Source organism: Mesocricetus auratus, unplaced genomic scaffold (genome assembly GCF_017639785.1).
Source record: "Mesocricetus auratus isolate SY011 unplaced genomic scaffold, BCM_Maur_2.0 Super-Scaffold_100006, whole genome shotgun sequence".
NCBI classification, from domain to species: domain Eukaryota; kingdom Metazoa; phylum Chordata; class Mammalia; order Rodentia; family Cricetidae; genus Mesocricetus; species Mesocricetus auratus.
In genome coordinates this window covers 280,390-424,568 of record NW_024429190.1, presented here as the reverse complement: position 1 = coordinate 424,568, position 144,179 = coordinate 280,390, and the positions used below count along the sequence as shown (strand labels likewise).

Genomic DNA, 144,179 nt, shown 5'->3' with positions numbered 1-144,179 from the left:
TAGAGTTCTTTGGGTCATTGACGTAAACTATCATATCATCTGCAAACAGTGAAAGTTTGACCTCTTCCTTCCCAATTTGTATCCCCTTGATCCCCCTTTGTTGTCATATGGCAATAGCTAGAACTTCAAGTACCATGTTGAAAAGGTATGGAGAGAGTGGACAGCCTTGTTTTGTTCCTGATTTTAGAGGAATTGCGTTGAGTTTCTGTCCATTTAGTTTGATGTTGGCTGTTGGTTTACTGTATATAGCTTTTATTATGTTTAAGTATGTCCCTGTTATCCCAGATCTCTCCAAGACCTTTATCATGAAGGGGTGTTGGATTTTGTCAAAGGCTTTTTCAGCATCTAGTGAGATGATCATGTGATTTTTGTTTTTCAGCTTGTTTATATGGTGGATTACGTTGATGGATTTTCATATGTTGAACCATCCCTGCATTCCTGGGATGAAACCTACTTGATCGTGGTGAATGATTGTTTTGATGTGTTCTTGGATCCGATTTGCCAGTATTTTATTGAGTATTTTTGCATCAATGTTCATGAGGGATATTGGTCTGAAGTTCTCTTTCTTAGTTGTATCTTTGTGTGGCTTGGGGATCAAGGTTATTGAAGCCTCATAGAAAGAGTTTGGCAAAGACCCTTCTGCTTCTATTGTGTGGAACACTTTGAGAAGAATTGGTATAAGCTGTTCTTTGAATTTCTGGTAGAATTCTGCACTGAGGCCATCTGGACCTGGGCTTTTTTTGGTTGGGAGACTTTTGATGACAGCTTCTATTTCCATAGGGGTTATAGGTCTATTTAAATTGCTTATCTGTTCTTGATTTAGTTTTGGCAATTGATAGCTGTCCAGGAAGTCATCCATTTCCTTTAAATTTTCGAATTTTGTGGAGTACAGGTTTTCAAAGTATGACCTAATGATTCTCTGGATTTCCTCAGAGTCTGTTGTTATGTCCCCCTTTTCATTTCTAATTTTGTTAATTTGCGTGTTCACTCTCTGCTGTTTGGTAAGTTTAGACAAAGGTTTGTCTATCTTGTTGATTTTCTCAAAGAACCAACTCTTCGTTGCATTGATTCTTTGTATTGTTTTCCTGGTTTCTACTTTATTAATTTCAGCCCTCAATTTGATTATTTCCTGGCGTCTACTCCTCCTGGGGGAGTGTGCTTCTTTGTGTTCTAGAGCTTTCAGCTGTGATGTTAATTCTCTGGTACAACTGTTCTCCTGTTTCTTCATGTGAGCATTTAGTGCTATGAACTTCCCCCGTAGCACTGTTTTCAAAGTGTCCCATAGGTTTGGGTATGTTGTGTCTTCATTCTCATTGAATTCGAGGAAGTCTTTAATTTCTTTTTTTTTTCCTCTTTGACCCAGGGATGGTGCAGTTGAGCATTATTCAATTTCCATGAGTTTGTAGGTTTTCTGCAATTTGTGTTGTTGTTGAATTCTAATTTTAAAGCATGGTGGTCTGATAAGATGCATGGAGTTATTCCTATTTTTTTGTAGCTGCTGAGGTTTGATATGTTGCCAAGTATGTGGTCGATTTTTGAGAAGGTTCCATGTGGTGGTGAGAAGAAGGTATATTCTTTTTTATGTGGATGAAATGTTCTATAGATATCTGTTAATCCCAGTTGGGTCATTACTTCTATTAGCCCTTTTGCTTCTTTGTTGAGTTTCTGTTTGGTATTCCTGTCTAGTGGTGAGAGTGGTGTGTTGAAATCTCCCACTATAACTGTGTGGGGCTTTAGATGAGATTTAAGTTCTAATAATGTTTCTTTAACAAATGTGGAAGCCTTTGTATTTGGGGCATAGATGTTCAGGATAGACACTTCCTCTTGGTGGGTTTCACCTGTGATGAGTATGTAATGACCTCCTTCATCTCTTTTGATTGATTTTATTTTAAAGTCTAGTTTGTTAGATATTAGGATTGCTACCCCGGCTTGTTTCTTGGGTCCATTCGATTGAAAAATTTTTTCCCAACCTTTAGTTCTCAGGTAATGTCTGTCTTTAAGGGTGAGGTGTGTTTCCTGTATGCAGCAGAAGGAACGGTTCTGTCTTTGAATCCAATCTGCTAGTCTGTGTCTTTTTATGGGTGAGTTAAGGCCATTAATATTGAGGGATATTAATAACCAATGATTGCTCATCCTTCTTCGATTTGCGATGGTTGTTGTTGGTGGAATTATGTGTGGAATTTCACCCCTTTGTTCTTTTGGCTGTTGGTAGAGAGAGATTCTCTAATGCTTTTGTTTTTCTGGTTGTAGTTAGCTTCCTTGGGTTGGAGTTTTCCTTCCAAAATTTTCTGTTGGGCTGGGTTAGTGGACACATATTGCTTGAATCTAGTTTTGTCATGGAATATCTTGTTTTCTCCGTCTATAGTGATTGAGAGCTTTGCCGGGTACAGTAGTCTGGGCTGGCATCCGTGGTCTCTTAGTGTAGGTAGAATATCTATCCAGGACCTTCTGGCTTTCAGCGTTTCCATGGAGAAATCAGGTGTAATTCTGATAGGTCTGCCTTTATAGGTTACTTGACCTTTTTCCTTAGCTGCTCTTAATATTCTTTCTTTATTCTGTATGTTTGGGGTCTTGATTGTTATGTGGCGAGGGGATTTTTTTTTTGTGGTCCACTCTATTTGGTGTTCTGTAGGCTTCTTGTACCTTCATTGGCATGTCTTTCTTAAGGTTGGGAAAGTTTTCTTCTATGATTTTGTTGAATATGCCTTCTGCCCCTTTGAGCTGGATTTCTTCTCCTTCTTCTACACCTATTATTCTTAGGTTTGGTCTTTTCATGGTGTCCCATATTTCCTGGATGTTTTGTGTTAAGGATTTGTTGGATTTAAGGTTTTCTTTGGTTGATAAATCCATTTCTCCTAGCGTATCTTCAACACTTGAGATTCTCTCTTCCATCTCTTCTATTCTGTTGGTAATGCTTGTATTGGTAGTGCCTGTCTGTTTGTCCAGCTTTTCTATTTTCTGCCTTTCTTCAGATTGTGTTTTTTTTAATGACTCTATTTCAGTTTTCAACCCTTGCAGTGTTTGCATTGCTTCTTGCAATTTTCTGTTTATCTGTCCATCCGTTTGTTGCCTTTTATGAATTTTTTGGTTTGTTCTTTCTTCCATTTCTTGCATTTTTTGGTTTGTTTTTTGTTCCATTTCTCGCATTTTGTGCTTTGTTTCTTCTTCCATTTCCTGCCTTTTTTGGTTTGTTTCTTCTTCCATTTTTTTCATTTTTTGCTTTGTTTTTTCTACCATTTCTTGCATTTTTTGCTTTGTTTCTTCTTCCATTTCCTGCCTTTTTTGGTATGATTCTTCTTCCAATTCTTGCATTTTTTGCTTTGTTTTTTCTTCCATTTCTTGCATTTTTTGCTTCATTTCTTCTTCCATTTTCTGCCTTTTTTGGTTTGTTTTTTCTTCCAATTCTTGCATTTTTTGGTTTGTTTTTTCTTCCATTTCTTTGAGGGATTTTCCAATATCCTCTTTTAGGGCCTCTATCATTTTCATGAAAGTGATTTTAAGGTCGTTCTCTTCTGCTTTGTCCGCATTGGAATGTTGGGGTCTTGCTGGTGTGGAGTCTCTAGAATCTGGCGGGTGTCATATTTGTTTTTCTGTTGCTGACTGTGTTTTTGTATTGTCTCTTTCCCATCTCTTCTTCTAGTGGGTGCAGAAAGAGCCCCTTACTGGTCTGGGGACCAGAGTTCCCTTTTGGTGGGTGCTAGCAAGTCCAATAATCTGGTGATTCTTCTATTCCTTGTCCGAATGCTGGTCCCGTGGGTGGAGAAGAAGAACAGGAATCTGGGGCGCTTATCCCCTTACCTGGTCCCCTGGACCCTATGCTGGGTCCTGTTGTACTTGATCCAGAACAGCGACTCCCCTGGTCTCCCTGGGTCCTCTGGTTTCCTGGTCTCGTTGGTGGGAGAGAAGACCTGGGGTCTGGGTGCTTGGCTCCTGCCGGGATTGGGAGCTCTGTGCAGGTCCCAGGCGATCTGCAGGCACTGGAGCACAGGCCGGGAAGCCGGCCTGTTTACCTGATGCTGCTGCAAGAACCGCCGCTTCCCTGGACTCCCAGCCTCCTCTCCTTTCCTGGTCTCGTTGGTGTGAGCAAAGATCCGGAATCTGGGGTGCTTGGCTCCTGCTGGGATTGGGAGCTCTGTGCAGGTCCCAGGCGATCTGCAGGCACTGGGGCACAGGCCGGGAAGCCGGCCTGTTTACCTGATGCTGCTGGAAGACATCTTGCATGTTTTTAAAAGAAATGGTATTGACATCCTCACAACCAATGTTGTACTTCCTAGAATTCAGACTTAATAAAATTAAAGAATGTAATATCTGTAGTTTTATTAAAAACTCTGCTGATACCTTATATACCTTGAGATATTACTTTGGATATTACTTTGGATTGAATCATGTTTCCCTAATAGGCACATGTGTTAAGGATCAGTACCCACGATAGTACTATCATGAAGTGATGGATGGCTTAATGATAGATTCACTGCAGGTCTGTATGTCATTAGGGGTATATATTTAAAGGGAACTTCAGAGGTATACCTCCCTCTTTTATCTTGTTTCTTGATCATGATGTAAACAATTTTGTTCCCTCTATGATATACTGCCTCATCACAGGTCCAGAGCAACAGGACCAAATATTCATCAGTTGGTACATCCAAAATTACATGCCAAAGTAAATCTTTTCTCTTTATAATTTGATTATCATGTGTCAGGATGACAGAAACTTGGCTAACACAAGTAAGATCTGCAATACAAGTGTATGAACATGTAAACATATAGCCAACATTCTAATCAAGATACAACACATTGTCATCCTCCCAAAGGATGCCTCATTCCCTTTCCAATCTGCTCTCCTATATTCCAGAGACCATCATTCCAACACCAGTGAAATTCACAGAAGCCAAATAATTCATTGCTAAGTTATTACATCTAAGCATTTCCCTTAATACTAGAACACTCTAGTTTTTTTAATTTTGTTTTGTGCATACACAGTTTATATTTCCATTTTCCAAACAAAGCTTTGCTATGTTACCCAGGCAGACCTTGAAATCAAATCCTCCAGCTGCAACCTCCCAAAATAACTTTATGCCTTTTGTTGTATGATTGTCTATACTTTTGATTCTATAGCAGAAAGATGTAACATTTCTTGTTGGGGGTTAAGAAACAATAGGACTCTGAGCATCATAATAAAATGTTTGAAGGGGATTTTGTTCTTATAAGGTATATTCTAAGTGGGCAGGTAGGTCACAGCAAGTGTATAACAAGCTTTCATCATTCTGAGCACAGTAAACTGCTCACACTATTTTATACTCTTTGAAAACAATGTGTGAGGACTCCCATAGCTCAGTGTCTTAGCCAGTACTTAATTCCCATACCAGTTAATGACATGGTGAATTTGAGGCAATAGCTCATTATGCTTTTAATTTATAGTTCCCTGATGCCATAATCAAAACTAAGATACCAAATGTGGAATAGCATCTGGAATATCAAATTTAAGAAAAAAAGACAAAAAAATCATTAATAATAAAGATGAATGTTACTTGCAATGAAATATTTTTCATGTAATGAAATATGTACAGAAAAAAATGGAATTTTTTAGTAAATATGTGCTATGTTTTAAATGTAGGGATAACCTATTATTACTTACCACTTAATATAATACTACCTGGAGATCTGAGTGGCAAATGTTTATTTCTACTATATTTATACATCTACTAAAGTGACTTATGGTTAGTCTCATTTTAAAATATAATTTATATCAAAACTTGAACTCATTCTATAACAAAACATTGTCATGTACTGAAATTCATATGGAACCCTTATTCTATTGCATGTATTTTCTTGTGATTCATATGTAAGTTTCATCCCTCCATTGCTGAAAGTAACTACCTGTGATTTTCTTTCCTTGGCAGGTTGACATGAAGATTATTCCAGCCTCATAAAATATGATGGAAATGTACCCACTTCTATTTCTTGAAAAGGGGTTTTACAAAGTTCATATTTCTTTCTCCTGAGACATTAGAAAATAGTTTACCACTGAAGATATTTGGGCATCAAAGTATCTCCAAAATCAACCTGTCTATAAATATAGCACTGTTCTATCTTTCTGTTTATTGCTGTGTTAGTTACAATAAAATGGGTTTTCAGAGAAATGTTTTTCCATTTCATCTATTGTGTACAATTTATTTGCAAATTGGTGTCATAATGCCCTCATCCCATGGGTTTACTATCTGTAGACTCCATGGTGATTGCCTCATTTCATTCCTACAATTGAGATTTTGCATTTACTTTTCTTTCCTGGCAATAGCCTTGCTATGGACTTACTGGTGCTTTTAATAGTTTTTTTAAATGATATATTTTATGTTCAGGGTGGAAATTTTCCTTATGTATCTCCATTCTCTTTCATTTGAATTTATTTTTTGAAGATTCAATGTTTTCTTAACTGTTTAAGATGAAAATAAATCACTGATCTGAATCACTTTTCTTTGCATCTTTATTCACTAAGGTGAGCCTTAAATTTCTTAGACATCTTTATATTTCATAAATCTGGTTTCTAAAAACCTTTCCATATAAGTAATTTTAAGTGTTTTTATGATTAGTTTGTAGGCTATAGGTAACTTAAGTTTGTTTCCAAACTTTCAATCAACAAGATATATTTCTAATGATCTTTTTGGCTGTTGATTTCTATCTTAGTTCCACTAAAAGCAGTCATGATTTTCTCTGTCTAATTCTTTGTAATTCCTTGAAATTTCTCTTTTTTCCCTTTTTTAAAAGTTAGAAACAAGTTTGTTTCACATGTCAAACCCAGCTCACTCTCCCTCCCCTCCTCCCCATCCCTCCCCACCAAGCCTCCCAGTACTCCATCCAACAACCTCCACTCGGATCCCCAGGGAGGGTGAGGCCCTCCATGGTGGATCTCCAGAGTCTGTCAATCGTGTCATCCAGGGTAGGGTCTAGGCCCACCTTCAAGAGTTCAGGCTGAGAGAACATCCCTCATTGTCGGCTGGGCACTCAAAGTCTTTTTTTATGCCAGGGATAAATACTACCCCAGGTCCCAAAGATTACCTAGGCCTCCTCACTGACACCCACATTCAGGGTGCCTGGGTCAGTCCCATGCTTTGCACACAGCCATCAATCTGGGATCCAAGAGCTTGTTCTTGTTCAGGTCAACTGTTTCTGTGGGTTAAACCAGCCCAGTCTTAACTCCTTTTCCCATCAGTTCTCCCTTTCTGACACCAGATTCCAGGAGTTCAGTTCAGTATTTATCATTCAGTCACTGGATGAAAGTTCTGTTTCCCAGACTCTCTGCCTTTAATCCCAGCACTCAGGAGGCAGAGGCAAGTGGATCTCTGCAAGTTCAAAGCCAGCCTGTTTTACAAAGTGAGTTCCAGGACAGGCTCCAAAACAATACAGAGACACTCTGTCTTGAAAAAAATAAAAAGAACCTGACTTCAAATCCCAGAACAGTGTTTTGGGGCATTGGTGGCACACGCCTTTAATCCCAGCACTCGGGGACAGAGAAACCCTGTCTCAAAAGAAGAAGAAGAAGAAGAAGAAGAAGAAGAAGAAGAAGAAGAAGAAGAAGAAGAAGAAGAAGAAGAAGAAGAAGAAGATCAAGCTCAAGCCTTCCATCAACAGCAGGGTCATATGACAGACTATTTGACACTTCATATTCATAGGCTGGCAATTTCAGAAACTGCAACAAAATTTCCTTGAAATTTCTTTATGCCCCCTCATGCAATTAATTTTGTCAAGTGGCAAATAGTCATATCTGTTGGAAAGGTGTACTAGATCAAATTGCTTATTGAAGTTGTTCAGATATTCTGTAGTTTATTAAATGTCTCATTCTGTTCCTAAGAAAGGTATGTTGAAATCTCTAAATCTGATTATAGATCTCTTTTTTCCTCATTTTTATTTTGTTTTCTTTATTTGAATACTATTAAATATACATGACTTTAGTATTTTATTTTTTCTAATGTAACACTTTTCTCATGCTGGAGTCTTCTTGCTTATCCCCTAGAATACTACTTACTTTCAAGTCTAGTGGGGTTTTGTTGGTTTTTGTTTGCTTACTTGGTTGGGGTGGGTTTGAATTTTTGGTTGGTTTGTTGTGGTTGTGGTTTGGTTTGGTTTTGGTAGTGGCATTGCTACCCCATGATTTTATTGTGTAGTATTTTTTGTGTACCATTGATTCTTGCCATTTACAGAATTTTATTCGAAAAATTGCTCTTTAACTTATGGAATAAAAGTACAAATGCAAAATCACTGTTCTTATGGGAAACACAGAAGTAGACTCCCACAAATCTCCAATCAAATTTCCACAAATTGTGGACCAGTTGACCTTGCCTTACTTGTGCATCTATTTGAAGACGTGTTCTGAATGCACTCTGTTGAAACATTAGCAATGAATTCTCATGCATTACGCTAAACTTTGCCTAAATGAAGCTAACACATCTTCCTTAGGCACATCATTCTTTCTGAGTCTGCTCAGTACTACACTTAAATAGCAATACCTAAGAGGCCACTTTAAGAAATATTTTTATTCTTTGAGAATTTCATACACTGTATTTTGATCATATTCACACTGTCCCCCAACTTCTCACAGGTATCCCTCCTGATTCCCTATGAAATCAACTGTGCACTTTTCTCTTTCTCAACCTACAAGTACAATTTGAGCTACTCACATAATCTTCATTGTGTGGCCATCTAGGGGAATGTGATTGACCTACCAGGAGCCACGCCCTTAAAGAAAAATGGCTCTCCTTCTTCCAGTCTCTCAACTGTCAGTGGTTTCTCATCTGAGGATGAGACTTTATGCCAACTTCCCTGCCTTACTGAGGGTATTTTATCTTTCTTGAGTTTTTATAGGTCTTGTGCACTGTCACAACTACTGTGGGTTCATATGCACAACTATTCTCCTGTGTTCAAAAGACACTGTTATATTGTAGTCAGACACCACCTCTACCTCACAACCTTCAACCCTTCTACAGGTTCCTAAGACTCAGTCTTAGGACCTTAGGAAGGGGTGTGATATATTGCCATGCCCGCTGTGCAGCCTGTGTCTGAGAATATGTGGAGGGTTCCAGGATTGATGACACAGAGACCAGTCAGTGATGCAAAGAAAGCTTCAAGAAGGCTTTCAGAAGGCTTCTCAAGAAGGTTTCACTTTATTGTTGTTATCCTGGCTGGTTATTATATGCCCTGACACCAGAGACAGAGGTGGGTGGGTCAGGAAGAGGTGGTTAGTGATTGGAAAAGGTCAAGGTCAGGGTGTTCCTGAGGATGAGCCCTTATCAGGAACTTATTGCCCAGGCACCTTCCTGTTTTTAGTAAACATTGTCTTACAGCTGCCTGTTCCCAGGCTGATGGGGAAGTGGGCCTCCAGCCAAGGTCTGTTGTTCCCACAATATATATGATCCATTTAATGTGAAGTAATACAAGACTCAGTCTCTGTACCATAACTGGCTGAGGATCTCTGTGTTAATCAACAGCCCAGCAAATAGAAGCTTCTCTGATGAGTGTTGAGAGGTTCACTAATCTATGCACAAGGAGGCAGTTTAACAACTTGTACACTTAGCAGAATAATAGCAGTAGGTCCTCCTACATGTAGGGTGCAACACTTGTATAGCCACAGGTTCTTGGCCTAGACAATAATTTCAGGCATTAGTTTCATCTTGTGAACCAGGCTAAAATCTAACAAGATAGCAGTGGATTACACTCGTATAAGTTTGCCACTACTGGACCAGTAGGTATGTCTTGCCATGTCAGTTGTTATTACAGCTTTCAGAGGCCATATTTAAGTAAAGTTACTAATTAAATTCTCTCCTCTAAAAGAATGTATTAGCACCTTCCAGCAGTATAAAAATCTTTCCAGTACAGGTGAAACTTCAAGGTCAGTATCAGCTTTGTTTCCCCATGTTGTGGCACTCAAGACTACAGTGTCTTCAGCAATAGTGACTTATGGTTATGTTTTATAAGACAATCTAGAAAATTACAGAAGCTTGTAATGTTTGCACATATATGAGACCTGACACTAAAAATCTGTTGTAAAAGTCAGATGAAAACTTACTATTTTAGAAACTTCCTAAAAAAATACACACACACACACACACACACACACACACATTTAAAATTTTAACTGGAGTTACCCTGCAATAGCATATGATGTACCTCCTTGCCACCACAGAGAAATAAAAGGGTCCTTTCTACCTCTTCAGAACAGAAACTCTAAAGCAGAGTGTAGTTTGTTATACCACAGCTTGGAATTGGTTAATTGCAATGCACAAAATTCCACCATGGGTTCAAAAAAAGCTATAAAAAGGCTGGGGTAATTTATTTGGCAATCAAAAATTCATTTGACCACTAGAGAAATAGGAATCTGTGCATAGTAAGGACCAATTAATTTTTTCCTTTCATTGAACATAGAATTTTAATACTATATTACAGTTTTCCCTCACTCCTCCCAGTTCCTCCCCACCTTCCATCCCATTTTGATCCACTTCCTTCATATATCTCATTAAAAAGCAAAGAGGTTCTATTGAATAAAAAATAAAATATAAAATAAAACAAAAGTTAACACATAAGAATTGAACAAAACAAACAGAAGAAAAAAATCAAGAGAAGACACAAAAGAACAGAGATTCACTGTTTTGTACAATCAGGAAACCTATGAAAACATTAAGCTGGAACCCATAAAGCACACACAAAGAACCTGTGGGATAAGAAGAGAGAAGAACAATGTATTAAATAAAATCAAATAAAAACTAAGATAAAAGGAAAAGTCCTGACAAAATTATGTGATAAGAAACATCCAAAGATGACATTGAGTTAATTTTCTGTTGGCCATCTACTGCTGGCCATGAAACCTACCCTTAAGTGCAGTTTATTTTTCCCGATAAAACTCCCCTGAAAGAATTAAATAATCCTTTGCATTTAGATATGTTATGTATTCATCTTCATTCATTTCTAGAAACTCTTTGATATTAGTTTGTAACCTTTCTGTTGTTTCTGTTGTTGTTTATATCCAGTTTTAACCCATGGTAGTTAGATAGAATGCAGCATGTTATTTCAATGTCATTGTATTGTTTTGTTTCTACAAGTATGATCAGCTTTAAAGTAAGTTCCATGAGGTGCTGAGAAGAAGATTTATTCTTTTGTGCTTAGGTGAAATGTTCTGGAAATATCCATCTAGTTTATAGCACTATTTAGCAGTAACATTTCAGTGTTTAGGTTTTGTCTGTATGACCTGTATATTGGTGAGAGCTGAGCAATGAACACTCCTGACTGACAGTAGTGCTTCCTTTATGAACTGGGGATCAGTTTTATATATTTCTCCAGCTTTATAACTTGAAACACACATCTATTTCCTTATATCCAAAGTCTGGACCTTTTAAACAAAAATGGTTAATTCATTTTTCTTTTCATTTCTGTTCAAAAAGTATCATCTTACAGTAGGCATATTTAGTCCATTTGAAATTCGTGTAATTACCCATGTAACTCTTTTATTAAACTCTTTTTAAATTCATTTTCCAATATTCTGTTCTGATTATCTACTTTTTTTGCCTGCCTTCTTTTGTATAATTACTATCTGTTTGATGTTATATTTTAAACTAAATGTTTTGTTGGCACTCTGAGAGACTTCTGTTATTTCTTCTTTATTACAAAAACTCGTAAGTGATTGCATTCATATATCACAGGGATGTACCAAATGTCAGTGGGACACTTTATGATTCTGTGGACACTATACAGTACAAACTAACACAATGGAGATTTCCCTAAGTGATATAATCTTTTAAGACCATTGTCAAAAATATCATACAACTCACAGTTGTGACTTTTGTTTGGCACCCAAAAACCTGGCTTCTATCCCCAACAACAAGGAATAAGGAAGAAAAAAGAAAGGGAGACAGAGAGAAAGAGAGAGAAAGAGAGAGAGAGAGAGAGAGAGAGAGAAAGGGAAATAAAACGAAGAACTTTTCAAGCAGTGTGAAAGTAAGTGCAAACCACTTTGTGAAAGAAGATTCTGCAACACATATAGTGTGAATAGCATAAACTTCTCTAAAAGTTGAATTTCTTTGCCATCCTTTCCTCCCTCATTTTCCCTCCATCAGCCCATATATGGTCATTTAAATGCAGGACATGTCTTAGAAAGATCAACTATACTCATTTATATCCCTCCTTCTGTAAGAGGTAATGCTCACACTTGCCTTTCCTATCTCCCAACATCAAATAGTCAAATATCAAGTATAACTTAATATGACACAGAATCTACAAGACCGGCTTCCAATGTTTAAGTATGTCCCTTATACTTTAACTACAGAAGTAAGTTACAAAGTGGATTTCATAAAATCATAGAAGTATAAAAGAGAACAATTTCTATAATTATTAAACTTTCATAATTTTTATTAATGGAAACATACATATAATTACACTAATACAGGATTTACTACAGCTTTAAAAATGACTTGAATGCTTTTTTGACCCTTCAAAAGTTGTTGAATATTGACTAATTCCATTTACTTTATTCAATTTTTTTGTATATTTTTTACTCTCAAGAATCCTCAACATTATGTTTATAAAAACCCCAAATCTCTGTACAAAAAAAGTAAAATGTTCACTAAAAATGTCTTACCCAAATAAACTGTCCTCAGTTTTCCACATTTCCCAGTTGCACTGTCAAACAATTTCAGTATTTCCAGAGTGTCAATGAGAAGAAATTGTTGCAAGAAAAACAAAGGTTACACAAATCATTCTGTGCTCCCCAGTTTGTCATTCTCTGTGAAAAGTATGGAGGTTATTCTTTCAAAGTATCTCAGTAGCTTTCACATTTAAATGATCCTATAACTGTTCAAGCAGACTCAACATTCAATTTTTATAGTGTTATTCATCCCTACATAAAAACAAAAAGAAAAACCTCACTGAATTTGTTTCATACAAAAATGAATTTTAAGTAACTAACCACCCAAACTAAAGAAAATAATACTGAAGGTTAGAGAGGATATTCAAAGAGAACTATTAAGGTAGTGAATTTCAAATAAAATACATTTGTCATTTGTATAGGCTATTCTGCAATATCGTGATTCAGTTTTACATGCATGTAAAACAGCAGCTATTGAAAAGGCTCTATCCCTATTGCTATTGTAGATAAATTTACAGTAAATACAAGGGTTTATTTCTGAGTTTTCTCTACTGTAACTAATTTCTGTATTTGGAATGAGTGTTGCTGTCACTTTTAATTTGTAAATTTTGACATAATTTCATCCATATAAAATTTATTTACAATATGCTTTGGTCATTCCCCTCTCATATCCCTTTCTCCTGCACATACAAATACAGCCTACTCTATTTAATGTCACTTGCATGTACTTGATTTCAGAGATGACCATTTATAATTAGATAACCAGTTCATAGGGCCTCATGCTTAGAGAAGACTACCTTGTTTCCTGCATTCCTTAGTTTCCTATGGTTCTTTGTCTATGATAGTGGTTCAATGAGATTCCTAACCCCCAAGAGCCATAGACTAACAAATGGGCAGCCAGCATGGGACCGATCCAGACCCCCTGAATGTGAGAGTCAATGAGGAGGCCTGGGCTACCTATGGGGTCCTGAGCAGTGGATCAGTGTTTATCCCTCAAATACTAACAGACATCGTGTGTCCATAACACAAAGAGGGTTGCTCTCTCTGCCTGGACTCTTAGGGAAGTGCCTGAACCCTACCCTGAGTGAAATGATAGACTCTAGATATCCCCTATGCGGAAGGAATTGGCAATAAGGTAGGAGGATGGGGGGATGGTGAGAGAGTGCTGGAGGAAGGGAGGAAGTGGGAACTGGGATTGACATGTAAAACAAGCTATTTAAAATTTAAATAAATAAATAACAAATATCCCAAACATAAGAAGCTTCCTTTTGAGTTGCCAGGCAGGGGAGCCCATGTGATCCCTACAACTATAAAGTGTTGTTGCCATTTATTGCCCCACAGAAATTGATGATAAACCTCTATGACTGAGGACACCATGCACTGGTACAAGACCCAAAGGATGCTGTGCTGGATCTGACCTCAATGCTTCCTCCATGGGTACTAGCTCTCACAACACCAGAGGTGGTGTTGTGCAAGTTTACAAAGGGAAGAAGCAACCAAAAGTAGTATCTATGAACCACACTGATCATCATGACATAACCCTAAGGAGGCAATAGTGGCACTTCTATCTTAGCAGTAATCAATACCTCTCTAATTATACTTCAGTTCTAGATTATTTGTAGCTTCTAGTTATACTTATGTGTCATTTTCTTGTTGTCATTTCTTGACTGACTGCTATGTTTTAACCCATAGAAATTCCTCTAGTTTTCTTTTAATTCTTTGTCAGGCAGTTTGTAGATTTCCATATTGTTCATTGAATAGAATGATGTTTTCCAAATTATTTGCTGTTCTTGAAGCCTTGTGCTACTGTCCCTGTACTTATATACTTTTTAAATGCACTTACTGCACTTATACATTGACATGTGAAGAGAAAGCATATCAACAGCACATCCACAGACCCTCACTAAGCTGGCTAGAAGGAAATATGGATACACTTATGGTTGGAAGTTCTTAGCTTTCTCTCCTAGCATTTGGACCTATGGGTAAACAATGTGAAACTTGGGTTCATGTGGGCTTTACTAGTAATGTGTACCATTAGTATTTGTGGTACCTGTTCCTGAATGAGAAGTTCTATATCATGTATTTGTGAAGAAAGCCTGAAGGAGACATCTTGGTGCTGGGTAAATCCTTTAACATGACTATGAAGCCCAGTGAATAGAAAGCCTACATCCTAGTTCATCAAGAGATGGACTATGGCAAGGAAACACCTTGAGTCTGAGTCTGTAGAAATGAAACTACCTGGGAGCTTGGAAGCTCTGTCTATAGAGTATTTTGCTGATGTGTGTGTGCATGTGTGTGTGTGTGTGTGTGTGTGTGTGTGTGTAAATTATTGCCCAGTATACTTTATCCATTTTTCCTAGTTTTCCTTAATATCTTTTTCTATTACATATATCTTAGTACATTCAGCTTCATACATTTTTCCCAGGTTCTTCTTAGATACAGCAGTTTCAGATTTTTAATATTTTGAATGGCCTTGGGAATTCTGAAGTGTACTTACCTGACAAGTGTGAAATATTTCACTCCTATTTTATAAATAGCTTTCTCATGACTACACTTAAGTTGTGGGTTTAAGGAAACAAAGCTGCAGGAGTCTTAACAAATGGAAAGAGGAAAAGGCAGCAAGAGGGAGGTTGTTCCAGGTGAGTATGTAATTAGTTTAAAAATATTCATTTTACTCTTTGGTTTCTAAAACAATTACATTTATTTTTTGCTGTATTTATTCAACTTTGGTCATTGAGAATTCTTTCAATTACTTCCTGTGACTGTAACATGTCTATTATTGTTTGTTGCTGCGTCCGTGTTTTTTTTTTTTTGATACTGCAAGATACTCCAAGCTCAAATTGTTCACTTTAGGCTCTGCTGTAGCATTTCTCCAGGGACCCTGCTTCCTCTTATTGGAGTGGGAAAATCTGAATTTTGTGACGTAGAGGGTCTCGTTGCTACTATGTTTTTTCCCCATCTGTGACTTCTTTGCTGTAAAGTAAAGGTACATATAATTATTCTAATTCATGTGGTCATACAAACCAATTTATACATTAAACATAAAGTAATTACAATCCGTTACTGCAAGAATCATTCCTGCTTTCTCTCCTTAATTGTTGTAATTCTTCCACTCCAACAGTGAGAAGCCTGGTTCCCCATTATCTTCCAATTAAACAATTAAAATTGTTTAATTTCAGCATGCATGTAATACTCTCAGGATTCCAATCTCCTAGTCCATGGAAACAATCATATTAAATAGGGACCAGTTTATGTCTATTTCCTTCCTTTTGATCTTGTACACTCAAGTAATCTCCAGGGTTACCATAAGTCAACTTCTCTTCTTCCACCTACTCAATAAGACTTTTTCATACATGTATATTATCTTATTGTATTCATTACTGAATACTGACTGTTAAGTTTTGAATCCTAGATGTGCCAATTGACTTATATTTTAGCTTCTCTGTGTGGTAGTGCTCTTCAGAGAGGCAGTGGAAATCTCATTCTTCTTTCAATTCATGTCATCCACTGGTATAATTGGAATCTTGATATCAATATTTACAGTTTGATTTCAGTCAGTAACATTGATTTTAGATTCATCCATGGTGTTATGTATATCAATAGTTGCTTTTTTGTCCTGCTGAAGAGCAACCAATTTATGATTGCTCTTTGGTTTATTACTTATGCAACTATTGAAAGACATCTCAGGTGGTTCTGGCTCATACCAATGACATTACTTCTAGCATTTGTACTATTCACTGTGTAGAAGTGTATATTCTCGAAGATGCTAGTTAAGACAATGATTGACTATGGGTCTTTGCATCTGCTCCTATCAGTTGCTGGATGACACCTCTGTTTTCACAATTGGGCTAGACACTGATCTATGAATATAACAGAATACCATTAAGAATCATTTGATGCCAGTCATGTTTAGTTATATCCTGGCTCTCTGGGCTGTCCATCCTCTGTTCCTGGTCATCCAGGCAGTGTCAGGTGTGGGCTCCCTCTTGTGGCATGGGCCTCAAGCTGGACCAACCTTTGGTTTTAGTCACTCTCACAAGTTCTATGCCACCATTATCCCAGTACATTTTGCAGACAAAACAGATTGTAGATGAAGGTTTTGCAGAGACTTGCAGTCAAACACTAGGTGGAGCCAGGGAAAAACTGAAGAAGAGGGGGAGGGAGGGTTGTAGGAGGCAGAGGGGTTGAGGAGCCAACAAGAACACAGACTACAGAATCAACTAAGCAGGGATTATAGAGGCTCACAGAGACTGAAGCAACTATCACAGACCCAGTATGGGTCTGAGCTAGGTCCTCTGTATATACATTATAGTTATATAGCTTGGTGTTCTTATGGGACTCCCAACAGAAGAAGTGTCTCTGACTCTTCTGCCTACTCTTGGAACCCTTCTCCTCATCACTCAACCTTGATATGAGGGGTTGTACCTAGTCTTATTTTAACTTGTTATGCCATGTTTATTTGATATCCCTAGGATGCCTAATCTTTTATTTGAAAGGAAACAGAGAAGGAGTAGATTGTCGGGGTGAGACTGCGAGGGGCAGAGGGAGGGGAAACTGTGGTCAAGATATAATATGTAAGAGAAGAATTAAAAAACAAGAACAGGATGCATCCATTGTCTTAGTTTGAGTTTCTATTGCTGTGAGGAGGCATCATGACCACTGCAACTCTTATAGAGCATGACATTTAATCGGAACTGGCTTTTAATTTCAGTCCTTTATCATCATGGCAGGACATGGCAGCATGAAGACAAACATGGTGATGGAGAAGGAGCTGAGAGTTTTACGTCTTGATCCACAGGTAATAAAAGGAGAAACTGACACACTGGGCATGGCTTGAGCATTTATGAAACCTCATGGCCAACCTCCACAGTGACACACTTCTTCCAACGAGGCCACATCTATTCCAACAAGGCTACATGTCTTAATGGTGCTACTCACTATGAACCAAGCATTCATATACATGAGTATGTGGGGGCATATCTACTCAAAATGCCATATGTATGTGTAAAAAATAATAGTGAAACCCATAAATTTACATTATTAATTGATAATTACCACAAGCAAAAAAGAAGGATAAGGCATGTAAAAATAAAGGATAATGATTGAGTCTGTAATAACCTGCCAAATGATCTTCTAATGTGTTGGAAGTGCCTCAGGTACCTTGATCTTTTAGAGACAAACCTGTACTTTCTATAGTCTAAAGATTTACATAATTGGCCTATAGCCCTAACAAAGGAGCCTTCTGGGGGTACTCAGAAGAGAAACCACAAAAGTAGAACATGGGAACACCATGACCCAGAAAGCTTATCCAAACTCAGCCAACCCTAACCATCACCTAGGCAACAATCGTTAACCCACCCATTTCTCTCCCTTCTGAACTTTTTATCTTGCCAATATCCTGCTCTATGTGCTTAAACAATACCCTGCTACATGCACACCTGGTACGGAAAGCAGCCCTCTCGTCCCCTCACCCCCTTACATCCTCCCATTTTCCTGCTCTACTGAGTATATTAGCTGGCCTGAGAAAAATAAAACTTGCCACTTGATCAGATGCCTGTCTTGTGGTCTTTCTTTTGTGTCTCTTGTCCCCATCCCTTGTCCTTGGGTCTCTTGCTCCAAGCTGACGTCCTGCAGGTCGGGACACTAATGTTATATTTTATCTCCACAATGATTGAGAATACCTATTGCCCTGAACACTCATTTAATTACTTTTTTTTAGCATTTTAGGGGCTGGTGAGATGTCACAACAGTTAAGAACACTGACTTCTCTTCCCATGGTCCTGAGCTTAATTCCCAGCAACCACATAGTTGACCATCTTTTGTCCACTTCTAGCATGCAGACTAGTAAACAGAGCACTAATACATAAATAATACATGAATAGAATAAGTGAAAAATTTTAAATGTGGTTTAAATTTTATCATATTTTTATTTTTTATTTTGGTTAATATTCAATGATGAGGTACCACCCTTTATTCCTCCCAGTTTCTCCCCACTTCTCCCCTCTGGATCCATTGATTTTTCTGTCTCTCATTAGAAAAGAACAGTCTTTGAAAAGATAAAATATTACACAATAGAATGTAATTAGATAAAGCAAAAATGATCATCTCCAAGTTGTACAAAGCAATCTAACAAAAGGAAAAGAGTCCAAAGAACAGGCAGAAAAGTCTTAAATACATTCATTCACACACTCAGTCCCATAAAATATAAAGCTAAAAGCAATATATGCAGAGAAAACTTGGTAGAGATCTGTGTAGGCCCTGTGCTTGATATTTTAGTCTCAGTAAGCTCAAATGACCTTGCTTAGTTGATATTGAGGGCCTTGTTTTCCTGGTGTCCCTCATCCCTCTGGTTCTTACACTCTTTCTGTCTCTTCTAAAGGCTTCCTTGAGCTCTGAGGAGAGGAATTTGGTGGAAACATCCCATTGAGGATCACTCTGAGTAATATCTGGTTGTGAGTTTCTGTACCTGTTCCCATTTGCTGCCAGAAGAAGCTTCTCTGATGATAACTCAATATTACATTGATATTTGAGTATAACAGACTACCATTAGGAATCATTTTATTGATAATTTATTGTAGACCAGTTGTGTTTGGTTTTTCCCTAGGTCTTGGGATATCTAGTTTCTGGTTCTTGGCTACCAAAGCAGTGTCAGGTATGGATTACATCTAGTCAAGTGGGTCTTGAGTCAAATCAGACCTTGGTTGACTCCTTCACCAAGTTTTGTGTGACCATTTCTCTAGCATATAAGCAGACAGAACAGATTGTAGGTCAAATGTTTTGTGATTGGATTGTGTTTACACTTCATTTTTGACAGCCTGCAAATTATCTTCCAACACCAAAGATACTAGAGCATAGGAGTGAAGGCTCCATGCATGCACCAGCTATACTTGTCCATGTTTACTAGTTGTATGTGTGTTGTCCTGAGCAATGGAACCCCCACTGTCAGTTTGTACAGATCAGCCCACTGTTTTATAATAGCCTGGGTGTTTTAAGTATTTTGATGAGATCTTCTTGGTCAACAATTCTGTTGAATGCAGTTCAGTCCCACTACTGGGACTCTGGTTTGATAACAAGAGATGGTGAGTGAAGACCCCACATTTCCAGTAAAAATCACCTTTACATATTCACGAAGTTTCCACTGCACTTTGATTTCATATCATCCTTCAAATGTTTCTCAATTCCACAAGCATCTCCCAAGATTCTCTCTTCTTCATCCATCACCACTTAGTCCTCCTGTTCGCCTCTCCACAACCTCCAGTACAACTGGAAAATCTACTCCATTTCTCCCAGGGAGAGCCATGTGTCCATCCTAGACATTTCCTCCTCTATAATTAACCTCTCTGGATCTACAGATTTTATGTTGGTTATCATTTAATTTAGAACCAATCTCCACATATAAGAGAATACATACTATATTTGTCTTTCTGTGTCTGCATTACCTCACTCAGGATGATTCTTTTCTAGTTCCATCCATTTCCCTGAAAATTTTATGACTTTTTTAAACAACTGGGTAATACTCCATTGTATAAATATACCACACTTTCTTTATATATTCTTCTGTTGAGGGACATCTCAATTGTTTCCAATTTCTGGCTATCATGAACAAAGCAGCAATGAGCATGGTTGAACAGGTGTCCTTGTGGTAGAATGGAGACCATCCTGTCAGAAAATGCCAAAGAGTGGTATAGTGGTAAAATTGGATCTTGAGGAAATGTCACACTGATTCCCATAGTGACTGCACAAGTTTGCACTCCCATCAGCAATGGATAAGTGTTCCTCTTATTCCACATCCTGAACAGAATGAACTGTCACTTGTGTTTTCCATCTTAGCTATTCTGACAGGTATAAGACTGAATCTCAAAATTGTTTTGATTTTCATGTCTCTAATGGCTAAATGTTGTGGAATATTATTTTAAGATGTGTTACATTCATTTATGCTGTGGAATATTTGTCTAATGAAGAAAAGATGTATTCCATTCGTTTATGTTGCTTTGGTTTAACTCTGTAAAGCTGTCATGCCTAAAGTACATAATTGGTATAATGAAGAGCTGAACAGCCAGTAGATAGGTGGGAGAGAGAAATAGGTGAGGCTGGTGGGTAGAGAGGATAAATATGAGAAGAAATCTATGAAAGATGGTGAGGGGTAAGAAAGGAGAAAGGGAAGTGATGTCAGGACCCAGCCATGGTGTAAGAAGGAAAAAAGATATATATAATAAAGAAAGGTAAAAATCCCAGAGGCAAAGAATAATTAAAGAGAAACAAGATAATTTAAGTTGGAAAAGCTGGCTATAAAGAAGCCAAGCTAAGCCAGGTATTCATAATTAAGAATAAGTCTCTGCATATTTTTTGGGACTGTCCCCTAAAAAGAAAAAAATGACAGCTAAGGATGTTGAATATTTCTTACGTATTTTTCAGCTGTTTGAATTTCATCTGTTGAGAATTCTGTCTTTATAATTGTACACCATATTAATTGGACTATTTGAGGTTTTGATATCTAGTTTCTTGAGGTCTTTGTATATTTTTAGTGTTAGACCATTATCATATGTGGAGTTGGTAAAAAAAAAATGCCCATTCTGTACACTGCTACCTTTTAACAAATGATGGTGTCCTTTACTTTAAGAAAGATTTTCGGTATCATGAGGTCCCATTTATTAATTGTTGATCTTAATAGCTGCACTATTGGTGTTCTGTTCGGGAAGTTGTCTCATGTCCCAATCCATTTAAGGTTTTTCCCCACTTTCTCCTATATCAGGTTCATTGTAAATAGTTTCATGTTGAGGTCATGGATTCACTTGCAATTAAGTTTTGTTCAGGCTGATAAGTATGCATCTATTTCCATTTTTCTACATGTAGACATCCAGATTGACCCTCACCATTTGCTGAAAATTTTTTTATCATTTTTTATTTTAATTTTAAATAGCTTGTTTTACATGTCAATCCCAGTTCCCTCTCCCTCCCCTCCTCCCGCACTCCCCTTCTCCCCCACCCTGCCACCTTATTGCCAAATCCTTCCACATAGGGGATATCTAGAGTCTTTCATTTCACTCTGGGTAGGGTCCAGGCACTCCCTTAAGAGTCCAGGCTGAGAGAGCATCCCTCTTTGTGCTATAGGCACACGATGACTGTATGTATTCCAGGGCCCCATAGGTTGCCCAAGCCTTCTCACTGACACTCACATTTGGGGGATCCACATCAGTCCCATGCTGGCCTCCCCACTGTCGCTCCGGGGTCCAAGAGCTCTCCCCTGTTCAGATCAGTTGTCTCTGCTGGTTTTGCCAGCCCATTCTTTGCCAATTTGCTCATCACTCCTCTCTCTCTCTGTCACTGGGTTCCTTGGGTTCAGTTCAGTGATTAATTGTGTGTTTGCCGCTGCTTCCATCAGTCACAGGATGAAGGCTCCCAGATGGTTATAGACATCAAGTTCATTATCAGGAATGGGCATTCGACGTGGTCTCTCCACTATTGCTTAGCTTGCCAAATGGTGTTATCCCTTTAGATCACTCGAGGTCACTCTGGTGCCTGATCTGTCTTCTATCCTATGATTCCCTCTTCCCCCTATTCTGCCCCCACCCACTCAACTTCCTGTTCCCCCATGACCAACTCTCTTCCTCTTCACCCCCTCTCTTCTTCCCAGCTCCCACTCCCCCCCACCCCTCACCATGTTCCCCATCCATTCAGAGGATCTTGTCTCCATCCTCTTCTCTTGGGTACTATGCATATATGCATATCTTTTAGGTTCTTTCCTGTTTCCCAGACTCTCTATCAGTGGAAGTGCAGACTAGCACTATCCTGATCCATGTCTAACATCCATATATGAGTGAGTACATACCATGTTTGTCTTTTTGCAACTGGGTTATCTCACTCAGGATGGTTTCTTCCCGTGCTATCCATTTCCCTGCGAATTTCAAGATTCCATTGTTTTTTTTCTGCTGAGTAATACTCCATTGTGTAAATGTATCACATTTTCTCTATCCACTCTTCAGTTGAGGGGCATCTAGGTTGCTTCCAGGTTCTGGCTATTACAAATAATGCTGCTATAAACATAGTGGAGCAGATGCCCTTGTTGTATGAACTTGCCTCATTTGGCTATGTGCCTAAGAGTGGAATTGCTGGGTCTAGTGGTAGATTAATTCCCATTTTCCTCAGGAATCTCCATACTGATTTCCAAAGAGGCTGTATGAGTCGGCACTCCCACCAGCAGTGGAGGAGTATTCCCCTCTCTCCACATCCTCTCCAGCATAAATTGTCTTCAGTGTTTTTTATTTTAGCCATTCTGATAGGAGTAAGATGGTATCTCAGAGTTGTTTTGATTTGCATTTCCCTGATGGCTAAGGATGTTGAGCACTTTCTTAAGTGTCTCTTGGCCATTTTAGCCTCCTCTATTGAGAATTCTCTATTTAGTTCTGTACCTCACCTTTTAATTAGATCACTTGGTGTTTTGGAGACTTGTTTCTTGAGTTCTTTGTGAATTTTGGAGATTAGCCCTCTGGTTAGTGAATATCTTTTCCCATTCTGTGGCCTGCCTTTTTGTCTTTTTGACTGTGTCCTTTGACTTACAGAAGCTTTTTAGTTTCAGAAGGTCCCATTTGTTAATTGTCGATCTCAGTGCCTGTGCCACTGGTGTTATGTTTAGGAAGTGGTCTCCTGTACCAACTCATTGAAGAGTATCTCCCACTTTCTCTTCTAAAAGTTTCAGTGTGGCTGGAGTTATGTTGAGATCTTTGATCCATTTGGACTTAAGTTTTGTACAAGGTGATAAACATGGATCTATCTGCAGTCTTCTGCACACCAGTACCCAGTTATGCCAGCACCATTTGTTGAAGATGCTTTCTTTTTTCCATTGTACAGTTTTAGCTTCTTTGTCAAAAATCAAGTGATCATAGGTGTGTGGTTTAAAATTAGGGCTTTCGATTCGGTTCCATTGGTTTACCTGCCTATTTTTGTGCCAATACCAAGCTGTTTTCAGGACTATACCTCTATAATAGAGCTTGAAGTCAGGTATGGTGATGCCTCCTGAAGTTCCTTTATTGTATAGGGTTGTTTTGGCTATCCTGGGCCTTTTGTTTTTCCATATAAAGTTGATTAATGTTCTTTCCAGGTCTGTGAAGAATTGTGCCGGAATTTTGATAGGGATTGCATTGAATCTGTAGACTGCTTTTGGCAAGATTGCCATTTTTATTATGTTGATCCTACCAATCCAAGAGCATGGGAGATCTTTCCATTTTCTGGTATCTTCTTTGATTTCTTTCTTTAAAGATACAAAGTTCTTGTTATACAGGTCTTTCACTTCCTTGGTTAATATTATCCCCAGATATTTAATGCTGTTTTTGGCTATTGTAAAGGGTGATGTTTCTCTGATTTCTTTCTTTTTTAAGTGTGTATTTCTGAATTCTTTATTTAAAAAAATCAGGTGTCCATAAGTATGTGGATTTATATTTGGGTCTTCAGTTTGATTACATTGATCAACATATCTGTTTATATGCAATACCATGCTATTTCTGTTGCTATAATTCTAGTATAACTTGAAATAAAAAATGTTGAGACCTCCAGGAGTTCTTTTATTGCACAGGATGTTTTAGTTATTTGGCTTTTTGTTTTTCCATATGAAGTTAATTTTCCTTTCAAGGTCTGTGAAAAATTGTGTTGGAATTTTAATTGGGATTGTCCTGAATCTCTACATTGCTTTAGGCAGGATGGACACGTTTACAATGCTAATTCTACTGATCCATCAGCATGTGGGAAATCCTCCCAACTTCTGATATCTTCTTCATTTCAAAAACGTAAAGTTCTTGCCATCCAAGTCTTTCACTTGCTTGTTTGGGGTTACCCCAAGATACTTTATATTATTTGAGGCTATTGTAAAAGGTATTCTTTCCATGAATTCTTTCTTGGTTTATTTGTCATTTGTATATAGGAGGACCACTGATTTTTGTGAGTTAATTTTGTATCCTAATAATTTGCTGAAAGTATTTATCTGCTGTAGTTTTCTGCTGGAATTTTAGGGTCATTTATGTGCACTATCATATCATCAGAAGCAAATGATATTTTGACTTCCTTCATTCTGATTTGTAATCCCTTGATCTCCTTTAGTTGTCTTATTGCTAAAACTTCAAGTAGGACATTCAATAGATAATGAGAGAGTGGACAGCCTTGTCTTGTTCCTAATTTTAGTGGAATTTCTTTGAGTGTCTCTCCATTTAATTTAATGTTGACTATGGCTTGCTGTAAATTGTCTTTATTTTGCTTAGGTATGTCTCTTGACTCCCTAATTTCTCCAAGATATTTTATCCTAAAAGGGAGGTGGATTTTGTCAAAGATCATTTCTGCATCTAATGAGATGAGCATGTATTTTTTTCTTTCAGTATACATTATACATGGATTTCCATATATTGAACCATCCCTGTATTTATGGAATGAAGCATTCTTGATCATGGTAGATGATCTTTTTGATAAGTTCTTGGATTTAGTTTGGGTTGAAAGTATGTTATTGAGTATTTTTGTATTTGTGTTAATAACAGAAATTGGTCTGTAATTCTCTTTCCTGGTTGGGTCATTACATCATTCAGGTATCAGGGTAACCATGATCTCACAAAATGAGTTGGACAATGTTCCCTTTGTTCCTATTTGGTGGACTAAATAGAAAAGTATTGGAATTAATTCTTCTTTGGAAGCCTAGTAGAATTTTGAAATAAACTTGTGTGGGCCTGTTTCTTTTTTTGTTTGTTTTTTGCTTTGTTTTTGTTTTTGGTATGGGGGCAATTTTAATGATTGCTTCTATTTCCTTAGATGTTATAGGTCTATTTCAATTGCTTATATGATTATAATCTTACTTTGGCTAAATTACACCTATTGGTAAGATTATGTATCTTATTTAGATTTTCCAATGGGGTATGTGTATTTAAAGTACGTTCTTATGATTCTACTGATTTTTTCAGTGTTTATTTTTATATTTTCTTTTCATTTTTTATTTAATTAAAAGAACAAACTCTTTCTTTAATTGAATCTTGATATTGTTCTCTTTGTTTCTATTTTATTGATTTCACCCTCAGTTTGATTATTTATTACCATCTATTACTCTTGAGTGTCATCACTCCATTTTGTTCTAGAGCTTTCAGGTGTGCTGTTAAATTGCTAATATAAGATCTTTCCTCTTTTAATGTAGACACTTAGCTCTAATAGCTTGTCTCTTAGGATATGGTAAGAGCAGTTAATAATATCAGACATATTATTTTCATTAAATGCTTGAGAGTCCTTTGTTTTTCAAATTTCTGTCTTGACCCATTTTTCATTCAATAAAAATTATTCAGTTTCCATAAGTTTGTAAACTTTCTTTTGTTTCTGTTGTTATAGATATCCAGCTTTAATGCATGAATGTCTGATGGGATACAGGGAATTATTTCTATTTTCTTGAATCTGCTGAGGCTTGCTTTCTGTCTAAGTATGTGGTCAATTTTGGAGAATGTTCCATGAGATGCACAGAAGAAGGTATATTCTTTTGTGTTTAGGTAAAATTTTCTTTTTGTTATATACTAATAAATTTATTTTTAAATAAAATCTTATTTGAACTAAAAACAATCTTATTTTACATACCAATCCCAGTTCCCTCTCCCTCTGGTCCTCCCATGCCCCCCCACAAACCCACATTTCACCCCATCTACTCCCCAGGGAGAGAGAGGCCACCCATGAGGGACCATCAAAGTTTGAGGTGAAATATTCTTTAAATAATTGTTGGGTTCACTTTGTTCATAGTATCTCTTAGCTCCAGAACTTCTCTGTATAGTTTTTGCCTGGATGACCTGTGTATTGGTGAAAGTGAGATATTGAAGTCTCACCCTATCAGTGTGTGAGGGTTAATACATATTTTAATCCATCACCATGTTTCTTTTACAAATGTATGTGTCCTTGTGTTTAGGGCATAGATATGTTAAGAACTGAAATCTCATCTGGGTGAATTCTTTTCTTTGATGAGTATGTAGTGTCCTTCTCTATCTCTCTTAGTTAGTTTTGATTTGGAGTTTATTTTGTTAGCTATTAAAATATCAACCCTGGCTTGCTTCTTAGGTCTATTTGCTTGGAATATCTTTTTCAAACCTGAGGTATTATCTCTCCTTGATAGTGAGGTGTGTTTCTTTAATTCAGCAGAAGAATGGGTTCTTTTTTCATATCCATTATGTTTGTCTGTGTCTTTTTATTGGGGAGACCACTGATAATGAGAAATGTCAATGATTTTTGATTTCTATTATTTTAGTGGTGGTGGTAATGGTGGTGGTAGTGGTACTTGTGGTGGTGGTGGTGGTGGTGTGTGAGTGTGTGTGTGTGTGTTCCCGTTGTTTGATTTTACTAGTTTGAGATTATTTATTCCATGTATTTTCATGGGTGTAGTTAATCTTCTTAGGTTCGAGTTTTCATTCTAGCACTTTTATGTAGAGCTAGGTTTGTAGAAAGATATTGTTCAGAGTTGTCCTTATTATGGAATATCTTATTTTCTACATCTATGGTTACTGAAAGTTTTGTGGGTGTGGCTATCTGAGCTGGTGTCTGTTGTCTCTTAAAGTCTGCAGCACATCTGTCCAGACCCTTCTGGCTTTTAGAGTCTCTACTGAAAAGTCAGGTGCAATTCTAATATGCTACTTGCTGTTTTTCCCTTACAGTTTTCAATACTCATTTTTTGTTATATATTTTTAATATTTTGATTATTATGTGGTGAGGGAATTTTCTTTTCTGATCCAATCTATTTGGTGTTCTATGTGCTCCTTATACTTTTATAAGCATCTCCTTCTTTAGGTTAGGAAAATTTTCTTCTATGGTTTTATTAAAAATATTTCCTGGGTGTTTGAACTGAAAACATTCTGCTTCCTCTTTTCCTATTTTTCTTCTGTTTAGTCTTTGCATAATAACCCATATTTCCCAGATGTTTTGTGCCAGGGGTTATTTTAGATTTAACATTTTCTTTTACTGTTGTATCCATTTCTTTTATCTTTTCCTCAGTTGTTGAGGTTCTCTCTCTGTTTCTTGTATTCTGTTTGTGAAGGTTGCCTCTGTCATTAATCTTCCAAATCCTAAATATTTCATTGCCAGAATCCCTTCAGTTTATGTTTTCTTTATTAATTCTGTTTTCATTTTCAGGTCTTGAGCAGTTTTGTTCATTTTCTTCAATTGTTTGCTTTTTCTTTGATTTATTTAAAGGATTTATTCATTTCTCCTCCTTTTTGTTTATGTTTTCCTGCATTTCACTATGAAATTTATTCATTTCCTCTTTAAGGACCTATGTCGCCATCACGTAGTTGGCTTTAACATCCTTTTCTTATATTTTGGCTATGTTCTACTATTCGGGGTCTGCTGTTGTATGATAGCTGGACTATAGTAGAGATATATTGCCCCTGCTGTTGTTGACTGTGTTTTTTTCCACCAATGTGTAGGTGGAATGCTACCTGTTTTCCTGGCCTGCTCACCTGCTTAGTGCCTTCTGGTACTAGAGGTTGGAAGAAAGGTTGGAGGAGATCTTTTTGATCCATTGGGATGATGTTTAGAGAGAAAAGGGAGACCACAACAGTTTTTCTGCTACAGAGCTATGTAGGGGTAAGCCCCACAAAGCTATCTGCCCAAAAGGGGTGGAGATAGGGAAATTTAGCACAGGTGAAGATAAAAGGAAGTGAAAGAGAAAACAAAACTCTCTTCTCTTTTTTGGAAGCCTGCTGCGCTTCTGATCCCCCAGCTTGTGTGTAGTTCTTTCTCTGGTAAATAAATATATTATATTCCATATTGCATTGACCTCGCTTGTCAGAGCTATATTAATAAAAACATCATGGTATTGACATAAAAACAAACGGGTATATCAATGGAATCAAATCAAAGACCCAGACACAAATCTACACACCCAAGGACACATGATTTTCAATGAAGCCAAAATTATACAATGAAGAAAAGAAAATATCTTCAACACATGGGGCTTCCATAACTGTATGTTGGCATATAGAAGGATGCAAATAGACCAATAACTACTACTCCACACAAAACTCAAATCAAAGTGGATGCAAGACTCCAACACAAATCTAGTTACAGTGAACCTGACAGAAGAGAAAGTGAGGAATAGGCTTTCACACATTAACACAGAAGGAAACTTCTTGAATAGAACATCAGTAGCTAAAATATATAAATAATAAAATGAACTTGATGAAAATTAAAAGCTTCTGTAAGGAAAAGGTCATTGTCAATAGGACAAAATGAGAGCCTGCAGAATGTGAAAGGATCTTCACCATGCCCATGTCTGACACAGGGCTGATCTTCAAAATATATAAAGAACTCAAAAAACTAGACATCCAAAAGCCAAATAACCCAATTTAAAAACGGGGTACACATTTAAACAGAGAATTCTCAACAGAAGAATCTCAAATGGCCAAAAGACATTTAAGAAATTGATCAACACCCTTAGCTATCACAGAAATGCAAGTCAAATGACTCTGAGATTCCATCTTACATCTATCAGAACAACTAAGATCAAAAACAAAATTGACTGTGGGTGTTTGCCTCTGCTTCCATCAGGGCTCCAGGATGGTTATATACTTCAAGTTCATTATTGTTAAGAGAAGCTTTTTCTTTTGCTAGCCGCTTTGGTTTATCCCCCGCCAGTCGCCTGGGCTCTGCCGCGCCAGCCTGGTTCTAGATCCGCATGAGTCCCAAATAAACACACAGGAGGCTATATTAATTATGAAGCTGTTGGCCTTGCTTGTCCCTTACTGGCTAGCTCTGCCTTAAGTAATTACCCCATAATTGTTAATCTAAGTATGTTTCTTACCGGAGAATAGTTCCCGGGGTCCTACCCCCATGGCGTCACATGTTGACTCTCTTGTGTTTCCCCTTCCCAGAATCCTCCTCGACTCCTAGTCCCTCCTATCTAGGTTTTCTATTGGCCAGACAGTACTTTATTGACAAATGCACAGGCAAATAACAGGACTTCCCCAACATCTCCTCTTTTCTGTTTAAACAAAAAGAAAGGTCTTAACTTTAACATAGTCAAATTGTATATGACAGAACAGTTATAAAGTAAGAACACAGTTACAACATTTTGTCTATTAACATTTAGCAAGATCTAAAGAAAATATCATCCATCCCATCCTTGTGAGTCCAAAGTCCTATATGTAGCTTATCTTTTATCATAACTAAGGAAAACTATAATTATAACTATCTGTCTTCAACTCCATCAAAGACCACAGAAGGATAATATATAAACACTAGGATTGACAGAGACATCTTACTGCCTGGACAGTCACCCAAAGTTCCTCTGTAACGTTGGGGCATCCATCTTCAGTCCATAGGCCACAATGTGTCTGGAACACTTCTCAGCAAAGCAGGAAATTTCAAACTGTCCATCTGCGTTGGCAGTCTGTCAGTCATTTTTCTTTGTCCTGCAGAAAGTCTCGTAGACTCTTCATCAAGCAGGAACCCTGTAAGACTGAGTTCAGTAGTCACTTTCCTGTGGGTCCTGCATGTCCAGAAGATACAACAACAGTCAAACAATCTAGGCAAGAGCAGTTTCTTGCCCAAATGGCTAATCTTGCCATGTTGAAAGCAAACTTTATAACGAGTTTCTTCGATGCCCATCTTCCTCTCAGACGTAATTGGTGCTGCAAGGAGCAGACATTTCTCATTGTCAAGACAAACCCTAAACCATGTTAAATGCCATGTTCTGAAGGTCTTTGAGAGGTTTGAAGACTGTCCATCTCAAATATATTTCTGTATATCTAGAAACCTAACTTATGTAACTAGAAATTCTATTATAAGTAACTATCTATAGTCTGTATTCAATTATGCATTACGTTGTAAAAGATCAGTATAAGCACAATACTTAATCAAGAGGAGAAATATAAGCATCACAAAGTTGACCTTGATTTTGTCTCAATAAATGAAAAACAATACCCATACCATAATTCCCCTTTTTTACCATTAAAAAAGATTGGCTGTGATCATTAGCCAATTATAAACAATCCCATTTAAATGAAAACAAAGATTTATAAACAAGATGGGAATTGGGACGTCGCTCATTCCAAACTGCTTCCTGCTGGAAGGGGGCGCTGTTCATACCATGGGGATCATGACAAAACTCAGAAACCTGTATAAGTCCTTATTTTCATGGTCTGTAAAGCTGCATCATCTTAGCTGTCTCAATTGTTGGAACACCTGGTCCACTGCTTCCGGGGGTCTTGGTTTGTGAAACCACAGAAGCCTGGAAGAAATCTTCAGCTTTTCATTTTCTGTAGAAACATAAATAAAAACTCCTTTTCCGAGTAACATATCCTTATGCTTAAATTTTGAAGTCAAGGTATTTTCAAAAGATATAAGTTGTATTAATTTAGCAGCATTTATAAGCAAGTGTATTTTAGTATCAGTTCCTTCCTGAGCAAGCAAAAAACTGAAAAACATAATAGCATACAGTATTCAGACTCTCTGTGTATTTTCCATCTTTACGTGGTTTATTTATTTATTATTATTATTATATTCCTTTTGCTTTTATTTATTTTTCTCTTAGGCAGGGTTTCTCTTTGGAAATCTGCCTGCCTCTGCCTCTGGAGTAAATCCTACCGGTGTGCGCCACCACAACGCCGGCTTTTGTATTTATTTACCACTTTGCCATTTCATTTTCTCTCTCAATCTCACGTATATTTTTAAACACACTGTAAACCTTTAGAGATTTTCTTCATCCAAGTCTGACTTTACTGTAAATCTTTATGTTTTTCTGACCACGTGTCTTATCTGTAAAACTGCGGCTGTTTTAAACTGCCGATTTTTCCGTCAAGATAGCAGGCATAAGCGTGACTCCAGCTTACCGCCTCAGTCCATGCTGACATCCAGCAAAAGCTGCCACTTCCAGCTGTACGTACACACCTTTTAATTGTTAGCAGAGTCTCTTAAAACAACCTTGCTGGTTTTTTTTTTTTTATGCCGAGTCAGGAAGACTCCGGTAAGCAAGCCACGTGAATCTCGGCTTGTTGATAGCAAAACAGAGCACAACTGAGAAAATGCTGCTACCAAAATTCTGTGCTTCTCTCCGTTCTTCTGTTTCTAAAATTCCTTTAAATCTTTTATTATTTTGCGTGGAAATTCATCATCCCACTTCTGACACCATTCTGTTAAAAGAAGCTTTTTGTTTTGCTAGCCACTTTGGTTTATCCCCCCGCCAGTCGCCTGGGCTCTGCCGCGCCAGCCTGGTTCTAGATCCGCATGAGTCCCAAATAAACACACAGGAGGCTATATTAATTATGAAGCTGTTGGCCTTGCTTGTCCCTTACTGGCTAGCTCTGCCTTAAGTAATTACCCCATAATTGTTAATCTAAGTATGTTTCTTACCAGAGAATAGTTCCCGGGGTCCTACCCCCATGGCGTCACATGTTGACTCTCTTGTGTTTCCCCTTCCCAGAATCCTCCTCGACTCCTAGTCCTCCTATCTAGGTTTTCTATTGGCCAGACAGTACTTTATTGACAAATGCACAGGCAAATAACAGGACTTCCCCAACACATTATCAGGACTGGGCATTCGGGGTGGTCTCTACACTATTGCTTAGCTTGCCAATTGGTGTCATCCCTTTAGATCACTAGAGGTCACAATGGTGCCTGATCTATCTTCTAACCTATGATTCCCTTTTCCCCCTATCCTACCCCCCCAGTCAACCTTCCTCTTCCCCCATGACCTACTCTCTCTTCCTCTTCTCCCCCTCTCTATTTCCCAGCTCCAGCCCATCCCTCGCCATATTCCCCATCTGTTTAGAGGATCTTGCCTCATTTTCTTCTCCTGGGTTCCATGCATATCTTTTAGGTTCTTTCCTGTTTCCTAGACTCTCTGTCAGTGGAAGTGCAGACTGGCACTCTCCTGATCCATGTCTAAAATCCATATATGAGTGAGTATATACCATGTTTGTCTTTTTGTGACTGGGTTACCTCACTCAGGATGGTTTCTTCCAGTGCTATCCATTTACCTGCGACTTTCAAGTTTCCATTGTTGTTTTTTTTTCTGCTGAGTAATACTCCATTATGTAAATGTACCACATTTTCTCTATCCACTGTTCAGTTGAGGAGCATTTAGGTTGCTTCCAGGTTCTGGCTATTACAAATAATGCTGCTATGAACATGGTGGAGCAGATGCCAACACTGAACTGAACCCAAGGAACCCAATGACAGAGAGAGAGGAGCGATGAGCAAATTGGCAATGAATGGGCTGGCAAAAACAGCAGAGACAGCTGATACAAACAGGGGAGAGCTCTTGGACCCCAGACCGACAGCTGGGAGGCCAGCATGGGACTCATCCAGACCCCCTGAATGTGACAGTCAGTGAGGAGGCCTGGGCAACCTATGGGGTCCTGAGCAGTAGATCAGTGTTTATCCCTCGAATACTAACAGACATCATGTGTCCATAACACAAAGAGGGAAGCTTTCTCAGCCTGGACTCTTAGGGGAGTGCCTGGACCCTACCCTGAGTGAAATGACAGACTCTAGATATCCCCTATGTGGAAGGAATTGGCAATAGGGTGGGAGGATGGGGGGATGGTGAGGGGGTGCAGGAGGGGAGGGGGAGAAGGAACTGGGATTGGCATGTAAAACAAGCTATTTAAAAAACACAATTGACAGCTTATGTCAGAGAGGATGTGGAGTAAGGGGGACTTTCCTGTACTGATTGTTGGAGGAGAAACTTGTACAGCCACATTGGAAACCAAAATGGTGATTTCTCAAAAAATTGAGAATCAATTTACCTCAAGACTGAGCTATATCACTCTTGGGCATATACTCAAATCATGCTCCATACTACAACTTTGACACTTGCTCAACTGTATCCATAGCAGTTTTATTCATAATAGCCAGAACCTGTAAGCAACCTCCATGCCCCTCAACAGAATAATGGATAAAGAAAATGTACTTTTACACAATAGAATGTTACTCATCTGTTAAAAACTGTATCATCATGAAATTTTCAGGCAAATGGATAGAACTAGAAAAAATCACCCTGAGAGAGGTAACTGAGACTCAAAAAGACAAACATGGTGTGTACTTAGCCATAAGTAGACATTAACTGTAAAGTAAAGGATAATCTTGCTGCAATCCACAGACTCAAAGATGCTAGGTAACAAGGGCAGTTCATGGAGGAACACCCAGATCTCCCTGGGAAGCAGAAATAGAAAAGAATTCATAGGTGGACTGGGGAAGATGGGAATGGGAATTTGAGAGATAAGGTTTGGGAGTGGATGGAGTGGGCGAGTACTGAAAGAGATGACTGAAAAGGGGAGGCATTTCAGGGTCAGGTAGAAACCTGATGCAAAATAAGCTCCTATGAATCTACAAGGATTACCCCAGCTGGCTATCTCCTGTGATCAGATTAGTGACTAACCCAATTGTTGTCAGAGAGCCTTCATCCAGTAACTGATAGAAATGGGTGCAGAGACCCACAACCAAATATTAGGCTGAACTTGGGGAACTCTGCAGAAGAGTGGAAGGAAGGATTATAAGAGCCAGAGGGGTCAAGGATATTACAACAACAAAACCAGAAGAAACAACTAATAAGTCTCATAGGAGCTCATAAAGTCTTAACCAGTAACCGGGTATCCTGCATGGCACCTACCTAAGCCCTCTACATATATGCAACAGGTGTGTAGTTTGGTCTACTTGTGGGGGTCCTAAAAATGGGAGCAGGGCTGTCCCCTTACACTTTGGCTGGCTCTTAGGAACCTATTCTTAGTAGTGGATCACCTGACCTGCTTAAATAAAAGGCGAGGTGCTTAGTTTTGTTGCAACTTGATATGCCATGCTTTGTTGATACACATGGGAGGTGTTAAGAGTTGCTAGCCACTTTGGTTTATCACCCGCCAGCCGCCTGGGCTCTGCCGCATTGTAGTCCCCAAATAAACACACAGGAGGCTATATTAATTATGAAGCTGTTGGCCTTGCTTGTCTCTTACTGGCTAGCTCTGCTTTAAGTAATTACCTCATAATTGTTAATCTAAGTATGTCTCTTACCGGAGAATAGTTCCGGGCTCCTACCCCATGGCGGTTACATGTTGACTCTCTTGTGTTTCTCCTTCCCAGAATCCTCCTGGACTCCTAGCCCCACCTATCTAGATTCCTATTGGCCAGCAGTAATTTATTGACATATACACAGGACTTCCCCAACAGGGAGGCCTGCTCTTTATGAAAAGAAAAAGAGGAAAGGTAGATTGAGAGGTAGAGGGGATGTAATAGGAGGAAAGAAGTGAGGGAAAACAACAGGCATGATGTAAAATAAATTTAAAAAGAAAATATGTGGTAATCTAGTCACAAAGTATCCTTACCACACAGTTAAAACAATTATTCTAATTCTAATAACCATGTCAAAAGCATAACAAAAAAGTCATTTGTAATTCTGAAAATACATTATTACTGCATAGTTGTTGAGTTACTGAGTGACTTCATCAAGAGTAAAGAAAGAAAACTATACAAAGGCTATGTAGACATCCAGGTAAAAGATGACTGCAAACTGGTGAGGGTGAGCTGATATTGAAATTAAGAGTAGGATAAACACTACCAGGAAAGAAAAAAATTCAAAGAGAATGAAACAAATGATTTGAAGCTTTCCTTACTGAAAAAAAATGTTTTATGATAGGTGAATTAGGTAATGGAGAAATAAGGACGAATTTTGTAAGTTTACCAGATAAATATTTGTGTTTAGTTTAGGCAGATATTAAAGTGGGACTTTTCAACAGAGAGTTAACTCTAGACCTCAAGTGTAGTTTTGTACGAAGGATGTGTGCCTGCATATTGTCAATGATGTGACTTAAATTTAAGAAATGAGGTTCATAGGCTGCCAGCTCACAAAAAATGACACAGACATTTGTTATTAATTATGAAAGCTCAGCCTTACCTGAGGTTTGCTTCAAGCTAACTCTTACTATTTAAATTGACCCATTTCTATTAATCTACATGCCATATCACCCATGGCTTTTTGCCTCTGCTCTTGTATGTCCTACTTCCTCTGTGTACAGCTGATTGATTACCAGCTATGCAAAAGGGGATCATTTACTTCAAATCTCACCACTGTCCTCTGTAAAAGTTCACAAATATACAATGAGAATTCTATATTTTCCATTTTAATGTCATAGGTGCTGTCTGTCTTCATTCTGATGTCACATCTTAACAGTTATTTTACTAAATATTATTAATGGAATTTCATGTGATTTGGTTTGAATCTGTAATATCTCCTAGATACTTACATTTTGAGCACTTGATATCCAACTTTGAAGGCTGCGATGCCTTTAGAGTGGGAAATTGGAAGATTATGCCATTCCTGGCTCCTGCAGACACACTGTTCATACGATATGAATAAGTATCTCACAGAATAAAAACAGTCCTGTGATAACAGTGCTGTAGTTCAACCTTGCAAGGTGTTTCTATTTGTATGGAGATGATTGTTTGGTGACAATACTCAATAACAAAAGGACAATACTAAGCCAAAAGAATACCTGGAGAATTAGGAGAGAGTTTAACATACAAGGATCTCACCATTGTAGCACATCAATTACTAAGACACTAGAAACTGAATCGATGATTATTTTTGAAAGTATTACTAGTCTATACAAGTAGAGAAAGCAAACAAACCATTAGCTCTTGCAAGACTCAAGGCATTAAACATACCAAAACAAACATCCTCTCACTATGCACAGAAAACAGTAGAATCAAAAATGGGGCATTCTTCCACACTGGAGTCATCCCAAAGCATTTTGATCAATGTAACCTTGTTAGAACATAGCTAAATCAAATATAAAACTCCAAACTAGGAGTCAAGATGTAACTGCCATAGGGGTAAGAAGCCTGGACCCTTTTCTCTGGTCCAGTAGAATGAAGACTGAGGATGATTCAGTGGGAGCACCCTAATGGAAAGACTACCCACAGAGATTTGGATGGAGTTGAGAGAACAGTGAACATTGCAATCATCTCTAGCTACATACTGGAGAGGGCAGTGATGTTGTAACCACAGCCATCTGATGGCCCGTATGGAGAGTATGATGAGTTCTCCACCAAAGACCAGCAGAGTGGTGAAGAACTCCCCTTACCTAGCCATTTGACCTCCAGCAGTGTTTCTCATTGGCCTAACCCAAAGGAGCTGAAGGAGGAAAAAAGGTATCTGCTTTCCAGGTACTGAACAAAACTGGCAAGGCTGAGAACAAATATGAACCAAAGAAAAGTAGACAATGCATCCACTTCCCTTATTTCTTAGACTCTTGTCATGAACAATGGCCCCACTCTTGCAAGACCTGACCTCCTAAAAAGTTATCTGGTCCATTCAGTATGGATTCCTGGCTACTCTATTAAGTTGTGGGGTATGTGAAGAAATCTGAATATAAAAGCAAACTTCAATCATGAGGAAAAAATGTCTGGTTCAGTGTGCTGTGGGAGCGTATCTCTGCCACTGCTGCATGCTTCAGTGTTGCTGTCTCTTGGTGACTCATATTTGAACTTGATTGTGTGTTGCCTCACGCTGGCTGCCTCAGTGGAGTTTCTGTGCATTCTAAGTTTAGTTCTTGTGAGCCAACATGGAATCCCAACAGGATGGGGGGGGGCAGAAATGAGAAGCTATGAAGGGTTATCTCTTTCTCCCTTTCTGGACAGAAATGCTCCTATTTTGATAGGATATTTGGTTTGTGTTGGAAAATTATTAATACATTTTTCTTACATTTTGACCATTAAATCCATTTTTTACAGTTTTTTATTTAAATTAGAAATAAGCTTGCGAGGGAGTCCAGGGAAGCAGCTGTTGCGGCGGCAGCAGCATCAGGTACGACAGGCCGGCTTCTGGGAATGTGTTCCAGTGCCTGGGGATCGCCTAGGAACTGCACAGGGCTTACAATCCCAGTGGGAGCCAAGCACCCCAGATGCCTGGACTTCTCTCCCACCAACAAGACCAGGAAACCAGAGAAACCAGGGAGACCAGGAGAGCAGCTATTCCAGTGACTGGATCAGGTACAACAGGATCCAGCAAAGGGTCCAGTGGACCAGATGGGAGGCTAAGCACCCCAGATTCCTGTTCTTCTTCTCCACGCATGGGACCAAAATGAGGACAAGGAATAGAAGAACCACCAGATTATTGGACTTGCTAGCACCCACCAAAAGGGAACTCTGGTCCCCTAACCACCAGACCAGTAAGGGGCTCTTTCTGCACCCACTAGAAGAAGAGATGTGAAAGAGACAATACAAAAACACACTCAGCAACAGAAAAACAAATATGACACCACCAGATTCTAGAGACTCCATACCAGCAAGACTCCAACATTCCAATGCAAATGAAGCAGAAGAGAATGACCTTAAAACCACTTTCATGAAAATGATAGAGGCCCTAAAAGAGGATATAGGAAAATCCCTCAAAGAAATGGAAGAAAAAACAAACCAAAACATGCAAGAAATGGAAGAAAAAACAAACCAAAAAATGCAAGAATTGGAAGAAAAAACAAACCAAAAAAGGCAGGAAATGGAAGAAGAAATGAAGCAAAAAAAGCAAGAAAGGGAACAAAAAACAAAGCAAAAAATGAAAGAAATGGAAGAAGAAACATACCAAAAAAGGCAAGAAATGGAAGAAGAAACAAAGCAAAAAATGCAAGAAATAGAAGAAGAACAAAACAAAAAATGAAAGAAATGGAAGAAGAAACAAACCAAAAAAGGCAGGAAATAGAAGAAGAAACAAAGTTAAAAAATGCAAGAAGAGGAAGAAAAAGCAAACCAAAAAATGGAAGACATGGAAGAAATAACAAACCAAAAACTTCATAAAAGGCAACAAATGGACCAAAAGATAAACTGAAAATTGCAAGAGGCAATGCAAACACTGCAAGGGTTGAAAACTGAAATAAAGACAAAAAAACACAATCTGAAGAAAGGCAGGAAATAGAAAAGCTGGGCAAACAGTCAGGTACTACCGATACAAAGCATTACCAACAGAATAGAAGAGATGGAAGAGAGAATCACAACTGTTGAAGATATACTAGGAGAAATGGATTCATCAACTAAAGAAAACCTTAAGTCCAACAAATCCTTAACATAGGGATGCAGGGATGGTTCAACATACGAAAATCCATCAACATAATCCACCATATAAACAAGCTAAAAACAAAAATCAAATGATCATCTCACTAGATGCTGAAAAAGCCTTTGACAAAATCCAACACCCCTTCATGATAAAGATCTTGGAGAGATCTGGGATAACAGGGACATACTTAAACATAATAAAAGCTATATACAGTAAACCAACAGCCAACATCAAACTAAATGGACAGAAACTCAATGCAATTCCTCTAAAATCAGGAACAAAACAAGCCTGTCCACTCTCTCCATACCTTTTCAACATGGGACTTGAAGTTCTAGCCATTGCCATTGGACAACAAAGGGGGATCAAGGAGATACAAATTGGAAAGGAAGAGGCCAAACTTTCACTGTTTGCAGATGATATGATAGTTTACATCAATGACCCAAAGAACTCTACCAGGGAACACTTACAGCTGATTAACACCTTCAGCAAAGTGGCAGGCTACAAGATCAACTCAAGAAAATCAGTAGCCCTACTATATACAGATGATAAAAGGGCTGAAAAAGAAATCAGAGAAATATCACCCTTTACAATTGCCACAAACAACATAAAATACCTTGGGGTAATGCTAACCAAACAAGTGAAAGACCTGTATCGCAAGAACTTTGAATCTTTAAAGAAAGAAATTAAAGAAGCCCTCAGAAAATGGAAAGATCTCCCATGCTCTTGGATAGGTAGGATCATTATAGTAAAAATGGCAATCCTGCCAAAGGCAATCTACAGATTCAATGCAATGCCCATTAAAATCCCTGCACAATTCTTCACAGACCTTGAAAGAACAAGAATAAATTTTGTATGGAAAAAAAAGACCCAGGATAGCCAAAACAACCCTGTTCAACAAGGCAACGTCCGGAGGCATCACCATCCCTGACCTCAAGCTCTATTATAGAACAGCTTGGTATTGGCACAAAAATAGACACGTAGACCAATGGAATCGAATTGAAAACCTGGATATTAACCCACACATGTATGAACATCTGATCTTTGACAAAGAAGCTAAAAATATACAATGGAATAAAGAAAGCATCTTCAACAAATGGTGCTGGAATAACTGGAGGCTGGCATGTAGAAGAATGCAGATCGATCCATGTTTATCACCATGCACAAAACTTAGGTCCAAATGGATCAAAGACCTTAAATCCAGCCACACTGAACCTCTTAGAAGACAAAGTGGGTGGTACCCTTGAACGAATTGGCACAGAAGACAGCTTCCTGACCATAACACCAGTAGCACAGACAGTGAGATCAACAATTAATAAATGGGACCTCGTGAAACTGAGAAGCTTCTGTAAGGCAAAGACCACAGTCAGCAAGACAAAAAGGCAGCCCACAGAATGGGAAAATATCCACAAACCCCACATATGACAGAGGGTTGATCTCCAAAATTTACAAAGAACTCAAGAAGCAAGTCTCCAAAACACCAAAGGATCCAATTAAAAAGTGGGCTGCAGAACTAAATAGAGAATTTTCAATAGAGGAGTCTAAAATGAATGAGAGGCACTTGAGAAAGTGCTCAACATCCTTAGCCATCCGGGAAATGCAAATCAAAACAATTCTGAGATACCATCTCACTCCTGTCAGAATGGCTAAAATCAAAAACACCAATGACAATTTATGCTGGAGAGGATGTGGTGAAAGGGGAACACTCCTCCATTGCTGGTGGGAGTGCCAACTGGTTCAGCCACTTTGGAAATCAGTATGGAGATTCCTCAGAAAAATGGGAATAAACCTACCACAAGACCCAGCAACTCCACTCTTAGGCATATACCCAAAAGATGCCCATTCATACAACAAAGATGTCTGTTCCACTATGTTCATAGCAGCATTATTTGTAATAGCCAGAACTTGGAAGCAACCTAGATATCCCTCAACCAAAGAACGGATAGAGAAATAGTGGTACATTTACAGAATGGAGTACTATTCAGCAGAAAAAAACAATGGAATCCTGAGATTTTCAGGCAAATGGATGACACTAGAAGAAACCATCCTGAGTGAGGTAACCCAGTCACAAAAAGAGAAACATGGCATGTACTCTCTCATATATGGATTTTAGACATAGATCTGGGGAGTGCCAGCCTACAATCCCATGGCCAGAGAGTCTGGGAAACAGAAACTTCATTCAGTGGCTGATGGAATAAGAGGCAGACTCCCTAGGTTAAGTACTGAGCTGAACTCAAGAAAGCCAGTAACAGAGAGGGAGGACTGATGACCAAAGGGATTAAGACTGGGCTGGTTTAACACCCAGAAACAGCTGACCTGACAAAGGTTAACTCTTGAATCCCAGGCATCAACCTGGGAATCCAGCATGGGACTGATCAAGACCCCCTGAATGTGGTTGTCAGTGAGGAGGCCTAGGTAATCTATTGAGTCTTGGGCAGCAGATCACTACTCATCCCGAGTATACACAAGGACTTTGGACTCCCATCCAACAATGTGAGGTGCACTCTCACCCTGAACTCTTGGGGGGAGGGTCTAGGCCCTGCCCTGTATGAAATGACAGACTATGGACACCCCCATGGAGGGCCTCACCCTCCCTGAGGAAATGAGGGAATAATGGAGGGTTGGGGGAAGGGCACGGGAGGAGGGGAGGGTAAGGGAGAGGGACCTGGAACTGACTTGTGAAGCAACCTTGTTTCTTATTTAATTTAAACTGAAAAATAAAAAAAAGAAATAAGCTTGTTTCACATGTCAATCCCAGATCCCTCTCCCTCCCCTCTCCCCCCAACCCCCCCACCCAATCCCCACTCAGTTCCCCAAGAAGTGTGAGGCCCTCCATGGAGGGTCTCCAGAGTCTTTCATTTTGTTCAGGGCTGGGCCTAGGCCCTCCCTCAAGAGTCCAGGCTGAGAGAACATCCCTCATTGTAGGATGGGCACCCAAAGTCCATTTGTTTGCCAGGGATAAATACTACCCAAGACTGCATAAATTGCCTAGGACTCCTCACTGACAATTAAATCCATTTTTAAAAGAAAAAAAACCCTCCAAACTATTGCTCTGGTCCTTTCCTCATATATATAGCATGAATATAATATCAAGAATCTATGATAATTTTTAATTTGTCTTGTTTTAAACTCACTCTGGTTTATGTACCAATGTCAGATATTTTGCCTCCAATAGTACCCCCCCACAATTGCAATTAACCAGAAAGCATGTTTATTGAAAGCTTTGTATATTCCTTTGAAATTCTCCAAACAATCGATGCTTAGGGAATAAAAGAGCCACCACAATTCATGATGGAGGTTTACAGAAAGTGATTCATAACCTAAATTTGGATCACCTCAGTTCCCACACAGGATTTGGCCTCACATTTTCTGCTCCTGAGAGACCTTCCCCAGGGTGGATAAGCATTCTTTACCCTCCCCTACTCTATACTTTCAAGTTATAGCTACTAAGGGAAACATGATTCTCTACTCCCTTACGCTCTCTCTCTTTCACAAGTAGGCACCCATCTTTACCCACAAACACATATACATATATATTCCATCCTTAATAAAATGACATGGTGTCTTTAGGAGCTTCACACTCCATGGCTGCATTCTAACTTTATAATACTAAATATTAGAACTTCAAATAATGTGTTTGGACCTTAAGCTGCCTGTGGTTATTTGAAATTCATATAGTTCAGTCTCAAACACAAGTACTTATTTGGTACTTTATCACTGAATGAAATGCCATACCCCATGCCTCACCTTCATCACTTAGTTTCTTCATTCTTCAGATGAGAACAGTGCTTTAAAAATTCTCAGAACTCAGAATGTGAGGGGTTTCATTTAAAGAATCTGAAGAGTACATAACTAACTTACTTAGATACTATGCCACACTATTTTGTTTTCAAGGTGTTTTGCTCTACTACTCCCAAGACCTTAGTCAGTCAGCTACTTCACAAACTCCATCCAATTTTCAATTCTGACACTTGCAAATGTATTGTGTTAGCCCCATTTTCTCTTCCTTTCTTCTCAAACTCAGAGTCAGTGTGTGTGTTTCAATTTGTCTTCAATTCAGTTGGATTCCTTAAGTTTCTAAGCATACCCATCCTAATACTTACTCAGAAACATAGAAAGGTTAACCTACCTTTTTTTACATTTTTTATTTATTTTTATTTAAATTAGAAACAGGCTTGATTCATATGTCAGTCCCAACTCCCCCTCTCTCTTCCCTCCTCCCCTCCCTCTACCAACCCCCCCACCTACCACCCAATCTTCACTCCACTCTCCAGGGAGGGTGGGGCCTTTCATGCAACAATGATCCTGTGAGGTCTTCTGTTGGGAAGATTGCAATGGCTCTCAGTTGTAATGTCTCCATATCCTATTATCCACTATATGTGTAAAATTGATTGCAGTATATCGTGCTCCCTCTCCATTTCTTCTCCACTCCTTTTCTCACTTTTGAAGAGAGAGCAGTTTATCCTTTGCTGTTAGCAATCTAGCCCTCCAGATACAGAGCAGACCCCTGGAATTTCTCAAAGTCTCCATTGCAATTTGTTTTCAACTTTTTAAATTGCAATGTATTTTCCCAAGATTTAGTTTTCTAAATTCACATTTCCCTAAATGCAAAGTGCTTTTGTTTCTTCTTAGCAATTATCAAGACTGAATTGATGATTCAGCCCAGACATCCACAGCTACTCCCACATGGTTTAGTGGGCTCTCCAAAGAGAATGTGAACTGACTCTTACTCTCTGAATATAGAATAGTTTTACTGAGATAAACTTTTCTTTCATCCACCCTCAGATAACTCACTACTAAATCCTGACCTATTAAAGCAGTCTTATATTATCTTTCAGCTTGTACTTTGCAAGTTTCCCTGTCATGATCCTTAACTTAATTCATCTAAAGCCTTCCCATTCCTATTCAAATAGTATAGTTATACTATTTTTTTATCCAAAACAGATTGTACTCTGAAGCAAAGGTGCTGCTTCAATGCATCTGAGTTCACAATGTTTTAATCAATCTAATATTTCAATCATAGTTCTTTAAGTCTTGGGCTTTTAGAAGTTCAAGCAGGTAAAGTTTTGTGGAGTATGGACCCCTTACTTGTCACTACATTAACTTTAACAAAGCACATTACCAAACAAAAATACTTAATAGCTATTTACTAATATCGCTATCTTGGCTTACCTGGAGGTTGGAGGTAGGTGTTATGCTACCATTTATAAAATGAGATAAAAGTCACACTGAAACTCTTCCCAATAAAATTCTATTCTTGACCATAACTAAGCTAAACATACAAATACATTTTGAGGTTCTCTTTTCCCCTACATCTCATGAATACAGTCTAAACATTTTAGTTTATTTGTTTGAGCTAATTTCTGCTTTTTCTTTTATGCAAATTCTTAATTACTCCAGTACCTAAAGAATATAATCTTCCTTCTGTGTTTCTGAGTGAATCCCAGAATATTCTTATACCACATTCCTAAATAGACCCCTCTATAGTGTAATAAGATTTCTTTCATTTCACACGATTTTATAAGACCTCAGATTCATGAGTATTTCCTGGGTAACTTACACTTTGCTTTCTTAACTAAAATAATATAATGTATTAAATATCTTTATAATATCTTTGAGGCAAGTGTATTTTAGTAGACCCACCCCTTCTACTAAAAGACTCCAATTTGAAATCTGAAGTGTTAAAACTACTAGAGGAGAAGATAGAAAATGAACTTTAAGGTACAGGTTTAAGCAAGAACATTCTGAATAATACTCCAGTAGCATGGGAAATAGCTTCAGGGATGAACAAATGAGGAAAAGATACTATCAGCAGAGCAAACAGACAGCTCACAGAATAATAGAAAAGACTTACCAGCTGTCAAGGGACTATATACAGAATCTGTAAAGCCTTGAAATGAATAAACATACACATACAGACACACACACACTCACACATACTCGCACTCTCTCTCTCTCACACACACACACAGACAAATTGTCACTCAACAAAAAGGTTAATAAAATGAACAGATAATTCTCAAAAAAGAAATATAAATGGCCAATGATTTTTTAAAAATGATCAGCATTTCTAGTTATTGGATGAATACACATTAAAAGTATTATACATGCTATCTCACCTGGGTTACAATGGTCATCATCAGGAAATCTGACATCCTAACATTTGCATTGTAATAAATCAAGTCATGCATTGTCCCACCATATCAACACAAAGTGGGAAACTGGGACTTTTATTTGTAGGGAAACTGGATAAGGTCCAGGCAGTTTAAGTTACTTGTTAAGGTTATAAAATAGCACATATTAAGAAAAACCTAATGCAAGATCTCTGATATTCAAGATGTATGTTTAATTAGGAAACATACATACTTAAAAAATTAGAATAGTTAAATGTCTACAAATTGCTTTGTTTCTTAAAAGACTTTCCAAAAGCTTAATTAAAACTTACTGTTTATTTTCATTCAAATTGTAAACATTGACAGAGAATCACGGAAAAGCTTGGAAATTATAGATTCTATCAAAAAGCAATGCCTGTTTTCTTTGCTTTCTTCTTCCAGATAATTTTCTGTTTCTCACAATTATCTGTACATTCTGGTTGCTCACATCTATCCAAACCCACTGAATTTGAAATGAAAGCCAGGAAAAGAGATTGGAGCTAGTAAATACCGAGTACAGGTTCTGAGCTTTAACTGAAGCATGAGTCTGAGTCAGTGACTCTCCTGAGAGAGTAGCTTCAGAGACAGAATCCTCAGCTTTTCTTCCTTGGTAGCTAGAGATGCTTTAAAGAGAAGATGTTAGTTCTTTGCTAATGAAATTAACAGACATAACCAATATTCATATAAAATCGTTGTAAGGGAAGGAAAGCGATGGGAGGGGCTGTGAAGGAATAAGTTAATCCAGGCATGACAGTTGTACAGGGCAGCTAAGCAGAGAGTAGTAGTAACTTTTAAAGAAAATATGACTTGGTTCTTTGCTTTTTCCAGAGGTCTCCTGTAGGCCAGACGTTACAGTTCTAAAATGACATAAGATTACTTCATGAATAATTTGTATTCTAATGTCATGAACCTCAATTGCCAAGTTACACAGAACTTCCCGGCATAAAATCCAGGTCTACACTTTGTTGTGTACAACAGGAAAAGATAAGGGATGTACACCATCCAGGGGATTTGAATGAACAGTAGATGTTCAGTAGGCAGTTCACATCCTTGAGCCACCTGTGCCATGCTTAGTCTCTTCCAGAGTTCACCAGTTATTCTTGCTTCATATACAGTTTATTTTACAAAGCGCAATTCACAAGGCAACATGAAGTTGTGCTGAAGAAAACTGTCCCAGTCTTGAATGACAAATGACTTCCTAACCAATGCTGTTTCTACGGGCCTTTTCTCAGCGGATGTATGGAGCCAAACCCATTTCAGGCATGTGAGACCTTAGCACCTTGGAGAAATAAAGTATGGGCTTGCTCTTGTGACACAGCCATGACTTAGGATTGGTCCAGCAGGAAATGTCTGGAATTCACGGAAGTTCAGAAACAGACTCGGGTTTAATGATACGGTCTGCACATGTGCAGAAAGAGACAGCCATATTTCTTCTGCCCTTACCACCTATTCTTAACTTATCTTTCCCCTTCGACATGCCAGGAAGACTTAGCTTGTACAGTTCAGTGGAAATCAAATTTTTGAAGTGCATTTTTGTAACTCTAAGTTAGTGACTTTCCTACTTACTCTTATTTTCTTCAGTTGAAATAAAATTTCTCTGCAAAAAGTTTTATGGCAATTCAACATTTAAGCTTTGTAATACTTCCTTTTATTTTCCCAAGTAGGAAATAAGTTAATGCAGGCTGAAGATAGTGAGAGAAATTTTTTCTGAATACCCTGAAATATCCTTTCTTAAGCAGTTTTCATTATCTGCAAAGAAAGTGTTCAAGAACACCATTGTGAGCACCCTCGAGGTGCAGTCAGGAAAGCCTGTGCACTCAGTTCAACTGAGTCAGGGAGATGCCAGCAAGGGAGGCAAAGGAAGGAACGTTATCTTCTTGAATCCACAGGAATTAACTTTTAGTTCTACACATGGCTACTTTAAACATTTAAAAGGCTGTTTGTGAAGAAAATGTCTATTTTTCTGTCCTTAAATTATTCAAAACTTTCTTCAAAATTTCTTTTGGTACCCAGCACTCAGTTTAGAAGAAAAAAAATCACTGAAAGTATAAATAATGTGAGGAATCCTTTCAAGTTCATTATGGAAAAATACCCCCACATGCCTCTTAGATAAAAAGATTACATGGTCCCTAGTCAGGGGGTTCTTAGACCTTCCTCTCTCTTTGACTCTCAGTGATCAATAGTTCTGGAAGCTTATGTAAAAGCCTGCAAAGGAAGCCTGTTTGAAAGACAAAGCTGAGCAACTTTGAATTTGCAAAAAGTACATGAATGTAACCTAAATAAAAGGTTAATGGAAAACAATGGAAAGTTTCAACAGGACTAAATTGTGTTCCAAGAAAGTACAAGTTAAGATAACTGCCTGTAGCCTTTTTTACAGTCTTGTAAAACACAACTGCAACCTACTGCAATGACTGTTACAGAAAGGCCATTTACACTATATTTGCTTTTCAACAAAATCTCCTTATTTTGGATCTTTAACATATATTTGGTCTTTAACAAGGTCAGTGGTCCATATTGAATGATGCAAAGGTGTTTTCCAGCACTAATTATACTCTTCATAAAGCAGGAATGGATATTTAAGAAAAATTTTGTCCTGCACTAGAAAAACTGAAAATAAAATTCATGTGAGGCAAATTTCTCACATGTTTTTCCAGCTTTACTTTCCTTCTGTTCTACTTCATTCCCTCCCCCTCCCTCTTTACATAATATGAATGCTGTGACTTATTGTTTATGAATTTTTATGGTTTGTCTATGTAATAATAGCTCATTTACTTCTTTGCATTTTCAGACTTGAACTTTTCCAGCTACAGTGATCACTATCCCCATTTAAAGCTATGTGCCTTGCTAGATTGATTCAGACCTCCTGCTTAAAATGGGTACTCTTTCGTGGTACTATATGAACTATATGAACAGCAGATAACCTTGAAGTCTGTTCATTCCCAGGACACATTAAACTGTCTATGTTAAATGATATAAAGAAAGCTAAAACCCTATAATCCCTTCCCACATGACAAGTTAGGTGTAACATGTAAATTAGGAGATAACTTACCAGATGAACACTTTACCTGCAATGCATTGTTTTCCAAGACATATTGGAGAATGTGTCCTCACCTGTGTTTCTTTTCCATACACCAAACACCTTCTCCAACACAGAATGTCAGAACAAAAGTGCTTTTTTTTCAAGTGTGGCAAACTTCAAAATCCTCTTTCCCTACTGATTGCAAGGTACATGCAGAATATGCTTATCTTAAACATGAATAGACATAAAATACCCCCCATGTCTGTCTATAAAATTTCTATTCTGCCTCTACCCATAATGGGAATAACTATATCTCCACAAAATAAATTGTGTTGCTATGAAGTTTTTGTACCTTAATTTCTTGATATTTTAATTTCTTGCTGCATTCAGCTGTAGGCGACTACAGCCACAATAGGGTTAAGTTTTTGTGGCAGGAAAGGAATCAGCCAAGCACAAACTCTTAACTTCTATGATGAAAAGACATAAGCTTCATTGGCTTTTAGGCAGCACTGTAACATTAATGCATATTTCCAATTAATACTGAAGAACAGGAAAAATAATGGAAATATTTTACATTATTCTGTGTTTTTGATGAAAAATAAATTTTAAGACGTAAGCTCATTTACTAATGGTTAGATTTGACAAGAACTGACAAGAGTTTCTAGGTTTTTGTTTGTTTGTTAAGATTCTTAATGTTAAAAATACAGTATATATCTCACGCTTTACCAAGGCAAATGACTAGGCTTGTTCCAAGTTCTGAAATTTACTGGTATTTTTTGTGTTTTCTTTTGCTTTGATTTTGTGCTTAAAATAATATTCTTTACTCGTGCAGTCCTACAGGCTATTATGTAATTACTATTATGCATAAGAACCTGAGAAAAACAAAAATAAATCTTGTAAAGAGAACCTTGATGATTTGTAAAGTACCTCCCCCACCCGAAATACTGTGAGAGGGAGGCAAAGCAAGCGATGAGTATAAGAATAAAAATGACGATTCACATTACATGATAGACTTTTCATTCTGCAACATTCAGTATACGACTTGAGTACTTTTTGTGCCTTCCATTTGCCAGCTGGAGTGAACCGGTGCCTGCACGGATCTCCTGAGCTGCAAGCTGCTCACAATACATTCTGGTGAAATAATAGCACGTGATCGCTCTAGTTGGAGCAGTTAATAACTGGTTAAGCAGCATTTCCCTCCAAGGGCTGTTTTCATCGGCCTAAAGCAGTCACTCCCAACCCATCCCATCCCCCCTCCCGCTTTAACAATGCCTCAACTTCCTTCTCAAATCCCTCCTTCCTATCCCTTAGCAAACGCGGAGACCCTATATTTGTCTAGTCCCCTTTGCTCAAAGCCAGCTGATCTAGCGAAGCCCGAGCCGGCTGATGGGGATAAAGGAGGACTAGAGCGCAGAGGTCTGGCAGGGACCTCTGGCCCCCAGGTGCGCAGTCCTGGCACGCACAGAGTTAAAGGCATCATCGCAGCCATTAGAGGCAAAGTTGGACGCTGCGCGAGCCCAGTCCGCGTCGCCCGGCGCCGGCTCCACTCGCGGCCGGCTCGCTGGGCGTGGGGAGGGCGGCGAGCACGCAAGCCGAGCGACTGACGTGGGATAAGCTGCCAGGTAGCGGAAGCAGCCAGCCGCTGGAGGAGACACTTTGCAGCGTCGCAGCTCGGGTCTGCGCCTGAAGCCTCCGGATCCCAGCCAGCTTGGTCCAACCCTAGTCAGTCGCAATCCCTTGTGCCCAAGCCAATCTTCGCTGGGAGCGGCAGCATGCATGCAGTGCCGTGCCCAGGGCTCTGAAAGCAGCCCGCGGACGCGCTTGCTTGCTTGTCTTTTCAGGTTTTGGGGCTCTTGGTTACACGGATGTGTCTCCCTCCCTTGGCATGATGGGTTTCTTTTTGGCATCTGTTGGATTTGCGTTCTTTTCCGTGTTATATATACAACAAGGGCTTTCTTCTCAAGGTAAGTCCGTTGCCTGTGTAGTATGTATGTGATGGTGTGTGTGTGTTGTACCAACTAGAAGAATGGAGCTGTCTAGCTGGAGAGCGGCTCAAACCACGCCAACAGTGGGTTTCTGTAGTGTTTGGCTTGGCTTTTTTTTCCTTCAAAGTTTATTAAATCGCAAGTAAACCAGGTTTCAAACAAAATCTAGTAGATGCCAGACTAGCAGTGGGATGAACACATACACAGATACACAGGTGTGTGTGTGTGTGTGTGTGTGTGTGTGTATGTGTGTGTGTGTGTGTGTTCCATGTGCATGAACAGGGCAACCGCTCATGCACACGCAATTATTACCAATACAGAGCTGCGGGTGGGAAGGGGCTTCTCTCTGCTAGTATTCCCTGTAGGCAGGAAGCTTTAGTTCCCTTCTGTGGTCCCTGCGACTTCTTCCCCATAGGGAACCTACAAGGAGGAACTAATTGCAGCAGAAGCAGCAGCTGCCTGCTGGGCCGGGTTGTTCAGGACTTTGCAGGCTGCGGTGGTTGCTTCAGCACCATGAGCAGACCTCAGCTTTTACCTCCTGAAGACTGCATCACTTCTCCAAACAAAAATGACTCCCACTCGGCTGGCTGATGTGAGCAGAAAACCCTGTTCAGATAGGCTGCCTTCTGATAGTGTCCTTTTCCTTGAAACCTAATCAGTTCCCTTTGGGATTTCATAAAATAGTGAAAAGAGACAGCTAGATCCACCCTCTTTAAGAAATGAGGAGAAAGTAGCTGTAACCATTCTTGCCATCCTTTCTACGACCCTCTTTCCGTATGTGAGCCTTGTTGTTGTGCCCCTCTATCAGCTATGAATAGAAGGCTCCTTCTAGAGAGCCATCAGCTCTTTGCAAAGTGTCCCTTAGACAGGCTAAGAACAAGCATCTAGTTAGCAAGAAAAACATCACCCCATGTTCAAGGAAGGCCTCTAAGGAGGAGAGGACATCTTATTTTTATGACTTTCACATGGATCTCTTAATCTTACAAGCTGGCAGTGTCAAGGTTAGCAAAAGGGCTAGACGGAATCTCTGTAGTGTCTTTCAAATAATCTTTGATCTGAACTAAACATGTATGTGTGATTTTTATAGGCCCTGACGTATGTTGGTTTAAAATGGCTTGAAGGGAACAAATGTGAAGGTTGCCTTGCAGAGAAGAAACAAGCCTCTTAGGTAGTGCCCAACTTGTTTCACTGCTTGGGCTCCAGAACAAAATTGCTGACCACTATTTTCACAAATTAGAGTGTGGGTTTTGACATATACTTACTGCCTACTTCTAGCATGAAACATCTTGGTTAGTTGTAGATGGTTTAGAAACTTAAAAATCCAGAAGCCTTCTCATACAGCAACTGGACAACCCATCTAAAATTGCACCTTCGTGGATCTCTCAGTAAGTTTAAGGAAATGCTGCAATCTGACAAAAGATGCTTAGATATAACTCTGGGCAGCTTGACTAGGGAGATATTGGCAAGCTTGTTAACCTTCCCACTATCTGGACTTGCTCAACAGCAAAGTGATGTAGGCATGATATCAAGAACAAGGCACTCAGAGGCAAAGCAGTTGGGAGAGGGAGCCCTGCAGAGATGTCATAAGGGTTGCCATTGCTGTTTTTATTTTCTCCTTTAAAGGCCAAGCAAAGAAAAAACTTGCATCGAGTTCTCCCAGAAAGAGACACTGACAAAGCTGGTGTATATAGACACACCAAAATAATGCATTTTTGTCTTGCAGCAAAATTTACCGAGTTTCCGAGGAACGTGACTGCAACCGAGGGACAAAATGTGGAAATGTCTTGTGCTTTCCAAAGTGGCTCTGCTTCAGTGTACCTGGAGATTCAGTGGTGGTTCCTTCGGGGACCAGAGGACCTGGAGCATGGGACCGAGGCAGCCAGCTCTCAGGTAGCCATGGCTTATAGCTCACAGAACCCTTGCAGGTCACTTTCTTAGTTCTGTGCATGTCTAACCAGCTCCAGAGCCCAGGGTACTGCCCCTGTGTCCAAGGGAACCTTCCCTGCTCTATGAGAGTAAGAACGGGGTGGAATTTGTCCTGGTTACAGTAAGTTAAAAGCACCTAGGAAGTCATACTAGCAGGGACATTCACGATTTAGGCTGGAATTAACCAGCTCTTAATACCCAGTTTTATGGAGCTGTCCAAACTGGCTATGTATCACTGGTACAGACCAGGGTCCCTTACTCCACCAGCCTTCTGTTTCCCCAACATCAAGGGGAGTCATCCTTCTTCTAGGTTAGTTCTCTCTGTCTCTCTCTCTTCCTTTTCTTATTCTCCCCCTTTCTCCTTTTCACCCCACCTCTCTCTCTTTCTCTCTCTTTCTCTCTCTCTCTCTCTCTCTCTCTCTCTCTCTCTCTCTCTCTCTCTCACACACACACACACACACACACACAGGGGGGATGGCAGAAAAGGAGATTGGGGACAGGAGAGGCAGCGAGGGAAGGAGAAAGGGGAAGAAAAATGAGGAGAGGAAGAGATGGGGTAGGCATCAGAAAAGCAGGGAGAGGCCCTGGACAGGAGATGAGGAAACGGGAGAAAACAAGAACAGAAGGAAAACGTAAAGAAGCTAAAAGAATAGCGCCTTTAAGAGTAGGAAAGGGAGACTCACAAAGCAAAAGAGGACTCTGACGAGAAAGTCTGTTGAAGAGAACCTGGGGACTGGTCAGCAGCCAGGGCAAAGATGCAGAAATGTGTCCAGAAAACTTCCAGCCACACTCCTGTCCTCGCCTGGGTTTGCGACCGGGCCCCCATCCTTCCCCTAGTCCACAAGCAGGGCAGGCTGAACTGAGACGGAGAAGAGGTAGCCTCGCCGCTGCTCTAGCCCGTAGCTAGCCAGAGGGAGCTCAGTCTGCGGGGTTCAGGGACCACAGGAACTCTCCAGTGTGTCACTAGCATATAAGAGCCCACGGAGACCTCAGGGACACTCGGGGACACAGGGGACAGAGCAGCCACAGGAGTGCTTGGGGACCACAGAGAATCTCCAGGATGTCGCTTTGACAAGAGGGGACAAGAGGGACCTTAGGGATTCTCTAGGAGAACCGAGATCGCAATCATGCTCGGAGAAGACATGGAGACTCCAGGGACCGCTTGGAATCCGACCAGGGGAGAGGGGGACTTCAGGGATCCTCCAGGGGGAGGGAGGGAGGCAGTCCAGCCTGGCCTCAGGACTGAGTACGGTAGGGACCTCGGTCGTTCTTCTATCTCTTAAATTGCCAGAAAGCTGGGATCTCTCCGAGAGCACGCAGCTGTATCACGGGCCTGGGACTGTAGGACTCGGGAGAGGCTGAGCATTTGCACTCTTCTCCTACAGGTGGAGCTCTTACCCGACAGAGACCCGGACAACGACGGGACCAAGATAAGTGTGAGTGTCACAGGGACGAGCGACAGGGGGCGCATGCTATAGTAAAGGGCCAAGAAGGCCCAAGGCGAACATTAGTACAAGACAGATTTTACATTTAAGTCATTGAGCCTGAAAAAGGAATTTTGTAAATTCTGGATGAGAGGCAGTTGTCTTTTTTTTACCTCATTAAATACCTAAAATTTGAGCCTAATTCAGACTCCATAAATAAAATTGTATGTTTTAATCTTGGAAATAATTCAATTGGTTAGAGTATTAATTTGCTAGCTAATGTGATTACTGCACTGTTTTTCTTAATCTTTTTCACAGTCACCTAAGTTTAACAATTAAGGTCTGCAATACTTCAGTATTAATAATTTTAATAATTCAAAGTAACATGAGTATCTAGTGTTAATAGAAAATAGAAATCTCAGGAAAACAGGAATGAAACAATCTGATGGGACTTTTAAATGTGTGAAACGATATGACTCAATTTGTATATCATTCATAGTTCATATAAAGTATTTATAATCTAGTATTCAAATAAATCACAAAAATATAAAACCAAAGTAGACATAAGTCTACACTTGGTTTTAGGCAAGACTGGCCTACTGACAATATAAAGATGAGGCTACTTTGTGATAATTACAATGGCCATGGCTTCCTTCATCATCCTTCATTTCTGTATTTATAAAATCAATCAAATCTTTAAACTTGACAGATTTATGTGATCTTTCAGTCTGTCAATCATGGATTAACATACGATATATATCAAATTTAACTGTTCTGGTGATAAGTATATATGTATTTTTCTATATCACATGGGTTACATTATATATGTGAGATTATTGTTAATGTAAGATAAAATTACAAGAATAAAGTTGAAATAAGGTTGGAAATTCTATCCAGAAATGGACTCCTTATTCAATGTTTCATTCAGCTGAGTTAGCTAGAGAGGCCAATCCCGTGGTGAAAAATTGACAGGACTCTATCAGGATCTGGAAAGTGTGGATAGCAGGGCCATTCTCGTGCTGCTTAAATTGAGTTTATGACCCCTCAAGCCTATGGATGAGACTGTAGCTCATGATGAATATGATTTGTGCCACGAAGCCATTAAGACCCTTTAATCCCAACATTAGCAAATTTCAGAGTGTGAATGAAATCCTTTGATGAGAAACTTTGTTTTTCACCTGCAATTTTTCAGACAGTGAAAGTCCAAGGCAATGACATCTCCCACAAGCTTCAGATTTCCAAAGTGAGGAAAAAGGATGAAGGCTTATATGAGTGCAGGGTAACTGATGCCAACTACGGGGAGCTACAGGAACACAAGGCCCAGGCCTATCTGAAAGTCAATGCCAACAGCCATGCTCGGAGGATGCAGGCCTTTGAAGCCTCACCCATGTGGCTACAAGACATGAAGCCTCGAAAGAATGTGTCATCAGTGGTTCCCAGCAGTATTCACAGCTCTGCCAACCAACAAACGCACTCCACCTCCAGCCCTCAAGTGGTAGCCAAAATCCCAAAACAAAGTCCACAATCAGGTATGGAAACCCATTTCGAGCCTTTCATTTTACCATTCGCAAACCTCCCACTAAAAGGTCAGTTGAATAGCATAGACAGATTAATGTTAGATGGCTTTTCAAATAGGAGACTGAGTTCGATTGAAAGAAGGAGACGTGAGTTATTGAGAGCAGGAGACTGGACATTCAGAATGAGTTTGCTCCATTAGTCCCTGGCACTGTTTCATATCCAGGGATTTAAGAGCTGGACTCTTTTATTCTCCCCCTTCTTTCTGTATTTATGCATTATAAGTACAATAAATCATGTAATATTGGTTAAATTATAAATGAATGTTCATTTTCTCTACAGATTTATGTATCAATAATGACCCAAATTAAGAGGTTTCCACTTAATCAAAATGGAAATGAAAAAGACTCATCATAATCACCCATATATTTAGTGACCTATGCGTTTACCCAGAACTATTCCCCAAGGGCTTTTGGTTTTGAAGGAGAAACTTCAGCTGCCTGTGATGAAATTGATGGTTATATTGTCAGGAAATGAGGAAGAGGGGAAGTATGTGGTGCAGAGATAAGGTGGCTCCTACAAATGTGCCATGGATGCCAATTGGGAAGCTTAGTCACATGTATCTCGAGTCAGCTGTGCAAGTTAAAGTAATTATGACTGGTGTTAATTTGCACCATCATTCCACCAATGGAAACTCTCTGAACTTCTAACCTTGATATGGGTGGGATCAAGACTGCCTGGATTGAGCAGTTGTGTACAAGATCCTGTTTTCTCAAATGCTTTACCTAACGTGGGGTTAGAGGAACATCCTGTTCTAGCACATATCTGACATACATGAAATCACTTAATGTGGTGATTTGTTGTTCTTTTTTTAATGTGAAGTTTTTCAGAGAGGGAATTCAAAGATAATACTACCCAGCAAAAGCTTCAATTTCTGAAGTGAGGTAGAAGGGAGAGGGTCTGTAAGAATGCAGTGTGTCTGGTAGTAATTATAGGAGATAGAGCAACACAGACCCAGGCCCACTGGAAAGTCATTGGCAATAGCCAATGTACACCTGTAAATCCCTGCTTGTTAATAATGTGTTTTAAAAACTGAATATCTGAGGTTAAAGCACAGTTGTATAGCACCTGATTACTGTGTATAGAGCCCTGGATTCAATCTTCAGCATCATAGAAAAACAATCAATCAATCAATAAAAACTAGTAAAATAATATATGCCAACATGAATTTCTTCTTTAGGCTTTTTATTTGAATAGATGTGATGTAGATTCTGGAGGATGCTTGACTAGGGCCCTGTGCATTTCCATTGCTTTAAACGCTGATGAGACTTTTCCTGTTTTAGTCATGGTAACAGCAATCTGCTAAGTGACGACTCAGCCTTTCTGAAGTCCAGTTTTTGCGGCTTTGTCTCATTTTTTCCCTGTGCTATCTCCTTTCTTTTCCAAATTCAACAACAAAGCCCATAGAGCTAATAATTCTTTGTCGTTGTTGTTGTTGTTGTTGTATGTGGGAGTACACAAATGACTATGTATCAGTTATAAGTTTTAACTATTGTTTTACAGATTTAATGCCTCTTAAGGTTGGGACCCTTTCATCTTCTTTTATATTTTAACACCAAGAGACTAAAACTACCCATAGAATTGCAGAGTGTCCTCAGCAGTCAATTTACAACATAATTAGTGAGAACTCCAAACCCTGAGAACTTAATAGTGTACACAGATTATTCCAAGCTAGTCACCATAAATCCATCTATAGGATAGTCAAATGGAGTAGTTAGTCTGTGTGAATGACTAAAGAGAATGAAGTATTCTGTTTCTAAAATATCTTATTCACCTTATATATAAAATAATGTACTTTAAAAATATCTACTTTATTTTGCTATGTCTCCTAGGGCTCTGATGGAAACTAAATTTTCAAGTAAAGTCACTGCTCATTTTGCACCTTCTCCTTAGGCACAAAATTATTTTTTTCAAAAAATTAAATAAGAGAAGGATATTGGCCACTAAAAGATCTGAACACTGCCTGATTCCTGATTGTAGCAAAGATGAACATAAAATATATCAAAACAATCAATATTTCTTTTTCTTCCATATGATATTGGAAAATCTTTCATGTACTTTTATTAACATTCTCTAACATCTTCAGGAGTTAAGGTTTCCCAGTCACTCTAGTGTGTTTTATGCTTTTAAAATCATTCCATATAATACAGTAACTGGGATGATATTACATACATATAACTATATATTACATACATGAGATAACCATATCCCAGTTGATAATAGAACTTATTTCATTTCTTCATTTTTATTCACATTTTTACCTGTCATCTCTTAAAGGCATAACACACAAAGCAGCACAAGAATGAAAACACACTTCCTCACTCTACAAGGCTTGTTCAGTGTGCCACTGAAAAGGAAAGTCGTAGATTCTATATAGTGTGCAATTTTTATGGTGAAGACATAAAAATTAAAATCTTGCTCTGAGTAGCAAAGGGTATTTGAACCTTTCATATTTATCAGCTGATACAAGGAGGCCTTGCATATATGGCATTGCTAACCTGTGCTACAATGTTAACCAGTGTTATAACAAACTCATTTATTTAACCCTTAATCTTTATTACACTCTTTGGCTTAACTGACTAGATTCACAAACTCAACACTAAATAACTTTATATAAAATCCTCAAATTGTCTTAAAAATAAGTTAGCTCTAAAGCAAAATTAACATGAAAAGAAAGAGGGAAAAGATAACCATATGCAACCAGATTCAGGTTTGATAATAATTCAGGTTGACTAGTCCTGGTTTTATTTTTTCAATATTTTCCTCAACACTAGTGACTAGATGCTGTCCTTTCTTGCTTGTAACTATTTTCTTTCTCTTTATAAGTTATGTTACAAATAACAAGTAATTATAAGTTCCTAATTCTAACATTATTTAAATTTTATTTTTATTTTTTATAATTAGCAATTAGAACTGAAATAATAAAGAAAATATAATGCAAATCAATAAACAAAACTTTCTTACAAAACTCTCATCTTAAATTCTTTAGAGACCTCTTCAGTTCTGAGTACCCAGGACAGAATTAATTTATGTCAAACCCATCAGATTTTTGTACTGTTCTTCTCTATTTTTATTATACACAAAGCTTGGGAAGAAAAAGAAATGCAACCAAATACATGAGACAATAAAAGCATGGACTTAAAAGTTAAAGAAGTGTTCTACAAATGCTCTAGGAGGACGAAACCCTCTTCCTTCCCATCTGAATCAACAAAGACTCCTTGGAAGAAGGGCTCAATAACAGGGGTAGGTTGGCTTTATATCTTCATATCAAGGAAGCGAAAAAACACTTCTGTGAGAATATGGTAAATCCAGGACCTCTGTCAGGGTAGAATAACTAAGCTCCATGTTCCAGAAAGTTGAAGACTTACTCTAGTTCCCTCGGCCCTCCACCATTTCCCCGAATAATCAAATGAACTAACTTTTCTTTGCTTTTGCTCCCTGGCTCTTTCATTCCTCACTGTCCTCCATCCTTCAGAAGCTAAACTTCTACACTGACCAAGTCAGCTTTCCTCCTTTCTTCTGTTTCCTTCTCTTCCACTGATCATTCCAAGCCTTCTGACAAACAGGCAAATAAAACCAACAGGAAGCCATGGCCTGCCTGTCTGTTCTTTCTGGGAAGAACCAGATCCTGTGAGTGTTTGCCCAGCTGATACCAGTTCCTCCCAGAAGGGCAGTATTATGCTCCGTCTTCTTCTCTGACCTCAGTCCCATGTTAATGCTACTGCTCTGAGAAGTTACTGATGTCTACTGAACATTCCTTTGTAACTCATCCTTTCCAACATCTGGGCAGCCCTGTTTCCACCCATTTCTTACATTCTGATCTCTCTGTTGCTTGCCTCTCTGCTTTATTTCCCTCTTTGCATCAGTTCCTTGTATAATGCTATTCTCACTCATACCTTTTTTACTTTATCCTGTAGTTTTGACTTCTAATTTTCTTTAGAACGTGTTTCCATTCACATTTCTCCTTCTGATTTCTTTCAGGAGACCCAGACTAGTGTTCATAGCTGTCTCCTACACATCTCTGAAAGTGTCTTCAAAGCCTTGTGGCAAATATAAGCTAGGGACACATTTGCTGATACTGCACTGCTGAGAAGCAGTTTGAGTTGGCCTGGAACCATATGACTAACAAAGTTTGAGGAAGTTATGCTATTCCAATTCCGGGACTTACAAGGACTCATGGCCTCTGTCCCCATCTTTTGGAGGCCAGTCACCATGACGAAGCCATCTTGAACACCCATCATCCCCAGGCAGCATCTACCCTCATCACCAATTCTGTCTCCTGAAAAGCACTGTCCTGCTTAGCTCAGGCATCATACAGACTGGGTATTTTCTTCAAGACTGGGCATGGGGTTGTTTCTTTCACAGTAGTAGATACTCATCACGGTCACAGGAACTCAGATGTTCGGAGCTCTCTGTTACTATCTGAGCTTAGTCACTAAAAGAGAAATGCTCTTCCTCCTGTTTCCAAACATTCAACAGTATCATCATAATGATGCTCCTGTGAAAACTTTGGAAATGTCTTATGGCTTCCTCTTTCAGTTGCCCGTTCCATTAGTCATTTTGTCCCAGTAATTTTTTATTTTATATTTTACTTTATTAACACAATGTTATTTTTATTTATTTTTTTACTTTTAAAACAATCTTAATTTGCATATCAATCCCAGTTCCCTCTCTCTCCTTCTTGTCCTCCCACTCCCCCGACCCAGCATCCACTCCTCATAGAGTGTGAGACTTCCCATGGGCAAACATCAAAGTCTGTCACATCTTTTGAGGCAGGACCAGGGCCCACCACCCTGTATCTAGGCTGAGCTAGGTATCCCTCCACAGGGAATGTACTCCAAGAAGCCAGTTCATGCAATAGGGATAAATACTGGTTTCACTACTAGTGGCCCCATTAACTTCCCAAGGCCCCCAACTGTCACCCAGATCAGAGAGCCTAGTTGGATTTTATGCAGGTTCCCCAGCTGCCACTTTGGAGTCAGTGAGCTCCCACTTGCTCAAATAGGTTGTCTCTGTGGGTTTCCCCATCATGTTCTTAACCTGTTTGTTCATAGTATTGCTCTTCCCTCTCTACAACTGGACCCCAGGAGTTCAGCCTAGCGCTTAGCTGAGGATCTCTGCATCTGCCTCCATAAGTTATTGTATGAAGGTTCTATACTGGCAATTAAGGTAGTCATCAATCTGATTATTGAGAAAGGACCATTAAGGTAACCTCTCCACTATTGCTTAGATTCTTAACTGGGTTCACTAGCAGTGAAACAAATAGTTTTCTTCTTAGGATGTACCCTTGAAAGCTTGCATCTTTTTCCTATTCTACAAACATTGATTTCATTTTGAAAATGCCCTCTTGCTTTCTTTATCCTAAAGCTGTTACTAGCCTCCGTGTTTCAATCCCAACATGAGGAATGTATCACAACAGTCCATGTGTTATTTTTTTATCATTTTTATTTTAATTTTAAATAGCTTGCTTTACATGTCAATCCCAGTTCCCTCTCCCTCCCCTCCTCCCGCATTCCCTTCCCCCCCTCACACCCTATTGCCAAATCCTTCCACATAGGGGATATCTAGAGTCTGTCACTTCACTCTGGGTAGGGTCCAGGCACTCACCTAAGAGTCCAGGCTGAGAGAGTATCCCTCTTTGTGCTATAGGCACATGATGACTGTTTGTATTCCAGGGATAGACACTGATCCACAGCTCAGGGCCCCATAGGTTGCCCAAGCCTTCTCGCTGACACTCACATTAGGGGGGTCCAGATCAGTCCCATGCTGGCCTCCCCACTGTTGGTCTGGGGTCCAAGAGCTCTCCCCTGTTCAGATCAGCTGTCTCTGCTGGTTTTGCCAGCCCAATCTTAAAGCCATCATTTCTACAAAAAAATTATTTCTGAAGTGCCAATCATTAACTTTTATAGTCGCATTTTCTGTTTCTTCAGTCAGAATCCTGGTCTTTCATGCTTACAAATGTTTGTTGTTGTATTTTGTTTATTGTCTCTGTGTGGGCCTTTCCTTGACTGTGAATTCCTGAACATGTTATACCTTTATACTACTCTCTTCTGCTTCCTGATCCAGAAGTAAAATCCATTGTTGCCCCAGCCAGATCTCCTCTATCAGCTTGGTCATATTTACTGTGAAGCCAATGCTGTACCTTATATTGCAAAACATGCCTCTTTCAGCTCTGTAAATCTCATGTTCAGGCCAACTAGGACAGGTGTCACACTAATTGTAACTTGGCAACAGATAGTAGACATATTCAAGAAGTTAAGAGGACTCAACATGCTAAAAAGAAGTGAATATTTATGCTACAGTCTCCCAAATGATGCAAACCATTAGCCTTGATTCTTGAAATGAATCCTGCACCTTCCCTATGCAAGAGCCCACAAGAGCACTTGTGATGCTTGCCAATGCTAACACCCCATCCAGCACCTACTCGCTTAAATCATCTGAGGATGGGACCAGAAAGGAATAGCTTTGTGTTTGTTAACGAGAATCACTAGTTTTCAAATGCCCTTTGAAACAATCAAAGAATTATAACTCTATCGATGATAGGGTTGGCACCTCCAAATATTCATAGAGCCTTCATTTTGGATACGTATTTTTCTAGTGTTGACAAAGACTTGCAAAGCTCTTTTCTTTGTTCCTGAGTTGAACAGCTGGGAATGGGAAGAAAGTCAGCAGTGGTTAAGGATGCAGCTAGCTTCCTTGATACACATGTCACTCAGTGGGAATGCCTGTTCTCTGAAGTCTGAAACATGATTTGTGTGTTTCCACCATGAGATTATCCTTAGAGCTGAGAGCCAGCTGCTACTAATGACTGCCAGAAGTCCAGGGCTCACTGAAGCTCCTGTGCGGATGAAAACCATGGCAGCTCTCCAAGAGTGGCTGGGTTCAAATGTCCGTAAATCAGAATTTCAGAGGAATTGGATGAAAAGTAGGGGCCTTTCATGAAGATTGTTGTAATATATGAGTAATTGCTGTTCCACACTCAGGTACAGAACCATTACACAATCCAGATGTTACTTGATGTTTAGGATAGGTTAATTTGACCACTGTTATTCCATCAACTAAATGATTGCCATGTAAATAAATTGTTGATGAATTAGGAGAAAAATAGATGATTTGAATACCACAGGCCAAAGAATCTTCTAGAGCTATTAGAGTAGGAATTATGTTGATCAGGAGTTTATACTAGCTAACTTCTCCAGAAACCATTAGCAAATTTTCCTAACTTAAACTCAGTATCTTCTGCCTGGATAAGCTTTTCAATCATGGTGAAGGTTCACTTGTCATTATTAGGTCATCTATAACAGAATAGGTGAAACCGAATAAGTCAGGACTCTAGGCTGTTTCTCAAATGATGTGACTGCTAGGCCTTGGAACTTCAAGAAGCTACTGTTATAATATGAACATCTTCCTGTTTAGATGACCAAAGTGTTAGAAAGCTGCTGGAAATAACTCATTGTATGCGTCCTGAAAGAAAATGAAAGTTGGCATTACTCCTCCAAGAAATGCTGCCATGAAGATTAAGACAATCTGCAGCTAGTGTATGTCTCAGATGAGAAGGCCAAGGAGCTGAATTTCAGCAGAGAAATAGTGTATAACATTAAAGAAGGTCACGCCATGATCAAACATGTATAGCTCTATGATTCTGTTTCTTCATTCTCTGAAAGGGAACTGTAATACAATCCTAGGTCTTCAGAGAATTATACATTAAAGGATTGATACTTAATAAGTTCTTAATGAATAGTAACCAGTTACAGTGAAGGCATGACTTCCATTGCATTTGTTGCTGGTAATATCATGCAAATGATTGCTTGTCCATCCTAATCTATATGGTCACATTCCAGGACTCATGAAACTTCAGATAACCTCAAACCTATAAATGTTGTTCTCTTCCTTTGTGTACCTACTGATAACACAGTTTAATTTGTCAATAGTACATAGGAAGAGATTACCAAAAATAACCACAAAGTTAGAACAACTGTTTTAAAAGTCATGGAAATGTGACCTCTGTTTCTAGAAAGTCAAGACAAATATTTTTAGCATGTTTCCTTTATTTTATGTATATCAGTGTTTTGACTGTGTATATGTCTGTGTCCACAGAGGGCAGAAAAGAACATTGGATTCCAGGAGACTGGAATTCCAGAGGGTTTTGAATGTTCTGTGGATATTGGAAATCAAACCCTAGAAGAGTAATCAGTGCTCTTAACCACTGAGCAATATCTCCAGGTACATAAGACACATATCAGTTTTTGAGAGTGTTTGAATGTGGGTAACTGAGACAGAGAAAGAGAAACTATAGATTAGGAAAAATACTGTAAATGTCTGTGTCTGCCTGTTGTATGAAGCAGATATTTTCTTTGGGGACATGGAGATGTGATAAGTTAAAGAGGGAATAATGTTCTCATATCTTGTCACTTGTCATTTCCAAGCTTTCTTTCCACTTCTGTTGCAATGCCATTAAAAAATTAAGAAATGATTGGTTTCCATCTATAGAACCTCATGATATTGACCAGCAGCTATTTCCCCAAAGTTGTAATTATATCCTTATTTTAAAGTGAAATAAATTTATAAAGAACTTTAAGAAATGAACTTCAATAAGCAGCAAGGATTTCAAGACCGTAAATATATAGACTTTCTATTGTCTAAATTAAATTCAAGCCTTCAAAACAGCCTTTGAAAGAATTCAAATGATTAGAAATACAGCTAAAAATATACAGAAATGAAAATATTTTCAAAACCCTTAAGAATAAAAAAAAACATAAAAGCTAATAATGAAAGATAAAGAAAGTCTTGTTCATTATCCCTAGTGAATAGAGACTTATTGCTAGACTCATGGTCTACCAACTTCTTACCATGAATGAACTGCCCACAGAATCTCTCTGAACTTTAGAAATGTTTATAAAAATTGATATGGCAATGCTCATATCCAGGTCATTTTTCAGCCTTGAGTAAGATCATGAATTGTAAGTATCTAACAACAACAACAACAAAAAAAAACCCTGAACTGTGAGTGAAACCAGTGCTCCCTACCCTCTTCATCTTTCCTAAAAGACTTTATAAAATAGCCACCCTCTAAGAAGAAATCAAAGGAAGACAAATATGAATAAAGAAAATGAAGATTGGAAAATTCTAAAATTGTGTGAAACAATATAAATTAGAAACAAAAGTGAGGAGAAATTAAAAGAAGCAAAAGGAAACATTTTGCCACAATTTAGAATATATTTTAGAATTAGAATAAAACCAAAAATAGGAAAGTCAAATCAGATCTGAGGCATTGGAATAGTCTACAGATGAAAATGGCATTTTTATTATAATTAACTTAAATACTTAATAATTTAATGAAAACTTGCATCAATGTTCTAGGTAATGTTTTTATATAACTCTTAGGGAAGAAATGAAGCATGTCAGTAGTGAAATATGCTGTGATTAGGTGACCCACACATCAGGGGATCATGTGATGTGGATTAAATCTAGACTACTGTAAAATTTAATTAAATCTATCTAAATACAATACCCAGGGAAGAAAAAGTCAGAATGTAATGCAGAATTCTCAGTAGTACACAAAAGGAAAACATGTAAAAGATTTATTTTTGAAAAATATAATAAATAATAATATGTCACATAAATGTGAATAGAGGAATTACTGAGATAACTTAGGGCTGAAAAATGAGCATGCTGTACATTTGGGTGATTAGACTCAATACTGCAATTGTTACACATTTCACAGGTATTTGCATGATTAAAATAAGTTAAAATCCCCAGTAATTTTTCTAAAATTTAACATACATAATGGTGGCACATGCTACTTATGATAATGAGATTATCAAGGTCACAATTAATTGGACATCCCAGCACTCTTCACTAAGATGGAACATCCCTTCCCAAGGACAATTTGATTTGACAGGGAAGGTCAAACATGGGTCTTTAAATCCATGTTCTCTGAAATTGTACTTGTGGAAAGAAATTTCTGGATCAGTAGAGAATCATATGTGTACTTCTGACCAGTCATATTTATGACAGATTTGAATATTACTTAAAATACAAAGAAGTCAACTACGAATGCATTAAAACATATATTAAATATATTTTATAGCTTATACAACCATAGTTTAAAGAACATTTAGTGACAACAGGAATATCTAACATTTTATATAATGTGATAAATTATAGGAAATAAACCCTTAAATGAAAACACATCACATGTAAAACTTTAAATCCATCTGATCTTTTGTCCATAGAAAACTAATAAAAATGACACATAAAATTGTACATCAAAATGACAAGATGTTAACATTTCTTTGTATTTATACTCTTAGTACAATAACTTGATACTTTGCTATAAGAAAAAATAGTTTAGCCAGGCATTGGTGGCACATGCCTTTAATCCCAGCACTTGGGAGGCAGAGGCAGGCAGATGTCTGTAAGTTCCAGGCCAGCCTGGTCTACACAACAAGTTCCAGGACAGCCTCCAAAACAATACAGAGAAACCCTGTCTTGAAAAAAAGAAAGAAAAGTTTAATGTTTAAAATGTGCCTGGTTCAAAAACCAAAGTAGGTATCTCATGGCAGCACAATAAGTGAAAAAAGTAATACTGTTGATGAGAAATTAAAATAGATGCATAGATGTACATGTTTATATTGAAGATTGTTATGGCAATGTCATACAGAAAAATTCCATGTAGGATAAAATTAAGAATATTATGTAACACCATCCTTTCTGGACACCAAACAAATAATTTGACTATCAAACTATTGTTTCTGAGAAAAAAGACATGAGTGTGATGAATTCATAAGTTAAGTGCATATAATATCCATAAACATATGCAGTCTTATGCCCTCTCAATGGTGTGGTTCAGCCTCACAATTCAAGGAAACATTAAGATGATGGGTGATGTGTCATTATTGGGAATATCAAAAGAGCTCATGCACAGAAAGATTTATAAGCAAGGGACATTGGTATTTAACCTGACTGCTTCACTGTCTCTGTGTTTGACTCCAAGCAAACTGTGAAGCCAGGATTTTCAATTCCTTGTTCTCTTAGGCAGACAACTATGGAACTATTGGGAAAATAAAGACAGAAAGTTAAATGAAAGGAGGCAATTGTATCTTCAAAGTCAATAACATTTTAGTGTAGATTACACAATGTAGTAAAGTATTCTCAAATGTCTCTGTATAAAGCTATGACAGAGTGAGTTTACTTCTCCATCTGTCATTCATTGTGCCATTTAGAGAGCTTCCAGACAAATATGTGGATGCATTATTGGTAGCATATAAAATATTTCACTTTTAAATTTTCTGATCAAACAAATTTATGTGGGCTGAAGGTAACTTTCCCATTTCTAGCCTTTAAATAATTGATGTGGACAATTGCTGCACTAAAGGAGCAGTCAATACAATTACAACCACTAAATATACTTTTTTAAAAAAACTTACAGAATTTGAGAATTCTATTTCAAACCATCTAAAACAGAAGTTCTCAACTTATGGCTTACAACCTCTCTGGGGAATCAAAGAACTCTTTTACAGGAGTCACCTAAGACCATCATAAAACACAGATATGTACATTCTGATTCATAGCAATAGCAAAATTATGGTTACAAAGTAGCAACAAAAATAATTTTATGGCTGGGGAATCACTACAACATGAGGAACTGTATTAAAGGGTTGCACTATTAGGAATGTTGAGAAACACTGATCTAAAATATTAGAGAAGATTCAAAGCTGTGAATTGTGTCTTGGTGCTTTTAATGCTGTTGTAGTCCTTATCACTGTTTAGCTAATACAATTAGGTTAAAATGAATGCTTAGGATTTGGATATTTATGTTTTAGTTTATCTTCAATGCAAACCACAAAGACATATTACTGTTAAGTAAATGCATACATTTTATATAAATTGGTTAATGTTTAAGAAAACAACTTCAGACTGTTATATAGTAATAGACAGAGAAAATTAGAAAGTAACACTTGGGCCACTGGTCATTACATGCTTAATGATAAAAGTCACACCAGTATTTCAAGTGGTACTTAATGGCCAGTTTGTGTCTATAAAGCTAGATGAGCATTCTATGGTATCAGGAATGTATTGATTCTTTGATTTACATGTCTTGACAAGGATCAGTTTAACAAAATATTCACATTAGAATCTCTAGTGCTAATAGTTAAAATTATACAAATCTCTTTTGCAAATACTTTATAAACACCTTAATTCAGAAAATTTTGAAACAGCTAGGTTCATAAAATGGTAAATCATTAGGACCACCCTGAAAAATGCATGTGCCAAATCTTACCCATTTGCGTTATGTTGAAGAAGTGTGTTGTTATGGTCATTAGGCTGACAGTTTCTTTGTTTTTTTTGGCATTGGGTACTCCAATAGTTGCCACCATAAAATCAAAAATTGCCATGCAAAATTATCATTTTCTAAATTATGGAGACATCATTTCAACTTATTTAAGAAGACACATGAAAATTTGAAGTTGTGTCTTGACAACTGTTTCTCTTTTACTTCTTCATTTTGAATTCCTTGGTTGTCTTTCTTTTTGTAATAATGAGGTGTTTTTCGTCTCTCATAAGGAATTTACCTTGATGGCCTTCAGGTTTGAGATCAATAGGAATACAGAAAACGAATGAGATATTCTATATTTCGCCAGTTAGTGAATAATTCCCTAAATATTCACATCAACTTCTGCTTTGCCAATGCAGGCATCATTACAACACATTTCTCTAACTGCTTCACTTAGAATTCAACATTCTGTCTGTGGTGCATCTTGTATTGGATTCCTAACCCAGGGTCCATATTCATGTTGTTCTTGGTAGGTGAACCATGTATAGAGTTCCTGTCATTACATTCCTGTATTGTATTATTGTCCTGCCACTATCTCTATTGCATTCCCCACTTTGAAAGCACTTATCAGTGTAGGAAAACTACATGTGTGGAATTTGATTATTCAAAGAATATGAATTAATATCTACCTTAATATTATAAAACAGTTTGCTAACTAATAATAAAAGCATGCACACAGAAAGCATAAATTCTATGAGTAAATAGTTTTAAGCATGTTAGCAATGTTTGCTAATGTGCCAGGAAATAGAGTGTTAATTATATGCAATTCTTATTTATGCATTATAATTGTTATTAAAGTGTGGTATTCGAATTACCGTCACTGGAACCTTCTGGTTATCTGCCAATTCTTATTCTTTTTGCTTCCATTTTGTCAAGACAACTCATATGTTCCTCTGTTTTTAACAGTCAGAACTGAGCAAGTTTAGTGTTCTCAGGTACAGGAATTACTGGATTAAATCATGGGACACACTGACCTGCAGCGTCTGAGTTCTAATGCTAACGTAATGTGGATTGGAACTCAGTGGCACTGATTACCAGCTGAACAAACTGAGAAACCCTTTCAATAAAGGTCTATGGCAAGTTCACAGGCTCATAGCCAGAGATAAAAGAAGTGCCCACGAAATATTAGCTTGTCCTGTCATAATCTGTCATGTCATAGTTACAAGACTGACAAGATCAGTTTTATTTGGGTGGGGACATCCTTAGTTAAGATGTCCTATGACAGCAGGCTATAAGTTGCTTCAGTAATTAAACTACAGGTGTAAAGTGCAGAGTTCAGTATTGGGGAATTGGCTCAGTGGATTCAAGTACTTCCCTTGCAAACATTTATTAGTATCCACATAATTGCCGTGCAAGGTGAGGCAGCCTCTAATAATCCCAACACATTGGAATTAGAAACAGGGACAATTTGGGATGAGCTGATTCTTTAGATTAGATGAATCAGAGAGTTCTGGGTTCAATATACAAGGTGGAAAATGATGAAGGAATAAGCCCACTGTTAACTTCTGGTCTCCACATACATATGCACACAATCTCCTGTCCATGTACACATGTGTACATGTGCACGTGCACACATGCACGTGCACACGTGCACACACACACACACACAGAATGGATACATAGATGAAAATTTTAAAAGATATTCTTTGAGGGCTGGAGAGATTAAGAGCATTGGCTGCTCTTTCAGAGGTCCTGAGTTCAATTCCCAGCAACCACATGGTGGCTCCCAGCCATCTGTAATGAGATCTGGTGCCCTCTTCGGGCCTGCACACATACATGCAGGCAGAATAATGTATACACAATAAATAAATCTTAAAAGATATACTTTGATCTTAGTTGGAGGGAAGCAACATTCCTCTTACAGGTCCAGCCTTCATTAGAAAGCAGATACCTAAAAACACTGAAATGACTGATTTTTAGGCAAGGGGAAAGTCTGGAATATTCTATGGCAATTGGATGGATCATCCAAATGCCTTGTTAGTTATACCTGGAATGGAGAGGCAGCTACCCTGTCTCCATGGTCCTCAATACAAATCCCTCTAGCTAGATGAGGTCTGTAATTTGCTGACCAAAGGAAAGCAAGAAAAGCTGCTACTGTCAATATGCCAAGGTGCAGCAAAGTTAGTAATTTATGTATTAAATCAAAATGATGCCAAATTCTTTATAAAAGCTAAAAGAAATTTTCCCTGAACCCTAAGATTCCTAATAAAAACACATTCTTCTAAAATTTTTCTATAATAAAATAATACTATTTACTCATAGAATTATTTGTTCTTCCTCTTAGCAGTGATTTATCACAAGCCAACCTGAATAAAATTTTCATCAAAAGTTAGCTCAAATTTTCTTCCACAGTCATTTCTACTTCTTAAAGCTGACATCTGTAACAAAGAAAAGTATGTCAAAGAGGTCTGTCTGCTGTAGAGCTTAAAGGACATAGAGACACTGAATTTCCAGACAACAAAGTATCAGGCTATTGTTGCATTTATCTTGGGGGAGTTCTGATCTTATGATTAGCACTTCTAATATTCATTCTTACAAAATAAATATTCTACATTCTTACTAGTGGAGCCACACAAGGAGAGAATTTATTTCTTCTTTTTTCTTGCTCCTTTTGATGATATCAGGTGAACAGGGATTTTAAAAAAGAGGAATCTCTCAGACATCACACGTGGAGTGGCCAACAGATGCCTTCAGAAGGGGTGCTTCTTGTTCATACACCAAGTAAAAGTCAGACGTGCATAAGAAAGTAATACATAAAAAGTACTCAAAGTCAAAAGAAAGTGGATAAGGTTTGCAGGAGTTCAATGTTAAGATGCTTCTCTCCACTTCCCACTTGGTTATTTGATATGGTATTTCCTCCAAGTTGTGAGGCTACTAATGATGACATCTTCAATATTCAGCCTAATCTTTGGTCTTGAATCAAAACCTTGTAAAAGAAAGTTCTCAGCTAAGGGGATGTCAGAATATTGGTGAAGCCACAGCTCATCCAAATGCTCAAGAGACTTTGAGGAAACTTTAAACTCTAAAAGCTCATGAATTGAAAAGTTCAAAACATTGTATCATGTGCTATCTGACATATATTGAGCTAGCTAAAGTTCACTTAGGACCTGGTGATATTTCCATATCTGTTATTTATCAGTTCATACCTAGAGAAAAGTTAAATTTGTATGAAACTGGTTTATCTCCCAAGCATCCTCTTCAAATGATGACCTAACATAGGTGGGGATCTCGAAACAGTGCCACCACCCTAGGGTTCAGTCAGTACTCTTTCCTGCCACTGAACTTGGGACTTCACACCTATGTCTCTGTGTTACTGTTTTTTGTGTAATTCAGAGCAAGTGACTTTCTGTCTCAGAGTATTGTTTTCTTAATCTGTGCTTAAGCATCTGGAATGTTCTAGGAAATGAGACTATGTCTGTAATTGTTTGTTGTACTGATAGATAGTAGTTCTCCCATGCATCTTGGCTACTTTGAGGATCACATACTTAGCTAGACTTGCAGTACAAATAAATGCTAAATGTAAATTATGAAGGAGCTACATTTTCTCCATCTGGCCCAGGAGAGTGTCAAGGGGCAATTTAACTTTTTCTAAAATATGACAGAAAAATAGAGGTTGAACCTCTTTGTGAATGTGATTCCTATTGATGACATGAGACAGAGCATAGCTTTTGGGGCAGATGATATTAGCAGGTAAGGTAACACATACCATTTCTAGCTCAACTGATATAGTCTTTCAAGTCCTCACTACTGAGCTTATATTGTTTTTAATTTTATTTAAACATAAACAAGTGAGATGTCTATTACATTATGTAGCAATGATGACGATGAAGATGATAATGGAATTATTGGGGCTTTCATACATTGTCCCTTGGTCAGACTCATTTCCAACACTCGTGTAAATTGTGTGCTTGTCTTTGTCTCAGAAAACAATGCTAAAACCACGAGGACTCAAAGGAGATAAGAAATGGAATCTAGACTTCTGATTACACAGGCTTTTAAAACTTCTCAAACACTTCTTTTCTACTTACATTAGAGAAAATATCTCTACCGGCTTCACAGACATGGGCATGACACACAAGAGTGCCCTGTGAACATCTTTAATGACTGAAGTGTGGGGGAAGGTGCCATTAATGCCTAGCTACAAACCAAGGAACACAACTAGGTGCATTTTGAATCTGGAAGAAAACTCTTCATCAGATCTGACTTCCTAGACTTACTACCTACACATTTTATTCCATAAGTTAGATATAACATATCTCTTCTTCACAGAATATTTTATGTTAGAGGTGAAAGTTTAAAACCTCTAAAGGCTTTGTTTTTTATATAAACAGTATATTTAACAGTTGCTTAAAATAATTCAGGTCTTTAATGAATAGTAAGTGTGGTCAGTGAGATAACATATAAAGATAACTAATTGCAAACTATGTTAACTATATAAAGGCATAAGAGAAGCATTTTAGAGAGTTGCCTTTTCGTTGCCAGCAGCTTTGGTTATTCATCACCAGTTGCCTGGGCTCTGCCGCGTTGTAGTCCCCAACTAACACCCAAGACGCTGTATTAATTATGAAGCTGTTGGCCTTGCTTGTTTCTTACTGGCTAGCTCTGACTTAAGTATTTATCCCATAATTGTTAATCTAAGTATTTCTCTTACTGGAGAAGTTTCTGGGCTTCTTATCCCTATGGCAGTTACATCTTGACTCTCTGTGTTTTTCCTACCCAGAGTCCTCCTCGACTCCTAGTCCCACCTATCTTCCTTCCCTATTGGCCAACAGTGCTTATTGACATATACACAGGACTTCCCCAACAAAGCATAACAAAAAATACTTAAAAGTTCAGAGTAGAGAGTCCCATGTTCTGGAGAAAAAATATACCATGGACAGCAGGTCTTCTGAGGGCAATGATTGCTGAAACACATAATTCTTTAGGGCAAGTAATAGGTTACATGTTTGATCCACGAAAAGAGGAAAAGTAGGTGACTCTATTCTGAGGCAGGTCTGGCTTACTAATATAAAAAAGCTTAAAAAATCATAACACATGCATAGTTAGGCTCATGTTAGAAAACAGAATGAATATGTGTATCACTTGAAATCTCAGAAGTGGATGGCAACAGAAGTTGTAACTCAAGACTTCCTACTGCAATCTTGGCTTACTGTTTCACAAAAGTGCAATGTTTCTATATGGGAAAAAGAGTGCCTAGGGAGTTGCTGGTTTTATCTTGATGAAAAACAATGCTTCTGATATTTATATGTAATAAGCAAGACTATGTTGGCTGACAATATTGTTTTCTGAAAATAGTATGAATCTTAATGAAACAGTGATATTGGTAATTTGTTACAATTACATAGGACAGACTACAGCATTTTAGAGCCTCAAATTTCACTGTATTAGAGGCTGGAAAAAATCCATCTCTCCTCTCTCAGGACAGAAATAAAAACCAAAGGAGTGAAAACAATTCTGTGATTTAATGAAACAGAACATAGAATTTACCACATAGAACAAAGTCTTTATGGTTGTCCTAGCAGAAATAAGTCTATTTAATTAGAAATGTGCTAGTGAATGCATGCAAGTAGAGCTAATGAAAGATTCCAACCTGGAAAAACATAGATCTGTGTTCCAATGGTGGATTGCACAATTCAAATTTCCAGTAACTTTCAAAGAATTTCAACCATGTCAGACTGGCTTGATTTCCCATTAATATATTCATGTAAATTATGCTTTAACTTGCACATGCTAGACCTATGACAGGAAACACTGAGTCAAATGAAGCAGCTGTTGCTTCATTAATGTGTGAGAGGGTTGATGGGCCAGGCATGTTATGGAAAGGGTAGATCTAAGAAAGGAGCACCGAGAAACAGCAATTTCAGTTAAAACCCAACTTCTAACACTCACCCTGAGAAGGAAACTGCTACTTCACAAAGTAACTGCTGGAGTGAACCCTTTATTCAAGATTTTTGCTATTGTCATCATTTTAAAACTTCTGTTGGTCACATATATATTTGTCAAGTCCAATCAGCTATTTAGAGAACTGGGTAGTAATTTGTCTTTTTCTTTCTGTCAAAGAAACTTATTTCAAAATCTAACATGAATACATGCTTAGTTATGGATATCTAGTGAATTAGAATACATGTTTAATTTGTGTGTTCTCTGTACTTAGAGCCACCGGATGACTGAGAGTAACTTTTGGGTCTCTGAACATTTTCACACAAGTTGAACACAGGGCACTTACTGGTTCTCCCGTCCTTAGGTTGGTGGAAGGAGATACCATGTAACATGCACAGATCAACACTCACCCACCCACCCAGCACAGCAGCAACTCAGAGTCAGCACCAAAGCAAGCTGACAAAAAAGCAGAAATGATGGCCTTTTATCAGACCATTCCAAAATCTCATATGTCTGTTCTGCAGCAGCTCTCTGAGTGCAGCTGTTTCTATCATTGCGATTAAGGAGCCAGCCTGTGTTAGCTGAAATATTGTACAATTTGAATTCTCACCCCTTTTCCTTCTCAGTTCCACATAACCACTCTCCACCTAAATAAAGACAGAGGAAAGAATGTTTTTGTCCCTCACCACCTTTTCGTCATTACTACCAGCCGTTGATATGTCCTTAAGGTTAGAAGTTGATTGGATAAAAAACAACAACAAAAAAGGCAGAATTAAGATGGTACAATTTAATCCCCCCCCCACCACCACATACAACTAGCTTTAGAGATCATTCAGTTTCTGGCATTGATAGATCTTCCCCAGACAATGAAAAAGGTCAGTCATATTCTGAAAGTAATCACCAAGAGGAGGTCGCCTCCAACATGGTCCTCAGCACTGAACAGCTCAGTGCTCTTAAGCTTTGGATTCCTCTTGTACTTTTACACTAACACATCAGTGAAATAGGGAGTGCGCTCTCAGGAACAATGGTGGGAACAAAAAAAATGATCACATGAAGTGACACTCATGACATTTCTTAAGGGAAAAGTGCTTGGATTCGTTTGCTGTCAGAGTTCCCAGCCATGGGATGGCATTGTTTAAAAAATGAGATCACCAGCTTCTTGGGACTGAAATGTTTTGTATGTGTTGTTGTTTGCAGTGCATGCCAAGACATTCATGAGCACCAGAGCCAAGCTTGCAAGCTAATTAAATATATATATATATATATATATATGTGTGTGTGTGTGTGTGTGTGTGTGTGTGTGTGTGTGTGTGTGTGTGTGTTTAAACAGCCTAATAAGGAGCATTGGAAATCTTCAAGATGAGCGAATATCTTATAACTTCTTCCGCAGGTGCGAGGATAGCTACAAGCCATGGACTTTCTGTCCTGCTTCTTGTTTGTGGCTTTGTGAAGGGTGCTTTGCTTTAATCTAAAGTGCTGACTTTTTTCCAATATCACTTTCTCTTCTTAAAGCAAAGAGCAAATCGCCTGTAAAATCTACGGAGCGGACAGCAAAGTTGACCCTAAACTCCAAGCACCATTCTGCACCCCTGTACTCTAGTTACCTACCCAAGGAGCATCAGCTTCCGGAAGCATAAGTGAAGAGGCTATCACACGCTTTATTGATAGTATTTTCTTTGGGAAGTTGCTGATCTTTTATTTGAAGAGATGTGAAGCGATAGGACATTTTCTAATAACAAGATATTTTTTTCTTTTCTTTCAACAAATAAAATCTGCATTTCACTGACTGCTCAGGAATTGACCTGAAAGTCATCAGTGTAATAAATATTTCCATGGATTCCACTAATTTCCTATCAAGGGATACCTAATCTGAAAGAAGCAGACAAAGATGGAAAACTTAAGAAATACAAACTATCTTCAAACATCACCCCAGCCCAAGCTGGGAAACAAAAAACATAAAACAAAATGCTGGACACTGCAAATCAACAACAGGAAACTTTATTTTACATAAGGAAGAATAAAGAATCATTTTAACTTCTTTCCCCTGACCCTCCCATGGAATTTTTCTTGGAGTTTCCCTTCTTTTCCTTGATTGCCGTTCTTGTTCTGGGGTAGCAAGTGCCAATTATGGCCAATCCTAGTCAATCCTGGGAGATTTATATTCATACATATTGAGTGTGCTATATTTCAATGTATTTTAATTCATTTTGCAATTTCTGTATATGCAAATCTGGCAAATTCTGTAAATTGCTTACAGTATGTGTGATATGACTTCAAGGTAGATAGATATGACACTCATGCAAGCTGACTTTCTTCATTATATATACAAATATATACATGAGCAAATACTAGGCCACCTACTTCTTTTCCTAAAGCACTATTTTCCACTTGAATCTCATGTATTATGTGAAGCTTGTAGTGTGTTTCTTTGTTCAACTGGTTTGACAGCTACAGTTTGTCTCTATTGTTCTCTGCTTTCTCCTGGAACAAGCATATTTAAATTGTATATGTCTCTGATAAATGAATTAATTTTGCTATGTGTATTCCATGTGGGAGTTTGCTGTGTTCTTTTATATGTGTGTTTATTGAGGTTTGGGAATTTCAAGTCTGAAGAATGCACATCCTGGTTTTGACAGATCTCCTCATGTTACCAATATTCTATCTCAGAAAAAGAGGGAAAACTGAAGAAGACATTTTGACTTCTCAGGTTCCTGGAAGAGCATGTCACACTCAAACTAAATAACACTGCTTCCTTTGTTCTTCAAGAATTTTTGTAGCTTTGCCATTCTGTTATTTGCTGCTAATTATATTTTAAAGTCTACTAATTAAAATTTAAAATGTGATTCTTGGCTGAATACAATATGCAAGTGATTGCAAAGCCCATACTGAAAAAGACACGTGTTCAGTCTTCAGTCATTAATTATAATTTTAAATATTCCATTGTTATTTTTGACCTTATGGTATTTTGCTTAGACGTGTTCTAAATAAGTGTCTCCAGCAAAGAAAGATAAAACAATTAATACATTCCCTCTTACAAAATAAATAGTTATGATTTGAGAAAGACGACATCCAGTTAGTCTTCCAGAGAGATTATTTTATTTACTTCCATTATAAATTCAGAACACCATCTATTTAGGAATAATCCGTTCCCAGCTGAAGGTCCTAAATTGAAGGTTGAAGACCATAAATACCTTTGATTTTTAAGGTAAAGGGCTGGACATTGCCATTCACTTATAAGCAATGCGTAAATTTTCATAACATTCTTAACATTCTCTTTTAAGAAATATTGCTTCATGCTAAATTTCTCCTTGCTATTTTTCCTGTTTCATTTGATTATTTCATTCTAATGAGAAAAATAAAGGTTTAATTGTGATAATTTATTAACATACAAATGTATTTTCTTTCAAAGTTAAATATGTTGTATAAAATGATGATAGGTAAATATTGCCTGTTAAGTTTGTGTTAAGGCATATATTAATATATCGATTTAAAAAGTCAACAGAGATGGGAAAAATCATCATGCATTATATTTCTACTCAATGTCCAGTTAACGATATCAACCAATTCTACAGTAGGCCAAACTTGTACCCATATCAGTAATGTTCATCATGCTTGTAATAAAAGAGCACATGCTAGTTTGGGAAGAATGCTCACTAGATTCATTGTATCAGTGTCCAAAGTAATAAAGACCTACTTATCACTGTGTGACCAAAGTTCAGCCCACTTTGAAAATGGAATATGCCATACTACTGTTCGTTCCAAACTCACAAAGAGGATGGAACTTTAAACATTAAACATTAGAGCAGAAAATAAAGATATCAAAGAGACCTTCCAAACACTTGCTCACTATATTGTATTCTATTGGAATTACAAGTTTTTTATGTAGCCATGGCTATGGAGGTGAATACAAATGCAAAAGTAAAGTATCTGGCTTTCCCAATCTTGTTTCCAAGGATATATAGTATTTTTATAAGATAGAGCTATAAAAAGCTGAAATTACTTACCCGAGTTTAAGTCAAATACTTTATTTCTTAAAGACTTAAAGACAGTTAACAAAGCAAAGGAAGCAAATGAAAATGCTCCTGAACAAAATAAGATAACTGAATTCTCTAAAACAGAAACTGTAATCTGAGTTAGTAAGTAAGATTCATGGAGTCTAAGAACCAGCCCCGTTTACAGTCAGCCCTCCATGTCCTTAAGCAGTGCATTGTAGCAACTATCTGCATGGTGTTTGTGCTGTATGAGACATAACAATTAGAGATGATTTAACATGCAGGAGGCTATGTGTATCATGTTCAGATACCATGTCATTTTATCCAAGAGACCTGAGTACTCACATGTTATGATAGCCAATGACTTCCTTGTACAGCCATCTATCTGCAGATGCTAGGGAGAGAGTTGTACATGTATGATTCTGTTGATATGCATTTTATGGAGATAGTCCTTAGCATGCATTACTTCTGAAAAGTAACTTAATTGTGGTTTCCTCTGAGAAAGAAATATATAAATGATTTTGAGAATCTAAGAAGTCCTCATTACCATGTGTTTGACGTGGTTTACCTAAAGTTCTTAGAAACAAAAATGCATTCATATAAATATATTAGTATACACATATACAAACATATTTGGCAAATAAAACATATATTTTTAAGTCTAGAAAATTTTTAAAATTTATTATGCATGGGATGGAATAATAGATACAGAGTAATATTTGTTGACTTTTTACAACAGATGTTATTAATAATAATAATAATAATAAAAATGAAAGGAATGGTGGCACTTTGCTGTAACTACAGGACTCAGGAGATTGGAATAGGATAATCATGAGTTCGAATTCAACCTGTCTGCATAGTGAAACCTTGAATCATTAAAAAAATAAAACATGCTAGCTTAATTTTGCAAAAAAAAACCCACAGAGATATTATTCCTATTTTAATCCTACATAGGAAATAAAATATTAACAGTAGTGTTAATTTGTATAAAAATAATCACAAAAGATAAAAAGCAATCTATCTTGAGATAATACATACACTGTTTATGTGTCTTAGAATTAAGACTGTGAAGCTAAAAGCCATGAGTGCTCTAAGATTCAAGTATTTATACCAAGCAATTTTATTTTTAGAATTGCTCATTAGTAAAGAGAGCTCTCTGTCATTCAGGAAATGTCAGCCATAAAGTAGATAAGGTCTTTCACTCTATGTAGTGAGAGACAAGAGAAAAGCATTCAGAAGCAATAAAATATGTGAGCTGCCAATAAATTCCATGAAGACCCAATAGGAGGAGATAAAGGAGAATGACTGAGAAGTCACGGGAGGTTGCTCTGGGGGTGGGGTCATACAATTTAAATGAAAAAAAGGAATTTGTGAGATGTGTCCTCAGTGAGAGGGAACAGCCCATGACAATCTCAGAGCAAACCTCAGGTAGAGCTGTTCAAGGGCTAGTCAGTGAGCATGGGCACACAGAGAAGGAGAGGCAGGGGAGGGACCTGAGAGAGAGACTGAAGCAGGATTACACAAGGATCTTCAGAACGTACTGAGCCCAGGGAACAGAGAAGAGCTAGAGCTTGCAAAGATCCCACTTATCTGCTCTCAGAAGACAGGGTTTTTCTGCCATCCTGAAGCTTATTCACAGTTTATTGCATTAGCAATACTCTTTGGGACAACACTACAGTTTCCAAATTGTTTGTATTTGTGTGGGTGTTTGGTTGTGTTCAAGTATCCATGTTGAGGACAGAGGTGAATGCTGGTGTCATGGTCTCTCACAGTCTTCCTCAGTCCCTTGAGACAGGGTTTCTCACTGAACCTGGAACATGAAAGGAAGACAGAAGGTCCCAGGAATCCTCCCATCTCCTTTGTTTACAGGCATTCTTAGACACACCCACCACTGTGCAGCACATGATTTTACCCACTGAATCATCTCTCCAGTCCCAAACTGGTTACACTTTTATACTGATATTGTGAGAATTCAGGAGCTGTGAGATATTAACATGTTTTGATGCTAATATATAATTGATACTTTGCAGGGACAAGACAGGAGATTGAAAAAATAATTGGAACTGTTTGGAATGTAGTAATGAAGTAGTTACTGTAACTGCATTCATGATTTAAAATAAAAGCATGGGTACATTTGTCTCTCTCTAGCTTAAATTACCTGTTATCAACCATACTTTGAAAATAGTACATGGAACACTCCCAAACAATTGATGAGTTTTGAAGTGTATATTATTCTGAGTAGTATAATAAACTATCCATCACTCTCTGAATCAATCTTTTATTCAAGAACTACATACTATATACCCATTAGGTACTAAGTAGCCATCCTATTTAGCAGATGCATTGTGGTGGCAATATTCTGGCACTTATGTTCAACTAACTACTGTCACAAGTGAAGTGATGATAGCTATTCAGTTATGAAAAAGAGAAGCTGTGAAATGCTTGCTTTAAGTAAAAAGATGAAAGGTCTCAACTGCATCAAAGATAAGTACAAGTAGGAAAAAGAAGTAGATAGAATATTCTGTGCTAACTGTGGTATCAGGGTTTTAGAATATATCTCCCTCTGCAACAAATAAGAGGGGAGGGAATACCTTAGTCTCTAATGGAATGGGCAGACAGATTGGAAAAACAAACACTCATAGACATTTATTGGAAAGACTGTTTCTTAAAAGGTAGAAAGAAGAAAATTTATTATACCCCATGTCCATGCATACATATGCCCACAAGTTTTTTTTTAAATATCAGAAATTAAGATCTAAGAGTTCTCCACAATAAAAATCACAGAAGACAACAGACTAAATGGCAAGGAGTTTTGAGCGCTAACAAGGTATGCATGCCTAGAAGCTGAGGAAAGAAGATCACAAGTTCATGGCATGCTGAAACTTGAAAATGAAAACCTTGTCCAAACAAACAAAAATGATTACAGTGTTTTCAAGAGGAATTTTGTCTGGAAACCATCTTACACTGTATTATATTTTCACTGTCAAAACAATAAAATCATTCTGAGGTATACAAGGTTCTTTGGAAAATAAGATGTTTAAACTCTTTTAAGATTTATTTTTCATTTTAATTCTGTGTGTGTGTGTGTGTGTGTGTGTGTGTGTACATATAAGTGACGATGCCCGGGAAAGGCAGATGAGGTCTTTGGACCTTCTGGAGCTTGAGTTACAGGTGGTTATCAGCTGCCCAACATGGGTACTGAGATCCAAACCTAGGTCTTCTGTATTATCACTACACACCCTGAACTCTTGAGTCACGATGCCAGCCTCAGATGGGTGGACACTTACAAGCAATGCTTCCCTTTGAGCCACAACTGCAGTAACAATGAAACATGAAGTTATAAGTCAATAATATAAACTGTATGCCATAGGAAATTTGAATTTGTGTTGAATATAAAGAATAATAAGGTATTTTATTATATTTCAGTATATATGAATGGATTTACAAAATAATACTACTTCTTTGTTCATGCATTTTAGTATATTCAGTTTTCTTCTGTTTTATTCGTGTCAACTACTACACATTAATTTGACTTTACAGAATATACTTTACAAAACAATCACAGGTATATTTCAACCCAAAGAACAATTAAATCCCAAGTATAATCTAAAGTCACATTATGTTATATAAAAAAAATTGGACAGTCAAGATGAACCACAGACAAGAAAATGCTCTCTGTCCTCTGCTGATGATTGTAACCACAGTCAGCTTTTTTTCATGCCTACAGTCTTTGTGTTTATTCTGGGTTCTGTTCCCAGCTACTAAGTTAATATAGTTGGCAGCAGACTTTTCCTCTAAGATTTAAGGAGCACTTGAGTGAGCAGTACCACAGCACTGAATCCGGCTTCCATCCTGCATCTGTTGCCCAAAGGAATAGATAGAGGATTGCTTGTGGAAGCCTGAATGAACCATAAGGATACCTTTCTTGAATCCTCACCTGATTTCCATGACAGAAAAAAATCTCCATTCCTTGAAAGTAGATGTCTAAACACTATAATAAAGTCATAGTCCACCACCAAAGTCATCATAAAGTCATAGCCCTTCTCAATTCCACCACCAAAATCATCCTAAAGTAATAACCTCACCCAAGTCCATCACCAAAATCATTTCATGGGCCTAGAAAATCATATGGAACAAAGTACTAATCCTAAAGATATTTTATGACCCTCCTAACATGAATATTTTGGTTAGCCTTACTTCAAATTCAAGTTTTTGTTTTTTGTTCATTTGCTTCTTTTTTGCTTTTTTGTTTGTTTTTTTAAGAAAAATGCCATAAAAAAGGGAAATGCCTGTATCTTACTGGGTTCTCAGACTAAGGCTCAGAGCTACTATTACATTCTATGGACTCTGGGGCCCTCTATTTAGCAACTTGGGAGATATGTAAGAGTTGTTACAGGACTGATAAGGCCACTGTGTCTACAATCATTACCCCACCTTGTAACACACAATTGAAATGTGTAGCTTTAGAAATGGAAAAATGCCCTTCCCTGACAATGAGTTTGATGACCACCTTATAAGCCATCCTAGAGCCTTCATCCAGTTATGCTGGAAGGAGACTTCCTGTTCTCTATCTGCCCTTATCTGGAGAATGTCCCTAGTCCCTGCACCTTATCTGAAAGCTTTCTCTAAGCCTGGATTCCTGGTTTATCTTTAGCATGACACTTGGCACAGTTCCCTGCTAGAAGCATCCCTAACTATACACATGATAACTAAGATTTATACTAGAAGCTTTGCTATAGGATCCTACTGCCACATAGAAGCCCTATGATATGAGCATGTCACAATGCAAATTAGGTGATGCCCCAGATACTGCCCTAAGCTTTTATATCCATTCCCCTTTGTTTCAGGAATAAAGTAGAGTTGTAACACTTAAATCCCCTGAGAGCTGTCTCTGACTAACAAACCACCCTGCCCTGCTCACTCAATTCGGGCCCCTCCCCATTCAATAACAGTAGCTGGCAATCCTGAGGAAGAAGCAGAGCCACAGGTTCATTTGTGAGACTAATGTTACTTAGGTAGAAAATTTGACAATGACAGTGTGAAAGAAATGGGAATCAACAATCCACTATAGCTCATGACTACAGGTGCTAAATCCCATAGAAAAGTAACAAAAATCAGCAAAATATAATACATCATATGAAGTAAACATGGTGCACACTAGAAGAGTAAATTGGAAAAGTCACCATGTCACTCTCAGTAGTCTTAGAGAATATTGCCCCAGAGTAGACATAAGAGGACTTGTTTCTGATGAATTTACTTAGCAAGTTCAGGAACATGTATAGAAGAAGAAGAAGAAGAAGAAGAAGAAGAAGAAGAAGAAGAAGAAGAAGAAGAAGAAGAAGAAGAAGAAGAAGAAGAAAAAGAAGGTATTTTACCCCATGGTAAACATCAGATAGTGTAAGTTCCATCGACCTTGTACAGAGTATGGCAAGCCCTGTGCAGTTTCCTAGACTACATTCAGCAAAAGAATTGCAGACTTGGACAGCTGCAGAGTTTGCACACAATGAACTGCTAAGGTAGATATGGGACATGAAAGTTCCTACTACAACAATCATTCCCACAACCAAAGAGATAAACAGACATATATTGCAGGGAATGAAAACACACATTAGATGAAATTAGGTATTTGTTCTTGATTAGACACTTGTCCTTTACAAACAAAAAAATGAAGAACATGACAATGATGTTCAGTTCCCATATCTATGGTAAGCAATTATTTAATGAATGTGGGAACAACAGACCTTGGCCAGAGGCCCACTTATCAGCCTGGGAACAGGCAGCTAAAAGACAATGTTTACTAAAACAAGTTTACTAGCAACAATACAGTGCCCAAGGCAATAAATTCCTGATAAGGGCTGGCCCACAGAAACACCCTAGTCTTTACCTTTTCCAAAGACTAACTGCCTCTTTCTGACCCACCCACCACTGTCTCTGGTGTCAGGGTATATAATAATCAGCCAGGGTAGGAATAAAGGAGAGCCTTCTTGAGGAGCATTCTGGAAGCCACTGACAGATCTCTGGGTCATCAATACCAACACTTGCCACATTCTCGGATACAGGCTGTGCAGGAGACGCAGCAAATGAACTGCAGTCAAAATAAACACAGAGGACCAATATAGGAGAGCATGCAAACAATAAGTTTGTTTACCAAAGAGAAACTGGAAAGCAAAAATAAATAGACAGACAGATAGATAACAAGGGTTACGTACAACATAAATTATGGATGAATCTTAATGACATCTTGACTGTTTAAAACAATAAAGAAATATACAGCCGAAGGGTCCAGGAACCAGAAGAGCCAGGGAGACCAGGGGAGCAGGTGTTCTGGTGGCATCAGGTACAACAGCCCCTGCTTCTGGGCCTGTGTTCCAGTGCCTGGGGATCGCCTGGGAACTGCATAGAGCTTCCAATCCCGGTGGGAGGCAGACACCCCAGACTCCAGGACTTCTCTCCCACCAACAAGACCAGGAAACCAGAGGAGCCAGGGAGACCAGGGGAGAAGCTGTTCCAGTGGCTGGATCAGGTACAATAGGATCCAGCAAAGGGTCCAGGGGACCAGGTGGGAGGCTAAGCGCCCCAGATTCATGTTCTTCTTCTCCACCCATGGGACCAGAATGAGGACAAGGAATAGAAGAACTACCAAATTATTGGACTTGCTAGCATCAAAAGGGAACTCTGGTCCCCTAACCACCAGACCAGTAAGGGGCTCTATCTGCAACCAATAGAAGAAGAGATGGGAAAGAGAAAATACAAAAACACACTCAGCAACAGAAAAACAATATGATACCAACAGATTCTAGAGACTCCACACCAGCAAGACTCCAACATTCCAATGCAAATGAAGCAGAAGAGAATGACCTTAAAACCACTTTCATGAAAATGATAGAGGCCCTAAAAGAGGATATAGGAAAATCTCTCAAAGAAATTGAAGAAAAAACAATCCAAAAAATGCAAGAAATGGAATAAAAAACTAACCAAAAAAATGCAAGAAATGGAAGAAAAATAAACCAAAAAAGGCAGGAAATGTAAGAAGAAACATACCAAAAAAAGGCAGGAAATGGAAGAAGAAACAAAGCAAAAAATGCAAGAAATGGAAGAAAAAGCAAACCAAAAAAAATGCAAGAAATGGAAGAAAGAACAAAACAGAAAATTCATAAAAGGGAACAAATGGACAAAAAGATAAACCAAAAATTGCAAGAAACAATGCAAGAGTTGAAAACTGAAATGGAGACAATGAAAAACAACACAATCTGAAGAAAGGCAGGAAATAGAAAAGCTGGGCAAATGGTCAGGTACTACCAATACAAGCATTACCAACAGAATAGAAGAGATGGAAGAGAGAATCTCAACTGTTGAAGATACACTAGGAGAAATAGATTCATCAACAAAAGAAAACCATAAGTCCAATAAATCCTTAACACAAAACATCCAGGAAATATGGGATACCATGAAAAGACCAAACCTAAGAATAATAGGTATAGAAGAAGAAGAAAACCAACTCAAAGGGGCAGAAAACATATTCAACAAAATGATAGAAGAAAACTTTCCCAACCTTAAGAAAGACATACCAATGAAGGTACAAGAAGCTTACAGAACACCAAATAGAGTGGACCACAAAAAAAGTCCCCTCGCCACATAATAATCAAGACCCAAAATATACAGAATAAAGAAATAATATTAAGAGCAGCTAAGGAAAAAGGCCAAGTAACATATAAAGGTAGACCAGTCAGAATTACAACTGACTTCTCCATGGAAACCCTGAAAGCCAGAAGGTCCTGGATAGATATTCTACCAACACTAAGAAACCATGGATGCCAGCCCAGACTACTATACCCAGCAAAGCTCTCAATCACTATAAATGGAGAAAACAAGATATTCCATGACAAAACTAGATTCAAGCAATATGTATAAACTAACCCAGCCCTACAGAAAGTTTTGGAAGGAAAAATCCAACCCAAGGAAGTTACCTACAACCAGAAAAAGATAGGCATTAGAGAATCTCCCTCTACCAACAGCCAAAAGAATAAAGGGGTGAAATTCCACACATAATTCTACTAACAACAACCATTGCAAATCGAAGAAGGATGAGCAATCAATGGTCATTAATATCCCTCAACATTAATGGCCTTAACTCACCCATAAAAAGACACAGGCTAGCAAAATGGATTCGAAGACACAACCCTTCCTTCTGCTGCATACAAGAAATATACCTCACGCTCAAAGACAGACATTACCTGAGAGTTAAAGGTTGGGAAAAAATTTCCAATCAAATGGACCCAAGAAATGAGCAGGGGTAACAATCCTAATATCTAACAAACTAGATTTTAAAATAAAATCAATCAAAAGAGATGAAGGAGGTCATTACATACTCATCACAGGTGAAATCCACCAATATAAAGTGTCTATCCTGAACATCTATGCCTTTACAAAGGCATCCACATTCGTAAAAGAAACATTACTAAAACTTAAATCACATATAAAGCCCCACACACTTATAGTGGGAGATTTCAACACACCACTCTCACCACTAGACAGGAATACCCAGACAGAAACTCAGCAAAGAAGCAAAGGGTCTAATAGAAGTAATGGCCCAACTGGGATTAACAGATATCTATAGAACATTTCGTCCACATAAAAAAGAATATACCTTCTTCTCACCACCACAAGAAAACTTCTCAAAAATCGACCACACACTTGGCAACATATCAAACCTCAGCAGCTACAAAAAAATTGGAATAACACCATGCATCTTATCAGACCACCATGGTTTAAAATTAGAATTCAACAACAACACAAATTGCAAAAACACCTACAAACTCGTGGAAATTGAATAATGCATAACCGCACCATTCCTGGGTCAAAGAAGAAATTAAAAAAAAAAGAAATTAAAGATTTCCTAGAATTCAATCAGAATGAAGATACAACATACCCAAACCTATGGGACACTTTGAAAGCAGTGCTACAAGGGAAGTTCATAGCACTAAGTGCCCACATAAAGAAACTGGAGAATAGTTATACTATAGAATTAACAGCACAGCTGAAAGCTCTAGGACACAAAGAAACAAACTCCCCCAGGAGGAGTAGATGCCAGGAAATAATCAAATTGAGGGCTAAATCAATACAGTAGAAACTAGGAAAACAATACAAAGAATCAATGCAACGAAGAGTTGGTTCTTTGAGAAAATCAACAAGATAGACAAACCTTTGTCCAAACATACCAAACAGCAGAGAGTGAACATGCAAATTAACAAATTCAGAAATGAAAATGGGGACATAACAACGAACTCTGAGGAAATCTGGAGAATCATCAGGTCATACTTTGAAAACCTGTACTCCACAAAATTTGAAAATTTAAAGGAAATGGATGACTTCCTGGACAGCTATCACTTGTCAAAACTAAATCAAGAACAGATAAGCAATTTAAATAGACCTATCACCCCTATGGAAATAGAAGCAGTCATCAAAAGTCTCCCAAACAAAAAAAGCCCAGGTCCAGATGGCATCAGTGCACAATTCTATCAGAAATTCAAAGAACAGCTTATACCAATTCTTCTCAAAGTATTCCACGCAATAGAAGCAGAAGGGTCTTTGCCAAACTCTTCCTATGAGGATTCAATAACCTTGATCCCCAAGCCACACAAAGACACAACTAAGAAAGAGAAATTCAGACCAATATCCCTCATGAACATTGATGCAAAAATACTCAATAAAATACTGGCAAATCGGATCCAAGAACACATCAAAACAATCATTCACCACGATCAAGTAGGTTTCATCCTAGGGATGCAGGGATAGTTCAACATATGAAAATCCATCAGCGTAATCTACCATATAAACAAGCTCAAAAGCAAAAATCACATGATCATGTCACTAGATACTGAAAAAGCCTTTGACAAAATCCAGCACCCCTTCATGATAAAGATCTTGGAGAGATCTGGGATAACAGGAACATACTTAAACATAATAAAAGCTATATACAGTAAACCAACAGCCAACATCAAACTAAATGGACAGAAACTCAACGCAATTCCTCTAAAATCAGGAACAAAACAAGGCTGTCCACGCTCTCCATACCTTTTCAACATGGGACTTGAAGTTCTAGCCATTGCCATTGGACAACAAAGTGGGATCAAGGAGATACAAATTGGAAAGGAAGAGGTCAAACTTTCACTGTTTGCAGATGATATGATAGTTTACATCAGTGACCCAAAGAACTCTACCAGGGAACTCTTACAGCTGATTAACACCTTCAGCAAAGTGGCAGGCTACAAGATCAACTCAAGAAAATCAGTAGCCCTACTATATACAGATGATAAAAGGGCTGAAAAAGAAATCAGAGAAACATCACCCTTTACAATTGCCACAAACAACATAAAATACCTTGGGGTAATGCTAACCAAACAAGTGAAAGACCTGTATCGCAAGAACTTTGAATCTTTAAAGAAAGAAATTAAAGAAGCCCTCAGAAAATGGAAAGATCTCCCATGCTCTTGGATAGGTAGGATCAATGTAGTAAAAACGGCAATCCTGCCAAAAGCAATCTACAGATTCAATGCAATCCCCATTAAAATTCCAGCACAATTCTTCACAGACCTTGAAAGAACAAGAATAAATTTTGTATGGAAAAACAAAAGTCCCAGGATAAACAAAAACAACTCTGTTCAACAAGGCAACGTCCGGAGGCATCACCATCCCTGACCTCAAGCTCTATTATAGAGCTATAGTCCTGAAAACAGCTTGGTATTGACACAAAAATAGACACGTAGACTAATGGAATCGAATTGAAAACCTGGATATTAACCCACACATGTATGAACATCTGATCTTTGAGAAAGAAGCTAAAAATATACAATGGAATAAAGAAAGCATCTTCAACAAATGGTGCTGGCATAACTGGAGGCTGGCATGGAGAAGAATGCGGATCGATCCATGTTTATCGCCATGCACAAAACTTAGGTCCAAAAGGATCAAAGACCTCATAAATCCAGCCACACTGAACCTCTTAGAAGAGAAAGTGGGTGGTACAGGAGACAGCTTCCTGAACATAACACCACTAGCACAAACAGTGAGATCAACAATTAATAAATGGGACCTCCTGAAACTGAGAAGCTTCTGTAAGGCAAAGGACACAGTCACCAAGACAAAAAGGCAGCCCACAGAATGGGAAAATATATTCACTAATCCCACATCTGACAGAGGGTTGATCTCCAAAATTTACAAAGAACTCAAGAAGCAAGTCTCCAAAACACCAAAGGATCCAATTAAAAAGTGGGCTGCAGAACTAAATAGAGAATTTTCAATAGAGGAGTCTAAAATGAATGAGAGGCACTTGAGAAAGTGCTCAACATCCTTAGCCATCCGGGAAATGCAAATCAAAACAACTCTGAGATACTATCTCACTCCTGTCAGAATTGCTAAAATCAAAAACACCAACTACAATTTATGCTGGAAAGGATGTGGTGAAAGGGGAACACTCCTCCATTGCTGGTGGGAGTGCTAACTGGTTCAGCCACTTTGGAAATCAGTATGGAGATTCCTCAGAAAAATGGGAATAAACCTACCACAAGACCCAGCAACTCCACTCTTAGACATATATCCAAAAGATGCCCATTCATACAACAAAGATGTCTGTTCCACTATGTTCATAGCAGCATTATTTGTAATAGCCAGAACTTGGAAGCAACCTAGATGTCCCTCCACCGAAGAGTGGATAGAGAAAATGTGGTACATTTACACAATGGAGTACTATTCAGCAGAATAAAAACAATGGAAACCTGAGATTTTTCAGGCAAATGGATGACAATAGAAGAAACCATCCTGAGTGAGGTAACCCAGTCAAAAAAGAGAAACATGGCATGTACTCTCTCATACATGGATTTTAGACATAGATCTTGGGAGTGCCAGCCTACAATCCCATGGCCAGAGAGTCTGGGAAACAGAAACTTCATTCAGTGGCTGATGGAATAAGAGGCAGACTCCCTAGGTTAAGTACTGAGCTGAACTCAAGAAAGCCAGTAACAGAGAGGGAGGACTGATGACCAAAGGGATTAAGACTGGGCTGGTTTAACCCCCAGAAACAGCTGACCTGACAAAGGTTAACTTTTGAATCCCAGGCATCTTCCTGGGAATCCAGCATGGGACTGATCAAGACTCCCTAAATGTGGGTGTCAGTGATGAGGCCTAGGTAATCTGGGACTGATCAAGACCCCCTGAATGTGGGTGTCAGTGAGGAGGCCTAGGTAATCTATTGAGCCTTGGGCAGCAGATCACTATTATCCCAAGTATACACACGGACTTTGGACTCCCATCCAACAATGTGAGGTGCACTCTCACCCTGAACTCTTGGGGTAGGGTCTAAGCCCTGCCCTGTATGAAATGACAGACTGTGGACACCCCCATGGAGGGCCTCACCCTCCCTGAGGAAATGAGGGAATAATGGGGGGTTGGGGGGAGGGCACCGGAGGAGGGGAGGGAAAAGGCGAGGGACCTGGAACTGACTTGTGAAGCAACCTTTTTTCTAATCTAAATTTAAACTTAAAGATAATAAAAGAAATATACATATTCTGGTATAATTTACAGATTTCTGGATATTTTATCTCGATCTCCCCTCTCCCTCTATCCTCGCTCTCACTCTCCCTTCTCTCTCCCTCTCCTCTCTCTCTTTCTCCTCTCTGTCTGTCTGTCTGTCTGTCTGTCTCTCTCTCTCTCTCTCTCTCTCTCTCTCTATATATATATATATATATATATATATATATATATATATGAGTTTGTGGGTATATATACATATGCACACCAGATTCCTGCTTTCATTTTTTTTAATAAAAGTGAATTAGACTGAGGAGTTTGGTCCATGTACTAAATGCATATACTAACCATGCATTTTAGCTTCTGTAGTTTTACTTCTTGCTACCTTTTCTTTCTAACTGAAGTGTGTCAACCAGGATATGAGTTTTGTGCACAAAATACAAAGAATGAAGGCTCAGGGCTTCATGAATTGGTAAAGTTTCCTGTGTAGTCACTGGTCAGAGAAAAGATATCTACTCCACTTTAAGTTTGTCCATTGAGAGTTCTCTGTTGGAATTATTTCTCAACCACAGTGCAGATCTTAAATTTTAGGTAACAGTTCAAATTCAAAGGTGAATTAAAGATAAAACTCCCCATCAATACAAAAATCAACATCAGCATATTTTAAAATGTAATTTAGGATACAAATAAAATCACCCCATTTATTTAAACAATGGGCAAATGATTATAATTTTAGGAAACATAAATAGCCATGAATATGAAAATGTTCAATATCATTAAAAAATAAACCAACTACAACTAGATTATGATGGATAAGTGTTTGTTTTCTTCCATGTTCTAATTCCAGTATGAGATCATGAAGTCAGAGGCCTATGAGTGGGGTTAGTGACCAATATATAGGAGACCTGAAAGAGTATATTCTTCTCTTTCCTCCATAGACCTCCATGCCAGATTCCCCCACACACTGTGAGGGTGTAGTAAGAAGATAGCCTTGTCTGACCCAGTAAGCAACCCTCCAAAACATCTTCAGTGCCATTCCCTTCAGAACTATGAGAGGTAAACACTTATGGTTAGAATCATCCAGTCTGGCATTCTTAGCAGCCCATATGGAGTGAGAAAAGACTATGTTTGCTTTGCATATAGAAATTCAAATTTCAGAAAAATAGAAATTCTCAAGTATTTTGGTAAAAATTGAGGAAATTACATGATATTGCTATCCAGGAATGTTAAAGGGAACCTGTTAAGTATAATAGAAAAAATAGTAATAAAAAGAGGCCAAAATAATGAAATGTGTTATAGAAAATCTCAAGGAGCAAATACAAGACAAATTTTATCAAGCAATTAATAAAACAGGCACAATTTCTTGTGGGAACAAAAGACCTTGGCCAGAGGCCCACTTCCCCATCAGCCTGGGAGCAGGCAGCTATAAGACAAAGTTTACTAAAAACATGTTTACTAAAAGCATGTTTACTGAAAGCAATCCAGTGCCCTAAGAAATGTTTACTGGAGCAATAAGTTCCCGATAAGGGCTGCTCACTGGAACACCCTGGCTTTGATCTTTCCAATGGCTAGCTGCCTCTTCCTGAGTGCCCCCCTTCCCCCCTGCCTCTGGGGTCAAGAGCATGGAACCAGCCAGGGGTAAGAGAGGGAGGGAAGCTTTTCTTGAGGGAAGCCTTTCTTGGGAAGTTTTCTTGAGCCTTCTTGGGGCCTGCTTAAAGTTTTCTTTGCACTGGTCTCTGTGTTATCAATCCCAACACCCTCCACACAGCGGGCATGTGTAGAGGGCGTGGCAATTTCTAGCAATATAATATAATCAAGAAGAAAGTGGATGAAAATAAAAATGTTTTTAAATCGATGAGATGAAACACACATATCATAAAATTATGCAATTATATACCATGATGACCTACAATAGATTCTATGGTGTGAGGAGATCAATACTAGAGATCCAGTGAACTTTTTTTCACCTGATAGGGAGACATGCCTGTATTGAGAGATAAGACTCAGTCTTTCAGCCTACACATTTGTATTATTTAAGACTAGGAAATATTTTAATAAGGTTAACATATAGTGATCCTTTTTACAGATAAGACATGGAACTCATATAGTTAAAAATTCACCAAACACACACACACACACACACACACACACACATCTTAATTTGAATTTCAAACTGTCATAAAGGCAAAAGAAATATGCCTTATGCTGACATTTAAACATTATGAACACTTTCATTCAGCTTAGAAACCAATCCAAGATCACCAATACTATTTAAAATATAATAGTTAACCTGATCATTGAACCAGTACAAATGACAAAAATAAGAAAAACAAAAACAACTAGAAAGAATATAATTATCACAAGGTCAAGTGAGTATAGGTGACAGACAAGAAACATAAGATAAATTGACAACTTCTAAGACCAGTAGATGTCTATATGGGGAAAAATAAAATATTAATATGTCAAGCATGACTTTTCTCTGTTAAAGAAACATAATGAAAATGAAAATGTGTACAAAAATAAGCAACAATAATAATTCCAACAGTAAAAGTTACCCAAAGCTCCTCAGAGAATGTCATGAGTTGCTTCCTCAGCTCTCAGAGGGAGAATCAGAATATTTCCAGGACTGCAGCCTCTGAGAGTCTATACATCTTCTGGTAAGTGGTCCGACTCTCATGCTCATATACTAGGTGGATTCACTGGATTTAAAAATAAAGCCATGAATTGGTGGGTAGGAGTGCTGAATGGATAGAGGAAGATATGGAATTGGAAGGAATAAGGAGCAGATTTTATCAATGTAAATTTCATAAAAGCATGAAATTCTCAAATAATAGAAAAGAATAAAAATAGCAAGAAATATGCCAGATGTGAAGGAGAAAATTCACACCACAAAATAGTATTAGTCACTGGAAAATTGTTCAGAATGAGTCCTTATTCAGACAGCATTCCTTCTCATAGCCACATACTGTGAAATGCATTCTAGCTTGTTAGGGGAGGGGGAACAGATGTGGAAATTTTGTCAACTTAAATTTGATCTTGGAGAAGAAATGAAGTACAAGATAGAAAGGTATAAAGATTGTTGAAAGAATAATCATGAAAACAATGTGACAGTGGTCCAGTATCCACATACAGGAACCTGGATGCCCAGAAGAGCAGGACAGGCAAAAATCAAAGCAAGCACAACCTTGACCAGAACCAGGGAAATGAAACAGAGGATCCACCAAACAGACAAATGATCTCATTTTCGAACATCCCCACCCAGCACAATACCTATACCTCTTCTTATCTGCCAGTGATTTCCACTATCTAGCTGATTTCCATTACCCTAGCACCCTTTTCCCTTAGGAGCTATTGCCTTTTTATATAATACTAGTTCAAGATAGCAGGTCAACACTATCCCTGGCTGCCCATATCTTGTTCCCATTTTTGCACTCTCTCTCCTTTTTCTCCTTCCCTCACCTCCTTTTTTTCCTTTCTCTTTCCGCACACCCATTCTTCTTGCTATTCCATCTCCCAAAGTCCTGAAGCTGATGTTGATTACCATATCTTATACATATATTTACCCCTTTTGTAGTTTGACCATTAATAGAACTCCACATCTCTACTTCAGTTTTCGCCCTTCACCCACTAACAACCTAACATCTAGTCTCACCATGATTGCTTACATGTTCTTACATTTTCCTTCTGACTCATTCTAACAGAACATTCACTACTCTCTGGGCCCCTTTGCTACCTAAACCAATTTGGTACTTAACAATGTCGGTACTTGTACTCACTTATCTAAGGGGGTTAACTGCTGAGTAGTGATTATTGCTGCAGAAAATATTCAATCATTAAGGATTAATGTGTGATAGATCCTGGTGTGTGGGACACTAAACTAATATATAAAAACACAGCATTTGTTTTCTCAACATGGAAAATACATCCACTGAACAAAGAGAACCTGAATTACATAACAAGTCTTAAATAACTAGAGGAGTAACAAACTGCTTTTATTTTTGTTTTTCTTTTATCATTTTTTATTTTAATTTTAAATAGCTTGTTTTACATGTCAATCCCAGTTCCCTCTCCCTTCCCTTATGCTGCGCTCCCTTCCCCCCCAGCCTCCCACCCTATTGCCAATTCCTTCCATATAGGGGATATCTAGAGTCTGTCATTTCACTCTGGGTAGGGTCCAGGCACTTCCCTAAGAGTCCAGGCTGAGAGAGCATCCCTCTTTGTGCTATGGGCACACGATGTCTGTTAGTATTCGAGGGACAAACACTGACCCACTGCTCAGGACCCCATAGGTAGCCAAGAACTCCTCATTGACTCTCACATTCAGGGGGTCTGGATCGGTCCCATGCTCACCTCCCCGCTGTCATTCTGAGGTCCAAGAGCTCTCCCCTGTTTGGATCAGCTGTCTCTGCTGGTTTTGCCAGCCCATTCTTTGCCAATTTGCTCATCACTCCTCTCTCTGACACTGGGTTCCTTGGGTTCAGTTCAGTGCTTAATTGTGTGTTTGCCTCTGCTTCCATCAATCACTGGATGACGGCTACCAGATGGTTATAGACATCAAGTTCATTGTCAGGAATGAGCATTCCAGGTGGTCTCTCCATATTGCTTAGCTTGCCAATTGGTGTTATCCCTTTAGATCACTAGAGGTCACTCTGGTGCCTGATCTGTCTTCTAACCTATGATTCCCTTTTCCTCCTATTCTACCCCCACCCACTCAACTTCCTGTTCCCCCAAGACCTACTCTCTCTTCCTCTTCTCCCCCTCTCTTCTTCCCAGCTCCCACTCCCCCCCCACCCCTCACCGTGTTCCCCATCCATTGAGAGGTTCTTGTCTCAATCCTCTTCTCTTAGGTACTATGCATATATGCATATTTTTAGCTTCTTTCCTGTTTCCCAGACTCTCTATCAGTGGAAGTGCAGACTGGCACTATCCTGATCCATGTCAAAAAACCATATATGAGTGAGTACTTACCATGTTTGTCTTTTTGCGCCTGGGTTACCTCACTCAGGATGGTTTCTTCCAGTGCTATCCATTTCCCTGCGAATTTCAAGATTCCATTGTTTTTTTCTGCTGAGTAATACTCCATTGTGTAAATGTACCACATTTTCTCTATCCACTCTTCAGTTGAGGGGCCTCTAGGTTGCTTCCAGGTTCTGGCCATTACAAATAATGCTGCTATGAACATAGTGGAGCAGATGCCCTTGTTGTATGAATTTGCCTCATTTAGATATATGCCTAAGAGTGGAATTGCTGGGTCTTGTGGTAGATTAATTCCCATTTTCGTGAGGAATCTCTATACTGATTTCCAAAGAGGCTGTATGAGTTGGCACTCCCACCAGCAGTGGAGTAGTGTTCCCCTCTCTCCACATCCTCTCCAGCATAAATTGTCTTTAGTGTTTTTGATTTTAGCCATTCTGACAGGAGTAAGATGGTATCTCAGAGTTGTTTTGATTTGCATTTCCCCGATGGCTAAGGATGTTGAGCACTTTCTTGGCCATTTTAGCATCCTCTATTGAGAATTCCATATTTAGTTCTGTACCCCACCTTTTAATTGGATCCTTTGGTGTTTTGGAGACATGTTTCTTGAGTTCTTTGTAAATTTTGGAGATTAGCCCTCTGTCAGATGTAGAGTTAGTGAATATCTTTTCCCATTCTGTGGCCTGCCTTTTTGTCTTTTTGACTGTGTCCTTTGACTTACAGAAACTTTTTAGTTTCAGAAGGTCCCATTTGTTAATTATCGATTTCAGTGTCTGTGCCACTGGTGTTATGTTTAGGAAGTGGTCTCCTGTACCAACTCGTTGAAGAGTATCTCCCACTTTCTCTTCTAAAAGTTTCAGTGTGGATGGATTTATGTTGAGATCTTTGATCCATTTGGACTTAAGTTTTGTACATGATGATAAACATGGATCTATCTGCAGTCTTCTGCATACCAATACCCAGTTATGCCAGCACCATTTGTTGAAGATGCTGTCTTTTTTCCATTATACAGTTTTAGCTTCTTTGTCAAAAATCAATTGTTCATAGGTGTGTGGGTTAAAATTAGGGCTTTCAATTCGGTTCCATTGGTCTACCTGCCTATTCATGTGCCAATACCAAGCTGTTTTCAGGACTATACCTCTATAATAGAGCTTGAAGTCAGGTATGGTGATGCCTCCTGAAGTTCCTTTATTGTATAGGGTAGTTTTGGCTATCCTGGGCCTTTTGTTTTTCCATATAAAGTTGATTAATGTTCTTTCCAGGTCTGTGAAGAATTGTGCCAGAATTTTGATAGGGATTGCATTGAATGTATAGACTGCTTTTGGCAAGATTGACATTTTAATTATGTTCACCCTACCAATGCAAGAGCATGGGAGATCTTTCCATTTTCTGGAATCCTCTTTGATTTCTTTCTTTAAAGACACAAAGTTCTTGATATACATGTCTTTCATTTCCTTGGTTAACATTATCCCCAGATATTTGATGCTGTTTAAGGCTATTGTAAAGGGTGACATTTCTCTGAATTCTTTCTCAGTCACTTCATCCTCTGTATATAATAGGGTCACTGATTTTTTGAGTTTACCTTGTATCCTGCCACATTGCTGAAGGTGTTTATCATCTCTAGGAGTAACCTTGTGGAGTTTTTTGGGTCACTTATGTAAACTATCATATCATCTGCAATAGTGAAAGTTTGACTTCTTCTTTTCCTATTTGTGTCCCCTTTATCTCCTTTTGTTGTCTTAAAGCTGTAGCTAGAATTTCAAGTACAATATTGAAGAGATATGGAGAGAGTGGACAGCCTTGTCTTGTTCCTGATTTTGGAGGAATTGCTTTGAGTTTCTCTCCATTTAGTTTGATGTTAGCTGTTGGTTTACTGTATATTGCTTTTATTATATTCAGGTACGTTCCTGTTATCCCTGATCTCTCTAGGACCTTTATCATGAACGGGTGCTGGATTTTGTCAAAGGCTTTTGCAGCATCTAGTGAGATGGTCATGTGGTTTTTCTTTCGCAGTTTGTTAATATGGTGGATTACATTGATAAATTTTCTAATGTTGAACCATCCCTACATTCCTGGGATGACGCCTACTTGATCATGGTGGATGATTTTTCTGATGTGTTCTTGAATCCAGTTTGCGAGTATTTTATTGAGTATTTTTGCATCGATGTTTATGAGGGAAATTGGTTTATAGTTCTCTCTCTTAGTTGTGTCTTTGTGTGGCTTGGGTATCAAGGTAATTGTAGCCTCATAAAAAGAGCTTGGCAGTGAGCCTCCTGCTTCTATTGTGTGGAATACTTTGAGGAGTATTGGAATTATCTCGTCTTTGAATTTCTGGTAGAATTCTGCACTGAAGCCATCTGGGCCTGGGCTTTTTTGTTTGGGAGACTTTGATGACTGCTTCTATTTCATTAGGGGTTATAGGTCTGTTTAGATTGTTTATCTGCTCTTAATTTAGTTTTGGCAAGTGAAATCTATCCAGGTAAGTGTCCATTTCCCTGAAATTTTCGAATTTTGTGGAGTACAGGTTTTCAAAGTATGCCCTGATGATTCTCTAGATTTCCTCAGAGTCTGTTGTTATGTCCCCTTTTTCATACCTGAATTTGTTAACTAGCATGTTCTCTCTCTGTCTTTTGGTTAGTTTGGACAGAGGTTTGTCTATTTTGTTGATTTTCTCAAAGAACAAACTCTTTGTTTCATTGATTCTTCTCAGTGTTTTCCTGGTTTCTACTTGATTGATTTCTGCCCTCAATTTGATTAATTCCTGGCGTCTGCTCCTCCTGAGTGAGTTTGCTTCTTTTTGTTCTGGAACTTTCAGCTGTGTTGTAAATTCTCTACTATGACTGTTCTCCAGTTTTTTCATGTGGGCACTTAGTGCTATAAACTTTCCTCTCAGCACTGCTTTCAAAGTGTCCCATAAGTTTGTGTATGTTGTGTCTTCATTCTCATTGAAATCGAGGACGTCTTTAATTTCTTTTTTTAGTTCTTCCTTTACCCAGGGATGGTGCAATTGTGCATTGTTCCATCTCCATGAGTTTGTAGGGTTTCTGTGATTTGTGTTATTGTTGAATTCTAATGTTAATGTATGGTGGTCTGATAAGATACAGGGGGTTATTCCAATTATTTTGTATCTGTGGAGATTTACTATGTTTCCTATTATGTGGTCAATTTTAGAGAATATTCCATGTGGTGCCAAGAAGAAGGTATATCCCTTTGTGTTTGGGTGGAATGTTCTATAGATGCCTGTTAAACCCAGTTGGGTCATAACTTCTATTAGTTCTTTTGTTTCTTTGTTAATTTTCTGTCTGGAGGTCCTGTCTAGTGATGAGAGTGGAGTGTTGAAGTCTCCTACTATTAGTGTGTGAGATTTTATGTGCATTTTGAGCTTTGGTAATGTTTCTTTCACAAATGTAGGTGCCTTTGTATTTGGGGCATAGATGTTTAAAATTGAGACGTCGTCTTGATGTACTTTTCCTTTGATGAATATGAAGTGTCCTTCTTCATCTCTTTTGATTGATTTTAATTTGAAGTCTAATTTGTTAGATATTAGGATTGCTACACCCGCTTGTTTCTTGGGACCGTTTGATTGGAAGATCTTTTCCCAACCCTTTACTCTGAGATAACATCCGTCTTTGATGTTGAGATGTGTTTCTTGTATGCAGCAGAAGGAAGGGTTCTGTCTTCGTATCCATTCTGCTAGTCTGTGTCTTTTTATAGGCACATTGAGGCTGTTGACATTGAGGGATATTAATCACCATTGATTGATGATTCTTGTTTGTGCTTGATTTATTGTTAATGAAGTTATTTTGTGTAGTTTCTCCTCCCTTTTTCTTTTGGTGTTTTGTAAAGTGGGATTATATATTGCCTGTCTCTTTGTGAATATAGTTATCTTCCCTGGATCTAGGTTTTCCTTCTAGCACTTTCTGTAGAGCTGGATTCATGGATACGTATTGTTTAAATCTGGCTTTGTCATGGAATATTTTGTTTTCTCCATCTATGGTAATTGAGAGCTTTGCTGGATATAGTAGTCTGGGCTGGCATCCTTGTTCCCTTAGCGTTTGTAGGACATCTGTCCAGGATCTTCTGGCTTTCATCGTTTCCATTGAGAAGTCAGGTGTAATTCGGATAGGTCTGCCTTTGTTTGTTACTTGGCCTTTTTCTTTAGCTGCTCTTAATATTTTCTCTTTACTCTGTCGGTTTGATGTTTTGATTATTATATGGCAAAGTGACTTCTTTTTCTGGTCGAGCCTATTTGGTGTTCTGTAAGATTCTTGTATTTTCATAGGCATATCTTTCTTTAGGTTAGGGAAGTTTTCTTCTATGATTTTGCTGAGTATGTTTTCTGTACCTTTGAGTTGTATTTCTTTGCCTTCTTCTATACCTATTATTCTCAGGTTTGGTTTCTTCACGGTGTCCCATATTTCCTGGATATTTTGTGTTAAGGATTTGGTGGTTTTGAGATTTTCTTTGGTTGACGACTCTATATCCTCTAATGAGTCTTCAACACCTGAGATTCTCTTTTCTATCTCTTGTATTCTATTGGTGATTCTTGCATCTGTAGTTCCTGATCGTTTATCCAGCTTTTCTATTTCCAGCATCCCTTCATTCTGTGTTTTCTTTATTGTTTCTATTTCAGCTTTCAATCCTTCAACTGTTTGATTTGTTTCTGTTAAAAGAAGCTTTTTCTTTGCTAGGCACTTTGGTTTATCTCCCGCAAGTTGCCTGGGCTCTGCCACTTTGTAGTCCCCAAATAAACACACAAGACGCTGTATTAATTATGAAGCTGTTGGCCTTGCTTGTTTCTTACTGGCTAGCTCTGACTTAAGTAATTATCCCATAATTGTTAATCTAAGTATGTCTCTTACTGGAGAGGTTTCCGGGCTTCCTACGCCAATGGCATTACATCTCGACTCTCCTGTGTTTCTCCTTCTCAGAGTCCTTCTGGACTCCTAGTCCCTCCTATCTAGATTCCCTATTGGCCAGACAGTGCTTTATTCTTTATTGACAAATGCACAGGACTTCCCCAACATGTTTCCTTCATTTTTTTGGTTGTTTTTTCTTGGTGCTCTTTAGATTCTTTGAGAGATTTGTTTATTTCTTGAATTTTTCCCCCATTTCATGGATTTTTTGTTTGTTTTTTCTTCTATTTCTTTAAGGGATTTCCTTGTTTCTTCTTTGAGGGTCTCCATCATATTCAAGAAATAATTTTTAAGGTCTGTCTCCTCTTCTTTGTCTATGTAGTGCTTTTCGGGTCTTGCTGGTGTTGGATCCCTAGATTCTGGTGGGGTCATGTTGGTCTTTCTATTGCTGAGTGAGCTCTTATTCTGTCTTCCCATCTCTTCTTCCAGTGGGTGCTGGTGGGGTCTTTCCATCTCCACTGGTCTCCTTCCTTCCTGAAGCTGAAGCTGGGGATGCTGACATGGAGTTTGGGGCCTGGACGGGCTGATGACTTTCCTGAAGCTGGGCTTGTTGGAGGTTGGGGCCTGGAAGGGCTGATGTCTTTCCTGAAGCTGGACTCGCTGGAGTTTGGGGCTTGGAGGGGCTGATATCTTTCCTGAAACCGGACTTGCTGAGGTTTGGGGCTTGGAAGGGCTGATGTCTTTCCTGTGTGGGCAGGTCTTCTGGATGCCAGGAGCGGCCCAGGAAGATCAAGGGAATGGGTGTTGGCCAGGGGTGTCCCACTGGAGTCCCAATCTCACCTGAAGCTGGACTCACTGGGGTTGGGGTCTTGGAAGGGCTGATGTCTTTCCTGTATGGGCGGGTCTTCTGGATGCCAGGAGTGGCCCCAGAAGATCAAGGGGATGGGTGTTGGGTGGGGGATCCCCGCCGGAGACCCAATCTCACCTGAAGCTCCTGCTTTTATTTTTTAAGACATCCCACTCCATGATGGAAGCCATACCTAATAATGCTGAAGGGGCCAAGAACCTGAGACTAAATAGGTGACAGGTACATGGAAAAACATAACACTATTATCTGCTAAAGTTATAAAACAATAAAATGATTTCTAATGATACTTCTATACATATAGATTGATGCCTCACTCAGCAATTATCACAGAAGCTTCTTCCCTGCAGTAGATGAGAAATAATACAGAGACCCCCAACTGGAAACATGCAAAGACTGAAAAACTTTGACGTACTCAGTACTAAAAGGGATGTCTTCACCAAACTCCTCCCCAAAAGGGTTATGGATTCATAAGAAAGAGAAGAAAGAAAGATCGTAAATGCCAGACAGGATGGATAACTCCAAAGAAACTGTCTTCCAGATACAACAGAGCTGGTTCACACATGAACTCCCAGAGACTGTGGTTTCATGCACACGGTGTACACACTGTCAAGCCATATGGAGTCCCAGCACTGAAATGAAGAAATACACATGGACTCCTACCCCTAACCATGAAGCTATCTCTCATTTGGCCCCACCGAGGTGTCTCCGGATGGACACCTAGGTCCTCTGAATCTGGGTGGCTTTTGTGTAGTTTCTTTTGTGGGGCTCCTAGCAATGGGACCAGGACCTGTCCCAGATGAATGAGCTGGCTCTTTGAAATCCACTCTCTTTGGTAGGAGTATATATGGGAACATACTACCCATGTTCAGCCTTGATGCAGGGGGGAAACGCTTGGTCATTCCTCAACTTGATATCACATGCTTTTGTTGATTCCCATGGGTGACCTTATTCCATCTGAATATAGATGGAGGAGAAGTAGATTGGGGGTAGAATGGAGGGGGAAACAAATGGGAGGAGAGAAGGAAGGGGAAATTGTGTTTTGTATGTAAAATAAATATAAAAACAATGAAAGAAACATAACAATCTAAAATCCAGATGGGTGGATCCCAGCTAAAAGACAAAAGTAACATAAAAACCAATATAACTTGTTTCCTCAAGAATTTACCAACCCTAGATCAATGAAGCTATGAAAACAAGGAAGACAAAATTCCAGACACGGGATTCAAAGAAACTGATTATAAATACAATCAAACACTAAAGATAAGAACATTTCCAAATAATAAAATAATGAAATAATAATAAATAATAAAAATGAGATGTCAACTTAAGAGTCATAATTAAGATTTTAAAAAAGAGATAAAATTGTTCAAGAAAACAAAACCTAAATGATGATGGAAATGAAAACCACAATTAGGTCAAATAAAAGTTCAAAGGAAAACCTTACTGGTAGAACGTGGAAGAAAAATATCAAGATGTGAAAATAAAAAAGAGGAATTAGATCATTCAGGCAAGTCTTCAGACACAATTAAAATAAAAACTTACAAATTATAGGGAACAATTTCATGCAGAAGGAATATAAACATTTTTAATAAATCATAGACAAAACTTTCTAGCTATATGGGAAAAGGAAACAGAGGATAAATGGAAACCAAATAAATAAATATACAGGGTAGAAAAGAAACTGCCCATGCTGTAATGTGCTTTACACTGGATGAACAGAACAAAGAAAGTACCTTGAAAGCTGCAACAGTAACAACAAAAATCAAAAGCAAGCCTGGTTTTTCATACCAAACCAAGATGGCAAGAGAGGGGCTATAACCATGCATTTCAAATTCTGACAGAAGATGCTGCCAGTCCAGTCTAATACACTAGATAAAACCATAATAATTAAAAGTGAAAGTAAAACTTCACATGGTAAAAGCAGCGAGGGAGTTCATGACCACCAAGAGAACTCTACAGAAGGTATTGGAAGGAATGCGTAAGCATGAAGAGAAAGATAAACACAATCAAGAGGTGAATAAGAAATTTCCAAAAGCTATAAAATCAGGAAGCGGATCTGTCATCTTCCTGATTATACACCTTTCAGTAATAAATGAGTATTAACAGTCTGGATTCCCCATCAAAAACCACAGAGAAGCAGATTGGATTAGAAAATAAAATTCCTCTTTTTCACTTCTTCCAAGAAATACTGCCTTAGAGTAAAAGGATGGAAATGGGTAGAACTGGAAGAAAATATACTAAGTGAAATAACCCAGAGGCAAATTTGCCAAATGTTCTCTCTCAGACATGGATCCGAATGTCAGATCTTTAAATGTGTTTGACATGAAGAGCCTAGAAAGTGGTCATAGGAAGACAGAAGAAAGATTTTAAGGGAGGTGGTTGCATGGTCTATTGTAATCGTTCTTGTTTATACACCAGAATTCACTGATAAGATACCACATACTTTTATTGCCACTCATGGGGGAAGCAAACTCATACAAACCTGAAAGCTCTCTCCGTGTTAATAAGCCTCCACAGCACCTGAAGGTGTTAGAGAATAAAATTCAAAAAGCATAGTAGTTTCTTAGTTTCAGAGAGAGAGAGAGAGAGAGAGAGAGAGAGAGAGAGAGAGAGATGATTTTAACCAGGATCTTCTACGTGGTCCCCATTTTGAAGCTGCTGGGCTCACCATGGTATACAAGTGAAGGTACTGACTGCCATCTCCCTGACCTCAGATTCATCACTTGCCAGTGGTTAAGCAAGGAATGGTAGGGACCTCTCTGGTCCACAATTAGTTGTTGACAGGCTTCATCTTATGCAGGGCCCATTCGCGGAAGCACTTGAAGATTGTGTTCCAACTGCTGTCATCCCATGAAGATAGAATTTGGCACCACTTCTCTCTGCCTTCCAGCTTGAGCATGCTACCTTAGCCTTAGAGAGCTTGGTATAAATGTCCTGTTTAGGACTGATTACTCCACTACCATTTGTTCTAAGCATCTTCAGAAGCCATGCATGGGAAACTAGTCTTAAAGCATGCTAGAAAAGAATTTAGTGAAAAGTATCTAAAAATAAAATGCTAATTATATTGTAGAGTAACTAGAAGAGACTATGGTTCTGTGTTCATCCTTCAACTCACAGAGAAATGAAACTCAGAAGTGATTCCTGGCACATTCCAGTTAGTGTTAGGCATAGTGTTCTCCACAGCCACAATATGTTTATTTTAATCAACATACAATAAACCCCCAGTAAATTAAAAAATCATAATTATAATAATGTATGATTGACATTATGTAAATAAGTTAGATTGTAAAATGCTTCCATTTTTGCACATTATGAGAGTGTGCCTATATCTAACAAATGTAGAACAAATGAATCTACTAATATTACATATTTGCCTAGATCATAAATTGCTACCCATAGAAACCCTGTCTCCAAAAAAAAAACCCAAATAAAAACAAAACAATTATCTAAGCAAGTGATGAACTTCTTTAAGTCCTGGACTCACCTTATCATCTCAGATCCTTCCAACACTGGTTTTACAAAACACCCATAGGTCCAACAGGATCCTATTCATTATATCCCAATGCCTAGCGGGTTGTCATTAGCAATATACAGTCGAGCAAAACATCACTCAAGCCCCAGGCTGCACAGATCAAGCTATTTTTAAAGTGTATTTTTCCTGCTGCTTGTTCAATTCTTTAAAAAAAGAAAAGGCTATAATGTCCTACACAATAAATTCTACAAGACTCATCCCTAAATGTGTCTTGGGTCTTTGGTTGATTATACATACGGATAAATGCTTCAACAAAGGAAACAAATGCAAATAATAAAGGCAATTTCCTTTCCACTCCACTTGCATCATCTCTGTTTTGGACTCATGAGCCCTTTCTGCCTTACCTACTCTTTGTGTTTTCAAGGCATCTGATGAGTTTGTATTTACCATGTCCCTGACACTCAGTGTGCTTTGCTTTAGGTGTCTCACTTAGTGACTCAGATCAGGGATTTTAAATAGCATGCACAAGACACTATAGACTACTGAAATGACAAGACTGGAGACACTGCCTCCTAAGCAGGTACCACCCTACTCCACAATACCACTGACTGCCAAAGAAGGAGTGTGGTAGTAATGAGTCACTTAACCCCCTGGCTCTCAATCTCTTCCCCTGTCAGAGGAAGTAATGAGCATTGCCCTTAGTCTTTCACATGGCAGCAACAAGAAGCAAATAAAACAATGTATGTGAAGAAATTTCTGAAATGCTAATAAAAGATGAAGTGTCATTTTATTTTCTTCACACAAGAGTCCTGGGATTTGACACAGCAGATTTAACCCCTTACTGACTGTGTTGCTATGGAAAATAATGCAAGTTCTATAAGCACAATGTTTACCAAAGAATGAAACAAAAGCATTGAACACAATGATAATGAAGTCCCTGCTAGGGAACCAGTCAAGAGTCACATTAAATTTCATCTGAGCCACAACTTCCCAAAATCCAGCTTGTCTTTAGACATTAAAGAAGCAGCAAATTTTCAAAAGTTTAAGTAGTTAAGGATTCTTAGGAAACAAATCTCCCTGGAATTACAGTTTCTTCTGGTTTTGAGAAAAACAAAAACATGGTGCCTAGATTAAACTGAAGCCTCACTTAAAAATTCTGAAATCATGCCTAAGCAGAATGATGGCAACTCATTCTGTCTGCAAAAGCTAAGACAGAGTTACAGTTTTGCCAGAGTTTGCAAGAATATTATGCTAATTACACCCCTGATGAATCTGGATTTTAAAGTGCTCTTGGCATTCTCAGGCTCTGGCTCTCAAAACCGAGCAAGACTCCCCACCTAGATCCACAGATTGCAATGGTTATATCCCAGAGGAAAGAGGAGCCATAATTCTACTTAAATGTAATTAAGATGCAGCAGAGAAATATATAATCCAACCAGCAGTCCAGATAAAGGAAAAGTGAAAAGCAGCCAGGGAATTGTGGTTTTTCATCCACACCACCACATCCCCAGTGTTACTAAATAAGCCACGTGCCACTGAAGAACAATCTCACCTCAGCCCAAAGGAACCACATAAGATCAATTCCTGGATATTTACCTAGAGGCAAGGATAGTCTTGCAGCTGCAGATTAGAATGGAAGTTCACAATGGACCAGAGTGACAGACAGGCATGGTAGCATACTTATAATTGCAGCACACAGGAAGCAGAGAAAGCAGGGATCCTGAAAGTTCAAGAACAGCATGGACTATATAATGCATTCTATGCCAGACAATGGTATATGCTGAGACCAGGTCTGAAAAAAAAGAAGGTATCAGAAGGGCAAAGTTCAATCCACACACCCAGAGAACAAACAGATCAATTTTGTTATGTTCTTTTAACCCAGATTTTACTCTTAGAACCTACCCCTTCACAAGACTGCATCTCCTAAAAGTTCCATTACTTCTTCAAACAATGCCAAGCTGGGTCAGTTCAAATACCTGATTCTATGAGGAGTGTTTCTATTTCAAATCACAATAAACACAGAGGAATATATTTGTGTGTATGATGATGGGAAATGAGCCACGCCTAAGATACCAGGCAGGGGAGTCATACGATACCTTATTAGAGAGAGAGAGAGAGAAGTCACATGAAAATTCGAGAACTGAGGTCAGCACTCTGCTCATTTCTGACCTCAATCACAGACTTGGAGCGAATGAGTACCCCTTCCTCCTATGACCACACCGAAATGGGCATGGTAAGTGTTGCAGGTACATGAGATCTCTCCCTACAATTCCCCTTTTTGTCTAAAGAAAAGACATAGACTTGAAACAAAACTAAATTGTCTCAAACATATATAAAGCATAAATACATAGAAGGTGACAAATAAGTTATAATCTACCTATATCCTATCCTAAGCATGTCTGAAAGAGATGCCCAAATCTGAACACCTCCTTCCAATCTCATCCCTAAATAATTGAAAGCTAACCCTAGCAGGTGTAAATTATCAATAGTAGGGAAAGGGGACATAGTATTCTCAAAATTACTTCCTGCTGAAATGGGAGGACAATAACTTCCTGGGATTTTGTTGTAAGAAAATGTTAGAACAGTGAAAGTCTCAAGTGGACTAGCTATAACATTTGTCCTCAGTCTCTGTTTGACAGGAGATGCTTGATTGAAGTTCTTGGCTGAAGTTCTACATGTTGATTGAAGCTCTTTTCTGAGGTCCCAGCCAGATTATACAAGTTGCACCATATCAGGTAATTAGTCTGGAGTTGTGTAGAGCAATATAGTCCCAAACTAGTTTCCAGGTGGTAATTGTCAGATAAGACTCATCAAGTCCAACCAGGTGGAGTTGATGATGTGAGGCCCCATTTTCTTTCTGAAGCTTTTGAAGATTGCTCTTAGGAAATTCTTTGTTCTCTGTTTAAAATTCAAATGTTAGTGTTAACAAATAAATTTCAATTTTATATGTATGCATACCGGGAAAGGCAACAATAAGGAGGACAGTAAATATAAGGGAAATTAGACTTTCAGAGAAGAACCAAGCATAAACAGATGACAGTCCCTAGATTTTGTTTTCTTCTGTCTTACATCAATTGGATCCTTGATATAAAACAGAAATTCTGAATATTATTTTAACAACATACTTTGATTTAGAGAAGGAGAGCCAAATCCAACTCCAAACCCAGCATTGGTTAAAGTGAATTATACCAAAATAGTATCAGGAAGTAAAGAGAAACAGATACTATAAGGACAAAGTTAAGAGAATTAGACATTGATACCAAAGATTAGATTCTTCTTTGTTTGATGGTTCTTTGGGTAGCCATCCTCCCTTCTTCGGGTATCTACGTGTTCAGTATCTTCTTACTGTTTGGAGATGGGTTTTCCTGTAAAAACAAGAACAAAACATTTCCCTTTCCTTTTCAGACGCCTCCTTACACAGCGAGAATATGACTTTGTGGATGAATTGTCGTCTTTCCTCCTCCAGAGGTTTCTCTTGTTTGGATCAAATCTCAATCAATTTTGATGGAATCCAAAGCTTTGCTTCTCCTGTGTAAACACAGGCAAAACTCCTTCCCCAAAGTAACACATATCCTGGTTTCCAAACTGAGGTCATAACATCCTTGAGGTACACCACCTGATTTAGTTTAGAAGTTTTTTTTCTGTATTCCACTGTCTTTCTGAAGCTGTTGCTCCTTTCTCATTAGCATTAAGTTTAATGTTAGCAAAGCATTATGTAATTGGTGTTTGGGGAACACTGTTTTTGGCCATTTATGGAGCATTTCTTTTTCATTTTATTTTATTTTTTATTTTAATTTTAAATAGCTTGATTTACATGTCAATCCCAGTTCCCTCTCCCTCCCCTCCTCCCACACCCCCCAACATCCCCCCATCCTCTCACCCTATTGCCAATTTCTTCAGCATAGGGGATATCTAGATTCTATCATTTCATTCAGGGTAGGGTCCAGACACTTCCCTAAGAGTCCAGGCAGAGAGAGCAACCCTCTTTGTGTTATGGACACACGATGTCTGTTAGTATTAGAGGGATAAACACTGATCCACTGCTCAGGACCCCATAGGTAGCCCAGGCCTCCTCATTGACTCTCACATTCAGGGGGTCTGGATCGGTCCCATGCTGGCCTCCCAGCTGTCGGTCTGGGGTCCAAGAGCTCTCCCCTGTTTGGATCAGCTGTCTCTGCTGGTTTTGCCAGCCCATTCTTTGCAAATTTGCTCTTCGCTCCTCTCTCTCTGTCACTGGATTCCTTGGGTTCTGTTCAGTATTTAACTGTGGGTGTTTGCCTCTGCTTCCATCAGTCACTGGATGAAGGCTCCAGGATGGTTATAGACATCAAGTTCACTATCAGGAATGGGCATTCGAGGTGGTCTCTACACTATTGCTTAGCTTGCCAATTGGTGTCATCCGTTTAGATCACTAGAGGTCACAATGGTGCCTGATCTGTCTTCTAACCTATGATTCCCTCTTCCCCCTATCCTACCCCCTCCCAGTCAACCTTCCTGTTCCTCCATGTCCTACTCTCTCTTCCTCTTCTCCCCCCTTTCTATTTCCCAGCTCCCCCCTCCCCTCACCCCTTGCCGTGTTCTCCATCTGTTCAGAGGATCTTGCCTCATTTCTCTTCTCTTGGGTACCATGCATATCTTTTAGGTTCTTTCCTGTTTCCCAGACTCTCTGTCAGTGGAAGTGCAGACTGGCACTCTCCTGATCCATGTTTTAAATCCATATATGAGTGAGTGCATACCATATTTGTCTTTTTGTGACTGGGTTACCTCACTCAGGATGGTTTCTTCCAGTGCTATCTATGTCTTTTAAAGTGCAGTTAGATCTCTTAACCACTACTTGTCGTGTGGGATTGTATGGTATACCAATTATGTGTTTTGTGTTATAATATTTGAAAAACAGTATCAATTTGATGGAGACATATGCTGGAGTATTGTCAGTTTTTACTTGTGCAGGTATACCCATAATAGCCATCACCTCTAAGAGGTGTGTGACTGTGGGAACACCAGACCTTGAGCAGAGACCCACTTCCCCTTCTGCCTGGGAGTAGGCAGCTGTAAGACAATGTTTACTAAAAACATGTTTACTAAAAACAATACAATGCCAGGGGCAACAAGTTCCCGGAAAAGGCCTGCCCACGGAAACCGCCTTGACCTCGACCTTGTCCAAAGACTAACTGCCTCTTCTGACACGCCCAGATCAGTTTTTGGTGTCAGGGCAGAACCAACCAGGGTAGAGGAGAGAGCAGAAGCTTCTCTGGTGGGAGCCTTTCTTAGGAAGTTTTCTTGAACCTTTTTGGGGCTTTACATCTTTACATCGTTGAACAAGTCTCTGTGTTGCCAATCCCCGACACCCTCTGCACGTTCTCGGACACAGGCCGTGCAGCAGACGCGACATGTGACAACAGAAACAGCCTTTTCAGAGCTAAGAGCAGTGTCCCATTGGAACCCTGAAAATGTGTCTATGGTATGGTGCATATATTTTAAACTTCCAAATTCTGGAAAGTGAAGCACATCCATTTGTCAAATTTCATTTCTGTAAATACCTTTGGGATTAATGTCTGCTGGTAATGGAGTTTGATCATAGAATGACAGGTGGAGCAGTTTCTTATTATTTCCTTGGCTTGTTGCCAAGTGATAGAAAATTCCATCTTTAAGCCTTTGCTATTACCATATATTCAACATATACAATATATGTTGAAGTTAATTCCGTATCAGCATCTTATGGATACATAAATCACTCCCTGCAGGTCTCAATGTGTAAGTCGACTCTCTTTGCATATTGAGAGCCAGTAACTATGTTGAGAGGCTCTGTACAGAATGGCATACAACTCTGCCTTTTGTACAGAGTTGGAAGGGCTTTCAACTACTTTACTTACATTTCCTGGTTTATAACCTTCCTTTCCTGACTTGTTTGAATCAGTATAGAATGCAAAACCTCCAGAGATTGGCATTTTTCTTACAATGCATGGAAGGATCCAAATGGTTTTCTTTATGAATTTGATTCTCTCTGTTTTGGGATTATTGTTACTAATTGTTCTCAAAAAGTTACTGCAAGCCCTTTGCCAATATTCATTATCCTTCCAGAAGGAGGAAATTTCTTCATTAGTTAAAGGTACAATAATTTCTGTTGGGTCCCTTCCAGTTAGTTGGTGAAGCCTTAATTTACCTTTTAAAATCAAATCAGAGATGTTTTCTATATATGTGTTCAGTTTTAATTCTGTTTATGTGGCAGAAATATCTATTCTAGTATGATATCTTCCCTCTTTATCAAAATCCCTGAGGAGTATTCTCTAGATGGTAAAATAACCAGAATTCAGTCTAGTTTTGGATCTACACAGTCCACATATTCTTCTAATATTCTCTTTTCTACCCATTCTAATTCTTTTTCAGTCTCAGCTGATAATATTCTTGGACTATTTAATTCCTTGTCTCCTTTTAGGGCCATTTTTAGGAGTTTTAAATCATGCTCTTCTACTCCAATAATTGTCTGTAGTTGAGCAATATCTCCTAGTAGTTTTTAAAGATCATTAAGAGTCTAGTAATGATCTCTCCTGATCTGTACTTTTTGTCCTCTAATTTTCTGTAGAACTATTTTATAACCTAAATAGTTAATAGAATCTCCTCTTTGTATTTTTTGGGACAATCTGTAATCCCCGTAAAGGTAAAATTTCCTTTACTGCCTCAAACATCTTTTCTAGCGTTCCTTCTGTTGAATCATCCAGCAGTATGTCATCCATTTAATGGTAAATTATGGATTGTGGAAATTGTTTGTGAATTATTTCCAAAGGTTTTTGCACAAAATACTGGCATAAAGTAGGGCTATCTGACAGTCCCTGTGGCCAAACCTTCCAATGAAATCTTCTAACTGGTGTAGAACTATTATAGGTAGGCACTGTGAAGGCAAATTTTTCCCTATCCTTTTCTTGTAAAGAGATTGATTCCTCAAAGAAAATTGATTTCCATCTCTCAGCAGTCATAAATTACCAATAGCACCTCATCTAAGACCAAGACTTTATAAGCTCCTATCCAATCCATGCTTGCCCTGTGGCTGTATTCTTCCAGCACAGGTTTTAGCATGGAGCAACAGCTGCTGAGTTCATGCTTTCAATGACTTGTAGTGTCAGTCAAACACTGTTTTGCTGCAGATGTTCAATATCCTGGCTCTTACAATCTTTTTTTCCCCTTGATCATTCGAACAGGGAGCAATGATATATATGTCTCATTTACAGCTGAGCACCACTCTATTTACTTAGGTTGACCAGTTGTCAGTCTCAGAATTAATCACTATCTAATGAAAAAATAATCATTCCTAATGAGAGTTAAGAGATGCAATACCTATGGGTATAAAGATATATATATATATATATATATATATATATATATATATATGAATATTCTAATGATATATCCCTTTAGTAGAATAATACCTACAAGTATCAGGAAATGGACTAGACTGGTCATATTTAATATATCTGCATACAATAATAATTTTTAAAAAGAGGTTATACATTTGCAAGGGAGCTCATAAGGGTATATGAGAGAGTTTGAAGAAAGGAAAAGGAAATGAGAAATGTTATAATTAAAATACAACCTTTCTAGGTGGTGCTATCTTCTGTAATATTTAGGCATTTATCTTTAGCCTTTAGGCCTAGAGTATATAGCAGATTTTTCAGTGAAACAGGAAATCTGAAGGACTTTCCTACTTATTTTGGCCAAATTCATCAGTCACTTTCTTTTGTGTACTGTAAAGTAACTAGCAGACTCTTCCATGAAATATGAACTCTGAAGGACTGTCCCACCTTGTTTTGGCAAGATCAACAGTCATTTTCCTCTGTCTCCTGTGTGTCCAGTTTATATAGCATTTTGTCAAACAGTCCAGGAAAGAGCAGTTTCTTGCCCAAATGGCTAGCCTTGCCACATTGAAAGCAAACTCTATAAGGAGCTTATGCCCGTAGCCGGGCGTTGGTGGCTCACACCTTTAATCCCAGCACTCGGGAGGCAGAGGCAGACAGATCTCTGTGAGTTCGAGGCCAGCCTGGTCTACAAGAGCTAGTTCCAGGACAGCCTCCAAAATCTTCGGAGAAACCCTGCCTCAAAATCAAAAAAAAAAAAAACTACGGAGCTTATGCCTATCATTCTCTTGAAGTAATTGGTAATGCAAGGAGCACATGTGTCTTACTGTTGAGAAAATTCTAGGTTATTAAAACACTTTTAAATTCCATAACCTGTAGGTCTTTTAAGTGTTTGAAGATTACCTATATACTTGAAATATATGTCTGTGATCTAGAAAACCTAAAGTGACTATAAATTTGACTATTATAGATGACTATTAATTTGTATTTTTAATTATATATTACATTTTAAATAAGCTGCATAAACATCATACCTTAAAGAAGAATAGAAATATACATATATTGTATCAAAATTAACCTTAAAAATTAGTACCAATAGGCCCGTCCGGGCGGTCTCCGGGGGTGGAAGCCCGGGATCCGTGTTGTGAGGGTGGCGGGCGCAGCCATGCCCCGTTATTACGAGGACAAGGTGGAGGGCGGCGTGTGCGCGGGCGTGAAGGAGGACCTGGGCGCTTGTCTACTGCAGTCGGCCTGTGTGCTCCAGGAAGGAAAATCCCCACGGCAGTGTTTGAAGGAAGGATACTGCAGAGCTTTACAGTATTCATTTTTTGAGTGTAAAAGATGAATGTTGGATACCAGATCAAGATTCAGAGGAAGAAAAGGATATTGATAACATTATATTGAAGCAAGATGAAAATTACCCCAGATTTTCTCTGGTCCTTAGCAGAAAAGAGCCAACGTAGGAAAAGTAGCTGCTGCATCTGCTTGACATCTGGACCAGGATTTCCCTTCAGAGAACACTAAAGAAAATGGATAAGTGCTGTTTCTGAATGATTCTGTCATATGAAGTCATTTATAGAAGATACATTTGATTGAACAAGTATGGGCTAAGAGTTTAATGTGTTTTGGGAATTATTTCAGGAGGTCATAATGTGACTGACACAATTAGTACCGTAGAACCTGTTGTCAGGGTTCTTCTAACTCTTATTTGTTTCTTGGTTTCAATTTAATCCAGCTATCTCCTCATAATGGGTAATATCAACCTAAGTCCATATCTTAAGATCTTTGTAGCCCAAAAAGGAGTGTGGGCCCACAAATCACATCCTACTGAAGCACTCTGGTCTTTTCTGGGTCATGCTCCTACTCCAACCTTTGTGATCTTGGCTAGATCGTGATGTGTACTGTGCCTACTCCACTCACAATCTTATTGGATGAGTTATGGGCCTCATCCCTAAACACTGGTTTTCCTTTTCAATCTCATGCTATCTTTGAAGCACACTGTTTTTATGCTGTTTGTTTGTTTTGGGTTTTGGATTTTTGTTTTGTTTTTCAAGCCAGGGTTTCTCTGTGGCTTTGGAGGCTGTCCTGGAACTTGGTCTGTAGACTAGGCTGGTCTGGAATTCACAGAGATTCACCTGCCTCTGCCTCCCCAGTGCTGGGATTAAAGGCTCGTGCCACCAACACCTGGCAACTAAGCACACTATTTTTATGTGTTGCCCTTATGTGTTTTAGGGACTGGGTCTTAGGCCAGGCTGGCCTGGAACTCACAATGAAGCCTTGAATTGGAGTTTATGGGTACAAACCACCATGCTTGGCTTAAAGAACAATTTTTTTTTGGTTTTTATGAGACAGGGTTTCTCTGTATTGTTTTTGAGGCTGTCGGTCCTGCCCAGCCTCGAACTCACAGAGTTAAAGAACAGTTTTAATTTGGGTAAATTACAATGTTTCTTTTTTCTTTCAGTGTGCTGTAAGAAACCATCTTAAACTTACCAGCCCAAACTTACAGAAACTTACTCCTATGTCTTCATTGAAGGGTTTTATAATTTTATCTCCCATCCATAGGCCTGGGCTTGCTTTCAAAATAATTTTATATACCTTATTTGTAGCTATATTTCAAGTTATTAGTTAAATATAAATAACAGAATTTAGCATCTTAAAGTGTATATATAGGTTAATAGTGTTTAGTGCATTCACACTTGAGTGCACAGTCTGCAGTAGAATTCTTCACTCTCCTCACAAAATGTAAAGTGTGCCTTCCCTACCTTACCCTTGGCATGCTCTCTATAGTATGACCATTCTATTTCCTGTATCTGAATTTGAGTACCCTAAGTGCCTGGTATGAATGCAATCTTAGCATGTGGGTTTTTTCAGGGATGGGATGAGGACTGGCTAATTTAATTTTAGCAAAATACCCTCAAGGTTCAGTCATTGTGTATAGTGTAGTTCCTTCCTTTGTAATATGTTCCTTATCTTGTTACCTACTAAATCAGCAGTGGATACTCGGTTGTTTCCACTTTTGAGCTCCTGACTATTGCTGTGAACATGTATATACAAGTATCCCTGACCCCCCCCTTCAGTTGTAGCAGTCTGTGTTATAGGGCAATTCTATTTTGAGGCACTGTCATACTTTTTGTAGCAGCCACACTATTTTATATCCTTGTAAGCAGTACACAAGGATTGTTACAAATGTCCTATAACCTTGTCAATTTATTTCCTATTCTTTTTTAGTGGCCTAGAATGGCCATTAGAATATGGATGTGAATGTATACCAGTGATTCTGTTTGGCATTTCCCTGATTAGTGATGTCACATGTTTTATATGCTTGTTGCCTTTTACATATTGCTTAAGGAAATCTTTTTAGGTCCTTGCCCATTAATAGTGGGTAGTTGACTCTGGTTGAGTTTTTGGTAGTCATATCCACAAAAGTATTGTCCCACCCAGTGGAGCTAATTATAGCTTGCCTTGGGGAATTAGTTTTAGCTCTTAGCTTTGCTCTTTGATCCATTTTGAGTTAATCTTGTGTGTAATGTAAGTTAAGGGTCTGACTTCCCATTCTTCTCATGTAGATATCTAGTTTTCCACATTGCCCTTTGGTGGGAAAACATTCCACCATGCAGAGTATAGCTGTTTCTAAGCCCCAGTCTTGTTTTTGGCTTCTGTCTGTCTTCATGCCAATGCTACTGTTTTAATTACTGGAACATAATAAAAATTGAAATCAGAAAAAAAAATTAGTACCAATAAACCAAAATCCATACCAATGTAAAGTATTATGAGATTAACAGTTGTGTTTTTTATTAAAATAGATTCAATAAACTATCTTCCTTTCATCATTTCTATTTTCCTTGTTACCAGATGCAGATTCATACTAGAAATCTCTGTAGCCCAGAATAAAAATCCAGAATCTAGAAGACTTCCCAAGAGAACAAATGTGCATTAGTCTAGGAAGCCATAGTTCTAAACACAAAAATCATGGGTTACTAGGTGATTTATGCTAAAGTCCCAAGGTCACACACTAGGGCCACAGTCTTTTGCCCCCCTTGCATTTTTTCTGGGTCTTTAAAAGCAGAAACTCTAGCTTTCCTTTGGTGAAATGAACTTTCTACTAAACCTAAACTGCCCAAGACAGTCACATCTTACTAATTCATGCACATGGTAATTTTAATTCTAGACCTCAAAAAAAAATCTCAACATGTATTCTTATGTTAAATTTGGCTATGTGTTACTTCTATTAAAAAATGCTCCTATTAGACCCTGACAAAAATAATTCCTAGCCACAGTAACAGTAAAAGTATTTGCTTTACTGAATTACTCTGTGAGCTGAAAATTAGCCATTGACCTGTGAATCTATTTTTAATAAGAACATTTGCTAGTATTGATTTATAGGGAACATATTTCCTTTTGCAATATGAGTAGTAATAGTTTTTCCTCTGAGACATCTTATATTTTGATAGTTCCTATAAGAAATGAGATTTTAACAAGGTAGGAGTGATTTTATGTGATTGGAGGCTATGCATTGGTGATTTGTGTAATTGAACAAGAACTAGAAGACTCCCTTATTCCAAATACACACTAGCAACAACTGCCTTACATGCTTCTGAAGATGGAATTGGTATGTGAGATTGTAGAATGTTCACAAACAGAAAAGGAATACAATTTAAACATGAACCTGTCTTTCACACCCTAAAACAACTTAAGTTTTTACACTAGAATCTTGGCTACTAAATGCTAAACTTTCTTGGGTAACTGCTCTATATGGACAATAGTAGGTGATAGAGTCCTTGGATTAAATATTGTATCTTAGCAAAGCTGTGGTTTTTCTACCCTTCATTCACCAGTCAGTTTCTGTGGTATCACTCCACTTTCCATGATCACTTCTGAAATGATTGAAATATGAATGCACATTTGCATCTAGGCAGAGCTTTCATATTCTCAAGCTTCAACAAAGAAAATCAACTCTACTTGTAAGGCAGTGTGTGAAACAGCCTATGAACTTGACACCTGGTGACATCACATATCTAGGCCCAGTAAAACTGTATGTCAGGGACACAGGGAGGGAGGAGCTCATTACTATCTGTTACTAATGATACTCATCAAAAATTTTGCAGAGATAAACCAACCACATATTAGGGAAATGGTTGTCATTTTACCCAGGAGATAACTCTTAATCAACAAGTAAAAGGAAATCAGACTGAAGGATCTGCCCAGCATGAGGACCTGTGGGGTGGGAACTGTACACAATGTCACTGTGAGGTGACAGCACATATATTCAATGAATGTTGTGTGAAAAAAAACTAAAAAGACATAATGTAGATTTGTAAAGAGAAGCTTTTTTCTTGAGAGAGCCTTCCCGCCAGCCTGGTTCTAGAGCTGCATCAGTCCCAAATAAACACGCAGGAGGCTATATTCATTATGAAGCTGTTGGCCTTGCTTGTTTCTTACTGGCTAGCTCTGACTTAAGTAATTACCCCATAATTGTTAATCTAAGTATTTCTCTTACCAGAGAATAGTTCCGGGCTTCCTACCCCATGATAGTTACATCTTGCTCTCCTATGTTTCTCCTTCCCAGAGTTCTCCTGGACTCCTAGTCCCTCCTATCTAGATTCCCTATTGGCAAGACAGTGCTTTATTGACAAATGCACAGGACTTCCCCAACATCTCCTCTTTTCTGTTTAAATAAAAAGAAAGGTCTTAACTTTAGCATAGTGAAATTATATATAACAGAACAGTTATCAAGTAAGAACACAGTTACAACATTTTGTCTATTAACATTTAGCAAGATTTAAAGAAAATATCATCTATCACTTTCTTGTGAGTCCAAAGTCCTATATGTAGCTTATCTCTTATCATAACTAAGGAAAACTATAATTATAGCTATCTGTCTTCAACTCTATCAAAGACCACAGAAGGATAATATATAAACACTAGGATTGACAGAGATATCTTACTGCCTGGACAATCACCCGAAATTCCTCTGTAATGTTGGGGCATCCATCTTCAGCCCATAGGCCACAATGTGTCCAGAAGACTTCTCAGCAAAGCAGGAAATTTAAAACTGTCCATCTGTATCAGCAGTCTGTCAGTCATTTTTCTTTGTCCTGCAGAAAGTCTCTTAGACTGTTCCATGAAGCAGGAACCCTGTAAGTCTGAGTTCAGCAGTCACTTTCCTGTGGGTCCTGCATGTCGAGTTTATACAGCAACAGTCAAACAGTCTAAGCAAGAGCAGTTTCTTGCCCAAATGGCTAATCTTGCCATGTTGAAAGCAAACTCCATAACAAGTTGCTTCAATGCCCATCTTCCTCTCAGACGTAATTGGTGCTGCCAGGAGCAGACATTTCTCATTGTCAAGGAAAAACCCTAAACCATTTTAAATGCCATTTTCTGAAGGTCTTTGAAAGGTTTGAAGACTATCTATCTCAAATATATTTCTGTATATCTAGAAAACCTAACTTACCTAACTATAAATTCTATTATCATTAACTACCTATAGTCTGTATTCAATTATGTATTATGTTTTAAAAGATCAGTATAAGCACAATACTTAATCAAGAGGAGAAATATACACATCACAAAATTGACCTTGAATTTGTATCAATAAATGAAAAACCATACCCATACCATAATTCCCCTTTTTACCATTAAAAGGAGATTAGTTGTGATCATTAACCAATTATAAACAATCCCATTTAAATGAAAACAAAGATTTATAAACAAGATGGGAATTAGGATGTCGCTCATTCCAAACTGCTTCATGCTGGAAGGGGGTGCTGTTTATACCATGGGGATTATGACAAAACTCAGAAACTTGTATAAGTCCATATTTTCGGGGTCTGTAAGACTGCATCATCTTAGCTGTTTCAATTTTTGGAACATCTGATCCACTGCTTCCGGGGGTCTTGGTTCGTCAAACCACAGAAGCCCGGAAGGAATCCCCAGCTTTTCATTTTCTGTAGACACATAAATAAAAACTCCTTTTCCAAGTAACATATCCTTATACTTAAATTTTGAAGTCAAGGCATTTTTAAAAGATATAAGTTGAATTAATTTAGCAGCATTTATAAGCAAGTGTACTTTATCAGTCGTTCCTTCCTTAGCAATGAAAAAACTGAAAAACACAATAGCGTACAGTATCCAGACTTTCTGTGTATTTTCCATCTTTACGTGGCTTATTTATTTATCTATTATTACTCTATTTCTTTTACCTTTATTTCTTTTTCTCTGAGACAGGGTTTCTCTTTGGAAATCTGCCTGCTTCTGCCTTTGCAGCAAATCTTACTCTGCCTACCGAGTGCTGGGATTAAAGGCGTGCGCCACCAATGCCCGGCTTTTCTATTTATTTACCACTATGCCCGATTCTTTTTCTCTCTCAATCCTATATTTTTAAACACACTGTAAACCTTTAGAGGTTTTGTTCATCCCAGTCTGACTTTACTGTAAATCTTTATGTTTTTCTGGCCACAAGTCTTATCTGTTAAAACCATGGCAGTTTAAACTGCCTTTTTTTCAAGATGGCGGGCATAAGTGTGATTCCAGCTTACCGCCTCAGTCCATGCTGACATCCAGCAAAAGCTGCCACTTCAGCTGTATGTACACACCTTTCAATTGTTAGCAGAGTCTCTTAAAACAACCTTGCTGGCTGGTTTTTTTTGTTGTTGTTGTTTTTGTTTTTTTTTGTTTTTGTTTTTTTTATGCCAAGTCAGGAAGACACCGGTAAGCGAGCTGCATGAATCTCAGCTTGTCGCTAGCAAAACACCTGAGAAAAATGCTGCTATCAAAAATCTGTGCTTCTCTCCGTTCTTCTGTTTCTAAAATTCCTTTAAAGCTTTTGTCATTCTATGTGGAAATTCAATCCCACTCTGATACCATTCTGAAAGAGAAGCTTTTTTCTTGAGAGAGCCTTCCTGCCAGCCTGGTTCTAGAGCCTCATCAGTCCCAAATAAACACGCAGGAGCCTATATTCATTATGAAGCTGTTGGCCTTGCTTGTTTCTTACTGGCTAGCTCTGACTTAAGTAATTACCCCATAATTGTTAATCTAAGTATTTCTCTTACCAGAGAATAGTTCTGGGCTTCCTACCCCATGATGGTTACATCTTGCTCTCCTGTGTTTCTCCTTTCCAGAGTTCTCCTGGACTCCTAGTCCCTCCTATCTAGATTCCCTATTGGCCAGACAGTGCTTTTTTGACAAATGTACAGGACTTCCCCAACATAGATTATTTTCTGTGATGATATAGAATAATTTTATGTGATGCAAGCAGTGATTTCTGCTTAAATAAATCTCATTCTGGTGCTTATTAAAAATTAGTTGTAATATGATCTGGTGGCACACACCTTTAATCACAGCACTTAGGAGTCAAAGGCAGTCAGATCTCCATGAATTTGAGACCACCCTGATCTCTGTAAAAAATTGCAGGCCAACTCTAGCTACACAGAATTATCTTGTGAATGGCAACAACAGAAATCAAACTTGATTGTACCCTGCCTGAATGTTTAACCAACTTTTAGCTCCTGGACATGGATTGCCATGGCTTCTCCTTTTGCTTTATCTTCTAGATATCCTTTTCAGCAACTATACTTTTAAACACATACTACATTTTGGATTTTTGTTTTCTTTGCAAACCACAAAAATACTTTATGAGAAAAGGTGTGACATGCAGAGTAAGTGAGGGCTGGGAAGATGGCCACTAACCACACTTTCAGATGTACCTACTAAGTAGTATAATCAGAAACTTCCCTCTGCATCTCATTAGCCACCATAAGTTTTTAAACATTCATTATTTTGTATATGAGTATTTTGCCTGCATGTACATATATGTACCATGTACATGGATAGTATCAAATGGATGTCACAAAAGGGTATCAAATTCCCTGAAACTGGAATAATAGTAAGTGGTGATGTCTCATGATAGTATGCTATATTGATAGATGGGTGCCTAGCACTAGCCCAGTAATCATCACAGGGCCTTCATCCAGCAACTGGAGGAAGCAGATGCAGAGACCCACAGTCACATATTAAGCCTAGCTCAGGGAATCCTGCTAAAGAGAAGGAAGAAATATTGTAAGAGCCATAAGGGTCAAAGACATCACAAGAAAACCCACAGAATCAATTAATCTGGGCTCACCGGAACTCACAGAACTGAACTGACAACCAGGGAATCTGCATGAGACTCACCTAGGTCCTTTGCATGCATGTGACAGTTGTGTAGCTTGGCCTTCTTGTGAAACTCCTAATAGTCAGAACAGTGGCTGTCTCTGACTTGGTTGCTGTTTTTAGGGAGCATATTCCTCATATTGGGTTGCCTTGCCCAGCTTTAATAAAAGGGAGGTTCTTAGTCTTACTGCAACCTGATATACCATGTTTTGTTGAATCCATGGTGACCTGCTATTTTCCCAATGAAAATGAAGGAGAAATGAATGGGAGGGTACAGAGACTTGGAGGAGAGAAGGGAGGGGAAATTGTGATGGAGATGTAAAATAACTAAAATAAGAGATGGAAAATCGAAAACCACAGAAAATGCTAGTATCAAACATAAAAATTAGATAGGAAAATGGAGAGGAAATAGATAGTGCCAGTGTTGGAAAGACTAAATGCTGCAAAGAAGACATCATTAACCAGGAGGTGGTGGCACACGCCTTTAATCCTAGCACTCAGGAGGCAAAAGTGGTGGATCTCTGTGAGTTCAACGCCAGTCTGGTTTACACAGTGAGTTCCAGGACAACCTCCAAAGCAATACAGAGAAACCCTGTTTCGAAAAAAAAGTAAAAAACAACAAAAAAGACAACACTTCCTTAATAATCCATAAATTCAGCACAACTATCCTGAAAATTGCTAAAGTTATCATGAATTTGGCCAAATTGTCAAAAGAATGAAGGTGTATCCATCTGAATGTTCATTATTGTGGAGTTTCAGATGAGGATATAGAAAAATCTGAATGGGAAATCAATGGGGCATTTGAATTCCTAGCATCATTTGTGAGGTCAGAAAGAAATGTGGCAGAGTTCAAAGTGCAGCATTTCCAAAATAAGAATAGAAGAAAGCTTCCCGTTCTTCTTCCCATGAAGGTAGTAGAGAACCATTTCACTGGAGATTGTAAGTGGAACAGAAAATCAGAAATTAGGTTTGTGACAAAACAAAGGAACATGAGCCATGAGAGAGGCAAGCTGGCAGTACTATGCCTACTAGAAGCCTGGTGAGATTTATACCAAAAGTAATGTTCTGAAAGATTCACTTATGACTACAGTAAAAAAAAAAAGTCTAAGTTCCTATTGTTCTTAGACATACTGAGTCAAACCTCTTTGGAGGTCCAACAAGCCAATTGAATATGTTCCCTATTTTTTCTGACGCACCAAGTGTAAAGACCACCAGTCCTGGGTTCCCAGCGCTAAGCTCTTTTCATATTCTGTTCCGCTAAATGTGGCTATGTTTCAGAGTTGGATCTTCACTCTTTCATGAGTTTCCTTTTTACTTTGAAAATAACATATTGAACATATTGAAAAGAACAAATAAGAAAGAAAAATCACCTATGACTTTATGATCTAGAATATGCACATTTAGAATAGATTGTTTCATGGATATCTATGTGAAGTAGTAAGTGTATTTGTAAATCTATTTTTCAAGTTAGGGAAGCAGTTTAATGGTAGACTGCTTGCCTAATATGCATCAAGTCTCAATCCAAAGAACTAAATTTTTTTCTTAGTTGACAAATAATTGTACATGTTTGTCAGTATTTGTGTGATTTTTTAGTGTGTGTATATATGTTTAATACTCAAACCACAGTACTTTGCATAATCCATTCCTACATTTACCATTTATTTTGCTTTTTTGAGACAGGGTTTCTCTGTATTGTTTTGGTGGCTGTCCTGGAATTTGTTCTGTAGACGAGGCTGGCCTGAACTCACAGAGATCCTCCTGCCTATGCCTCCTGAGTGCTGGGATTAAAGGCATGTGCCACCAATGCCTGGCTCATTTACCAACTTATTATGGTAAAATATTTAGTACCTTTTTTCTAGCTGTTTTGAAGTACCTACTTCAATATTATTAACTATAGTCACAAGACTATAGTGACAACAGAACCCAAGACCTTACTCTTGGAAACTATGTCATCCCTGTTGAGCATGCCCTGCTCCTTTCTTCTCCTGACATCCCTACTTGAAAGAGTGAGAGCCTTGTTTAACCTTCTTCTATGAAGCAGTATGTTTACACTCAATAGATGAGTGTGACCATGCTGCACCATATTCCTGTTTCAGCCTTATGTCACCTCCCGCACACATTCTTCATTCTTTTTATGATATCATGGATTAATATCATTTTCTTTACATTCGAAATTTGTGTAGTGAGTATTTGTCATGTTATTACAAACAACTTTACTGACTGAGTCTTTCATAATAGAGTAGTGGGATGAGTCATTAAAATGTTCTTCTAGGGCTGTAAGATTGCTCAGTGGGGGGGGGAAGGCACATACCAGCAAGCCTGATGACCTGAGCTTGATATGTAAGATCCAAGTCATTGTAGAGAGAGAGAAAAAGTTCTTGAAAGCTTAAATTAATACTGATCTACTACGAGAGACCCCATAGATTGCTGAGGTTTCCTCACTGACATCCACATTTAGGGGGTCTGGGTCAGTCCTATGCTGGCTTCTCAGCTATCAGCCTGGGGTCCCTGAGCTCCCCCTTGTTCAGGTTAGCTGTTTCTGTGGGTTTCTCTAGCCTGGTCTTGACCCCTTTGCTCATCACTCCTCCCTCTCTGCAACTAGATTCTCCTTCCTTCAGCTACTGGATGAAGAAGGCTCTAGGATAGCATATAAGGTAGTCCTCAAACAGGGAAGGGTTTTTAAGGTAGTGTCAGAGGCCTTCACCATAATTCAGCCATAGCACCATCACATCCTCATACAGAAGATGTGACTCCAGGTTACATTGCAGAAATACCGCCTCTTAAAATAGGATGCAAGTTCCAAGAACTAGTGTAAATTATCAAGCCACTAGTGTTTAGGCTTAGACAATAGAAGGGAGATTGTGAAAGAGAGGCTACCAGAGGACACAGGATGACCTGCCCCTCCCACTGACCTCTTGCTCTGCCAGCTTCCTTGCAGCTGCAGTACACCCCCCATTCCTTCCTCTCCTCCCTTCTCCTATATAAATTACTTTGGGATGAAATAAAGGTTGTCGATTTGATAAGAATCCTGACTTGTTATTCTTCCTTGTATCTCTTGTCACCCATCTTTCTCCTAGATGTCCCCCAGTTCCCATGATGAATGTCCCGCAGGTCAGGGCAAGGTAGCCCCTCCACTATTGCTTAGATTGTTAGTTGAGTATACGAATGGACTTTGGGAGCCTATTCCACATAGAGAGATACTCTCTCAGCCTAGACACACAGTGGAGGGCCTATGCCCTGCTCCAAATGATATGACATACTTTGAAGATCCTCCATGGATGGCCTCACCATCCCTGGGGAGCAGAATAGGGATGGGATAGGGGGCTAGTGGGGGATAGGGGTGGAGGGAAGGGAGAGGGAACTGGGATTGACATGTAAAACAAGCTTGTTTCTAATTTAAATTAAAAATTTTGAAAAAATATTCTTGAAAGCAGTCCTCTGACATTCACAGTCTACCATGGCATGCCCATCTGCCCCCATCCCCACAATAAATAAGTCAACATGAAAACATTTTAATGTGGTTCTGTTCGTGTTTTTACTAACATTTTCAAGAATTATTTTTGCTGAACTGAATTTCATGGTTGTTCTTTTTCAGGGATTCAGGCATGGACCTCCAAATCAGAGAAACATGGGTATGACCCTGGAAGTGTCATTTCCTAATGCCATCTCTACAATAATTTGCCTCTCGCAGTTTCGGTGGCCTCATATATAAAATGTGGTCATTATGTCTCAGTATTGTTATCATGCTTGAGTAGTATAATACATGTAAAATAGTGACTACAGAGGCTACCAAAAACTAATGTTGAATAAGTGTGAAACTGCAGTATAACTATAGAAATATCAGTGCTTTGTGTAATAAATCTTTAAAATTCTTAAAATTAGCATTATAAGATGAAGAGTTTGGATTTGTTTAGTCTTTTCCTTTCCATCTCAGGAGAAAGAAGGATGACAGCTCATCTACAAGGTCTGCTAAGTATAAGGAGACCTCATAAAAGGAAAGAAAAGTATTCTGTTTGTGTCTTTACAGGACAATTAGTTCTGAACAGTGAAAAAATCCTAGGTATATGGATACCTAAAGAAGAAAGGATAGCTACTCAGAGGACCACCAAACATGTAATAATATGATGCGTTATCAATGTCTAAATCTCTGTATTTTATTATTATAATTTCTATTTCTTCCACTTCTTAATATGCCTAAGTCCCAGTTCATCTAATTATTGCTGACTTTGGATTTGGATTGGCTCTCCTGCTTTAAACCCAAGCATATTGTTAAAATGCAATTCAGACTTTCTGTATTATATCAAAGAGCCATTGATATAAGACAGAAACAACGACAACAAAAAAGATATGCATATATGGGGACTGTCATCTGTGCATATTTGATTCTTTTCTAAAACTCTAATCTCCTTCGTGTGTATTATCTTCCTTAGGGTTGCCTTTCCAAGTATTCATACACATAGAAGTTAAGAATTTCTGTGCTAACATTAATATTTCAGTTTTCCAGAAACAAAGGGATTTCTTGACAGCGATCTTCAACTGCTTCAGAAAGAGAATGTGGATTCACTTTCCTGACTCCGCCTGATTCGACTGGATACATCTAAACTGCCCCACATCATCGACCCCACCTGACAGGCACCATCCTGAAACCAGCTTGGAACTACATCACTCGACGCATCATCAGGCCAAGGAACTGATACAGTGCATCTTCTACAATCTGATCAGAGATTCAGACAAGAGCTTCAATCAAAATCAGAAATCTAATCCGGAACTTCAGTCAAGCCTCTCCTGCAAAACAGAGACTAACTGACCTACTTAAGACTCTTGTTACACTAACAATTTTCTTCCCACAGGTCCCCATGATTGTCATCGTCCCACTTCAGCAGGAAGTAAATTTGAGAATTCCACATCCCCTCTCCCTACTATGGATATTAGAGGATAGTTTACACCTGTTAGTGTTACTTTGCAATTATTTTAGGGTTAGTATTGGAAGGAGGTGTTCAGACCTAGGTATCCCTTTCAGATAAGTTTAGAATTTAGGTGGAATGGATATGTTTAGTTTAGGATAAGTAGATTATAACTTAATTATCACCCTCTACGTATATATGTTGTATATGTTTGAGTTTGTATCAAATTTAAATCTTCTATTTAGACTAAAAGGGGAATTGTAGGAGTGAACCCCACAAAGCTATCCGCCCAACAGGGCGGGGCCAAGGTAGAGATAAAAGGAAGTGAAACGAAAAGGGGCTTTCCCTTTTTCTCCTGGAAGCCAGCCACGCTTCTAACTCCTGGTATGCGCGACTCTCTCTCTCTGATAAACATATTGTTTTCCTTATATAGCCTCGATACATAACATATTTGTATTTTTTGTGACTGGGTTACTTCACTCAGGATAGTTTTTCTAGTGATATCCATTTTCCCATGAATTTCAAGATCCCATTTTTTTCCCTGCTGAGTAGTACTCCATTGTGAAAATGCACCACATTTTCTCTATTTGTTCTTCAGTTGAGGGGCATCTAGGTTGCTTCCAGGTTCTGGCTATTACAAACAAGGCTGCTATGAAAATAGTTGAACAGATGTCTTTGTTGTATGAATATACACCTTTTGGGTATATGCCTAAGAGTGGAATTGCTGGATATTGTGGTAGGCTGATTCCCATTTTCCTGAGGAATCACCATACTGATTTACAAAGTGGATGTATGAGTTGGCACTCCCACCAGCAGTGGAAGAGTGTTCCCCTTTCTCCACATCCTCTCCAGCATAAACTGTCATTGGTTTTTTTTTTATTTTAGCCATTCTGACAGGAGTAAGATGATATCTCAGAGTTGTTCTGATTTGTATTTCCCTGATGGCTAAGGATGTTAAACACTTTCTTATGTGTCTTTCAGCCATTTTAGATTCCTCTATGGAGAATTTTCTATTTAGTTCCGTACCTCACATTTTAATTGAATTATTGGGTGTTTTTGTGACTAGCTTCTTGAATTCTTTATATATTATGGAAATCAGCTCTGTCATATGTAGGGTTGGTGAAGATATTTTCCCATTATGTGGGCTGCTGTTTTGTCTTGTTGACTATGTCTTTCTCAGTTTCAGGAGTTCCCATTTATTAATTCTCAACCTCAGTGTCTGTACTACTGTTGTTATGTTCAGGAAGCAGCCTCCTGTACCAATTTGTTCAATGGTACCTACAGTGATTATTTACAATATTTTTCCTTTAAATTTTTTACTCCATTATTTGAAGACTGCTGATTGTGACTAATGTATAACATATCAAATATTTGATACTGATATTTCTTCAGACAGTTCCCTGTGATGAAATCATACCTGTTGGGATTTTCCAGTTCCTTTTCTGAGAATATGGTTTGTTTATCTGGATAATATGCAAAGTTCAGGCTTGAGGGGCCAAAGGATTTGACCAACTGTATTGGTTACTTTCCTCAATGTTATACCAAAATGCATAAGAAATATAATCAAAGGAAGGAAGGGTTTATTTTGGATCATAGTTTGTGGATACTGTTTATCATAACAGGGAAGGGATGAAGCCAAGAGCTTGAGAGAGCCAACCACACTGCATTCACACGTAGGAAGCAGAGAAAGATGAATACCGGGGTAAGACTTTCTTTCTGTCTTATATTCAGCCCATGGTGTGCTCCAAGGAATGGCACTGGTTACACACATGCTAGGTTTTCTGACCATAGTTAAACTTTTCTAGAAATGCCCTGACTGATATGTCCAGAGGTTTATCTCCTAGGTATCATGTTGGTGTTACAAATGAATTCTTAATACTTGCTCTCCAGAGTCAATGATGCTCTGTACTTCAACATGTTATGGAACAAACCTGTACCTTCGGGCAAAGTGCAGACTTTAGACATAAAGAAGAAATCAGAGGAAAGGAAGGAGTCTGAACAGTAAGTGTGGTGGGATATGTATTCTTCAGACTTCATCCTTCTGTGGTTGTGTGGGCTTCCAAAGATGGTGCTCTCTCATAGAGATTCCTTTTCCACATGCTAATGGTCTCCTCCATTTCACTCACCAGACTATACTCTAAGACTCTGCAGCAGCCCATCTTATGTCTATATGTCCATAACAAATCTCTTTATTAAACTTACTTCAAATTACCAATTTGAGTGTACCACCTGTTTAGGCCATGACCCTGACTGGTAGAGTTTCTCTTTTAATGAATTTTTTCTATGCATTTGCCATCTAAAATGATACATGAATTTTTAATTATAAAAGTTTTCAAAAAGAAAAAGAAAAATCACTTGGATTTTGTTTTTCACATTTGAGGATGATGAAATTCTAAAGAGTACTGATTTTGGATTGCGGTCTGCCAAGTTGCACTGTAAATGGCTTTGATTTGGAATTGTATGCCTCAGAATCAAGGTTATTTGAAAATTAATTTTGCCAAAATCAGTACGAGGTTTGAGAGTCTCAATTCCCTTATTTATGGGAAATATTTTAACAAACTGAGCTTAATTGTAGAAGGAAAGTACAGAAACATTTTTTCTTGCCTGTGTAGATCTAATTTGCGAACTGCAAACAATATTTAAGGCATTCACTTGTTCTCATTCACTACATTATTATGGTTCCTTCAATCAGAACTCTAGTTCTCCATGTGCCCAGCTGAGGATGCTCATTCAGCATGTTGTTCTTAGAATACTGATTCAGGATTTCTGAAGCATCTATAACAAGCTATGTGGAGATATTAACACATTTCATCCCTTTTCAGAAATATTCAAATTCCAAATATAGGCAGAAATGCTTCTCAAGATGGGTGTTATAAAATAAACACTCCAAATGATGTAATATTTTATAAGAACAGAACTAAAATTATTTCTATTGTCTTTCCAGGCAGGAATACACTTCAAGTATGTTCCTGTGACTTTATATCTAAATTGCACTTAATCACTAAGCATATTTCTTTATGTTAATAATTTTGGCTATTTTTCAATCATCTGTCAATTATTTCAATTTGTTTTGTATAAAATTTTAGAACAAATTTAGTGCCAGTTGTAGGAGAAATTGATTAATATACTTCCAGGGGCCAAAATGAGACAGGTAGGTCAACTTTGGAAGTACTGAAGGAGTTTTCAATACTGGGTCAAATGCCACTGCAGGCTGTCTAGAGGGTCTCAATGTCAGCACTCATGTTCTAGAGAAGAACATGACTACTTAGACTAGATTTATTCCCAGGTATTTTAATATTTTAGTGTGTGGCTATAGTGAATGGGTTGTTTTCCTGGTTTCATTTTATCATTGGAATATAGGAATGCCACTGATTTTTGTATATTAATTTTGTATCCCGCCAACATGTTTACAAGCTATAAAAGTTTCCTGGCTGAGTATTTAGGGTCCCATGTGTACAGAAGAGTGTCACCTACAAAAAGGGATGCTGTGCCTTCTTCTCCTCTATTGCTCTTTTGTTGCCTGCTCTGTTATTGTTATAGCTAAAACTTCAAGTCCTATCTTTAAAAAGAGTAGACTAGAGTGTCCATTTGTGTCTGTTTCATTCTTGTTTTTAGTGATTTATTCATCATTAAATAGTGGGTTGTTTAGTTTCCCAATGTTGTGTACTTTCTTTAGTTTCTATTACTGCTGATGTATAGTTTAATTCAATGGTGGTAAGATAGAATTCAGACATTATTTTCAGGAAGTGGTCTCCTGTACCAACTCTTTGAAGAGTATCTCCCACTTTCTCTTCTAAAAGTTTCAGTGTGGATGGATTTATGTTCAGATCTTTGATCCATTTGGACTTAAGTTTTATACAAGGTGATAAACATGGATCTATCTGCAGTCTTCTGCATACCAGTACCCAGGTATGTCAGGACCATTTGTTGAAGATGCTTTCTTTTTTCCATTGTATAGTTTTAGCTACTTTGTCAAAAATCAAGTGTTCATAGGTGTGTGGGTTAAAATCAGGGTTTTTGATTCGGTTCCATTGGTCTACCTGCCTATTTTTGTGCCAATACCAAGCTGTTTTCAGGACTACAGCTCTATAATAGAGCTTGAAGTCAGGTATGGTGATGCCTTCTGAAATTCCTTTATTGTATAGGGTTGTTTTGGCTATCCTGGGCCTTTTGTTTTTCCATATAAAGTTGATTAATGTTCTTTCCAGGTCTGTGAAGAATTGTACCAGAATTTTGATAGGGATTGCATTGAATCTGTAGACTGCTTTTGGCAAGATTGCCATTTTTATTATGTTGATCCTACCAATCCAAGAGCATGGGAGATCTTTCCATTTTCTGGAATCCTCTTTGATTTCTTTCTTTAAAGACACAAAGTTCTTGACATACAGGTCTTTCACTTCCTTGGTTAACATTGGCCCCAGATATTTGATGCTGTTTATGGCTATTTAAAGGGTGAGGTTTCTCTTATTTCTTTCTCAGTCATTTCATCGTCTGTATATAATAGGGCCACTGATTTTTTGAGTTTACCTTGTATCCTGCCACTTTGCTGAAGGTGTTTATCAGCTCTAGGAGTTCGCTTGTGGAGTTTTTTGGGTAACTTATGTAAACTATCATATCATCTGCAAACAGTGAAAGTTTGTATCCCCTTTATCTCCTTTTGTTGTCTTATTGCTGTAGCTAGGAATTCAAGTACAATATTGAAGAGATGTGGAGAGAGTGGACAGCCTTGTCTGTTCCTGATTTTAGAGGAATTGCATTGAGTTTCTCTCCATTTAGTTTGATGTTAGCTGTTGGTTTACTGTATATTGCTTTTATTATATTCAGATATGTTCCTGTTATGCCTGATCTCTCTAGGACATTTATCATGAACACAACACCAGTGGCACAGACACTGAGATCGACAATTAACAAATGGGACCTCATGAAACTAAAAAGCTTCTGTAAGGCAAAGGACACAGTCAACAAGACAGAAAGGCAGTCCACAGAATGGGAAAAGATATGCACTGACCCCACATCTGACAGAGGGCTAATCTCCAAAATTTACAAAGAACTCAAGAAGCAAGTCTGCAAAACACCAAAGGATCCAATCAAAAGGTGGGGTACAGAACTAAACAGAGAATTCTCAATAGAGGAGGCTAAAATGGCCAAGAGACACTTAAGAAAGTGCTCAACATCCTTAGCCATCAGGGAAATGCAAATCAAAACAACTCTGAGATACCATCTTACTCCTGTCACATGGCTAAAATAAAAAACACTGAAGACAATTTATGCTGGAGAGGATGTGGAGAGAGGGGAACACTCCTCCACTGCTGGTGGGAGTGCCAACTCGTACAGCCACTTTGAAAAGCAGTATGGAGAGTCCTCAGGAAAATGGGAATCAATCTACCACAAGACCCAGCAATTCCACTCTTAGGCATATATCCAAAGGAGGCAAATTCATACAACAAGGGCATCTGCTCCACTATGTTCATAGCAGCATTATTTGTAATAGCCAGAACCTGGAAGCAACCTAGATGCCCCTCAACTGAAGAGTGGATAGAGAAAATATGGTACATTTACACAATGGAGTATTAGTCAGCAGAAAAAAACAATGGAATCTTGAAATTCGCAGGTAAATGGATAGCACTGGAGGAAACCATCCTGAGTGAGGTAACCCAGTCACAAAAAGACAAATATGGTATGCACTCACTCATATATGGATTTAAAACATGGATCAGGAGAGTGCCAGTCTGCACTTCCACTGACAGAGAGTCTGGGAAACAGGAAAGAACCTAAAAGATATGCATGGAACTCAGGAGAAGAAAAATGAGGCAAGATCCTCTGAAGAGATGGGGAATACGGCGAGGGATGGGGGTGAGGGAGACCTGGGAAATAGAGAAGGGGAGAAGTGGAAGAGAGAGTAGGACATGGAGGAACAGGAAAGTTGACTGGCGGGGGTAAGGTAGGGGGAAGAGGGAATCATAGGTTAGAAGATAGATCAGGCACCTTTGTGACCTCTAGTGATCTAAACAGATGACATCAATTGGCAAGCTAAGCAATAGTGTAGAGACCACCTCGAATGCCCATTCCTGATGTCTATAACCATCCTGGAGCCTTCATCTAGTGACTGATAGAAGCAGAGGCAAACACCCACAGTTATACTGAATAGAACCCAAGGAACCAAGCGACAGAGAGAGAGGAGCGAAGAGCAAATTTGCAAAGAATGGGCTGGCAAAACCAGCAGAGACAGCTGATCCAAACAGGAGGGAGCTCTTGGACCCCAGACCAACAGCTGGGAGGCCAGCATGGGACCGATCCAGACCCCCTGAATGTGAGAGTCGATGAGGAGACCTGGGCTACCTATGGGGTCCTGAGCAGTGGATCAGTGTTTATCCCTCGAATACTAACAGACATCGTGTGTCCATAACACAAAGAGGGTTGCTCTCTCTGCCTGGACTCTTAGGGAAGTGCCTGGACCCTACCCTGTGTGAAATGATAGACTTTAGATATCCCCTATGCTGAAGGAATTGGCAATAGGGTAGGAGGATGGGGGGATGTTGGGGGTGATGGAGGAGGGGAGGGAGAGGGAACTGGGATTGACATGTAAAACAAGCTATTTAAAATTGAAATATAAATAAATAAATAAAACTTAAAAAAAAGAATTCAGACATTATTTCCATTTTCCTGTATTTGTTGATTTTTGTCACATTTTGTAGTATATTTTGAATGAAATTCCATGGACTGCTGAAAAGTGTGTGCATTCTTTAGCATTTTTGGGGAATGTTACACAGATTTCAGTAGGGTTCATTTATTTATGATGACACTAACTTCTGTTTCTCTGTTCATTGTCTGTCCATTTACCTGTACACTGGTGATAGTGGGGTGTTGAATTCACCCACTATGAGTGAGTTAAGGTTAACTTGTGTCTCTACATCTAGTAGTACTTGCTTTATGAAACTGTGTGCACCCATGTTTGGTGTACATATGTTTAGAATTATAATTTACTCATGAAGGGTTTTCTTCTTAATAAGTCTGAAATTATCTCGTCTCTGCACTCTGGTTATCTTTGGTTTGAAGTCAGTTTCCTCAGCTATTAGAAGTTCTATCTCTGCCTGTCCACAGTTTCCTTTATTTGGAGTATCTTTTTCCTTTTTTTCTACCCTAATGGGCTATATATCTTTGATAGTAATGTGTGTTTCTTGGTAGAAGCAAAAAAGTTGGGTCTTATTTATATCCAGTGTGCTAGTCTGTGTATTTATTGGGGGGATGAGGATTAAAACTACTAATCTTTAGAGTTTTATTGAAAGACATGTATAATTCCTGTCATTTTGTTTCTTTTGTGTCTTGTTGCATACTTCTTTTACTAAGTATTTTAGACTTATTTTTTTCCTCTATGAACTCTAGGGTGTACTTATTTTTTCCTTTACTCTTTAGTATTCCTTCCAGTATCCTCTGTCATTGGCAGATTTTCTTCTATAATTCTATTGAAATACTTTCTATGCCTTTCTTTTAGCCACCCAATTTACAGACCTGATCTTTTGTGATACCCCAAAGATTTTTCATGTTCTACCCAGGCTCTTAGCATTCTCTGTATGATCCATTATGCTCTAGAGACATCCCAATGTTCATTTTATTTGGCTCATTGAGCTTTTTAGTCACCATTTAATTTTGTTTTTTCTTCAGTAATTCTCTTTATTTAATTCATTTCTATATTCTGGATTTACTTCCTTGTTTTGTTAAGCTTTTGTTTTTCTGCTCTTGAGCACTTTTCTGTATCCTTTGAATTGTTTGAACATCATCACAGGTGGGTTTTTTTTAATTATTTAATTTTTTTAGAGTCTATGGCTGGAAATTCTAAGCTGCTCCCACAGAGGCCATTACTTTGGCATTGGTAATTCTTACCAGATCCATGCTCTGTTTTTCTTCTGCAATTCAATTCAACCTCTGTAGTCTGTGAGACAGAACACAAAAGCCACTGGCTCAGGATAGCTTCATAGACTAGCCGGTTTCCAGAACCCTAGCCCCTAAGCTATGCTCACCTAGTGTTGATAAAAGTTCAATTGCTCTCTAAGAACCCCAATGTTCCCATATCACAAACATTCTACATTAGTGTTTTTTTTCAGCAGTTTGCAGGCACAGTTGAAAGTTGAACATTTGAACTATGTGATTGAGAGACAGCTTAATTAGTGTCAAATTTGTATAATTGCATTGATCTTGGTATGGTAGTACATGCTTGTACTCCCAGTTTTGGGGAATTGGATGAAGGAGAATCAGGAGTTGAAGTCAGCCTTTGCTATCCAGTGAGTTTTAGTGTCAACATGGGATAAATGAGAGCCTGTCTCAGTAAAAATTAAATTTTCTGATTACTACAAAAAACAGCTATTTAATTTCTATTATATTTATTGTAACTTCATTGTTGAAATTCTCATCCCTCACCCATTTTTAATTTAATATTTTTAATGTTTTTTTTTTTTTGGTTTTTATGAGACAGGGTTTCTCTGTATTGTTTTGGAGGCTGTTGGTCCAGCCCGGCCTAGAACTCACAGAGATCCGCCTGCCTCTGCCTCCCGAGTGCTGGGATTAAAGGTGTGCACCACCACTGCTCGGCTATTTTTAATGTTTTATTGTTAGTTTTTGTTATTTGTGTTTTGTTTCTATTTTATCTTTTTTATTCCTTTTCACCTTAACTGAGAATTTTGGTAATATGGTTGATTTAGTCTGCTGATTTTATTTTCCCTTTACATTACATTATTTATCAATCTACTTTTAATATTTTTCAGTGATTAACCCAAAGTTAACTAATATTTTCCTCATCGTGATTACACTATGCCAAAAACATTGGCATGTGTTTATACATTACTACCTAGAGACAGACACATTTGTGTCTTCCCATAAGCCAGAACTTAATGAATAACAATAAACTCACAAGCTAATTTGGCAGTCTTATGTGGAATTTACCAAGTAATTTTGATTCTTTTTCTTTGAAACTGGGTTGGACTGCCATTCTTAATTATTAATATTAAGTCTCACATTGTACATTACTTCACGTGTGTGTGTGTGTGTGTGTGTGTGTGTGTGTGTGTGTGAATGTAGGTTACAGATGGCTGCAGAAGGATTAAAGAGGGCACAGAGTTCAAAGACTTAGGCAAAGAACTGGTGGAGATGCAAAGACTCCCTGAAGGAGATTAGACAAGCTTAGAGACCTCAGTTGGACAATTCCTGGAGGAAGAACATAGCCCAGCTGTGGGGTCTGTTGATATTACTTGTTTGGGCTGTAGTAACTAGACATCTACTCATATCTCCCCAGGAAAAAATATTGTACAAATTATTCTGCTTACCAGTGTTTTTAAGTTATTTGTTGAAAGTGGGACTCTTTGTAGGAGATCTTTCTAATCCTTTTAAAATTATTTTTTTATGATTCTTCAATCTTGTTTATGAAATAGTAAATGGAAGTCTTCATTGGAAACCATCTTTGAAGAGGTCTGAATTTACTATCCATGCTATTGTTTTGATTTGAGAGATAAAAGGAATAGCTTTTATTGTTTGTGAGATACATTTTCAACATAACCTGGATATGTTTGTATTCTTATTCTGTATTTGATTGATACAGTGAGTTAGCTAATGTGCATCTTAATATTTTAAACTTTTGCTGCCTGTGTGTGGGGTGTGTGTGTGTGTGTGTGTTGAAGGTGTGTGAAAGTGAAAACAATACGTATATCATGGCCTACATGTTAAAGTCAGATAAAAATCTCAGATGTTATCTGACCTTGTTTAAGGCAAGGCCCCCTGTTAGCCTCTGTACACACCTGGCTATCCAGTCATCAGTCTTCTGGGGATTCTTTGTTTTCACCTCACATCTCACTGTACCAGGAATGGGATTACAGAATGCACTACCACAAGCTGCTTATATGTGGGTTCCGGGGATCTGAAACCAGGCACTTCCTCATATTTCCCCAGGAAAGGCTTTACCCACAGAGCCATCTGTCCAGCCCTGAAACCTTTTTTTATAGTGAAGTTTACTTTCTTAAGGTGTTATACAATTGAATTTTTGGATTCTTGCTAGATTTCTATTTTAAATGATCTTGTCTTTCCTCACTCTAATTTTCTATAATTTTACCTTCAAAGCTATCATGAGTTTTATTATTACAATTTTACTAGGACTGTAAATGTAACAGCAAGATTTATAGCTTCTTTGTGACCTAGAATATTTTCAGTAACATTGTCAAAAAATTAACAAATTTAAAATCTTTGTGCTGAGAGTCCATGTGCTCTTCTCAGTGGAATGCTTTTTTAAAAATTACTTCCTGAATTTCTTCTCTTGTATATTGAAATTTTTGTCACTTTAAATGTTCTGTCATATGTGTGTATGTGTAATAACAAAAATTTAAAAAGTCATAAGTTTGAAAGAGTGGAGGGAGAGTGGGGTGAATATGATGTAAATACAATACTCATGCATAAAATTCTCAAAAGCTTTAAAAACTAAAATACAGGAGAGCATGGTGGGTAAAAATATTCTCTTCCAGACACTTTGATAGTTTGTATTTTTCCAGAAAAATGAAATTATCAATCTTGGTTTCCTCAGTTGTTACTTTTTTGCAGAATATTTGTTTACACTGTGAAGAAGTGTCTCTGCCAAGGTGCTTTCTGATTGGTTTAATAAAGTACAAATGGTCAATAGCTAGAAAGAAAAAGAATAGGCAGGACTTCTGGGCAGAGAGAGAGGGAGTCAGGGGGATGAATCCACGCACTTGGGAGATATCAACAGGACACAGAATAAATCAAATGGGACAGAGGAAAGATAACAGAGCTCCATAATAGAAAGTAGACTAATAGAAACAGGTTAATTAAGTTGTAAGAACTAGTTAGAAAAAAAGCCTATGCTAAGGCCAAGTTTTCATAATTAACAATAAGTCTCAGGGTCATTATTTGGGAGATAGCTGGCAGGACCAAAAATAAAAAGATGTATTGCAGCTACTCCTCTCTTGTTTGAGGATTTTAAATTCTTCCTTCTTATCACTGTGCCCTTCCAATCTTTCATCCATCTTCAGTACTGCCTTTTTTCCTATTTTTTGGTGTCTCATGGATGTTGCTCATCTATTTCAAGATTTTTCATAGGAAGATTCTTTTGGTGATTCATCCTTTCTATTTTTGCTGATGGTGACTTCATGAGCTGGAATTTTCCCCATAATTTCTAACTTCTGGTTTCTTTTTGTAAGTTATATTTTTCTTCCAAAATTTCCATTTCTTTCATTTTTTTCTGATTGGGAAACACTTAATGTCACACATTTTCCTAGTGTTCCACATGGTTTTGTATTACACATTCTCCTGTTTTCCTGATACAAACTTGCAAAGCCCATTGTATAATCAGCATTGTTATCAACATGTCAACCATGATCTGCCAGGGAAGAGATCACAGATGGGAATGACACACAATTTAAAAACTGACAGCAACCAAAAGAAAAACAAGTTGATTTCATAAGATGTTAACTTAAAACAGAAAACAGAAATCTTTTTTAAAAACCCAGGTCTCTTTTGTTGAGAAAAACACAACACAGAAAATTAAATTGAGCAAAAATAAACATTTGCTAGAAGGATCTGAATTCTCAAGGCAAACATTTAAAAGTACAAAACTGTTTTGTCAGACTTTCTGGAATAAGAGCAGTTCACATTTAGTTCTGTGTGTTTCTTGCATATATTATGAAATTTCAACAACTGAGAAAAATACTGCCAGAATAGAATGCTATAATGAGTTTCTTTTACTATTACATTGAATTCAAATATACTAGAATTTTAATAAAAAACATTGTGTGATTTTCTGCAGATTAAATCTCTTCAATATCAGTATAAGGGTCTAAGAACTGGTTTTATTTAGAGAAAGTTAGTAGCATCACTTGGATTCCTACCATAGGATCAAGTCTGAGGCAGAGTTGTCTCTCATCATTACAGAATTTCATGGTACAGCAGCACATTTATGACAAAGTTAAAAATTATATGTGCTAATAAACAATCAAAAAATGATGAAGAGCTAAAACATGACTCAAATTAGGATGTCTGAGCGGAGAAAATAAAACAAATATACATGTTATGAAAAAAGAGCCCAGTCCCAACAGATGCATCTCAAAACAGCCCCACAATTAAATCTCAAGAAACATTGCAGAAGAGGGGGCAGAAAGCTTGTAAGAGCTGCAGAATCAGTGAGTTTGCTGTGAGACTGTTTCTCTCAGGAATTTTGGAAGCTACAACAATGAAGTATCACCAGCATATCTCTTTAAACATGAGACAAACAAGGACACCAATGATCAACATGTTAATGTGAACTGAGGGATGCCCATGACATTCTCACATTCTCATCCCTATACAAGGAACTACAGACAACTAAGCAATATGAAAACACACACACACATATATATATATTTATATATATATACATACATATATATATAGAGAGAGAGAGAGAGAGTAATTAATGAAAGAAGCAGCTATGAACTTACAGAAGCAAGAAGGGATATATGTATATATGTAAGGGTTTGGAAGAAGGGAAGAGAAGTGGGTGATAAGGCAATTACATTATAATCACAAAAAGGAAATAATTTTAAAAGTGAAGTCACAAAAGTAAAATGAATTGGATAAAATTATGTGACAGCTATTGAAAGAACACAGGGTTTTAATATTAGAAAATGAATATGTTATATTCATGGCTGTGAAAGCCACAAATAATTATTCTCAGAGATAGTGAAGAATGTAAGGGAATTAAATATTCCCCTGTAGCAGGAAGTTGGCTGATGAAACTGTAATCTCTGTAGCTAAACAAGTGCAGTACAAGTGTGCTCAGTGGGAACACAGTTAAATGCCAGAAAATAGGATGAGTGTCAACTGTTGCTACCACTTAGGTTGAGGAAACAGAAGAAGAAAAGTATACATTAGGAGAGAGAATATTCCTGATAAAAGATTTGCAACTCAAGTTGACATTATAAAATATTTACAAATATACAATGACAAAAATTAAAATTTAAAAAGACATATGTATCCATTGCACGTACCACAAGTATACACATGTATTAAACCATATGCATGGCTTTAGAATGTTATCAGATCTTTTTAACATTCTTTTTATTTACTCTTTGCATCTTTTATATCATGCATCTGAATCCCATTCATTTTCCTGTTTTTTCACATCCAATCTCTGTCTTTGTAATCATCCCCCTCAAGATAAAATAAAATAAAATTTAAGAGGAAAAAAAGTAAAAACAAAAAAGGAAAATTCAATCTTTTCATGTAAGCTGTGGTGTGACAGAGTGAGTCATGCCATCAACCCCTTCATTCATATATCCGTACTTGCAAGTACACAGAGTCATTGGTCTTCTTCAATACTTCTGGTTTCTGCTACACTGTAGATAATGGACTCTCACAGCGACTCCTCTTGGATATCTTGAAGAAACAGAAAATAGAACAGTGCTTATAAAATCTGGGAGAGAATAGTTCACAAATTAGGGATGCATGGTTTCACTGGAAAAAATGTCTTCTAATATTCTGCAACAGAGTACATATCCATGATTTATGATGATTAACTAGTATAAGTATCTAGAGCAGATCATTTATAATCACTTGTTTCTGGGTGCCTCTCTCTGTCTCTCTATGTCTTTGTCTCCCTCCCACCCCCCCTCTGTGTGTGTATGTGTGTTTGTGTGTGTGTATGCATGCACTCACACTCATGATGAGTGTGGGAAGGGACATGTGTAGAGGTCAAAGGGCAACATTGTTTTCCCCTTCCAATTTTATATGAATTCCAGCAGTTTATAACAATTAATTTAAAAGTTTAAGTATCTAGAGGAGATATATTTTCTCTTTATTTGCATTATTGCTGCCACTTCTCTGTGTGTGTCCATGATGTGTGGGAGGGGACATGGGTGCACATGTGGAGAGGTCAGAGTGCAACATTGTTCTCTCCTTCCATCTTCCTGTGGGTTCCTGTGATCAATCTCAGGTCCCCAGGTTGATTAGTAGTCTCCTTCACTTGATGGACCATTTTACCAACCCAATATTTTCTAGATAATGAACAAATTACCATGTTTCCTTAAGGTATTTTCATACAGTTACAAAATTTTTGATGAAGATACCAAAAATATTACCTGAGAAAGAGACAAATGCCAATGGGAAAATTGAATTTCAACATGAAGGAAAACAAAAGTCAATCCTTACTTCTCAGCTTCAAAATAAGACTCAAGAGCCTGAGATCACTGAAGAAAAAGTCAGGAAATCCTTTTCAGCATATAGTCACAGGTGCAAATTTTCTACGTGGGCTCCTTTGCCTTAGGAAATAAGTTTGACAAACAAAAACTAGGATCTCACAACAAAAAGAAGCTTCTGTTCGTAAAAAAAAATAAAAAAGAAGCTTCTGTATACAGAGGGAATGGTCAATAGAGTGAAGACTTAGTACCTGGAACAGTAATGCACAACTGCCAGTAACAAAGGGAATATAGTTAGAAAGAATAACCAAGCTACAGTCCACTACCCCAGAGAAGGTACATAAAAAGGAGGACCCCAAGAAGGACACACATCACACATAGAGGGCCTCAGGGAAGAGAAATAGCTAAGATCACCAAGGTAAACTGAGTAGAGATAGGAGAGTACAAGGGAGGGGATGAGGGTGGGAACATGAGGGTTCAAGGTGGCCTAGTTGGAGGAGGGTGGGGAGGGAGAGCAGTGAAAGAGATAACTTGATAAAGGGAGTCACTATGGGGATATATCCTGGTGCTAGGGAAATTCCCAGTAATCCACAAGGATGAGTCCAACTAAGACTCCTAGAAATAGTGGAGAGGGTACCTGAACTGACCTTCCCTTATAACCAGATTAGTGACTACCCTAATTGTCACCATAGAATATACTGATGGAAGCAGATGCAGCAATCCACAGCCAAGTACTGGTCTGAATTCCTAGAATTCAGTTGAAGAAAGAAAGAGGAGGGAACATAGGTGCAAGGTTAGTCAAGATCATGATTGGGAAAACCACAAAGACAGCTGACCCTAGATAGTGGGTGTTCACAAACTGGAATGACTGGTAGGGAGCATGCATGGGACTGAACTAGGCACTCTGAATGCAGCTGACAGTTCTGTGGCTTGATCTGTTGAGGGGGACGTCAGTGGAGTCAGAGTTTACCCTGGGTGCATGAACTGGCTTTTTGGAGCCCATTCCTTATGGGCTCAATCCTATACAGGGAGAAGCTCTTGGTCTTGCTAACTCCCCGGAGGGAGACCTCTGAGAAGTAGATGAGGGTTGGGATGGGGGTGCGAGGCTAGAGAAAGAGAGAGAGGGTGAACTGGGATTACTATGTAAAATGAAAAGAAACAATTTAAATAAAAAAACAAACAGCAAAAAAAGTTAAGTTTCTTCTATTCTGTGGAGTCTTAGGTTTGGTGCCTTGGATGCATCCAAGACACATTCCTTTTCTATTGATTTTATTTTCTGTGATTTTCCTGGCTGATTATATTCACTTGGATTCATGTTCAGTGGAGAAGCCCGATGGAGAATGTTTTCCTGTCTATGTTTGTCTTATTGGTTGATGAATAAAACACTGATTGGCCAGACAGGATGATAGGTAGGACTAGGAGACAAGGAGGATTCTGAGAAGTATAGGCAGAGAGGAGTCGTCATATGATCCCAGGAAGTGATGTAGCTGGGCAGAAACTGACACTAGCTATCTTAGAGGTCTGGAGGTCTGTACAGACAGGGAGGAAATATCGTAGTTGTACAGAATCAGAATACAAGCAGGCAAAGGAGTTGCAGGTCTGGTAAGCCAAGACCATGTGGAAATATATGGATTAGTAGGGTTAATAATTAAATCAGAACTAGCCGATAAGAAAACATTGCCAACGGCCAACAGCTTTATAATTAAAATAGTGTCTGTGTGCTTCATTGGGGCAGAGAAGGTCGGCGGGACCCCTATCCATGCCAGAGAGCTCACATAACAGAATCCCACTGCAGTAGGAGCTCTTCATAGTGGCTTGATAGGATTCCCATTGTTAGCTACAGAAGCATTTTCATTAATGCCCCTCTATTGTTTGAAGACAGGAACACTAAGATTATGGAAAATGTCTATGGAACAAGTCTAGATATATTAAATAATGAAATGAGGGAAAATAGGAAAGAATATGAGAAGGGTAGAGTAAGAATGAGAAGTATCTGATTCCAAACTGCCCCCTTGCTAGTAATCTCTTTGAGTACTCTCACCCTCTGTATCTGCTCCTACCTGATCATTCATAGTGCCATCTCCACAGTTCACTCATGAAATCTATTCTATTTCCCCTTCTCAGGGAAATCTGTGTGTCCCCCATTGTGCCCTTGTTAACTAGTGTTTGTGCCTGTGGATTGTAGTATAGTATAGTTATGCCTTATTTTAAGCTAATACTCACCTATGAGTGATTACACACCATGTTTGTCTTTCTGGGTCTGAATTACCTCACCTAGAATAACTTTTTTTCTAGTTCCATCCATGTGATTGTTTTTTAACAGATCAATAATACTCCATTTCATAAATTACCACATTTCTTTGTCCATTCCTCACTTGAGGGATACCTACGTTGCTTTCAGACTCAGACCATTAGCCCAGCTAAGATTCCTAGCAATAGTGGATATGTAGCCTGCACTGGTCATCTCCTGTGACCAAACAAGACTTCAAGTGGAGGGAGTGGGAAACCAAACCAGCTATATAACTTTCTACCTACAGTCTTTCTTGCCTATGGGATAAGCTGGAGTAAGGGTGACTTAGGGATTGAGGGAGTAGCCAACCAATGACAGGTCTAGCATAAAACCCATTCCAGGAGAATAAATCTACCAAGACACTATTTGTAGCACCAGGACCCAGAGGCTTTATGACCCAGAGACCTAGGATAGAATCAAATGTGACTGGAGGAAAAATAAATGTCACTTTAATGATGTCTAAATTCTGCTATATTCATAGATTGATGCCTAGCCCAGTTGTCATCAGAGAGGTGTCATCCAACAACTGATGGTAACAGATGCAGACTTGTAGCCAAAAATTAGGTGGAGTTCAGGGAATCCTGCAGAATAATAGGATAAATGATTGTGGGAGCAGAAGGGTCAAGGACACCACAAGAAAACCCATGAATCTACTAATCTAGGCTCATGGGGACTCACAGGGTCTGAAACAACAGCCAGGGAGCCTGGCTGGGATTGAACTAGGCACTCTGCATATGTGTTACAGTTGTGCAGCTTAGTCCTATTGTGGGACCCTAAGAGTAGGAAAGGGGCTGTCTCTGACTCTTTACATGGTTTGTGGAGTTATTCTTCATACTGGATCACCTTGCCTTACTTTGATACATGGGGAGTTGCTTAATATTACTGCAATTTGATATGTCATGTTTTGTTGATATCATGGGAGGCCTGGCCTTTTCTGAACAGAAAATGGAGGAGGAGTTGATGGAGGGGCAGAGAGGACTGCCAACAGAGGAAGGAAGGAAGGATGAAAGAGAGAAGAAAGAAAGTGTAGGAATGATAAGGAACAGAGAACACACTTTGTGTTAGAAGTACTACATGCTTAATTGCCATACTAACCTGTTCCTCATCAGACTCTGTTACCACACATGTACTGCCACCTGGAGTCTGTGTAGCCAAGGTGACTATTGCTCCCATCAAGATGCTCCATAATAGGCCAGAAACTTGAAGTTGTTTCCCTCTTCTCTGCTGAAGTGTCTGAGTTGCAGCAGTTTTGTCTGATTTTGCATTTCAACAAGCTGGGTTCAGCCTTTCCCAGTTTCCTCCCACATTCCACAGTCTAATGATCTGACCACTTGCTTCTCCACCCAATGTCAAGGAAGAGAGACTGTGGGTACAATTATGGAGTCTTCCTTTTTGAAAGGACTTCTAGCCCTTCCTTCATCAGGCTGAGCTCTGAGAACACTGCTTGGCATGGCGGTGTGCTTGATACTTTCTTCATAGAAGACATCTTACCTAGTTTTATTTCTGCCTTTTCTAGTGTTATCTTTGAGTTCTCTGCTTGTGGCTGTACTAGTAAATTTTTGTCAACTAGACACTATCTAGAATCATTTGTAATGGGCAAACTTCATTGGAGGAATTACTGCCATCAGATTGCTTTATGGGCATGACTGTGTGGTATTCTATTGATTAGTGATTAATGTGGAATGGCCTAGATTACTGTGAGTGGTACCATTCTTGAGAAGATGGTTCCTGTATTATGTTTAAAACAACAAGTAAGCCAGTAAGCAGCAGTCCTCCATAGGCTCTGCTTCAGTTCCTGCCTTCTGGGTCCTACTTGAGTTCCTGTATTGGCCTCCCATGATAATAGACCAACCATAACCTTTAAACCAAATAAATCCCTTCTTTGCCCATATTGCTTTGAGTCAGGGTGTTTATCACAGCAATGAAAAGCAAACTAAGACAGCAGGTTTTTCATCTTAATTTTCTCCCACCCCAAGTCATGGTCTTCCCCATAATGTTTCCGGTCTCTCATCTTTGCAAACTAGAGAAGCAGATTGTTGAGTGTTCTCAGCAGACACAGAACTAATCTTCTGATGAAGATAGGCCATTACTCTGATCTGATTGGTACACAGGGAATACCTGTGAGGAAAGGTCACCCTGTACCCCATTCTAAGTGTATATTTGTTGTAGCAGTGCCTATAGTAAGAAAAAAATATAACATTGCTTTAAAAAGCTCTATCATATAAATTATTAAGGGCACATAGTTCTATTACAGAGGCATGGTACTATCAGGAAATACATTTTATTCCTATTTGCATTTTTGAACTATCTGTGCTGCTGAAGATGTGTTTATTAAGTTTAAAACTTTAGACATATAAAGGAATACAAGCATTGTATTAAATATGGTGGAAAGGAAGATGAGGCAGCTACACACAACCAAAAACAAGAACAGATTCCAGAATGAAGGTAGACTTTTAGAATAAGCCTTAATACAGATGATCCCTAACCAAGTCTTCAATTAATTCACTGTCTTGTCTTTGTATTTTGTTGTCCCAAGATTGTGAAGGAGGAGACTGTGGGGACTTCCCCATCAGCCTGGGACCAGACAGCTGTAAGACAATGTTTACTAAAAACATGTTTATTAAAAACAATGCAATGCCCGGGGCAATAAGTTCCTGAAAAGGGCTTGCCCACGGGAACCCCCCT

At 38.4% G+C, this 144,179-nt stretch overlaps 1 protein-coding gene, 1 long non-coding RNA gene and 1 pseudogene across 4 annotated transcripts; all 3 read left to right on the top strand.

Annotated features, from left to right (window-relative positions):
- Positions 1-49,451: 49,451 nt before the first annotated feature.
- On the top strand, positions 49,452-124,147 carry Vstm2a (V-set and transmembrane domain containing 2A). 3 transcript variants are annotated; one of them, XM_040746643.1, is made up of 5 exons: positions 49,452-49,789; positions 51,534-51,700; positions 53,122-53,172; positions 54,353-54,689; positions 123,731-124,147. In XM_040746643.1, the coding sequence occupies exons 1-5, from the start codon at positions 49,711-49,713 to the stop codon at positions 123,793-123,795; spliced, it is 699 nt and encodes a 232-aa protein (XP_040602577.1). In that variant the 5' UTR covers positions 49,452-49,710; the 3' UTR covers positions 123,796-124,147. The 3 variants fall into 3 exon arrangements, with proteins under 3 accessions (XP_040602577.1, XP_005084904.1, XP_012979751.1); XM_005084847.4 differs by lacking the exon at positions 123,731-124,147 and adding an exon at positions 74,343-74,473 and having other exon boundaries at positions 49,453-49,789; XM_013124297.3 differs by lacking the exon at positions 123,731-124,147 and adding an exon at positions 74,465-79,954 and having other exon boundaries at positions 49,464-49,789.
- LOC121140746 lies at positions 111,715-112,585 on the top strand (annotated as a pseudogene).
- A 2,071-nt stretch (positions 124,148-126,218) lies between the features above and the next one.
- Positions 126,219-129,953, top strand: LOC121140745. Its single transcript, XR_005877653.1, has 3 exons — positions 126,219-126,741; positions 126,930-127,040; positions 129,894-129,953. It is a non-coding gene; the product is annotated as an uncharacterized LOC121140745 (long non-coding RNA).
- The last annotated feature ends 14,226 nt before the right edge of the window (positions 129,954-144,179 follow it).

Coding starts and splice junctions, on each gene's coding strand:
- Vstm2a (XM_013124297.3), top strand. CDS start 49,711: ATGATGGGTTTCTTTTTGGCATCTGTTGGATTTGCGTTCTTTTCCGTG. Junction 51,701..53,121: donor CCGAGGCAGCCAGCTCTCAG/GTAGCCATGGCT, acceptor CTTCTCCTACAG/GTGGAGCTCTTACCCGACAG. Junction 53,173..54,352: donor ACGACGGGACCAAGATAAGT/GTGAGTGTCACA, acceptor GCAATTTTTCAG/ACAGTGAAAGTCCAAGGCAA.